Genomic DNA, 142,278 nt, shown 5'->3' with positions numbered 1-142,278 from the left:
TAATTCTTCTCTACTTAAGCAGTTGTCAATCCAAGGAATACTTAATGGTTCTGGTAGTATTGTTCTATACCAAATACCAGCATCTCTCGATCTCTTATCAAAATGTTCCTTCCACAATTCGTAACACTGTCTCTTAGCCAAATGTAAACATTCAGTGAAGAATGGAAGTGTCGGTATAAGACATCCATCTGTAGAAGCTTCCCTTGCCAATCTGTCTACTGTTTCATTGTGGGAGATACCACAATGGGATGGAATCCACTGAAGAAGTATTTTCTTTGACTGGTTTTGTATTTCTACAATGAGTTTCAGGATAACATAGGCAATCGGGATGCCTCGAAAAGTCGAGGTGCACCGAGCCAAATGTTGCAAAGCGCTTCTTGAATCAGTAAACAGTACAAACTGAACTCTGTCGTTAATAGATAAGATGTAAGACAGTGCTTCGGCAATGGCAATTAGTTCAATGTGCATAATAGATAATTTTGAAGTAATTTTGAATTTAGCATTAATATTTAACTGAGGGTCGTATATAGCAGCACCTGAATCACCTAAGTCTTTGGAGCCATCTGTAAATACATAGTAGTAGTCATTATATTCTGTATTAAATAAATCATAAACAGTTGATTTTAGTTGCTCTGAGTTGCAAAGTCGTTTTGGTTTATCAACATTAGCAATATAAGGTCTTACAATGTGCGCCATATTAATATAACTAACCCATACATCCAATGTAAACATATCTAAAAGTGAGGTATTATGTACTGCTAACTCTTGGAAAGAATCACTGACTGTCACCAAAAGAGGAGTTTTAGTTCTTTTCCATTTGTTACTTCGACAGAGGTTGGCAAGTCTCTCAATGGAGTGAATAATTGGATTAGCAGTCAGAGATCTATTTTTTAAGTAATATTTATAGCCGAGATATCTTCTACGAACGTGCAATGGTTGTAGTGATAATTCGCTCTCCATAACATGGATTGGCGTACTTTTAATAAAACCACCTACGATTCTCATTGCTGTGTTTTGCACTGAAATCAATTTATTTAAGTGAGCTTTGGAGGAATCATCATACAAGAAACAGCCATAGTCCATTCGGCTGCGGACAGTAGCTATATAGATATTTCTTAAATGTTTCTGATGTATACCCCACCCAGATCCTGCTAAAACTTTAAAAATATTCAGGAATTTTAAACATTTCTCTTTTAATTCATTTAAATGTTTGCCCCATCTAAGGGCACGATCTAACCAGAGGCCCAAGTATTTAACCTGTTGAACTATTTCTATTGAAGTATTATTAATTTTAAGATCCACGCATCCTCTAAAAGGTCCTTTTTTAAAAATGCAGAGTTTACTTTTCGCTGATGAAACCTCTAGGCCTAACTTTAATACTAAACTTGAAAATAAATTTAATGCAGATTGCAGTTCAACTAAACCCTGACTTATCATTTTACTTGATACATATAAAACGAAGTCGTCTGCATATTGTGTAATTCTTACGTTTTTGATTTGTTTGCAAATATCTATAGTAGCTATGTTAAAAAGTAACGGGGATAGCGGGTCACCCTGAGCTAGGCCACTACCACAATATCTAGTTACATTTGTATTATCTATTTGGATATTTATATGTCTTTCCTGCAAAAAATTCCAGATATATTTGCATATTTTGGATCCTACATTGAGACTATTTAATATATTCATTAATGCTGTGAGATCAACGTTATTGTAAGCGTTGTCAATATCTATAAAACATCCTAGTGTGGCTTGGTTGTTTGCAAACCCTATTTGTATGTCCGTAATTAATTGAGTGAGATTGTCTAAAGATGATTTTGTTTTCCTAAACCCATAAGTGAATTCTGAGAATGCAAATTTTTTTTCCAGATACCATTCTATTCTTTTATTGATTATAGAGTGAAAGATTTTACATACACAAGATATAAGAGAAATTGGGCGCAGCGATGAAATGGAGTTAGGGTTCCGACCTGGTTTTGGAATTGGAACTATCTTTATGTCTCGCCACTGTGATGGAACAAAACCTGTGTTTAAAAACAAATTATACGAATTTAATAAATGCAGCTTTCCATTTTGAGGCATATTTTTAATCATTGAGAAAGAAATGTTATCGTGACCAGGGGCAGTATCCTTTGATTTTACACATCCTTCTAGCTCATGTAAAGCTATAGGCGTCTCAATTATCATATTATTGGAATCAAAAGTTTGAGTAGGAGGTGTTACATAATCGGGACATAACTTTCTTAGAAGTTTACAAGCCTTGTCATCATCTACTTGAACTTGTGCTGAATATCTACCCTTAAACCATTTCATTTTAGCCCAAGTTTCACTTGAAGAAGATTGTTCACTAATTGAGTTACAAAATTGATGCCAACTTTTTCTTTCAGCTATTCGTATGAGCCGTTGAGATTCATGGACTTTCTCTAATAACAATGTGTGATTATCAGGTGTCGGGTTGCGTCTAAACATTGCAAGGGCGCGTCTACGTACAGCAACTGATTTCGATAATTCTGCGTTCCAAAAAGCTTTAGGGGTAAATTTGGTTTCTGGGCTTTGACAGATTTTAATACATGGTATAAATAAATCTGCTGCACCATTAATAATATTAAGAAAATTATCGTATGCTAATTGAGGGTCATCTGGGATAGCCAGGTTTGAAAATGATTGTTCTAAATGATTTTTGTACGAGAGCCAATCAGCCTTTTTAAAATTTCTTTTTTCCCTTAAAAATGTATTGATTAATAATTTTGATGACATTTTAATGATTAAATGATCACTACCTAACGACTCATTGGTAACATTCCAATTGAAATCTAAAAATAAATCTGAAGACATTAATGAAATATCTATTGCCGGTTATTATTATGTCGTCATTATTTTCAATGTTAACTCAATGTACCCAAATGAGAAAGGGCGAGATATTCCTTGCAAGAAGTGTTGTGATATGACATCAGTATAATCAGTGGGGACAACACAATATGAGATATTTAACTGTTTGGTCAACTATTAAAAGCCGTGTTTTCACATCCGATTGTTTTACCTCCACAGTTAACTTTGACAGTCCCTTGACATACAATGGCCCCTATCTGGCCATCTCTAACCGCGTTATAAATAGCAGCTACAATAAAATAAATACCAATATGACCCACAAACGAAGCCTCAAAGATACCGCTAACGAGGTATAAAAACGTGGTCGGACCTTGCAAATGGTAACAAATTGTCAGGTGTTTGCCACACCGCCCTATCGTACAATCCTGAGCACATACTGTAATAAATTGCCTTTAGGCCACTGTGACAGGAGGGGCGAGTACTTAGCTTCGTATTCTCTGCTTCAATGACAAAAGGAGATACTTAAATTCTGATTTACAACAATAATGCATCAATGCCAATAATACAAACGTTAGTCATCTTGATAAGACATTTGTGGTTAATGACTGACACGTTTACTGGACTATTAATGGACAAACGAATCGAAATGCTTAACGTCTGTAAAAGGTATTGTCTGCCTCTTGTTTAAATACTTATGAGGCTGTCTTATAATATTCTAACGGCTAACGCATCGTGTGCATGAACCGTTTTAGTAAAGACCATATCAGTCTACCAGCATATTTAACTCTGCTGCAATTTTTGATTTATGTACCTTTTATTTTATTTCCCGTTATTGTTGTAAGTGATCACAGGTTGCATAGTAATGTCTGTACTTATACTACGCCAGCAGTTTCGAACTTAAAACATAATTATGTATCTGCATTCTACACCTTTCTTTTGCGTCGAGAAATGCTTTCTGCATAGGTACCTACTGGCCGATGATGGGGATGACCAGTAGGTTATACGGGACTCTACCCACTAGAAGGCAGGAACAGGACCCCCGGCACACCATAACAGTACAGTCTGCCCCTTTCCCCCGGAACAAACTTGACCTTCACTGGTTGGGTTTTCATTGGCGGTCAAGTTGTAGATCCTGGCTACACAGGAGTTGCAGCGGTGGGAACGAGAGGTGGGAATAGTCCCGTACAGTCTGCTCCATGCCGCTGCCCGTGGCCCTCAAGAAAAGTGGTCCGCAAAGTATTTGACACTTTAAATAATAACTCGCTCCTTCTGTATACTGTGAGCTAGCTCTTAGTTAAGGTCAGAGCCAGCGGGCAGCGAGGAGGTAAACGCTCGCAATTGTTACAAGCTTACCGTAACTCGTGCGCAGGTTCAGCTGATCTAGACAAATTCCATTGATTCTTTGTCTGTTTTATGTTTATGATGATGATTCGATACTATAATACTTATTAGTTGTCTTATTAGATCATGGTTTATGATATTTCACGTGAATTTAGATCACATTATAACTAACTAGCGGCCGAACGCGACTTCGGACGCGTGGACCCCGTTGTACCCCCTTAGGGGTGGAGTTTCATAAATCCTTTCTTACCTGCATGCCAAATTTCAGCCCAATCCGTCCAGTGGTTTGGGCTGCGCGTTGACAGATCACTATGTCAGTCACCTTTGAGTTATATGATATTTTATACTCCTCTCGCACTTTAGTCGATCCCTCATTGTTGAGGATGTTGATTATTCTATAATGTTTGTGAACCACTTGCTTCGACTTTCAGCTTCATAAACTTATAAATTAAATCTTTCATAACACTCGCTACTAAATCATATTATGCCTTTATTAATTAAACCAATCAATATCTGATCCCAAACCATTACCATAAGTAGGGGAGAGTGGGTAACAATGGATCACTTTTTTTTTCAAGCTCCACAAATCCCAAGTTTATGCGTAAATAATTCATCTATGATAGTTAACCACAAGATATGTCCCTAATCTACAAAACCAGTAGCAATTATTGGTAAAAACGGCATAAATTTACAAGTTATAACAAGTTTTAAAAAAAATGGGAAATTATCCACTGTGACCCGTGGATGGGTCACTTTGGATCTTTTCATGGGTAACAGGGAATCGCTTGGGGTACACTGGATCTTTTAAAAAAAAGTTCAATAAAATACCAATTTTCTTCATAATTATTTATTTATTTATATTCTAAGACAGCCTTCTATCACAGTCTTATCAAAAATTAACAAGTCTTTCATATTATGCTGGTATAAAGAGACCTAAACTAATCAACATTTTGTTTAAATAAACAACAGTTCTTCTCCTTTCATTTCCACAAAGTTCTCTTCTCTATTCAAATAAACATAATTTACTTCTTCAGTAATCATTCACATACATTTTAATAAGAATTTTGTTAAATGGTAACTCAACTATTAAACATAAATATATTTACTCCTCGAGTAATCATTAATATAAACTTTAATAGGAAAATTGTTGATATATCAATTATTAAAAATAAAAATTATTACTTTTTCAGTAATCGTTAACAAAAAATAAACTATAAAAACAAATATTTTCACAGTCCGCTGTGACCCAAATGAAAATTATTCACTGTGACCCATAGGCCGGTACGACACAAAAAAAATATTCAAAAAATAACTACGTATACCCAAGCCAAAATTACATTACCCACAACGGATTTATCAAATAACAAGTTCAAAACATACGACTATCATTTATATTTATAAAAGGATTGGAAATACGACAAATTTCTAAATTACGAAAAAAAATACTTTCGTACTTACCTTCTGGTCTGCGTGTGACAGCAAGTGATACCGTTAGGCGAGCGCGGCGGCGACTGGCACGTGAGAGGGGGGTATCGACGAGCAGTAGCCACGCGTTTGCTTGTGTGCGTAAAGCATCAGACGTAAGAATTATAGCGAATAATCCGCTGTGACCCGTGATCCGCTGTTACCCACTCTCCCCTACCATAACAAACACCAAACTTGCTACTTCAATATCTCCATAAAATTCTTTACACTATCTCAGGTTTTTGCCTCATCATTGTTCGCCATCAAATCCCATGCTCTCCATGAAAAAAATGATCTCCAGTCACGATTTATTTTGAATAAAATTTCACAGAGCCATTGTCTAAGGTGTGACGAGTTCTTGCCGCGCTATATCGGGATACAAATTGATTTTTTGCCGCTGAATCTTTCTAGTAAGTTTCGAATTTAAATATACTGTTATGACGGGCCGTATTTATAACTGAATACCAAAATTAACAGTCTGATGAAGTGAATAAGACGCTGTGCTTCGGAGGACAGTTCAAGCTTAATGTCTGATTAAAACATGTCAAGAGGAATTTCAATCATGACATTAATTAATTATCGCCAAAAAGCGTTTGTAGAAATAATAATTGACAACAAAACACAACACAATTGGTCAAATTAAACAGAAGTTTAAATTAGAAGTCCAAAGACATAAATAAAAAAATATAAATAAAGCGAACTTAATGTCAAATGGCATCTTCCAGTACATATACATTGGCCATGGCCACCTTCTGCAAGAACATATTTTATTTTCTTTCGTATTCTATTATGTGTAGCATCTAGTCCAATTAAAATTGAATGAGCGGACGAAGAATGCTGGCTTATCAGGACATGTGTATCACGAAACGTCAAAGTGGCTGTCAAAATTCAAGTGCCAAACTCAAATGTGTATAGCGTCAGGCAGGTGCACATAATAGAACTACCTATCGGAGAAAGTTAACAAGTGGAGTGTTCATGAATTATTATTTTTTATCTTTTCATGTGAAAGTAGCAGACTTTTAAATAGTACCTTACATTAGGCACTAGAAAAGCAGTTCAGAATTACAAATAAGTCTAAACGCATACGTGTGCCAATTACCAAGGGCGTCGCAGCAAATTGGTTCATCTTCGAACACAATTGACTTAATGAATCGTTGATACTTATCAAAATATTAATGAGCAATATCTCAGTACAGTTTCTCTAACAGCGCATATGAAATGAAATAATAATGATCCCATTAAATGTAAATGTATTATCAATTAACTCCTGCTCACACATTTAGATAACCATACAAAATCCGACTCCATCCACGTATATTCCGCGCCAATAAAAACTGGCTCAATTTCTCACAAAGAAAGCCGAATAGCAGTGACTTTGAGTAAACTAATATCTAGTAATAGCAAACTAAACGAAGTAATATTAAACTAAAACAGTTCAGTCTCTATTTGAGTCTATTTTCATCAAGCTATTTACAAAATGCCAGTTTCTATTGCCTCTGACTAAAAGATCCGGCAATGCTCGTCGGTCCTGTCTACACAGTGCGGCCGGAATGTGAGCCATGGCGATCTAGTTTAAAATAATACAAAAACTTGGCTGACGACGACCTCCGAGGGTATTGACACGATTTTTTCACAAATTACAAGCAAAAAACTAACAATGTTTCTATGATGGAACTGCGATGTTATTTTTAGAGTGTAATCATCTTATTGTGTTCGATTAATTTTATTGTTATAGTATTGTGGATCGTGTAGAGTAAGGACAGCAATTTGTTCACTAAAGATGTGTATTTTTGGCACTCCTTTTAAAGTAGAAACTCTAGAGCCATTTAGAATATGATTGTATTTACTCGTGCCTACCAACTTACAAACTTTGTTAATGTTAATTACCAAATGGAAGCCGAATATAGAGTCATAGGAATACGAAAGAAAACGACCCAATAGATCTTTTGGGAAAATAATACTGTTAGTTAAATAAAAGTAAACTCTCAACTTTTTACCTTATTTAGCGTTTCGATATATTTCTGAGTTTAAGCAATTCAGAGATAGAAGATTAAGTTTTGTGATTTTATTAATTTGAGAGTTTTACATCTCGAGTGTTCTTGAAAGTTCTCAAAACAACATTCTATTAAACATGCAAACACCAGGGATCAATTTAGAGCCCTATGTGATGGAGGCATAATAAGAAAGACTATAAAATAAAAAATGAAAGCCCAACAACATTTATAACGGTACGTATACTTTCAAATAGGCACTAGACATCTAGACCCGTTTGCTCCAAATAGTTTTGTGGAAATAAATCTAAGCTAAATTAAATTTTATTATTCGCAAAGTCACGTCTACATCAAATTGACTAGAATCATGCTCACAATGAAGAAGTACAGTTGCTGGAAATTTAATTAGGTCCTTAATGTAACGCCACAGCTTCCAATTGATAAAAACGTTCATGCACCGTGAGACCTAGTTTATTTATTTAGGTATTTATTTTATAGAAACCAACAGCGATACATTAAAAATGTTAGTTATAAGATTTAGACTGATAGTATAACCAGGCCTGTTCATCTCCGCGAGTTTACATCGAAAACAAAACACGCACGATGGCCCACCTACAGGATACGATTCGACAAGGCCTCACATACGAGCGAACATCGACTCACGCACGCGTATTCTTGTGTATGATGGAAGAAAATGGTGTACTAAATACTGTGCAGTATTTAACTGCCTAAATAATAATAAAAACACAGAATGTACTTTTTTAAGTTGCCTCAAGACACTGAGAGGTAAATAAGTAGTTAATATTATTCATGATAATTCATGCTAAATCATGTATTTCCTCCGCCATTTTCCGCAGTTTGGCACCTCACGTCACATCATTTTACCGAAGTCAGCCCTATAGCTTCGGCGCAGTGCCGATCACTGACGTTTGTCAACAAAATGGTGCTTGACTCTTGAGAGAGACTAAATTACACCATATTGTTAATGACATTGAGCATACATTTTTTTAAATACCTTCCCGAAGTAAAACTTCTGTACGTAGTACTTATTATTATTCTGTGGTATAACACAAGAAGTGAATGGTAACATATCACATCAAGCTTAGGTACAGGACTATTCCCACCTCTCATTCCCACCACTGCAACTATTGTGTAGCCAGGATCTACAGCTTGACCGCCAATGAAAACCCAACCAGTGAAGGTCAAGCTTGTCCCGGGGATCACATCAAGCTGTCGACTGTGGTTCCTTGTGGTACTTATAATAGATGCTACTATTCTTTTGATGATGGACATAATTATTGAAACTTAATGTCCTTCAAAACCACAACCTCATGTCCCTTACTAGAGAATCATAATGATTAACTTGCAATGTTCTGAAGAAATTCCTTACGAGAACAGAAACTCTAAGAGGACGGTAACCAACTTTTTACTAACTACCATTCGTAAAGACTACGTTGTCTGTGTGTAACAGTGTAGTGACCTTAAAGCATGCTGGTATAACGTTACATTGCAAACGTCCTCCACATTACTATTCTTTATAATCATAGTTCAAGACATAAATTACCGGCTATAACTTAAGAACCAATCGCTAAACTTGGGTATGCAATCAGAATCGCCCAGCACGCGATTCGGGAGCCAACAATGCTAAACAATTTATTTTAATGGGCATTTATTAAGTTGGGTATATAATATCTGCGCGCGCGGCGGGTGGTTGAGATTATCTATGTCATGCACCCGCGAGAGATGCGTATCGCGATTATTCGGGCCTATTCGGCTTGGCTCGGGCCACATCCAGAACAGAACAGTAATACCATTCTTATTTACTTTTAATCCTCTATACGTGATACTACTTCTAAGCTGCTGAAGCTAGGAGAAACTTATTTTATTCTGAAAACTATTAATATCTTTTTTAAGCAATCTTAAGAAAGAACATTTTTTTTTATTCTTGCTCTCTACTGAACTTACGTTTGCTACCATTTATCTCAAAGTGACAGTTCTTGGATAGAGATTATGAAGAGAAATAGTCACCATTGCAGTTATCTAACTGGTCTTAACTATGCTAGATGAGTGAGGTCCTTTTAATTTGACTTAGTTGTTCCACGTTGTAATATTGAGGTCTAAATTCTAAGCCACACAACTTAGATCTCTTTCTATTTTCTGTGGTCTAAGCCCTTGTAATGTAATGTTCGATTTTTTTCTTTCTTTTAAACTTTCAGTAGCATTGAATTTGGTTTATCTGTTCTATGAGGTCTGTACTCAAGTCCGATGACAATGGCCGAACAAAATGCGAACACGTTCGCTCGTATTTCTGAACTAAGTACGAGTCTTAATGCCGTTTTGTGTGGTTCATTTGAAACCGATAGAGTTAATGAAACAATGAGGTAATTTATTCATAGATATACTTACTTTATAGATTCCTAATCCGATCAATAAATTGCACAAACTACATTAATTGGAAGAGCAGCTGTTTGTATAATCTTAATAAGTTGTTTTTATAAAACTATTAGTATCCAATACAAGGGGTAAGTTTTAATAATAAACACATGTAAAAAAATACTATCATGTTATGCATATTAGCACCTCTAAATTACATTACATATTACTACACGGTATTTCGTACAATGTTGTTAAAGGGGGGTTCATTTCCCATGTATGACGGAAATATACCTACTTACTGAATTATTTATAATTTTACTACCTAATGTGTACCTAATGTTACTTACTGATTTATTAAGTTGTCATTTAAACAATAGATAGTTAGATTTCTGTATGAAAGAGCGAGAAGATGCTTCGCCTATCAACTTATTCTTTATAGCGATTAAGACATTCAACTAATGATCAACGCGAGTTTAACTTTTTGTATTAAGTAGGGAAAGGTTACAATCAAATAAGTAGAGTTACTATAACACGCCTGCGCTGTGATATAATTTTAATTTTTAACGGCTTGTCTAATACCTAGTTACGTCTTTGAAGACCATTTCTATTGCTGATCCTGCCCAACGACTCCACCAGAGGTCGCCGCGGGTCCGCTCGGCGAACATTACACCCTCTATCGGCGGAATGGCAGCAATTTCATAAAAGCAAACGATTCGCCTCCAGCGCGGTGTATCAATCAGATTAAAATATATTCCCAACTCGACAAAGGCGAGGCTAACATGATATCTGAAACTTTATGTTTTCTGTGTTCCAGTGAGGTACTTTGGATTTGTGAAAACATAGAGGCTTCTTTTCGTACTGTGAATGGAGTGACCAGTTGTCATTTTACAGACGATGGCACATCGAGCTATGCTATGGCATCTTATTTATATGTTATTTTGCAACTAAAGTGTATATTTCAATGTGCTTTCAAGTTTCTCATGAAACTAACCTGGACTACAAGAAGAGAGCTTACAATACCACAGTGGGTGAATGAAAGGAGTGAAAAGCAGTAAAACGCAGCTACGAACAATGAAATTAAACTGACTAACTATAAGAAATTAATTTCATGAATTCAATTTTCAAATAATAGTATAGGTTCACATAAAGGTAAGCAAAATGTTTAAGACGAGGGAAGTCCAAAAATATCTATAATCCTAAAAAAAAACTCCTTACAAAGCGCGAAGAAGGAGAATGCATTTTCGTATGTTTTCCATTTCAGTGTAAAGATACGCCTAGTATCTTATTGCCAGATCACTGCTGGATTGGAGTACGCTAGAACAATTATGTAAGATTGTGTGCGTCTATTTAAATTTGAGCCGCCACGTCAAGTGACCTCGTAGATACTGGGTTCCTAGCCTAAGTGGCGAGCTTAGGGGTGGTCTAAATGAGAAGCTGTAGCGGGAAGAAAACGTAAGAAGCATTTTATAGGTGACAGTGGAAAGCGCTTATTGGAAAACGGATAAATATCAGGTAAGTGGTCAGCTTTACTCTCATGTTAATCGACTATAACTTTTTTTGTGCAGCAAAAGGTATTTGACCGCAATTACACATGTGTGCTTACCATGAGTTTACGTTAGGTGTGCTCGCTAGCGAATACGTCAAAAAAATCTATGAAGATTTAATTTCTTGAAAGTAGCCGCTAGGGGCGCTGCACAATATGTCATACATTTAATGTCATTTTTTACGCAGTCGCTAGCGAGCACACCTAACGTAAACTCATGGTAAGTACCCTGTGTGCCTACCATGAGTTTACGTTAGGTGAGCTCGCTAGCGAATACGTCAAAAAATTCTATGAAGATTTTATTTCTTGAAAGTAGCCGCTAGGGGCGCTGCACAATATGTCATACATTTAAATGTCATTTTTTTACGCAGTCGCTAGCGAGCACACCTAACGTAAACTCATGGTAGGCACACTGATGTTAAGTGAGAGCAGTCTAGGTTGGTACATACCTGCCTGCCCAGTAAAAGCCTATTCATTTTCACCTTTCGACCCAGATCGCGATAGATAGAAAGATATCAGCAGGCAGCGAATTCCAGTCTCTAGCTGTTGAAGGAATCAATTCTCATCAACCTCCTTTTAACTTACCTAGCAAACCATTCAATTTCAAACACAATCCATCCAGTCACTTTAAAATCCAACAAGGAATACTCGTATGCGACGGAATTATTGAAAGTGAATGCAAAGCAAAGATAATCATATTAAATTGCGTTTTGTAACAGTGTACCAGAAGTATCCAATCCCACGGTCATAAACAACATAAGCATACGATAGAATTCCTTTCTGGCCATTCTTAAGTCAGTCAATGATTGCTAATTTTATGCGTGTGAATTCGTTATGAAGATATCGAGATATTCTAGAAACATTTGCATGGGATGCTGCCATACTCGTAGGTGTGAGAGTCGAATAGGAGAATCATAACAAGATAATTATGTAAGAAATTAAAAACTTAGAGTCGAAACAAGTATCTCTATGCCCTGATTCTAATTAGAATAAACGCATTTTTTTCAACCACAACGGAGATTAGGCAATGGTGCAAGCGAACTTCACCTGGAATCCTCAATCGTGATCTCTTGGTCTAAGACTGTGGTGTTTCCTCTACGCCATAGAGACTGTGGTTCGCTGTAAATCTGTAAGTAGAATGGGTCGGCATAATAATATATGGATAGAATTTTTGGGGATCATAGGAAATTAGGAAAAGGGAAGCGCAGAAAATCCCAATGGGTCGAGGTTACACTACGCTTAGGCGTGATCCAATCTGTAAGTACGAGTATTACTTACGCTCTCTCCTAAAACATAAATGCGGCTAGTAACAATTTAAGGTCGGCTCCACCAGTAACTCTGGTCAAGTGCGCGCCCTAACTCATCCCTCGGGCGGCGCGCGCGCACGTTACCGCGTAAGGGCACCCATTCACGCGATCGCACATTGTAGCCCCGGGTAGTGTAGGGATGGGAGTCTTTAATAGGGTCAAATCGATTGGACTTAGAAAGAATTTTAATCGATTAAATAGATTTTAGAAAAACATTTTTGATATTTTCTAAAAAGCAGTTTTTAGAAAATATCAAAAATGTTACAAAACAAAATATGTAAGTACAACAATTGGACATGTGACTGAGGAGGTGTGATTTGTTTGTAGGTGATCAAAGGACACTAAAATAATAATTTAACTGGAGTCCACTTTGATCACCCATTGCATCGTATCCGTTGGTGATCAAAGGACACTAAATTGTCTCTGGCTGGAAGTTCAATTTGATCACCTGGGTGATCAAAGCCAGGTGATCAAAGTGGAACAGACCTATTTGTAATATCTGTAGACGTGCTATTACAACATTGTAGCCATTATTCGATGTAATTAGAATAGGATTTGCTGTTGGATGGTAGGTCCCTATCTTCCAGAATATCAGCCACCTTAGGCCATAACCATAATGTGCCGTGTGGGGACGGCCGTAAAGAATACTATTCCCCACCGCCAACAGGAGGCGTGTCGTAAGAGGCGACTAAATCCTGTAGCACGAGATGGGCAGCAGCGTCTAGGTGCGAAACCTTATAAAAAACTGCGCTCGCCAACCCGCCTGCCAAGCGTGGCGAGTACTGGCAACTCCCCCCCCTGATGAACGGCAGAGCTAAAACCAGGCCCCCAGTCTCCGGCAGCCCCGTTGTTCCTGACTACGGTAGCGGTTGGGGTGACGACGGGGCGGGGGGTGCTAAGAATCCCCGGAGGAGGAATAGCTACCACCACAAACGACAACTGGCCCTCGTAACACACAACATCCGCACCCTGAGGTCCGACGAAAAGATTATAGAGCTGGAAGATGAATTAAGTAGGTTGCGATGGAGTATTATAGGGCTATCGGAAGTCCGACGAGAGGGCGAGGACACGATAACCCTGAAATCCGGCAACCTGCTTTACTACCGGGAGGGCGAACAACTGTCCCAAGGTGGTGTCGGGTTTCTCGTCCACAGGTCCCTCATTAACAACATCATTACCATCGGAAGTGTGTCGAGCAGGGTTGCATACCTGATACTCAGAGTATCCAAAAGGTACTCGTTGAAGGTAATCCAGGTATACGCACCGACCTCTACACACCCAGATGAAGAAGTGGAAGCTATGTATGAGGACATAAGTAGGGCCATACATGCAACTAAAACCCACTTCAATGTCGTTATGGGGGACTTCAACGCTAAACTGGGCATGCGAGGTGATGATGAGCTGAGAGTGGGGCAATATGGATATGGGCGACGGAACCCCAGGGGACAGAGGCTGGCTGAGTTCCTGGAAAAGGAGAATCTCTATGCGATGAACTCCTTCTTTCAGAAGCCGCCTCACAGGAAGTGGACCTGGATGAGTCCCGATGGTTCCACGAGAAATGAGATCGACTTCATTATGACCACGAAGCGACGAATGTTTAGCGATGTCTCCGTGATCAACAGGGTGAAAACCGGTAGTGATCACCGGATAGTCAGAGGCATACTAAACATTAACGTCAAGCTGGAGAGGTCCCGTTTGATGAAGTCTACGCTCCGCCCCTCTAATGCTCATATTCACTGCCCCGAGAGCTTTCAGCTCGAGTTGTCGAATCGCTTTGCATGCCTGGAAAATTGCGAGTCAGTGGACGAGATAAATAACAGGTTCGTAGAAACTGTCCAAGCGGTCGGGTCGAAATTTTTTAGACCACGACGTAAAAATAAACCGCAAAAACTATCCGACCGTACCCTCAAACTCATGGTTGAAAGACGTTCAATGACACTGCAGACCTCCGTTGACGCTAAGGCATATCGGCAGCTCAATAGACAGATATGGAAGTCCTTGCGACATGATGTTCGCAACTTTAATACTAATAGTATTAAAATAAGAATAAGAATAAGAATAATAAGACAATGAATAATAAGATAATGGACAGTTATATACCTCGGTCACCAAACCTGTTGATAGCTCAGCCACAGATCCAAGAGCTAAGCTAACCCGACACTATACCGAGGATATCCCGGATATCAGCCTATACGAGATTAGGATGGCTCTCAAACAACTTAAGAACAACAAGGCACCGGGTGATGACGGAATAACCTCGGAGCTTCTGAACGCGGGTGGTACACCGATACTGAAGGTCCTTCAGAGGCTCTTTAACTCCGTTTTACTCGAGGGAATAACGCCAGAGGCATGGAACAGAGGCGTGGTGGTGCTTTTCTTCAAGAAAGGAGATAACACCTTACTGAAGAATTACAGACCCATCTCGCTTCTGAGCCATGTTTACAAGCTGTTTTCGAGAGTCATCACGAATCGTCTCGCACGTAGGTTCGATGACTTCCAGCCTCCCGAACAAGCCGGTTTCCGGAAAGGTTATAGTACCATAGACCACATCCATACGCTGCGGCAGGTTATACAGAAGACTGAGGAGTATAACTTGCCACTATGCTTGGCGTTCGTGGACTATGAGAAGGCCTTTGATTCGATTGAGACGTGGGCAGTGCTGCAGTCTCTCCAGCGGTGCCGTATCGACTATCGGTACATTGAGGTACTAAAGTGCTTGTACAAAAACGCCACTATGTCGGTCCGAGTACAGGAGCAAAGCACGAGGGCGATTCCTTTACAGCGAGGCGTAAGACAGGGAGATGTTATATCTCCGAAACTCTTCACCGCGGCATTGGAAGACGCTTTCAAACTCCTGGAATGGAAAGGATACGGCATAAACGTTAACGGCGAGTACATCACTCACCTTCGGTTTGCCGACGATATCGTGGTCATGGCAGAATCGCTGGAGGACCTCGGCACCATGCTCGAAGACCTTAATCGAGTTTCCCAACAGGTAGGCCTTCGGATGAACATGGACAAAACGAAGCTTATGTCGAACGTCCATGTTGCGCCCTACCCGGTGTCGGTTGGGAGCTCGATTCTTGAGATTGTTGACAAGTATGTCTACCTCGGACAAACGATCCAGCTAGGTAGGTCCAATTTCGAGAAGGAGGTCAATCGTCGAATCCAACTCGGCTGGGCAGCGTTCGGGAAACTACGCAACATCTTTTCGTCCAAAATACCCCAGTGCCTGAAGACGAAAGTCTACAACCAATGTGTGTTACCTGTGATGACTTATGGCTCGGAAACGTGGCCCCTCACTATAGGCCTTATACAGAAGCTCAAAGTTGCACAGCGTGCTATGGAGAGGGCTATGCTCGGTGTTTCTTTACGAGATCGAATCAGAAATGAGGAGATCCGTAAACGAACTAAAGTCGCTGACATAGCCCGACGGATCAGCAAGCTGAAGTGGCAGTGGGCTGGGCACATAGTACGCAGAACTGACGGCCGATGGGGCAGCAAGGTTCTGGAATGGAGGCCACGTACCGGAAAACGCAGCGTGGGACGTCCACCCACAAGGTGGACCGATGACCTGATAAAGGTAGCGGGAAGGCGCTGGATGCAGGCCGCTACCAACCGTGCGATGTGGAAGTCATTGGGGGAGGCCTATGTTCAGCAGTGGACGTCCTGTGGCTGAAATGATGATGATGATAGGCCATAACAAAGAAATATGTTATCGAATCCAAAATCGAACACAACGTTACATTGTTTAGTAGATGGCCTGGAACATTAAATATAAATAAATATAAATAAATATCTTTGGACAATCTCACACAGCGCCATCTAGCCCCAAAGTAAGCAATTAATATTATTATATTTGTCCACATGCTTGGACAAATCTCACCGATTTGAACAAGCATAGGGACTTCTTTACACCATATTAAATAAGTATTTTTAGTTTTTAATCCCTAATTGCTGTTGCTTTAGTCTCTAACGCATGATGTTTTCACCTATAATTAAGTTTGCATTTAACAAGTGTCATTTTTTATAGTTACTTTTGTGAAGCCTCAATGTAACCTTGTTGGTGTTCAAATAAATAAATAAATAAATAAATATGCTTGTGTTATGGGTGCTAGCTTAACGGATATACTACTTATATACTTTTTTTTTAAATACATACATATTATACATAGTAACACCCAGACCCGTCACAGAAATTAAAATTCATCATTTCAATTTCTGCCCGGCCGGGAATCGAACCCGGGACCGCTCGGCATAGTAGTCCGTTCTGAACCACTACACCAAACGGCCGACAAAAACATTAACATTCTAACGAAACTGGAAACAAATGCAAATTGTATTTCTTAACTTTTTACCACCAAGAAGGCGTGAAGTGTCATCTGGCCAGAAAAAACTTATTCACACATTACCATGCAAATCTTGAGACATATTTTTTCATATTTTTCATTGTAGCTAGGTGTGAGAGGAACTTACTAGAGGCAAAACAATTCGCACATATAGCCATGCCTTGTGACCTATTTTTTCATGATAATACATTGATTCGTCATTCATAAATCTTTCTGTAATTGCATCATTGTAATTTGAAAATAACCATGGGGTCTGTTGTCTTGCAGTGCTTGTAATTTTTCCAATGATGTATGATAAAATATGTACGAGTAAAATATTTAAAGAGGAAAGATTTGATTATTTATATTAAATAGGCACCGAACCTACTGGATCGATTTGAAAAATTCTATCATCATTAGAACCCTACATTATTTCTATGGAATCTAAGCGTTATACGAATTCGCCGGATGAAGCTAATTGAATAATACATGCTTTGTAAACATCACCAATAGCGTCTTCATGTTTTTTTTTCTTTTAATTACCAAGGAGTATCGATTAAATTTTAATCGATTGTAAGTGAGATCGCGCATTTCTAAACCTTACCGCAACCAGGCGGGGGGGCGCCAGAGACAATGAGTGGCCATAAACAAATGATCGCGATTTATATCGAGCTGCCCTCTCCCGAGCAGCTCTGAGTAATGCTGAAACAGTTGCAGGTAAATAATTTCAATGGCTGAGGTCCTCTTAATTCTTATTCAACTTTAGATTTGAGAGCAACGTTTAATTATTCAAAACATAAAGAGACAAATTCAATGTATTGTTAATAATGTTACTAGTTTTTCCCATATTATACTGGGTGTTAGGTAAATTGGTTTATAAGCCGACGACACTAGCCCAGGTATATAAATGGTATGGTGAAGTCAGAAAATTGATTTTCATACAAATCGGATTTTATAAATATTATTTTATATAGTCTTGAATGCAAATGGAAATTAAAATCATTTATTCAGTGTTCAGCCCTTTCCAGGGCACTTGTACATCTTCCAAATTAACTTACCCTATCACCACTTCAGGACAACAATACGGTATAGTGCTAAGAAGAAATGTAAGTGCATGATGTGATGCTCTTTATTACCAGGGGCAAATGATAAGATAAATTTTTGATAGTATCTTCTATTAAGTAGGTACAAATAGATATTGAAGAACCAAGTAAACCAAGTAAGCAATCAACATTATGACCTTTTAGTCAGGTAAAACTAGTTAAAATTACTCTTTAAAATTACCAATGGCTAAATAAGCTTTAGTGATAACATAGTTTTTTTTTATCCACAACAAGGAAGCTCTTGGCCTGTATCTCACCTGATAGTAAGTGATGATCAGGCCGAAGGTGGAAGCGAGCTTCACCCGGAATCCTCAACCACGGAGGAACTGGCTATCTTACCTCTAACTGCCGGAACACAACAATGCTGTTAACATTGTTGTTATGGCGACAGACTTAGGTAAGATGGTGGTAGCTAGCCAGGCGGACTTAGAACAAGCCCTACCACCAACCAAACCGACCAGAAAAATCTGCCCCCACTGGGAATCGAACCCGGGACCTCTGCGTCTGAAGCAGGTGGTCTTACCACGAGACCACAGAGGCCACATAGTTAAAACATAGACCATCCTCGTTTATTTTAAACACTTCGAACACCGCGATTCCAACATCGATTGTTACTTTGCGCGTTTAGTTCTCTACCAGAATTATAGCGTCAATAACTTCTAGAGTTCGTATTGTAAGGTAATTTTGTTCTGTACATACTGCTGTTTGTTTGGTAGACATGGCCAATTAACATTAACAAATAGTAGCGAGCGGTAGTCGGCTAAAAAGTGTTCTAATGTCGTGCCCCGGGGAGAAATAAGTGAATTGCACTCGTCGCGACCACATTAGCCTAAGCGGTTGGGGTGACCACAAATAGGTAGCTATAGAAAAAATATATTGTAAGCTGACTGTTATTTAGCAGCTTTTCAAATCATATTGTAAACTAGCTGTTGATAGCGGCTTTGAACGCGGTGAGTTGTATTTTAATTTAAATGTGACTTTTATACAAACTTCAGCTAACCATTTTCCCAGATTGGGAAGGATTTTATAAGCCCAAAAACACTTATCTGTTTATTTCTTTTTGACTCTATCCACGCTTTTTTCTCTTAGATTTTTTTTTAATCCTTTCTTACAAAATAAATAAAGCTATTTATCAAAACTCAGCTTTTTTCATATTTCAGATTCTAGTTTCAAATTATGACAACATCTTCTTTAGGATAAGTTACGTGCACTCATAAAGCTGATTTAAAAGTTAATCCAAAGGCTGTTTCGTGTTTGCTTATTGGTGATCCATTGGTGCTTCATACGAGGACCTTTTTCATAACATAAATATGACCCTCTAGCTTTAGAGCTATTAGTAGCACTATTAGTAGTGCGAGTTCAAAACGTAAAGTGAACATAAATTTTGTAACGTGAACATAGTCACCCTAGTCTTTGACCTAAAAATTGCTCAATTCCGAACTGTACTTGGCTTCGAATAAGGCCCGTTACAGCTCTTGACAAATGTTACTAGAATTGAGTTCAAGAATTCTACCTATTAAGTAGCCTCTTTATCGGCGCCTTGGGGGCACTATTATCTGTAAACGCAGTACATTTTAGCAGCACCTCTTTATAATTTCGTAATTCTCTTTATAATGATGCCGCATCTAACTTATATTCTACTGTTTAAGAACGCCCATTTTAAAACTTTTTAGCTTTGTTTAGCTTATAATCATACAGGTATTATTTCATTGCTTCGAATATCTTAATACCTAATCACAAACGTATCCACGCTGTTCTTTACCCATTAAATACTAAAAGTAGGTAAACGCACATAGGTATAATATGAATAATATATTATTATGATGTACAGCGTCTGATTCTGAGTATAAGTGTTACTAAATAATCACGTTAATTTAAGATGCGACTCTTAACGCTAAAAGTTAAATAATCACGTTAATATTCCCCCAGTGGAATTTAAATTTACTACATATTCACGTACAAACACTTGTATGCCTAATAAAAAATCAATTTATCTTTGTGACGAACCTCAGCCTAGGCGGTAACTATGTAATAAATACATCACTGTTAACTATACGCGCCATTCGACGCCATGGACACGGCATTAATCACTGAATTAACCCATCCGCCGCCATTGGCGCGAGATATATAAATCGCTGACCATAAATTAATCATTGACATTTTATCTATGCCTCGCGTTGACATAGGAGAGGTAGGGACGGCAAGCTTCATCAGTGTTTAGCAAACCTAGCTACATCGTGTATTAAAGTCAATTCTTTAACAATTGGAAACGAATAGGAAAGCATCTTTTTAACCACCTCTGTGGTAAAGTGGTAAGACCACCTGCTTCAGACGCAGAGGTCCCGGGTTCGATTCCCAGTGGGGGCAGATTTTTCTGTTCGGTTTGGTTGGTAGTAGGACTTGTTCTAAGTCCGCCTGGCTAGCTACCACCATCTTACCTAAGTCTGTCGCCATAACAACAATGTTAACAGCATTGTTGTGTTCCGGCAGTTAGAGGTAAGATAGCCAGTTCCTCCGTGGTTGAGGATTCCGGGTGAAGCTCGCTTCCACCTTCGGCCTGATCATCACTTACCATCAGGTGAGATACAGGCCAAGAGCTTCCTCGTTGTGGATAAAAAAATATATTTTTTCTTTCTTTTTTGCCCCAAGCATGAGGGATGAATAAATCAGTTCTGTGATGTATGATGGGTTTTCATGCGGACTGGCTGCCCATAAAGGTATCGACTCATCTGCTACATTCAATTTAGAAACAATCCTTTCATCTTCAAAAAGACGTACCACTGTATGGTCGATATAGCCACTATCCCTAGAAAACGTTTTATCACATCATTTATAACCAAGAAGTAAAATCCCTAAGTCGTTCTCAAATTAATGAAACCCCAGCACCTATTAGACAGTGAATTGGAATCGTGTGTTAAAGTATTTAATTTATCGTTTGAACCATCCCTACTGTCTAAATATTCATTGTAGTAGAATTAATCGATAAAATATTCTGTAAATTCTGTAATGTATAATTGAAATCTATGCACAATCGATGAATTAAATCTATGTAGATTGTGATCCAATTACAAGGTATTTTATTAAAAATCAAGTTTACATTTTTACTTTATGATCGTGGTTGGTGATTTCAGCTTGCATCAATATAAATCATATAACTCAGGAGGGTAAATTCATTTATCGATCAGTGATTACTTACAAATTTAAATATGCGAAAGAGGTTTAAATTATTCATTTCTGTAATACAAGATTAACCAACAAATAGTCAACAAAAGGCAAAACCATTGGTAAAGTGAACAAGTAAACCTTAAGCACTTGCTTTGCGTGCCCTGTTTAGTTGACATCTATGTTAGGATGCCGCGAAATATTTTGTCCGGCGCTTGTCTCATTTACAAACAAGCGTCCATAGCTCAGGCCCGAGGTACAGTCGGGGCCAAAAACACTTTAAAGTCATTATTTTCTACACCGATTTCACAAAATATTCAAAAATTATAGATTTTCATATTATGGCAAAGGAAAGAATATTCAAATTATGGCAAAGGCATAATCAAACTTCAGAAAATTCATACAAATCTTAAAAGTTTCAAATTAGACTTTTTTCTGAATTCAAACAAAAAAATATTTTTTAAATAAGGCGAAGAAAAATTCCGACATTTACCAATTTAATCAAATATTTTCACACTAAAAAGTGTTTGCTACTTTGCGAATCTTTGACACATTTAGTGTGTTGACTGTACAATAGTTACAATACGACATTACCGGAGGAACTCGATACTAAACGATATAACGAACACAAGGCAAGAGGCAAATTCCCACACGCTAAGTATTGAGAAGTATTGACCTTTACATTGTAGAAAGAAAGTTAAGTTTTTCGAGCATTAATTCCAAAATGGTAGAAAAAAACAATCTAATTTTGTTGTAGCTTCCCCCAGTTTTGAATCAGAACCAAATGAGTTATTTAAACATTATTAAAATTATCATGTTAAAGTCACTTCCTCTACTTCACACATAGCTCCTTCCATACCAACCAGTAAACAAATCGTTACGTTTCCAATCCAGACCAATTAACTATTCCAGTTTCTACGGACATTATGTGTGTCAAAATTGCAGGTTAAAAGGTAGGTAGTTGATCAAATAATACGTTCGCGAAGGGTCCAATTGCTGGCCTCGCTGGAGCACATAGTTATAATGCAGGAAGGTTCAGAAAGCTAAAGCTGCACGTTTCAATGGTCAATCTTTTATCGTACTTGAAGAAAAAGCCTTTTTAGAAGCTATCAGCTTAGGTATGTATAACTTCGCAGATATTCTAAGTGATAAATCAACGTTTTTTTTAGTCTCTAATCCCCTTATTAATAAAAAGTTACACCTACTCGTAGGATGTCTAGATTAAAATGACATTTCCATACTAAATGACAATTTAAGCCAGAGTTCAACTAGGGTGTAACTTTTATTAATAAGGGGGTAAGAGTTCATACTGAGTAGGATATTTTATTTTTCAAACTAATGACCGCATCATTATCACAAAAACAGGGGACTTATTAAATAATTTTTGCTACTTTTTAAGATTTTTTTTTTTCATTTCATTGAACATAATTTTTTTATTATGTTTTTTTATTATTTAATCCTTCAAGCTCCGCGAATCTAGGCACAATAGATAATCAATTGTTATGACATTAATTAATGCCGTCTGGGACTCAATCGGTTAAGAGCGTTTTTATTATCAATCTTATGGAAGGTTGTGTAATGGGGTGACACCCTCCCTAAGCATGTTTTCAGCACCACTTAAATTATAAATTTAGAAGTACCGGTCCCACTGACTTACATTTCTACTGTGGCCCAGAAATGAGGTGTTGAATTAAGAGTTTAATTTTGTAAACATTATTACAGGGAGATTGTGGTTTAGATTCAAAGTTCGATTTTAATGACGCCCCATTACTGTGGAATGGGAATAGTATAAGAACTCCTTAGCGGTGTGTGGTTAGACTGTTCCCTAGTTTCGATTAAAGGGCTGAAAAACTAACTGCATTTTGAACCCGATTAAGGATGCCTCAGGGTGCAGATCACCTAATTATGCCTAAGCCACGGTATATACCTAATTGTATTACCTACTATACATGTAGTTAATTGACCGATCAACTAGCTATTACATTTTTTATCGTGTAGTGAGTTTTATGGTCCTTTTGGATCGGACTAGGTGCAGTAGGTAGGTAGGTAAGATGTCCACTTTTAGTAAATACTAGCTGACCCGGAGAACTTCGTACTTTGAATAAAAATTCTATAGCCTTTGTTCATCTGGGCAGTGGCGGATTTACAGTTTTGCCGCCCGTAGGCTAGGGTGGGGTTGGATCTTTATTTAACTTTTATCTTTTGAAATCGAGTAAGCGTCATCTGAAATCTGCCGCCCCTAGGACGCTGCCGCCCCTAGGCCGCGGCCTATACACCTATTGACAGATCCAAGACTGCATCTGGGATAATTTAGGATTCTAATGGTGAAAGAATTTTTCAAATCGGTCCAGTAGTAACGGAGCCTATACAATGCAAACAAACAATCAAATCCTCTTTATAATATTAGTGTTTAAGATATTTTTTGCAACCACAATGCATAGCCTGATGTGCTTTCCCTGTACTATGTTATACTATAATTTCCTGAACTACCTACCCGATGACCGATGGCATTAAGCTAATATAAGTTTCGCCACTAAAATGCTAAGCTACTCAAAGCGGACACGAACCGATCAAAACGGCGATTAATAGAGCGGTTGACGTGTTAACTGCTGTCGATTAAAATTATATAGAATTATAACTAACGGCGCTTCGGGCGAATATAATAAAATTACTTTTATGACATAAGGAATAGCACAAAGTTGTTCAAAGTAATTCTAGCAAACTAAGGCTGGATTGCACCATCTTATTTTGACTTTGACAAACGTCAAAAATCTGTTAAACTCTATATAAACCACCGGTTAAAGTTATAGTTACGGTCAAAGTAAGGTAGTGCAACTCAGCTTAAGAATAGCTAATATTTTACACTTTTCTTTAATAATCAAAATCTTGGCAGATAGTGTAAAAAAAGTAAAAATACAGAGCATCGGGAAGAGCCTGGATGCGGGCAGCGCAGGACCGTTCATTGTGGAAAGCCTTGGGGGAGGCCTTTGTCCAGCAGTGGACGTCATTTGGCTGAAACGAACGAACGAACGAACAGAGCATCGAAAAAGTATCAAGAAATTAATTTCTACTAAATACCTATGAAATCTGTTTGTGGTGATCTCAATACTTCTTTAATGTTACCGGTTTTAATTAATAGAGCAATCAACTGAAAGTTAAATTATTATTATTCAATTTCAACTGCATACTTTTCAGTTAGTATATTAGCCACTCCAAGTTATTAAACAAAATTAAAGTAAAAATATAACAAAATAATAAAATATATAAAGAATCTATGCGGATATGCGCTATCACTAGCACTATGTCTTACAATTTCAACATTATTATGTAAAGTTAATACTTCACTATCGTCCTTAAACAACGTTCATCTTAACCATAGTCTTAACCGCTGGAAATAGAAGCAATCTAACCAGATAGATTAATCCGTTCATTAAATTAACCCGCTATATAATGCCCCGGTGATGAACGACGCGGGACGTCCCATCGGGACGATGACGTTATCGGGATACGCTATTACCGCTTAGATAGATAGATAACTACAAAGTTTAAGCTATAGTAAAGGCTAGTTCACAGCTACAAAAGATAGCCATTTTTTGACTAACTATGTGCTAACAATAGGCTTCAGAAGGTAGGTACTCAATTTATTGTCGCAAAAAGATAAATAACTTCAAAAATAAATAAAATCACAAGTTCCAAAAAAATAGTTTGGAGGTGCTGGGATTTGAACCCAGGACTTTCAGCATGCGAAGCAGACACTCTACCACTGAGTTACACCCCCGGTGGCATCTAGCGACGAAATCAACCATCTTATTTGTAAATGCAATACGACCATTCACTTACTACGTACTGTGACGTCACCTGCGGACTTGATTTTAAGGACAACGAATGAATGGAGACAGTAATTTAAATGCGTAACTTGTTCTTTAACTGTACTTATGAATGTAACATAGTCGTACATTCATAAGCGAATATGCAATAATGTTTTTGAACCATAAGAGGTAGCGAGTTTTATATGCATAAAAGACATAATATAGGGGAGACTGTTTCTGGTTTTGAATTTTGTCTACGCTGCAAATTAAAGCACTAAGCTACTACGGAAAAAAATAATTACACCGTCATTGTCATTGAATGACGCATGGAGGCCTGTGTACAACAATGGACGTCCTAAGGTTAAAATGATGATGATGACGATAGCACATAACTTGCAACCTATGCTATAGTGCATCTGGATGCGATGCGATCCCTTAGAACACACCTTACCCTTCAATACCGAAATAAAGTTCTGTTGTTTCAGTATTTTACCGGGCGATAAGCGATTTAAACATTATCCCGAAAACGCTGCCGCTTGTGATTTGCGCTGCACACCGCTTAAGCGCTCACAATGATCGATCGGGCAGCGTCCAGGTTTTGTCCTGGCAAATTAAGAGGCACTTAAAGCGCTGTCAGCCCACAGATTAAGTTACAGCCTGCGCTTTTTGCCGCTGTAATTTCTTGCGCAAGCGCACTGACAGTGAACGATGGAGAAAATTTGATATCGGGACTTACTGGCCGATGAAGGTTATGTTTTTTATTCATAATTTGTTATGACATTTATTTGGCTATAAATGGACCTTAATGTTAGATTCTAATTAGAAAGATGTGAAAGAGTGATTTTTGAACTCCAGCTTAAGTTAAAATTACTCTAAGCAATGATTTGGACTCAGGTATAAATTCATAAACTGTCATACCTACTACTAAACAAACAATTAAGTGTTCATTATAGGTCATTCTGCAGCTTAAAGTGCCACTTCTGATTTATGGAGTAAATGATTCGGTAAAGGTGAAATATCAAATAAATTAAGCTCCATAGATATTACTGTCTAGTGTCTACAAATACACCTGTTACCGTAAGTATCACAGTAGGTATACTCTAAAACTTGTAGCGTAAAAAACGTTCGCAAAATCTTCGATTTCCTAATTTTTATTTCTGTCCTAACATAATTGCTGTAATGAAAATGGTTACGATCTACTTAACCTATAAACATCATTAAATTATCCAACCATTATTCCAATCAGGTCCAAACGGTTCTTTGACTTTATCAAAATATCCAAACAGTTGGTAAGGTATATCATTACAATCAAGCCCTCTATTTTAAAGCGCAACAATTCCGTGTTGTCACGGCGAGCTATCAAATAATAACATCATTAGTGGCAGAGTAAATTACCTCCGCCGATCTTAATAATCTCGTAATTAAATCGTTCAATTACCGCCATGGATACACCGCGGATCGTGTTACATTATTGTATGGGTCCGGCTGGGAGATTTATGGTGGCCTACTAATATGAGTATTAGAAGGTTGAAACTATATTTATACGTGTAATGATGCTAAATGGAATAGGCACTTGCTTGTGACAACGTGTGAAATGTGACTTTCTTAATCTTATCTTATTTTTCCCTTAGAATTCCAGGATTTAATTTGCTACCTCCATGGTTACATTTCTAGGAAAAAATCTCAGTGTATTTGGGAAAAATTATGACAATTTCCTATTTCATATTTTTGTCCACCTGTATTTTAAACCTTACAACCTTGTTTAAAGAAAAAATAGAACATTTTAAAAGCTGAAAGACATCATTTCATTAAATAACGAAATGATAACTAAACAACATCATCAATATGCAAAATACCATGACCATTACCTACAAAAATCCCATCAAACTGCGTTTAGTAGGACTGTATGTTTGAAGTTAGTGCATGTAGCTATCAAGGATGGTGCTAAACCTGCTGTTTTAATGGCGGCAATTTGACGGGCACCATCATACAGGTTACACATACTTTGGCCCGTATTACAGCACCTTGATATAAAAGTTACTTGGCTACTTCGTGACGGGGAGGTATACACAAAGGATAGATGGTATATAGTTCCAAAATACTGGACTGTCCTGTCGATGACATTGACAGTGGGGCGCCACCGTCAATACCGGATCGCTGGTTCAGATTTTTGCCATGTTGGAAACCATATAGTTGAACGATGGTAGCGCCCCCCTGTCATTGAGTTTGGTGGGACAGTTCAGCGTGGGTCATCTATACCCGTTATCTAGTAATGTGAAGGCAAGAAGTCAATGGTATGGTGTTTAGACGCATTCAACCTCTTTAGCGGCTTAATTAAAAATAAAACATTTTGACATCAGTCAGAGAAATCCAACTGGTCAGTTTTTGAACTTCAATTATTGTTTTTGATTTCGAAAATTCTCAGCTTGGGACTTCTTGGCGAGAAAGTGAAGCACCATGTTTCACAGTTTGCTTTATTTTCCAAAATTGGTGTAACCAATTAATTAAAAAGAGACTTAATGGACTTTTTAAGGTATAGTTGTTGCAATTCACGAAGGCGAGTGAGCTTTACATGTGTGGTGGCTCGCTACTGTTCGTTTTTCAAAAGTTTTGGTAGACATTAGACTATCGTTATGTGCATTTACACGTACACACACAAGTAAAGCTCACTCGCCTTCGTGAGTTGCAAGAACTATAATCAGAATAATACGAGTACATGACAAGTACTTTATTAATACGGGCCCTGATCTCGAACCATAAGAATCCACTGTAAACGATTACTTCTTGTAAATTAATGCAGTTAACTTTAGCATCTCTCCGCTAAGTGTGCATGGACACTTAATACTCTATGGTGAGATAAAATTCTATTAACCTAAATTGGTTCAGAAATATGAGCAATAACTTAGGGATATAATGGATCCCCTTTGTTAAATAACAGAAGCCTACGTTTATTATGTACCTACTTGTACATATTGCATTTTAGTTTTAGTTCTTTTTCATCGGGGCCTGGCCCCTGCATACCATGTCGTCATGGGGGCCGTGCCACATCGGCCACCCCGCTATATACGCCCATTTCCACAAATCGGCAGTCCGATCCCAACACCGTTTGGGCGATTTTCACCTCCACTTTAGGCGGGTTTTAGAATCACGCTGACCGCTCGCTGATCGTCGGCGCTGACAGATATCAATATGTATGTAGTTGAAGGAAACGTTCTTGAGTGACGCTGACCGCTCGGCGCCGACGCTTCATACATTTTGGCTGTCAGCGCCGACGGTCAGCGTGCGTCAGCGCGATACTAAAACCAGCCTTACACACATTCCATTAAGAGTTGCATTCGTAAATGATTACAATTGTAAGCAGAGCTTCATTAGAAGCTCCCATTGAAGACCGAAGTGAATAATAGGTCAGGGAACATACCCATTATGTTTATCTGCAATCTTCCTTCACTTCATAACTCGCAAGCAAGCAGCGTACTAAATAAAATTGAAGCGTGAATGGTACAATTGAATAACTTGGCAACAATGGTTATTGTGGTGGACGGATATGTGTTTATGTCTGCTTGTGACGGAGTTACAGTAGAAGTGCTGAAGAACGCATGGTGGTTTCTACGGGTTTGCTTGCTGGATAGAATTTATGCACATTCAACTTCTTCTCTCGTGTAAAACAAGTGACGTCACCAGGATAGTTTCAGGTTTGAAGAGCCGCGTAAGAAGCCTCGGTTGTCTCTTAATTATTTAGACACTTCTTCAGCTATATTTCTATTAACATCCATTCAATTTTTAAACACCTTACATACGTTCTTAAGTTAGAGGCCAAATATGAGGTAAAAATCCCGTTCAATTATATCTGATCATGTTCCATAAGTGTCCCTCAAGGAACAATGTTTGGTCCTACTTTCCAACTCTATTTTATTAATGTTATCAAATTTCATGCAACTTTGAAATAAAATTAACAGCTGAAAATACTCTAACCCATTTAAATTATCTAGCACACATAGAAGTCCATAATTTAAGCTACAAACACACCATATTCATAATATTAGTAGATATCTCGCACGCCCACATAACTCGCGAAGATCAAAGATAGGTTTTCTTTACAGCCGCCTGAACACAATTAAACAATACTATTAGGGTACAATGCGCGGGCGCAACTCCCTAATACGGGGTATTCCACTCGCGTCGACATCGCGGCGGCCATTTTAAGAAATTTGAGATATTAAACCCATATTAAATTTCAACTTGTCGCCCTATTATTTAGAGGCGGTAAAGGATAGTTAGATTTTATTAATAGTGTGATTGTGTTTACCGATTATATCTTGGTAATTCTCTTATCTACTGAAATGCAGCTTAATTATTGCTGACAGTACAAAGTTGCCGGTGTATTACAAAGTAATGTAATCAAGTAGTTAACACTCTAATAGCTATTGAGCATAACTTCTATCATAATAACTGTTTAGGTCAGAAAAACTAATTAATTTTCAATTTACAGATAAGATTAGATTTCTTATTTCTTTGAAATTAATAGTTGAGTTGAAAAAATGGACTTCATAGGTTCATATTGCTGTACAAAAGGGGAAACTAGTCTTGGCAGCTCTTTAGAGCTCTTTTAAGCAAGTCAATGCTCAAAATCATATCGAAGACAATATTTTGAATTGCCGGCTTCTTCTGCTTAAAATAGTGGACTTATTTAAATTCTACCTTATTGTCCTTAAACGAGCAGCTAGCTCACGCAATCCCTTATTTTAACAGTAGACTAAATTTCAAATCCGCCAATTTTCTCCCATTCCCACTCCATTACTCTAAAATTTTCCTAACTGACCACACGACTCCCATTGTGTTATACCGAGATTGGTCCAAATTGCCCATTGTAGACCCATGTGGGCTCTGGGCTTGTAATTGGATAGTTTACGCTGAGCCCTTTATGGATATTTGTAATGAGTGTTCGTAGAGAATGGTAAACTACAATTAATTGACGTGCGTAAGTGACGAAGTGCGAAGAGATGGGCGTGGAGCAGCGAATTCGATTGTTGGAAATCGAGTGGTCCGAAGACCTATAACTCTTTGCCCATTTACTATGGTGTGAAACAATGTTTATCTTAACACATTGGAAGTCACGCGGCTCACCGGTGAGCCTCGAAAATTTAAATTTAAATTGTGTCTAATGTCTCAGAGTCAGAAACTAAGCACAGTCTATTTAAGGTGCCACAGCTTTATGTGCTTTATTATCTGTACTTAAAAAAGTATATCTATATTGCTATATGGCGTGCTTAATAATAATCTTATTTTCAGAGCCAATAGTTTACCTAACTGTCCTCGTGGGATCATTCAAGGTAATTTAAATTCAAATAACCCACAAGTTTTCACCTACTTTTCCCATTGTATCTCAAACTGTCACCATCAACTGCCTATTATTTTCCTAACACAGACCTCTCACATTGGAATTTCTAATCGATTTATTCAATCAGTTCCCGATCGATTGATTTCGCCGTCCCTAGCGATAGCCTAGTGCCGTCAAGGTGTGAAGTTCGGTTTCCGGTGACAGCAGCCACAAAAGGCAGTTCAACGACAATGCAATGACTTCAAATGTAAATTAAAATGTAGCGCCATATACAGGAAGGAATTTTCGCTCAATTATAATCTGCTTTAAAACATTGTATTAGAGTTAACATCTTATTTGTAAAATTTTAGTTTCCACAACTTTATATGTGGAAAATAGGGATGATGACTGGGTAATGAAATCGAAATTCTATTTAGTCCGTCAGACAGATAATTATCACTTCACTAGATATCGATAAACCTAAAAATCAGTACACACATACTTACATAAATATCTCTATAATATCATAATACGTATTTTAGATCATTTTAGCTGGAAATTCCCCAGCCCCCAGGGTGTTAAGCTGCTGTTTTAGAATTAAAATAATCCTTTCCTACTTATCAAGTATTTAAAAAACACTTTTAAATTAATTCCCCTGGAATTCTGCTAAGAAAAACAAAGCACGTACGAACTGATGCCGTCGGCGAAACGCTTTTGAAATAATTGATAGCTGGACATCTGGGCAACATCACTTGATTCTAATTCATGGTCGTGCTATGATTAAGCGCCTGCGCACTAGGGTTGTCCTTTGAGGATATGTCGATATCGACAACTATGAAATGTTCAGCTTTTGTGTAAATAACAATGGCGACAGGAAAGATTTAAGAGAATATAATACTTTAAAAAAAGCTATCGCAGATTTAGAATGAAAATTTAATAATGAGACATGTTAACAACTGCGTATTTTTTTTTTCAGATTTTCGTATATCATTTATTAATTAGGATTTGCCTATAAACTTTGCTCAATTTCATTCAATATGTAACTTAGCGGGCAACACACATTAATGCACGCACGCACTTGTAATTTAATTAAGAAATCAATGGAACCCTTTACTGATTTGAAAAAGAAAATGGTTTTTCTAATACAAAAACTTGTCAATTCTTTTTGGAAAGATTTTACTTCTAAACTTTATTCGAAAATAACTTAAGAGTAGGTAAAGTACCTATGTTTTTTCGCACCACTATCATTAAATCAAAAACACATCGATACACCCATGCCCTACATCGACATATCAAAAGTATCGATCATCCCTCCCGCGAATAAATACCGGACCGAGTCATAAATTGTTGGGGAACCTCGTAAACAAGCTTCGAAGCATTCATATTGTGTTTATGAGTGCGCGGTGTGACACAGTTTCATATTTAGCGGTATATTTAAAGCCTGCGCAGGAGTTAGGACCTTGTCGCTACAATAAAGTGCGCTCATTGGGCAAGTTGTAGAGCGACCACCCGGCATTTTACAAAGGAGCTATTTTTTAAATGAGTTTATGTTATTGTGAGGATTTTAATCACGAATTAATAATTAAAGTCGTAAGCTCTTTTCTCTCTATCTTATTCTCCTTCTTCCTCGGTCCCTCACTGATGAGGATCGCGACCACTTATAATGTTCCTCCACAGAATTATACGAGTAAGCTGTGTGGACCGCTTCTCTCTCTTAACTGGTGAAAAATTGCCACTACGGCACTTTGAACTGGAGGGAAGTTGGACCTTAACTTCGAGTTGAGATGGTGGGAACGAGAGGTGGGAAATCTCCTGTTAGTAAAATGACGAATTAAGGAGACTGATATGACAGGTCTGCATCTACATAAAGCAAAGTGGTGTATGACAAGTTCTATATACCCATAAAAGGGCATAATAAATAAATAAAAAATGAATTTATTGCCTTCGAACCATTAAACATAATACTCGTATGTACAATAATAAAAAACCTTTGTCACCGGCACTGTCCTTTCCAATATTCGCTGCAACGAATCCTACAAAATAACAATGCTTTTATGTAGTCACCTACTTAACGAAGTACGGGTACCTGTTGCAGGGAAAGGAGTGTAATATAATTAGATTTAATTAGCCCGTCAGCCTGCCAAATGAGGTTCTTCCATTAGCCGCTGATTTGTGGGATTGCCACACGGATCTAAATACTACGATGGGACTTATCAGTTTGTTAAATATTCTCCAATTTTACGACTTACTTAAGTAACACAGTTTGTTAACTAATTCTCTACGAATTACTTAAGCTGCATTCGGTTGTAGGTAGTTGGTAAATCATACAGCTACTCGCTGTACCTTCTGAAGATCATGATATCTAATCGAAATCGAATGCTACATAACATAGGAAATGTAAAAACATTCCCCTATTCCTTATAGACTGTCACTACAATTCATGACAAATTCGTCATAGAAGTCGAACATCGGTCTCAAATTCTCATTAATAGTGTTTGACAGAACATTTGGTTGTTAACTTACTCAATGCACTATATCTTTGTAAAGTGTAAAGTAAATATCTAAACTCACGGTTTAAGGTGCTTCGTTTATGTTCTGCACTTGACCGGTAACTACCAACTGGTTCGTTAAGATAAACTGAAATACTTAAATAAAACTACATATTAACTAATACGTGAAAGTAATGTGCCCTTATGGCGTAGATCTTCATAAAGGCAATGGCTCTATACAATGGCTCTATAAATGATTTACTTAGTTTAGGTGGTTAATGAATATTTATTTATTTAAAACAAATCACAAATGCACAAAATCACAGTACGAACATGCCGAACTTAATGCCATTCGACATTCTCCTCCAGTTAACCTATGACCAAGGAAATAATCTTTATTGTTTATTGCTACGACTTTCACTCACTAAAAAAATATGTCAACAAATAATATCTAGAAGCTCTCAAGACGTGTTTCTAATACTTCTAGCTCCATCTCTACAATCAGAAAAATAACGATTAGTTGCAAAACACTGAATAATTCCCAATGCAACTGTCTGTACCACAACCACAGCTCTCGTATTGTGAAATCTCATCCTTCTTATGCATTTTGTCCTCAGATGACATCTCTGGCGTGAAGCCCGTCCATTGCCTAGTTATCGGCACTTCGTTAGCCCAACACATTCTATCTAAACCTCGTCTTACCCATAAAGGCGGTATTCCCTTCCACGACTCCACACTTTACGCAAGACTCCCCCTAGGCGTCCTGAAAATCTATCGAGCCAATTTAGCCTTTAATATTCCTCGGAGGCTTCAATTGTTTGACATGTCCAATAGTCATTGTGGTCTAATATCGTATGCATCACCGCTCGACGCACCAAGCTTTTGATACTGCTGTTGTTCAGTACGAGTAAGGGATATTAGGCTTTATGGGTTCGTGGATAAGAATGCAAAGTGGTTCAAGTTGGGAAATGTTGTGATTGTTAAATATGCCACCCAGAAATGGATGGCGTTTGATAAAGAAACTCAGTAATGGCGGGGTATTGTTGAGGGCACGTTCTGAAATAGTGAGTTTGTTGTATTTATAAGTTACTAAGCGCATTTCTGTCTGTTTTGAACGACACTGGACAATGGGACGACTGTTTATTGGACGCTTTGTTGGATATGGGACTAAAGATGGTGCACACGTTGAGTTATGGTCAATTTTGTAACATGAACGCGGTAACTTCTTCCTTATAGGAAATAACATAAATCGGGCAATTGAGTTCAAAGCGGGTTAATGAGAAACAGACCATGCATGTAAGGTACACAATGCGTACCTATTAAGATAAAATAATATACGAGTACGGTATAGAATTGGTCGCTTTCTAACCAGAAAGGTCTGGGGTTCGATTCCCAACCAATATGCCAGTTGAGTTAGCGCTGAAAGCTCATTCAGTCAGTTTATTTTCTCATTGAGATAATTTAATGTAATAATCAAAATAAAATAAATAAATATTGACATAGGTACTACGATGTGTGCGATTTTGTATGCGAAATACGACTCCAAGTACAGTATAATAATATTGTTTTGTTTCACATACTCGTAGTAAGTATTAGAGATTATTGATATTATTATTTTATTGCTGTAGTCGTACTTACCTACTGCACTCATATATTTAAAATGTTCATTACAGGTTACTGGTTTTATGCACTTATTTACATAATAGGTGTATATGTTATGTGTTTACTGCTTGTTTACTTAGGGTAACACACTAAATAAGTTATTATATTAGCAATAAAAGTAAGTAAGGTACTTGATACAAATAAGGCCTACGTTCTAATAAGGCCTATACATCAGAAAACACAGATAAATAAATCCAACCGGGAAAATACTTCAAGGACACGTACTCATATGCCCTATAACCCAATAGAGTGCAAGAGCGTCCCGATCCACGATCCCAGCACCAATTGGCACGCGTTCTTCTAAGGTGGTGGGTGATTTCGTGCTCGCTTATAAAAATCCGGCGATTTCATCTTAAATTTTCGGTAAAATGACGCTGTTTTAGATTAATATTTTCTTAGAAATCGTTTCTAAATATATCTTACTAGCTAATAATTACCTTAATTTGTACTACTGGCTATAGATGCATTATTTGTAAGTTTTTAAAGACAACAAGAGCGAGACATCTAATAAGGCCTAGGCCTTATTTCAGCATGGTAGGCCATATTAGATACTTATGTTAACACCTGATTACGGAAAAATTCATTAAACTAAATGAGCCAAAGAGTAACAAAATGTTTATTTAATAAGAACGTTACTAACAATACAGAAAAGAAAAAGAAAACAGTGTCGAAAATCAATCAAAAAAAGAAAAAAAAATACAAAACCAATACAAAATAAGAAAAAAATGCCGTATGTATAATTCTAAAGGAAAGAAGAATAAAAGCTGGTATTATCATGCCTGTCTCGAAAACAAAGTAGCAGATATGCGACCATAAAGAACTGCTTTAGGTGGTATCACAAAGATTGTGTAGGAGTTCGTAAAGATGATTCAGAAGCCTTTTTATGCCCTGGTTCTAAAAAAAATTGAGATCTCATTTTGTTTACAAAAATTCAAGACTAAATGATGTTCCTAAACTGATTTATTTAAAAGGTTTTATGTGTAGGCCTTATTCGAACACGGTGTTTTAATAAGCCCCATACAAAAAAATAATATTGTTTGTTTTTGATATATTTTTTAATAATATATGTAAGGAATCATTACTTTGTTACTATGAATATTTAATTTTATCTATAATTTATGTATAATTCTTAATAAGTGGAATTTAAGTTTATCGAGAGATATACAGTATATTTCTGTTTACTTAGTATGTAAAATTTTGATAACGCAAACAAACCGACGTGTTTAATGTTATAAGACCGCATTTTGTTTAATACAACCTCAATTTTAAGGTCTAGAGGCATTTGAATCATATAGGCCTTATTCCGTGTAGGTGATTTATTAAAGCCAAAATCAGTGGTTTCGTAATTTGCTTATTTTGAATAGATTTAGTTAAAAATTGTGTTATTTTTTGTAATATTGCTAAAATTAAAGGATGGAAGAAGTTAATTAACCTTGTTTTTGTTGATTGGCGTTAATATTTATTGAAATATAAGCGTTTAAAGTTAAGTAGGCCTTATTTGTATCAAGTACCTTATTTACATTTTATATCAGCGCTTAGCATAAATGTAATGTAGTAATCTAACCTCCTTACATTTGCATCATATTAAAGTATCGCATCAGAATAATTGTACTATGTTTGTCGCATTAGCACCTATAACAATTCGCAAGAATGATATTCCGCAGTTTTAAGCTTTATCTGCGTAAATTAGTAGCAATTTCTATAATACGATAATAAAATAGACTGAAATCAATCAATCACTCTGGTTATTCTATCTCCGAAACAGAAGAACAGATTTTTATGGGGCATTAATGAATGAGTATCTTAAGATAGGTTTTATTATATATTTGTAAAAAAATCTATGAAATACTGAACAGCGCCTTTGACCGAAATGTATGCAGACGCAACCGGGAGCAGAAGATATTTTATAACCGACTCTTTTTTTTGCGGTCCAGTTTAATTAGCAGAGCAAAAGACTCAAGCTCTAGCAAACAAATAATAACAACACAGGGCACTTTCCTAAGAAGACTGCACTGTAATCATCGAATCTGACACCCCTGGGCCACGCAATGCGGTTTAAAAACGAAAGCCTGTGATACTGCATCGTGGTGCCATTACCGCGTTGGCAACGCACGCAAGGGCCTTTGGTTACGGCTCTAGACTAAATAAGACATTAAATGATGGATACGGAGACAAATTGTGAGCGTACATGACGCGGTTTTATACGGGGCGCAAACGTTGATCTGTTTTACAGCCGTGGTTTTCCCCGAAAAACTGTACATACGTAACCACCAGCGCGACACTGGCACTGGCAAGAAAAAATAATTAAAAACTGAAGGACAAGAATATAGCCAGTTTTAGTATCCAATAATGTACTGTATGAAGCTAAAAAAAGAAACCAATTTCAAATTCTAGCAACTTATTTTACGTTCGATGAAATACTAGCTATTTATTTTTAAATCTTAGCTTAAAACTTTGTATGACAATATAGTAGGTAACTTAAGTAATGTAATATGTACTATACTGAAGGATGCCCATAGAGTCAAAACGATATGAGAGGTACAAATTGTATTAACAACTTCAACGATGAGGACATTATGATTGAATCAAAAAAAAAACAGTACACAGGATTATCGCCACTAAGCATCTTCAATCATTAGGCATATTTCACCACCACCACCTTATCCACCTTAGGCAGTTCGATGTTTCAAGTTATTTTGAAAACAGGCATCTATTCGGCAGGCCAGCCCACAATATCGCCCCGTATATTCCGCCCGCGTAACATAGAACAGTCTTTACTGATTAGTTCCATAGGCGCCCCGCAGCCTTGATTTGATGCTAGTTTGTTTAAGGGTCGCGTTAGGCGGGGGTCACGCAAACACGCGTTCGCAGAAACCATCCGTTGTAATTGATTGTCGGGCGTTACGGTCCGATCCCGCAAATAAATGGGAGAGTGTGTAATAAGGCTAACTTCAAGCTGTTTTAGCTTATGGCCTTGTATTAAGGCAATTAAAGGTAACTTAGAAAAGAAACAGTGCTACAATAGTTAAATAATTACTCTTTACTGTAGTACCAGTAGTAGACCAGTTAGAATTATATCATGAAGTTGATGATCTGAATCTGGTACCTACTTAAAATGATCCTGTCAAATCGAATCAAAACAGCGTAATTTAGATGGTCTTATTTATTGTTAAGCACCCAAGAAGACAAGTCAGAGAGACAACCCAGTCTTTTAGAATCGTAAATACTTTTTTAATTTTACTTTATTTTTGTTAAAGTTTGGAAACACGGCGGTATACTAAGGCCCTGTTTCTGAATTAGATTTTCAGCTTAAGCGTGCTTACTTCGAAAAGTTCATACTTGATTAAAACATAAGCACGTTCAAGCCAAAAATTTCTATTCAGAAACAAGGACTTAGTATACCTACTGTCCGAGGATCTTTTACCATAATACAAAGTAAGGCATTGTCATAAATATTCATCCAAATGCACATTCACAATGGTGCTAGCTGGGGGCATATGTACACCATAATATTGCCGGTCAAGCGCGAATCGCTAAGCAAACAGATGCACCGCTGCGTGCGGCGATAACACCGCTGCATGCTGGCCTCCTTTGGTACCACTACCATTGGTAATATGGCAGAAATAACAGTTAAAATTGTAATTTAATATTGTAGAAGTAACGGCACATCAAAGCATTTATACTATTTAAATTAGTAGTTTCATTAAGGGCGATTTTGCACCAAAAATGACGGACATTGACTGTACACCCCCGAAGACTGCTTCTCTACAATAAACGAGAAATATTAGACTGGTGAAAAACCTGCCTGTTATTTTAAAGCTTTAACTAATATGGGAGTTCCTGCCTTTTCCTAGAGTTATGGACCTGTCTGATGGAACACACTTTATTTCCATTACTCTACCTTAGCCTGCGGCTTAGTCCGTATGAATACACGATTTAAACTATTTAAAACGCCGTTGTAACTACAAAATCTGAAACGAACGTTTGCAAGATCGGTTTAGGGCTGATTTTTCAATCGTCAGATAACTTTTAACTGAAGAATAACCTTGTCATTTTGACATATTTCCCATACTAAAACTGTCATTATGTCAAACTTATTCTTCAGTTCAAAGTTATCCGATGATTGAAAAATCAGCCCTTAGTTAGAGTAATAAAATATAACGCTTAAGCTGGGTTGCACCATCTTACTTTAGCTTTAACAAATGCCAAAACTGTGTCAAACTCCATACAAAAAGCACCGGTCATCGTTATAGTTACCCTTAAAGTTAGATGGTGCAAATCAGCAAGCCGAAACAAAACAAAGTAAAACTAGAATCGAGAACTCATAGTAACATATCGATACCAATATCAAGCCACGAGCCTCTAATCAGATATCACCTGTTTACATTCAGCCTCCGGGATATTTAAAAGTACGATGCAGCAAGTTCAACTCCAGGTCGGGCCAGATGGCCGATAGCGAGATAGTCGGATTGAGAGATATACAGGGTGTTAGGTAAATGGGTATATGAGCCGACACTAGCCCATGTTAACATGGTCATATAAATGGTATGGTGAAGTCAGAAAATTGATATCTTAATTTTATTATTTTATTTTTCATACAAATCGTATTTTATAAAATTTATTTTGTATGAAAATTAAAAAAAATAAAATGATGATATCAAATTTCTGACTTCACCATACCATTTATATGCCCATGTTAACATGGGCTAGTGTCGGCTCATATACCCATTTACCTAACACCCTGTATAGATATATACGCCCATATTCATAAACATTACTTCCATATTGGTTTGATACGAAACGATAAAGGTTTGTTGTGTTTACAAGTATGGTTGACCGAAAATTCAACCTCTATTGAAGGTTTTACAATCTTCACTGTGGATGTGCTGACAAAAAGATTGGACAACCAATTTTGTTTGTTATTAAGTAGTAAGTTTTTGGGTTTACTTTTACTTTATTTGGTTAATAAGTCTTACTAAAGTACCTACTTACCACATCTTTACTCAAACTCACGGAAATCTATCATCATTCATTAAACATAATCTTATTAGAACTTTATTTGCATAATATGTAAAAAAAAAATCCCACCTCTCGTTCCCACCGCTGCAACTCCTGTGTAGCCATCTACAGCTTGACCGTCAATAAAAACCCAACCAGTGAAGGTCATGTCTGTCCCGGGGTAAAATAAAACTCTCATTGGACCCGCAACGAAATTAATCAGAAGAACATCGGAGGAGTTCGAAGTTAAGGTTCGACTTCCCTCCATTGTAGTCCTATGTAAGTCATTATTTACTTGAACTATAGCGAGATTACATAACGGTATACGTAAAACATTTTCTCCGCATAAAAACCCATCAAATCTTAAGTTCCCTCCGGGAACTCTATGGTACCACCTAAGAATACGGCTGTCAGGGCGCAGACGGCTGCCCATCGCGATACGATGGAGCAGGTGCTCGCCATATAGGAAGCCCATTAAATGCCTCAGATTCGAATGACGGATCTTTAGTCTGAGTTAGGTTCGAAACACTGACCTCTTTTGTTGGGTATGCGTCATTCGAGCCTGCAACACTGTTGCATTGCCCCAGAACCATTAATTTTGATATCTCTCGCTGAATTTCAACAGATATTGCATATTGTAGGTACCTGTATTAATAACTTCTGATATATAAAATTCTCATGTCACAGTGTTTATGTTACAGTAAATACTCATAATCGGTCAAAACCACTATCAAAAGTGGTAGTGGTCAATATCATTTTTGACTGATTTTTTCAGACAAAAGTGGTTTTGTCCAAGCCCGTTAGTCAAAACCAATTTTGAGTGCTTTTTTATGAGTTTTGACTGTAACATTTATACCAAAACTTCTCTGAAAGTCTTAAATTCAATGTCTGAGAATAGGACGTACACTTTTTTCATTAAATCACCTGCAAAATAACGTTTTCAGGGTCAGCTGGTATTTTTAGATATTAAACATACCACTTACTTATAAAAGATACGTATGTTCTTACTTACCTGTAGTTGTAGTTTAACACGATACCTAATTACACTTTATTCCATTCCTATCATCTTGCTGTCATAAGGGGTGAATTAGACGTGTCCAATATTACACTCGTCCTTCACACAAAATAACACTTATAAATCTTCAGACAAGTCGTTCTACCACAAATCAATGCATCTGAAACTCTACCACTAGTTATATCGGTATTACAACGTCAATCACTAACTCTACATTAAATAAATTAAAACAATTTATCTTGGTAGCGTTTATTCTCTACAGAATCGCCGAGTTACTAAATACTATTATTAATTGCTATCATATACTATATCGAACCATAGACTTAGCTCCGAAGTATTAATAAAAGACTCCTAAGCTGATATAAAATCAGTACAGTCAGCTCTATGTGTATGTGGTTAAAAAAACTAAAAAAAATACTTTTAACTAACAGAGTGTACCAAAATCGCTTATGATTATGAATGAGTACTGCCACAAATAGAATCCCCGATTATCTTAATACTTTCGTTTCAGACTCAAGACCTATGTAAAGATAAGTATGCAGGCTGAGTTGCACCTCCTAACTTTAACGGTAACTATAACGATAACCAGTGTATTTTGTATGGAATTGGACAGATTTTGGACGTTTGTTAAATTCCCAGCCTAAGGCTGAGTTAATTGCATCACTGTATTTTAACCGTATATTAACAATAGCCGGTGTTTTTTGTATGGAATTTGACAAATTTTGACGTTTGTCAAAGAAGTAGGGATGGTACAACTCGGCCTAAGTGTACATATCGCAATACTCGTGGGCCAAATGAGCTGTTGCAACAACTGCATTAATGGAGGTAAAACTAAAAAGTTATTAAGGGCAATAAGAGTGCGCTGGCTGCGTCGGAACACCCAGATGCTCAATTTACTGCTGCTGCTACTATCACGGTTTGGTGCAAGGATCGAGAATTTGTCCACTCGATAAAGTTTTTGGGTTTTAAAGTAATAATAATGATAATAGTTTTATGATTATGATTATTGTATTTTGTTTTATTGGACGCTACAATAATTTTAAAAAAACACATTTATTTATGCAAGTAGGCTTTTAGATAGCACTTTTACGTCTCAGTATTAACCCTACCACTGCTTCAGGACAATAAATGGACCAGTGTAATTTTTTCTGTGTCTAGTTATGTACTACATTTAATAAACTAATCGCTAAACGTATACATGTACTTTATCTGGTATCACATGATCTTACAACGTAATTAATCTAAGTGTAACAGATGTTTAGATAGACTAAAATACGTACTAAGACGTGTACGAGACTAGTACGCTACTGCGCCGTGGACAGTGACGCTAATAGGTACCTACCTACATAAATTTTAACACGCCTGCAGACACAAGCGTGTTTTCAAAAATTTTATATTTAAATAAAAAAATGTCTTAATGTGACTAGTAACAACAATATGTAGTATTATAAGTTAAATTAAATCAGAAAAATTCAAATGATACCGCGATATAAAAGCCAACACCGCCATCTATGAGTTCAATTACTAACTACTTACCATTCTATGGAAGACGTCGCTTGAAGCGCTGCGTAGAAAATCTAAGCGATGCAAATATTTTATGCGTGCCTCTAGCTGCATTTTATACGATACTTTCGAACCTGCATTGTTAATGTAAACGATACTTTGACAGTGTTTGATACAATTTATTTACACCACAGGTGATGTTATTAATAAAAATAAATGTAAAAGATTTATGGCCCTTCCTTACTGGACGAAATAATTTATTGAGGTAGGTAATGTTCTTATTTATATTGTGTCGAACAATTTAATATCTTAACAAGAATTGTTTTATGTTTTTTAACAAACTTCCTGCCACTTAGACCACGGATTTGAGCAGCACGAACGTAAAATATAGCGAGTGTTTACGCGCGCAGAAACATTAGTCCACGACAGCAGGTTTCTTATATTTGCTCTGCCCCGATAGAGTGATGTTAAAATGGTATCATTAGGAATTCGATTGGCTGTAGCGATTTGGGTTGGGTCTATCGGAAAAATCGTACATTACAATCTTGAGAGCGTGATTGTGGGAGCTAACGAATTCAGTTTTAGATTAAATATCCAAAATGTTCGATGCATTTACACTTTATTATTGTTTAAATAGTCTTATAAGCAATATGAAAATCTAAAAACATCGAAAACCGCAGATATTTTGGCCAAAAACATATTGAAATTTGACAGTTGACAATCCAAATCCGTCAGATTTGGATTAGGATTGAATACAGAAATCCGGCATAAATAGTAAGCCGCGAATCCACACATTAGGTAGGTAAGTACGTGTTTGAGTAAAATGTTAGCATCAAATTGCAGTGAAAAATTGCGAGAAAATGGGCAAGTGATTAATACAGCGGTCACTTCGTGTCCTGAAAACTACCAAATCAAAACAAACAAAAGGATAGGGACACTTACTTGGAGCACCAGAGGAGGCTTCTTAGGGATCTACGTGCAGATGAAAAAGTCAATTTACTGGTGGGTCCGCCTTTACCTCACTTTCCAATAACCTACTGGATTTAGGGAATCCGAGCACAGTCAGAAATCACCACATTTTTGCGTATTTATCACTTTATATTAATTTATAAGCGGCACGAAATACACACACACAGTTTGAAATGTCAACTGTCATTGACTTCGAGTTGACGCGAATTCAAAATTCGAACTACGGTGTTCCAAATTCTAATGATCGATTTGATTCAAATAGTGGGTAACTCTTTAATTAATTTACAAGTTATTACAGGCCAAATAAAGACGCATAATGAAGTAATTTGTTCTGTATGTTTGTGAATTATGTAGCGAACTGTTTAACTTTAAAATATCACATTATGTGTCTAAATACATAGAATCTAATAGCTCTGGTACGAATCTCACACTAAATGAGCGCAACCATTTAGCAGTTTCCCAAATTTTTACGTCTTACAAAATGATAAATCTACCGTCTTACAAAATCTACGTAACTATGTAATCTATGTCATAGACTATCTCAGAAACCATTTACACTTATTTACGGTACCAACTTCATACATTTCATTTTCTTCGCACACAAGTTCACCTTGCCTGAAGTACGCGCTGAATTTACAGCACGACTGTACAGTTGCCACAAACAACGTCTTATGTCCCCACAAATCCTCTCTGAAGCAGCAAATCAGTACAGAAAATCTAATTAGAATACCCGAAATCTCCTGCAAAATCTACACATAAATAACTGGTCGGTGGGCAGTGCTGGGTACTTGCAACACCCCGCCTCAGGTGTTTCTAGATTGCAGTACCCTACACCATGATATACGGCCCCAGAAGAACTGGGAACAGGAGACTATTAACCGCAACAAAGGGAAAGGGCCAATTTACGATGGCAAAGCTGAATTTCCATCGGCAATTACAAAGAATGTCAGGAATCTCACGACGGGCTCCGTAAAAACCGTTTGGACTAATGCCACAGAATACATAATTGCAAAGTGCTGGTTGAATTCGGAAAATGTTGGCTTAATGTTTAGAAGTACTTGCTTTAATTGCTTTATTTATTAGTGGCGACCTCACTTTAAGGAGAGAGCACAAAACATCGCCAATTGTGGAGCAAATGGATGCGTCGGATTTTAAATATGTAGTTCAGCGACTAAAATACACATTGTATTTTAGACGATGGCCTTGTCGTTTCGTTTTACTAAAATTATATTACTTAACCTACTGATGCTAAAGATTTCAAACATAATTCACAAATTAGTACTTCTGAAATTCAATATCGAATGTATACCTACTAGTACTACGATAAAGACCACCGATTTTTTATTCTTCGCTGAAAAACTATGGGTGGGTTGCACCATCTTACTTTAACAAACGGCAAAAATCTGTCAAACTCCATACAGGATACACCAGTTAACGTTATACATAGTTACGGTCAAAGTTAGGTGGTGGAACTCAGCCTAAACATAATATGAAACTAACCAACCTACTCAGAAATAGACTTTTCTAAGACAACCTTTACCAACGCGGAATGCCTTGTTCATTATCTGAAAGCAATATAACAATTGTACAGACAGATTTTTATTAAGCTCAGCTCAGATTAGTTCCGCTAAGGTTTTAGCGGTTCAGAAGTGACAACACAATTGATTACCAGTCGGCTGGCAATCATAAATACGGTATTTATTACCCATAAACGTAACACAAAGAGTTACAACCGGTATGCCAAGTAAACAATGCTTTTGTCAGATCACCGATTGCTTTGGCCCGCCGAAAAGCTCAGAGCTACGAAGATAGATTGAATTTGCTATCGGCTTTTAAAATCGTAAAAAACATGTAGAGATTTTTCAAAAAGTTGAAGTTTTGCACAAATTACTTTGGGAACTTTGTCTGTCAGTACCAAATTATAGTGAAAATAGTTTTCAGTCTGTTACAAGACATTATAAAAGCAATTTAACAATAAACCAATCCCAAGTTAGGTAGTAAAACAGAAAGGACTAAAGGGAAAATTATTTTTTCAGTTACTACTTCAGATTAGCCTCTATCTCTCTTTACTCATCATCATCATCATTTCAGCCATAGGACGTCCACTACTGAACATAGGCATCCCCCAATGATTTCCATAATGTCGGTTGGTAACGATCTGCATCCAGCGCCTTTGTGAGGCCGTCGGTCCAACTTGTGGCTTTCCGGTACGTGGCCTCCACTAAAACTTGCTGCCCCATCGTCAGTCAGTTCTGCGTACTACTCTTATGTGCCCTGCTTATACTGCCTCTCTCTACTATTAATCCCAAATCCTTTCCTAAATGCAAGTGACGCATGAAATATACCTGTCATCCAGCTCTCAGTGGACTGAGTGCACAATTTGTTCCTGCCTCGGTAGCGGCCATAACCGTTTTAGTATTGATATTGTGATCCTACGCACATTTATCACGGCTCCGTCCGATTGCGTATCGTTTGTATAGCGATCAGAGGTAACTTAGTAATTTATTAACACCACTACTGCCAAGTGGATTCGTCATCAATCACAGATTTGCATTGGTATTAGCGGACAATAATTTAACCTGTTCGTAGTGAGAAATATTTGTCTAGTTATAAAATTGGGCGCGAAAATGTTTACAGTTTATCCTCGTAAAAAGAAAAGCACCTTATTAGGAATGTAAGATATTGCTATGCGATCAGTGGCAGACATTGAGTATGTAATTACATTTACAGTTCATTAATAAATACCTTTTGCCTATCAAAAGTCGACTTAATTCAATCTTTAGACTCTTAGGCTGGGTTGCACCTTCTAGGATCGTTTCAGTCAGTATTCAGCCGTTAGTCTACCAAAATACAACATAAATAAATAATGCATGTCCTAAGGGTCAGAGTACACCAGCCCTTTGCTCGCTTACTAATTTGCGAAGATGCTTTATAAGATGCGGCACTGCAACAATGGTCTGCGATAACAATCTCTCCCCATTAAGAGTACTGGCGCAGTGTGCAATGGGCTTAATGTGACGGTAACACTCGTTGTACTTAAGTATTAGTACGAGTAGTATCCATATGTTATCTGTAGAGGGAAGTTAAACCCTAACTTCGAACTTCTATGTTCTTCTGATTGATTTCGTTACAGGTCCAATGACAGGTAACTTTCCCCCGAGACAAACTTGGCCTTCACTGGTTGAATATTTATTAGCGGTCAAACTGTAGATTCTGGCTACACAGGTGTTGCAGCGGTGGGAAGGAGAGGTGGGAATAGTCCCGTTACTTGCAGTGGAATTTCAGAAGTCTTCTTGTAGAATCCCATAACCCATCAAAGCCCTAGCGGTCGCATAAGACCGCGTAACAATTGTTTTTATTGTCTCGATTCGCGCGGCTTGAAGGACTAAGAGTGTAGTAGTCATACTTTAAAAGTATTTTTCCCCCCGTGCCTAATAAAGAAATTCTAGTGGACGCTCGCGACTTCGTACGCATGGACGATATCAGTCAGTCATGCTTATAACTGCGCACTCGCTAAAATAATAATAATAAATAATAATAATAAAAAAATAATAAAATGTTTATTGCCATTAAATCAATGTACAGAGTATTCTTATGACTAGCGGTAAATAATGTTTTGTATATCTGAAAGTGTTGTGAATGCTTATACTAAAACGTTTGTTTTTATTTGTATAGAGAACAATAGTGTCTAGACAAACCTAAAGAGGATTTAGGACGCTATTTGGATCAAATATGTAATTGCTCAATAATGAATAATAAATAAATAAAATAAATAAATAACTATAGTCAGTATAATCTTAGGTAAGCCCTAAAACAATGCGTCCACGCACCGCGACTGCTTATCGGTCGATAGCGGCGCCTACCGGACAATTAACAAGCGCTATTGTCTACTAATTTGAGCCAGTACCGCTGATAGTAATAGAGCTATCAAACTGTTGTGCAATTATATCTCAGAGCTATTAATTAAAATTTACTCGTGATGGATTGTTAGAGAAACTTCTTGCTAGAATGGTTTGGTGCTTATGTGTTTCTTACACTAAAAGAACAGTCGCTTTTCGGTTTAGCTCTGCTTTTTATAAATCATCATTTTTTTTACCCAAAACGAAGAAGCTTTTGGCGTCCATCCCATATGCATTAATTTGCCACCCCCATAGTTTAAGTACTTATTTAGAAGTTAATCTTCTTTTAGGTTATTTAAAATTCCAACCATAGCGACAAGCGTAAAAATACGAACTACTAGATGCATTCGCATAACTACATAAAAAATAACAATACTAATTACTTAATAAAATGTCTAATCAATAAAAACGCACTAAAGTTCAAGATCCCTTCTTTGGGCATGTAAGTATAATGTACAGCCATGTATAGCCGAGTAGAACAAGGAATTATAAAAAGCAACATGGTGTACAAGATCTGCCCTCTCGTTTGAACTGAATTTATTACTAAAACAATTTAAAAGATAAACACGGTTTTAACGGTACCTCTCTTGCCGCTCGCATTGGAAACGGTCAGTGTTGCAAATACTATACAAGGTGGTGCGATAAAATAATGTTTTAGCTCTTTTTCGTAAAATCTAATAAATTCGTAAAATCATAGCATTGAAAAATCGTATCGTACGAATGTTGAAAACAACTGAAGCCATTCCTAGATGCCATAAATCAATCGGTAAGTAAGATATGCCATCTAAATGTTCTATTCGATGTACGGAATCATTTCGACAAATCAAAAACCACAAAAAGGAAAGAGTATTCCATCGGGAAAAAGCATATCGAGGGAAAAAATTTTAAGGAGATAATTTTGATGGGAAAAATTCACTAAATTATTTTATTTCGTAGTGACATCAAAATGTTGATTATGAATCACAAAAACACACGTGTCTAGATCGGGGCATTTCTTTTTTGTTTTTTACAGAACCTCTAGATCTGATGCGTTGTCAAAGTCTATTACTGCTCCTATTTCATACCAAGTCTATCTACTATCCAGCCAATAGCTATTCTAGCCAAAGATGATCCAAATGCTTCCAGAACAGCCCTGTATAGCATTCGATGCAGTATTCCTTGACCGGGGCATAACACTAAATAATAATTGCACACGATTCCGACCATTAACATAAACATGTGAGTGCTGATACTATAGACGATGAACAATATAGATAGCGCGTGCCATACTGTCCTTTCTTGGGATCAAATAGATTTAGGAATGGATAGAATTTCTTCAAAGTTTAAACTCATAAGAATAAATAAACTTAACCGTAACATTAAAACGCGAACTACGTATTTACTTATTTACTGTGAGAGTGATCTATATTAGACCTCATCATCATTCATCATCAGGTCTTATTGAATACAAACGAGATATTGATCACACGATAATATTGTTAAAGAACTCAAATGTGTAAGGCAACAAAATATCTTTAAACATAAGTCGTCGTCCTTTCAACCAGTGCACGTCTTCTGACTGCTAGACAAAGGCCTTCCCTAAGTATTTCCACAACGACCGGTCCAATGCAGCCCTCATTCAGTTGCTTCCCAAGGCCTTCACTAGATCAACGGTCCACTGAATTGGTGGCCTGTCTACACTACGTTGTCTACGTTTTCCGGTCAGTGGCCGTCTCGAGAATTTTACTGTCCCAGCGGCCAGCAGTTTGGCAATTCTGCACATAAACATAAGCAAATTAAAATGAATTCGTGAATGTTTTTTAAGCAAATCGTACATTTACAATGTAAGAAGAAATTCTATCCTAATTATGTCTTTTCGTTTCTAAGTCTTCGCGACGCCTTAACTTCCATACTCGGCGGTCCACAGATTAGGTTTGAAGCGCGAAATGCGGCCATATTTTGGCGCTCTATCTACTGTCAGCTGGTAATTAACATGCGCAGGAGGCTGTAGTGGCTCTGAGTCACGAAGCGGGTCTAACAAGGTATCAATACTAAGTCGGATAAGGAATTAATACAAGAGTGTCACAGACTCAGGCGATGGTGAAAACTCAAAAACAAATTCCTATTAAGTTTATGCAACAAGGTATTATTATCCTTTTCCCGAAATTCTTCTTCTTGTGTGATCAAAAGTATTTTCAGAGAGTTAATAAACACAATTAGTAGATAAATGGCTACAATGAAATTTGATTATTTCTCTACTATATGGTGTACGCTTTAGAGTACAGTAATAGATACAGCAAAGGTCCTAAAATAGAACCTTGTTGTACACACAAAATTTTTCATATTTTAATTTGACTTTTAGACGCCGATAAAGTTATAAATGTTTGTAAATATTGAACAATGAAGTCATTCAAAAATAAATCCTTAATTTAGGACTAAGATCAAATCAGTTGCCTGGTCTATATCTTTGGAATTCCGAATTTGGTGTTAAGCGTGAACCACATTTAGTTTTGTCGTATCTCTACCGATTCGGAGTTATCTGAAGCAGTGCGTAGAGCCATAATAAAGACGTGAATAGTGGGTTCGACGCAGCTGGTAATGAAATGAAGCTCAAAACTCAAACATAGATTCAAAGTTGTGGTTGCTTGATTTCTATCCACATTTAAAATAATTCGTTGGTATAAGTTTAAACTAAGAATAAAAGAGCTAAACAAAACCTACATTGCACCTACTGCTTTGACCTTGTTTGACTTTCATTTGTCATTTTAAGATATGGGATATCAAGTGGGATGAGTGTAGATATAAAAACATGTTGATAACATAATTAACATCTTATAAATACCTCAAATAAAATTGCAAAACGATAAATACTTTATCGAGCCAGTGCCGAAACCCGGGATTGAACCAGGGACCTTTAGATCTTCAGTCTAACGCTCTCCCAACTGAGCTATTTCGGCTTGTGTCATTTTCAGCGAAATTGGCGATCCAACAGTGTGAACTTAGATGGCTACACACGTTGGCTCCAACGTTGGCCCCAACCTTGGTCCCAACATCACTCGTCAAACGTAAACATTATGTTTCAACCAAAAGAGATCCACTGCAGGACACTGGTCCTGCGCTGTCCATGGTCCATCGGATGGTCCAAGGGAACAAATCAATCGAGATCGACGAATCATGGAGCGAAATAATTATGGTATCGGAATCAACATAATAGTTTCGCTATTTAGGAATTAAAAATCTTCACGTGGGTTAATTTATCTCAGAGGTCTGCCACCCTAGACAAGTGGTAAACGTGACAGTTGAAATTTTGGAATCGCATCACTCTGGCGTTTTTTTGTATGGCGTTACTTGGCTCTGTAACGATGGAAGCGATTTCCAAATGGAAACTGTCACTTTTGCCTCCTGTCTAGGGAGACTCCCTAGACTAGACAGACCTAGACCTCCGGCGCACCAGTGTCCAGTGCGCCGTTGGCGAACGACCCGAGGGGAATCACCATTCCCCTCGAGGCTGGAGGGGCTCGCCCAAGAGCGAGCTGTTGCTTGAGACGGAGCCGCGGACGAATGTCCAATAGGACAATAACTCGCGGCTTCGTATCAATGGCCCCGGAGGACACCGTCGGGTTTTAGTGGGTAGGCCCCGCCCTCCCGGCGGGAAGAGTCCCACATAACCCACTGACTGACTGTCCCCATCAGCCGCATTTAGTGTGCGCAAAAAAAAAGACAGACCTAGACCTAGGTCTTAAAGCCTACTTAAATCAGCTCAGTTTTGGGCCGGCTATCGGCCGTCAGCCATAATTAACCGACGCCTCTGAGTCACGACCCGTTGCGAAACTATTACTATTGTTAATTGTTCCAAACGCGTTATCTTGGTTTCTGGCATTTCTGAAATAACACCAGTCCGATTTGCAAATGTAGCGCCATGCTGTTTGCATTTGCTGACTTGTTACAATTTCGTGTTAATTTTCAGATGACCTAGATCTTTCTGATCCGCTCCACAAACTGCAAATAATATTAGGCTTATCTATTTGCTGTCTGTCTTATTGGAATCATAACAAACTAGGTCTTCTATTTCTTCAAAAATAAATTCGGCATTTTACTACCCAATGGATTAGAAAAGGAAACCATTGTACCTACTAAAAAACTTCAATTCCTATTTCTGTAGATTTTTTTCATAAACTGATTTTCATAAGCGTTCAGTTTTAATTTAACTAAAGCCCTCCCTTCAACATGTGGCATTTGTAAAAAACCAATCAACATTATTTTTAATATAGCTTCACTATATTCTAACTGAAAATGAAGTTGTAACTCGTAATGCACAAGCTTGCATCCGTAGGATCCTACACGAGCATTGTATCTCGGATCTACACACTCGGACACACTAACCCATGACTTGGTTATCTAAAATCTCAGCAATAAACCGACAATTCGTTCTTTGATTGCCAATATACGGCTCGTTAAGAACAATCTTAATTGGACCATGAAAGCCGCATAAAGCCCACTAAATTGCCAGTTTTAGATCCCCGAAGCAGTTCTGGAGATGAGGACCGTGCTGGTGTTTGTTTTCTTCGCTAATTATGCGTGGAGGGCTCAGGGGTATATTGTGGGAGCTGGGCGTAAGTTTGTGAATTGGTTTTGTTATGAAGAAACAAATGAGTGACTTTTTTGCTAATGAGACTTTTTGTAACGATAAAAGGACATTCTCTCTAATAACGGCACTTTATGTAACGTATATTACCAAATATCTATTCGTCTAAGTCTACCCCAATAGTTGAAAGGGCGCATCTAACACCAAATCAAAATGGAGATAAAAAAGTTTCAAATAATTATATGGGTGATTCTTAGCTGACCTTGAGTTTAACTCGTAACCGAAAAAAAGTGTTTGATGCGACTTTTACACAACACGACACCTACCTATCGGGGGCAGAAGTACCAAATAAAGAAATGTTGTGACTTTCTATTGAACATAGCTCAAGAAAATAAGTTGCAGCAATATTTATGTCCAGATTAAACTGGTCGTTAATGCAGCGCTAATAATGCCAAAACTGTCTAACAAAAATCTTTTACAATCTCATTTGGAGCACGAATCGTAAAACACGGCGCAGTAGGATTATACGGCACGGTTTAGTGTCAATGGAAGTATTACCATTGATTTCCATCCGCTTCATGCATTAATAAATCATGATTTGTAAAGCCATTACCTCTAAATGGGCCATAATACGTGAAAAGGAGATTCTAAATGCACATTGACTTTAATTTCTGGCTTCAAATGGATGGCCCTTAAAACTCACTATAGAAATATCATTGCGCTTGAGACAGTTAACCTAATCATTTCAATGGCTTCGGTGATTTACATTTCTTGTTAGTCCATCAATCTGAGTTAATTTCCCTCTTATTTGTCTATTTAAGTAGAGCTTAGCTATTCAATAAGCCACGGCTAGTCCTTTCAATATTATATCAAAACCCATAACTCTTGATCCTAGATTATCCTAATGAGCAGAAATCCGAGGCATTTCTCTGCGGTCGCGTAAAACTCAAATTAGACCTGATTTATCTAACAGTTTAGTACGGTAATGCCCTCGTTATCAGTTTTGAAGTGATTGATTCAACGATAAAGGTAATGGAGTCAGCTCATTAATAAAGTAATGCAAAAAGAGACATGTTAGTTCGGGATAGAGATAAGTTGAACTTACAAGTACTGGCGGATAGATAACTCGCACGATTTATAGTAAGTGGAGAGGGCTAAGTCACATTTTCGATCGGTTTTATTGGCATAATAAAGCTAAAGTTTTATGTTTTTACGGCAATTTAATTGACGGTTTTTGAAGCTTGACTGTTCTTTTATGCGTCGTATTTTTTGTTTATCAGTGAATGTCCGCTTCGCTCAAATGCTGTACACAGACAGCAAATATCAGGTGCTTCGGGAAGAAATGGTGAAGGTAAAAAAACACGCCAATTTCACTTATTTATTCTTAAATTCCCTACCTGGGCATTAAGGATCAAGGGGTCAATTAAAGGGATCAATTTTCCTAAAATAAGGAGTTAGTTAATTGATAAAATAATTTGTTAAACTTTTCACGTAGAATTAATACAGTGTGAGTCACGTTAAAGTGTACATATGAAAATAGATGAAACTAGACCTATTTTTATCGACAAAAAAGAGGTCAAAATTTTTTTGAGATTTTTTTTTAATTTTTAATAGAATTTTTTTTCTTCCAATTACTTATTGTAAAGAAAACGTAATAACTTTTAAACTAAGCGGTATATCCTGATAAAATAAAAACAGAAATAATGCTAAATAACAGGCGATACTAAAAAAATACATACAATACACAAAAAATGCCAACAAGTAATAAAAATTGATACTTTTTGAAAAAAATCTGCTTAAAAATTCGTGTTTTTTTGGTTATTTGATAAATTTCTCCAAAAAATGCCCCTATAACAGGTAGTTTTTATTGTTGTGTATTATTCTCTATCGTATTATCTTTGTAAAACCAAAAATTGCATGTCTCTATCCTTATCACAACATTTGCTATGATAGTTTGAACAAAGGCCTACCACAACATTATTCTCCTCTACAGGTAGGGACAATTTTAATTTTAACTAAAATGCTTATTTTACTTCGAAATCTTTTGTTTTTACTTGAAATCTAACTTGTCTTTATCAAAATTACAAATCTAGAGCCATTTTCAGTTTCGTTGTTAACGAAGCGTTGAATGGCGCGCCCGGAGTGGCTTAGTTCAAACGATCATAGCAAATGTTGTGATAGGGATAGAGACATGCAATTTTTGGTTTTACAAAGGTAATACAATAGAGAATAATACAAAACAATAAAAACCACCTGTTATAGGGGCATTTTTCGGAGAAATTTATCAAATACCCAAAAAAACACGAATTTTTAAGCAGATTTTTTTCAAAAAGTATCATTTTTTATTATTTGTTGGCATTTTTTGTGTATTGTATGTATTTTTTTAGTGTCGCCTGTTATTTAGCATTATTACTGTTTTTATTTTATCAGGATATACCGCTTAGTTTAAAAATTATTACGTTTTCTTTACAATAAGTAATTGGAAGAAAAAAAATTCTATAAAAAATTAAAAAAAAAACTCAAAAATTTTTTGACCACTTTTTTGTCGATAAAAATAGGTCTAGTTTCATCTATTTTCATATGTACACTTTAACGTGACTCACACTGTATATTCAGAGGTAGGATTTGTGCCTTTGCTCAAATGCATGTAATTACTATTTTGCTACTTTAGAAATTACAGTACCTACTTCCAACATTGCCCGTAATTGTAATTCCAGGCCAACACCAGAAACCTGGTGTACCACTGTCGCTCGGACAAGAGCGACTGCGACGCAGCCCTGGCCAAGATGCGCTATAAGGCCAGCAAGCACTTTTACGCTCTCTCAAAGGCGGTGGTGGACTATGTGAAGAACAAACGCCAAGCAAGGCCCACTGGATATGTTGGTACGTAGATCTGTAACTGAATTTCGAAATAACACTCAAGTACCTAAGCATGTGATCGTCTATGTCTAAAGTTTCAAATTCCAAATCTAATTGAGCAGGTTACACACGAATGAAAGTCAGATGACAGTGCTTCATTGCTACGTATAGGTTAGACGTTAGAGATAATAGAGCCAAGACAACTGCAGGTGACTTAAAGAAAAGCTTAATATGGTATGGACCTACTACTTATTGTGGTATGAACCAGCAATTACGACACCAAACACCAGTCAATCGGCAAACATTTTATGAGCTTTCAAACTGTGATTCTTTTATAGGTTTTGAACGACACCTTTTCCCTGTTTTCAAATTCAGTAAAATGTACAATAAATTTAGAACCAATTCTGTTTTTAGAACTGTAATATTTTGATAGAATAATATTAGTTAATGCGTCAACTACCTGCCCTACCCACTGTACTTTTTCCACCAGGCTCAGCGACATTCTGCCAGGAAAACTCCTGCGTGACAGACACGGATCCCCCCATCGTGTTTGGGGGGTGCTACACACTGATCTCGTGCGGAGGGAACCAGACCTGGCACCTCGACACTGTAGTCTACAAGAAAAAGAAGACCAGATTCTACTAGAAGATTCTTCTAGAAATATTTATATAGAAATATAGTGTTTCATTTTAGTTCCTAGTCTTTGTTCAACATTTTCATTTGTAGTCTATAAGTAGTGGGCCAGCTACAATGCTATAGATACATCTGTTAAAGAAATGAATGAAAATGCTTTCAATAATAGCTAGGTTTTTCTATCTGTCTAGAAAAAAAAAGGTCTCCCGACTGACACTAATAATAGACCTTTAAACCAAGCTTAACTAGCAAACGGGTGAGGGATGATGGATGAGATGAAACTTAAAATAAAACTTGGGTGTGTCTGCAAAGGCATGTGGTATCAGAGACAGCGCTTTTTGCACCTTTATCGAGAACTCTACATTCAAGTAATCTATACTATCTATACTAATATTATAAATGCGAAAGTAACTCTGTCTGTCTGTCTGTCTCGCTTTCACGCCTAAACCACTGAACCGATTTTGATGAAATTTGGCATAGAGATAGTTTGAGTCCCGGGAAAGGACATAGGATAGTTTTTATCCCACTTTTTGAAACAGGGACACGCGCGATAAAGTTTTTCTGTGACAAACACAATTCCACGTGGGTGAAGCCGCGGGCGGAAAGCAAGTTCTTTATAATTCTAATAACTTTAGGGCATTCATTCAAATCAAAAGAAATATAATCAAGACTGCAAAAATAAGATAATCTTTTTCTAGTAAATACAACACTCGTAATATCAACACTTTGTCTAAAAGTTCATGAAACCTTTGACCACGATACATTACAATTTCATAACAGCAGCACCCAACTCAGATTAACTGTAATCTGATAGCCTCTCATAAAGTATATTTATTATTGCATGTCAATATAAACAATTATACTGCTATGAAATAAGCAGCCGCAGTAAATCAGAAGCTTTCGCCGGCTATCTAGGAGGTAGCTCTTTTTATGGTGCCTTAAAGCACAATATGAGAGAGTTATAAGCTAGAAATGTCATAGAGATAAATACAGATGGTAAATGGGACTAATTGATTCTACTAAGAAGGCTGGGAAGGGATATGAAATAGGTTAGATAAGTATTTATTGCTTACAAAGATTTTTGACAGTAATTAATTTTCAAATTACTTTGCGAACAATTTTATAGGTAACATAATTAGTAATATTAATTAAGGTTAAGCCATATTATGTAATTGTTTGTTGTTCTGAATAAAATAAAATAAAATTCAGAAATGTTAATTAAAACAATAAAGTTGAAAGGTCATCTTAGATATGTCTTAACTTTTATGGAAACTGACATTAAAATTATATTGGAATTCTTATCGCGTACTCATCTTCTTCATATTAAATATAATTTATGCTCATACTTTTCAACAACAATTAACTTTAATTATTTGTTTATGAAATAGAGTTCTCGAGTTTTTCAAACTAATTGAAACATTTTAAGTACAGAGTGACACTTAGTCCAAAACCTCCACTCTAGTGCACAAAAAACCATTGTTTAAATGGCTTACCTAATGACTGTCTCAAACAGGAACCTGCTGTCTTTATTTTGGAAAGAAAGGTAAAATATTAAGTAGAATTAATTCACCCAAACTGTTGCAATGCCCTTACGGCGCTCATGTTACTATGCACTCTATATTTAAGATATCTAGTATCAACAAGATACAAACTTGAGTACCTATAGAATTAAATAAACATTTATTACACAGATGCATCTTAAACTGCACTTACTCGTACCTCCAATACGAACAACATTGAAATAATACAATCGTTAAGCGTGATTAGCTCGCAATCTGGTTTAGAGTTCACGAGCAATCTCGAATAAAAAAGCAGCACCACCTGTTCATTGTGCTACAACAATAAGAGCATTGTTGCCTTATCTGATGGCGAGGGATTTAAAAGAAGCCAGCTGGCAGGGGGCGAGATGGTACGATGGCTGCCGCGACATGCCTGTGTGCGGGGCTGCTAGCCCTCGCGGTGGTGGTCAAGCCGGAGATCAGAAGTAGTTTGGTGCTTAATAAGTAAGTAATAAATTAGTCTTAAAACTATTAGTTAATTTTAAAAAAATGCTGTCCGAACAACGCAATATAGTGCCTAGAAAGGTTACTGCATTTCAAATACTATAATATTATGTAACTAGCTTTCCGCCCGCGGCTTCGCCCGCGTGGAATTTTGTCTGTCACAGAAAAACTTTATCGCGCGCGTCCCTGTTTCAAAAACCGGGATAAAAACTATCCTATGTTCTTTCCCGGGACTCAAACTATCTCTATGCCAAATTTCATCAAAATCGGTTGCGAGGTTTAAGCGGGAAAGCGTAACAGACAGACAGACAGACAGACAGACAGAGTTACTTTCGCATTTATAATATTAGTTGGGATTACTAGCGGCCGCCCGCGACTTCGTACGCGTGAAACCCGTTTTATCCCCTTAGGGGTGGAGTTTCGTAAAATCCTTTCTTAGCGGATGTCTACGTCATAACATCTACCGCATGGCAAATTTCAGCCCGACCCGTCCAGTGGTTTGGGCTGTGCGTTGATAGATCACTATGTCAGTCAATCAGTCAGTCTAGTCGCCTTTGAGTTATATTTTAGATTAATATTTGGTTTAATAACTCATAGATCTTATAATCAAAGTAAGTATGTAGTCAAAAATCTAATCTAAAGTGTGTTGTATCATGATCAGTACCAAGGTCTAAGGTCAGCAACAAACCGAATTAAATAATCGATATTAATTAACAAAAAAATAATTAACTAAGCAGCTTGCCTCATCTTTCAACTCATCATTTTAATTAAGCCCCTTTTTGATCACTAAATCTAAATCGTTTTGAACGATAAATTATTTTGCTAGTGTATCTATAGAGTCAGACACTCTTCCAGAGTTCAAAAAGTATTCGGACAGTATTTTTTAATTCTATGTTACCAGTTTATTAGCCTTTAATTGTACTTAACTAAACTCGTTCCCAGATTAGTAAAAGTGAAGCCAGTCGGCGGCAACTTGGCCAAGGCCTTCGTACCCCTCACGGAGATCCCTCCTCCCCACCTCCCCTTGGCGTCAGGACGGCGGCACTTCGAAGACTGCAGCCAGAAGCCCCCGGCCAAGGAAGTGTATGGAGGCGCCAAGGTGGACATCTTCGGGGAGTACTACGATGATATGGTGGCTAAGACTGTGGCTACGGTGATCTTCCCTGATCATATTGACCGTGAGTACCTATTTATATTTAAACGTACGCGACTTCGTACGCGTGGATTCCGTTTTACCCCCTTAGGGGTGGAGTTTCGTAAAATCCTTTCTTAGCGGATGCCTACGTCATAAAATCTACCTGCATGCCAAATTTCAGCCTGATCCGTCCAGTGGTTTGGGCTGTGAGTTGATAGATCACTATGTAAGTCAGTCAGTCAGTCACCTTTGATTTATTTAGATAGATGAAACAATGGAATCTGGAAATGTTAGGTTTCATACGAAAATGCTCTGCTGGCGGAATATCTACTGTCCATAATCATCACCATTGGCCTCTATTGGTCTTCTGGACAGGCCTTGCCCATATAACATTGCAGGGTTGCCATAAGCCTCCGTTGTTAAGGTTACATTATAGTACACAGATTATTTTTAATGCATAACAAGGCAGGTATTTGGCCACATGAATTTGTTTTCAAGGAATAAAGTTACATATTTCATTTTTAAAGTGGTACATTTTAGAGCTGAAAAAATCTTGGCATAATAATATACTCTAGTCTAGATTGAGATTGTACCTACTATAGACCTATATTTTTCTCAGGCAAACACTTCGAAGTGACAACCCAAGTGCCTTACCTCACCGTGGGCCCGATAGAAGCTATAGGCTACCATCCAAGCACGCTCAAGAGCGACCACCCTGCTGAGTGTGAGAAGATATACCAGGACCACCTAGCCGAAATGTACTCCGATGAGACCACGGACTATTCCGAGGAGTCCTTGGAGATGGCCCGAATGCCGCTGAGTCCTACTGCAAAACCATCCAAATCAGACGAATTCAACCTGGAAGACCTTTACGAGGACTTCGAGAGATAACTTTAAATCCTTTTTGGTATTTTTGTACATTGCTTTTGTATGTAATAAAATTGAAAATAATGTTGATTTTTTCCATTTACTTAAAACACGCTGTTATTTTAGTTGAAATGGAAAGCGAAACTTTAAAATCTTATATTTTAAACACACTGTGTATAGAGTTCTACGTGTACTTCCTCAGACAATAGTCCATGGACCAAGGTTCAATTTCCAGCGTGGAAAAGTGATAAACCACTTATGGATATTTATTATGGATTATGGATATAGAACTTTAAGAAACTTCGTGTAACGAGCAGAAACAAATTTACATTCCATAGATGACTATACTGGGTTAGGCACTAAGGGCTATATTTCACCGGGACACCATGGCGGCGCAACCAGTCGCCGGCTACCAACAAAATGTACACAGCTCTATAGAGAGTTACTCACCTGGTGTCCGTTTGGTTTGCGCAAAGCTGTATACATTTTGTTGGTAGAGGCGAATGGTTGCGCCGCCATGGTGTCCCGGTGAAATATAGCCCTAAGAGATTGATTTGGAAGTTGAAACAATTTATTGTTAAGCCTTTCCATTAGAAAATGAAGGCCTTTTTTGTGATCTCTACATTAGGTTGAAGTCGGTTGAGCACATTAAAAATTGACGTAGCACCGTAGAAGAGGGAATTAAGACCACATTTGATGGTAGAGACTGTTCTTACTTTTAAATTAAACTTAAGGCCCTTTTAACAAATAGTAAACTAGGTAGGTACTTGCTTGGATGAAAACTTCTAATCTCCATCTGTCCTCTAGCTAGGAGGTTCTGGGTTCTTTCTATTCCTAAGTGGGACTTTTAAATAACAACACGTTCAGATCTTTGACACACTTTTAATATGTTACAATTAAATTATTAAATCTAACAACGGGATCTATGCAATTTATCTACATTATTCTAGGATCCTGCACCTCTTTCTTTAGTCTAGTGGCCCGCGCACAGGCAGCCTAGCAATCCGATAGAACACTCTTGGCCGCTTAGTGCCATACACCGTCATAATGTTCGACTGGCTGCCTAGTGCGCGGGGTCGCTAACTCAAGTTTAAAACACTATTCTATAGCTCTCAGTTTAATCACTGAATAAAGAAAGTGGCGCGGGCGCACTGAAGATTTAATTACGATACAACGCTACACCGGCCCAGCCTGCAGGTTGTACTTATTCGGCAACTTGACGTCCTTGTCCTTGTCGTCGAATATTTCTTCCGTGTCATCGTCATCGAAGTCGTCCATGTCGAGTGGATTCCTGAAATATCAAGTCAGAATTTTTAGATAATTCGTTGAATAATAAAAATTATATCCTTGGATGTCTAAATTATCATGTAAATGTAAACTGTCGGTCTATTGTTTGTTACTTTGTCTGTTATGCAAACACTGAAGCATTTTTTTGAGTTTAGTAAAGTTACATTGGATCTGTGAAAGAACTTAACCTATCCCTCATCATTGTGTCGCAAATTCGCAATAAGTACTTGAATATCATTTCTTGTTTTGGTCAGTAATCAACTTTGTAATTAATAAAAACCCAAGCAGTTTTCAGCATGAAATAGAAAGTAAAGCCATGTAAAGCTCTCAACAAATTATTTGTACGTAACTAATAGATAAATATTAATTTCACATATTCTCTACTTTCTTCGGTCTGTCGACATGACCAATGCATTATCGATAGATTAAAAACTGCCCTAAGGTAAAATAACTACCGTTTAAAATGACTAAAATGTACTTACTTATTCCAATCGATCTTATGCCTCTTCCTGTAATTAAATAAAAGATAAGCCGTTAAACTGATTACAAGTTTAGATTATTACAACTTTCACCGTCGATCTGATGACATAATTGATAATTTAAAGTTAAAAGTCGGCCTAATACAAAATGTAATAAGTTACCTACTTCATGCAATATTAAAATGGAAAATGTAAGCAAGATAGGTAAAGATAATGGTAATTTAAAAGCTGAGAAACGGAGCTTTTTAAAGTTATTTACTTTATAAACTGAAATATCTAGTCTTAGAACTACACTATCATTTTTCTTCAAAAAACGTCAATTCCACTGACTCTACCATACTATATTTTATGGTACCTAATATTCAATATATTATGCACCAATTGATAAACGTAAATAACATTTTACACACATATGTGGAAATCTGTGGGAGGCCATTGTCCAGCTGTGAACGAAATTCGACTGAAACGAAGTTCTAAATTCGGCTATTTTCAGTAAATATTACCTGTTAGTAGCGATGTAGTCCTGATCCATATACTCCTCAGATATTTCCACCGACAACGGTTGCCCGCGGTGGTCCTGCAGTATGCCGAAGTATCTAGGCGCTCGCGTCACAGAGAATAAAAGTGCTGGGGAAACAAAAAGGTAGAGTCATTAGTTATTTTAGCAAACGAAAATAATCAAACTTTAAGGTACCTCTCGTTCCTGACGCTGAAACTTCGGTGCCAAGATCTTTGACTTGACTAACTAACGTAGGATGATAATCTCTACCAAAGAAGGCTGAATAACTAACTCAGCGCAGAGAAAAGTGCGAATTTGGTACAGGTACCTAATAAACTAATAGTAATAATAGGAACTAGAAGCGTAGCGTAAAATGTCCAAGGATATTTATTTATTATTTATTTATTATAAAACTTTCAAAATATACTCTAAGGCTAAGGTTCCACCAAAGATTTACGAAATAATTTGCGATAAGGATGGTCACAACTTAAGCAATGATTAACAATACAGGGTTTAGGTAAATAGTATACCAAGCATATGTTAACATGTATATGCTAGTGTCGGCTTGGTATAACATTTACCTAACACCCTGTTAATAAAAATAAATAATTGTATTGTATATAGGTATCTTGCAACTTACAATCATCAACGCCACAAATCCCTCGAATTATACACAAAACAATGAAAACAACATGCAACTTTAACTTCGATTCACTCATTTTTGTCGTTTTAAAAATATGACTTAAGACTTAAAGAAAATTATAATAATTTATTATTTAAAAGGTTCAAGTCATGCTAGCACACAGCGGAAGTTTTAATCCATCCGTCTAACCGATTGAAAACTTGACTGTTTCTTCAACATGGCGGTTGGAAATGGTCGGTTTTCGGCCACACAGTTTTAATGCCAATATTCGTAATGTTTCTAATAAACTTCCTCGATGCAGTAGTTTAGAAAACAGCCCTTGTTTGGTGTTTTCCAAAATTGCGTCTAGGTGGGGAGAACAATTGAATTACACAACTCATGGGCACGTGATTTGAAGTCACGTGACAGGTGAGACCATATTTTTATGAATAAGTAGAAGTAGGCATACTATTTTGTAAGCTGTCGTTCCAACTGAGACATGACAGACATCAGAGCCAGAGAGCCAGGCTAGATCCCGGGCTGGATTTCCAACGGGGGCAACATTTACTGCTCGTTTCCGTTTCTAAGTCCGCCTTCCTACCAACATCTTATCTACTAGTATGAGATCCCGCTATACAACGACCTTCACCGAGATGCTTATTTGATGAAACATATTTTATATTCAATTTAACATGTCAATAATTATATTGCTTAAGGGTTGCCTAATAAATTTCAGTACAGGATATGATTAATTAATCATTAAAAAAAAATTTTTTTATAAATATTTCATCGTTTTGACTATTAAACAAACTCCATACCAATCGAAAGTATGAAGCCCATAGAATATGCAAACGTTAGGTTGCCTATTCTTTTCCAGTCATAACTCTCGGGTTGCCAGGTATAAACAGGTAAATTGATAGAACATTTTGCACCGGTCTGATAATTTAATCAAATTTAAATGAAAATAAAGATTATTTAATTATGAACACGGTGGTATAGGGTTGCCTGCGAAAAATCAGTCCTGAATGACGGTTGTCGAATTTTGTAAAGTAAAATTAAAACTGAAAGGTGACATTTTTCGAGTAGTTGGCAACATTTGGGAAAGACGAGTTGTATGAGGCGTTTGTGTGTCTTGTCAAGAGGTATCGCTTGGGTGAAGAAATTTCTCCAGTGTTGCCATGCTTTGGGAGATTTGGTCCAAAAATGTCGAAAGTGGATATAACGACTTCCGGTCAAAAATTTAGATGCCACCTCCTGTAAAAGGGTCGTGCAAATGATATTTGACCATTTTCATCTCGATCACCTGGCAACACTGGCAGCTACGGGGAAAAGTATTTTTTTTCGACATGGGTGTCTTTAATGTTAAGGACGGACAGAAGGAGATATGGCAGAAAATATCCAAAAATGGGGTTTGGTCGGTTATACGACCCAGATTATGGGAAAAATCCGAAAATTCAGAAAATCAAGATGGCGACCGAGTGAGCGGTCATTTTGTAAAAAGTTTCAGATTTCTGATTTTTCGAATGCATTTTTTGGGCAGTTGGCAACATTTGGGAAAGTCGAGTTGTATAGAGCGATTACGTAGTTTGCTAAGGAGTATCGTTTGGAAAAACAACATTTTCCAGTGTTGCCATAGTACTTTGAAAGATTTGGTCAAAACATGTAAAAAATGGAAATAACGACTAGAGATGAAACGGATAGTTGTTTGGCCGGATACCGGATACCGGATATCCGGCCAGCTGCTAGGCCGGATAGCCGGATATCCGGCGGCCGGATAGTTGGCCCATTGTCTCGTTGCATGTCGTGACAAGTTTAGCGCCGCACAGGTGCTTCGAACGCGATCAGTGGGTCTATTAGTAGACTAGACTAGTCACACTTTTCGAAAATAGAATCCGTCCGAATAGAATGTCAGATTTTGCCACTAGTCTAGGGGGCAGATCAATTCGGGTGATTTCGGTTGCTATAGCGAGTGTGTGATTGAATAGCGAAAATTAAATTTGTTTACTTGCTGCGTAATCTGACTGAACTGCATGTCACCAGACCATCAGTGAAAAAAAGATAGCCTTTTTTTTATTTGGCAATATTTCGACATTAACAGATGTTTACTATTTATGTATTCGTCATTAGAGTGATTAGCCCAGAAAAAGAAATTAGTTTTTTGAAAGGCTTTTTTGTAACTTTTTGAACCTTAAATAAAAGCCGTCATTATTATAAGCCATTTCATTGATATTCACCTCAAAGATTAATGTATTTCATTTTATTAATAGGAAAATGTCGTAGTTTTTTAATATCCGGTATCCGGCCGGATAGTAAATATAGGCCGGATATCCGCGGCCTACCGGATAGTTACCGGATATCCGTTTCATCTCTAATAACGACTTTTGGTCCAAAATTTGGATGACGCCTCCTGCAAATAGGTCAAACTAATGACATTTGACTATTTTTATCTCGATTACCTGGCAACACTGGCAGTTACGGGGCCACAAAATTTTGGGACTTGGGTGGTTTTAAGGAATTGTTCCACGGGAATGGTTTAAGTTAGAAAAAAAAGACACCCATGTCGAAAAAAATACTTTTCCCCGTAGCTGCCAGTGTTGCCAGGTGATCGAGATGAAAAGGGTCAAATGTCATTTGTACGACCCTTTTGCAGGAGGCGTCATCCAAATTTTTGACCGGAAGTCGTTATTTCCACTTTCGACATTTTTGGACCAAATCTCCCAAAGCATGGCAACACTGGAGAAATTTCTTCACCCAAGCGACACCTCTTGACAAGACACACAAACGCCTCATACAACTCGTCTTTCCCAAATGTTGCCAACTACTCGAAAAATGTCACCTTTCAGTTTTAATTTTACTTTACAAAATTCGACAACCGTCATTCAGGACTGATTTTTCGCAGGCAACCCTATACCACCGTGTTCATAATTAAATAATCTTTATTTTCATTTAAATTTGATTAAATTATCAGACCGGTGCAAAATGTTCTATCAATTTACCTGTTTATACCTGGCAACCCGAGAGTTATGACTGGAAAAGAATAGGCAACCTAACGTTTGCATATTCTATGGGCTTCATACTTTCGATTGGTATGGAGTTTGTTTAATAGTCAAACCGATGAAATATTTATAAAAAAATCTTTTTTAAATTATTAATTAATCATATCCTGGACTGAAATTTATTAGGCAACCCTTAAGCAATATAATTATTGACATGTTAAATTAAATATACCTACCTAAAATATGTTTCATCAAATAAGCATCTCGGTGAAGGTCGTTGTATAGCGGGATCTTAGACTATACGTCAACAACAATTTTCATATCATGTTAATTTCGGCAGAATAGCCGTTCCTCTGTGATTGAGCATTCTTAATAAAATTGCCTCCACCTTCGGCTTGGTCATGATTTTCTGTAGATGAGATGCAGGTCAAGAGTTTTGCCGTTATTGTGGATGAAAAAGAAATTATGTAGGTATTAAGAATACGTTTTTCTTAACTTAATTATCTACTTTAAATTCTTAACTTTTAAAGACTGTGATTTCCCATGAAGCTTCGATTGCTAGATGAAACATTTTGTTTGTGCATTTATTTGGTTGTAATTTGTAGGTATTTTATCCAAAAAAGATACCTAGGTATCATTAAGTGCTTCACAGGGTACATTAAGTTGGTCCAAACTCCGAATGAGCCAAGTCAGACTATGACGGTTCATAAATTCTAGCACAGGGTGGTGTTCTCAGTTATTCACTATAGCAATAGTTCACTCTTACCACCACAGCGCACCTAAGCAAGAGAATTGTGTTTGGTATTTGATTTTGTACTTCCAAAATGAACGTCCCTTTTATAGCTCGATCCTAAACTTGTAAATGTTCAATTTCAAACAAATTCTGACTAGCTCTCGTTCTCACCACTGTGCAACTACTGTGTTCTTACTTAGCCAGGATTTACATCTTTATCATCAAAAAACTCAACCATCGAAGGCTAAGCTTACCCCAGAGGAAAATTTACTTTCGTCGGACCACTAACATATCTATCGCGTAGGTACCTACTAATAAAACGACACATAAATTATTTCAATTCATTTATTCTTATTATAATATGAAATGGTTCATGTTTTACACAAGGCTCCTTCAGTATTTTACTAAAAGACAACTATCGTCCACCCAAAACTAACTACTACGTCTATCTTTTATAGAACAGATTGCCTTCCCCGCCCCAAAGTCTTCTGCCGCCGTAGCCGATCAGCTCCTGTCGCAGCGAGTTGTACTTCTTGAAGAACAGCTTCTTAAGTATGCGTTTTCGTCGCTTGTCTTCCTTTAGGCATGACTCAAGTTTATCCATGCAGACGTCCTCCCTGAGAAAAAGTGAATGTTTTGAACTGAAGTATTTATTTTCCAAAATACGAGTATAAATTTACTTGACAACAGTGTAGTAACATCCTGAAAAGCTTATTAGATCCTTTGCTACAGCTACTTAGCACCATCAAACTTTTTAAAAACATCAAATTTTGTTTAATTCTGGCGCCCAACGTGGGACTGCTAGAATCACCACACACTCACTTGTAGTTCTGGTCAAACAGCAACTTGGAAGGCTCGGTCTTCGTGAACTTGTCTGGAAGACGAGACCCTGGGGGCATTTTCGCCAGCTCCTTCATAATTCCCATGATCGTGTTCTCCAGTTGAGCCAGTTTTGGCACCATGAGTCTTTTGATCACCTGAACGTAAAGTAACTTATTAGTACATACCTAGGTAGCCTAGGTAATATGACTTGCAGGGATTTATTTTATTTAACAGAACAATATCGGAACAAGCAGTACAATAAAGGATTAGTGAAAGAAACTGAACGCTGATTGATGATTAAATAAATTATTTTGGACCTTCATTTAAGAGGTCTATTTTGGTCATCAGTTAACATAGACTCAGCAATATTAAATTGTACCTTCCCACATCGATTCCCAGTTTTACAAGGTGTTCTAAACTTCCTACCCAGGTCCATAGTCGGCAGGTTCTGGATTTGGGTGATCACATTCGAAAATGTACCCACGGCTGTTTTTTGAGCTGGTAAAGAAAAGGAAGTGAGGTAAGAAGCATTGACAAAGTAGTCCACGTAATAGTACTTTACTAACTTATACATGCTTATACTCATAACATAATATTCTCCATCAGTTTATTTAACACACGACTTAAATAATTTAAGTACTTTAATACTTTAAATGTAATTTTTCTTTTACTCACCCATCTTATTCCTTCTCGTCTTCCCTACCCTAGCAATATCTGTCCTCTCATCAGAGTTTTTCCCTCCTTGTACTAATGGAACTACAATTACGAATATAAAAAAAGATTTTACCGCGAGATATTTTTTTAAATTCATAATTTCATTCGACGCAACACCCGACTAGAACGACTGTTGGTAATGAAAAGGAAGGAAGCCGAGGTTTCAAGGAATTATTTTCCAAACATCTACTTACTAACGACCATTAAAAAGTCGCTAGTGTAAGAATTATATCAGAAAGGGCGTGTTTTGTAAATACACTGAGCTACGGAATAACTGACGATAACGCGAAATCTTAAATTCAATTTTGCGCTTTATTGCCATAATCCACAAGTGCACATTTACGTGAAGTGATGCACAATGGGCCCTGTATGTACAGCTAGACGACAAAAATGAAATCTGACTGGTTAATTAAGTTAACTGTTAATAATGTTTTCATTCCCAGTTAAACTGTCTCTAAACAAAGTAACGCACAATGTTTTCGAGTCGCTTTCCTAACAGATTTTCAAACCTTCGCTCCGTGATTTTTTTAGTTTCGGAGTCATTTTTAAAGGCCAAGTGACACACAATCTGATTTGTGCAAGAGGGGCACCTCTTGCTTTAAAAAAAGGAATCAGGAAATGTCAGGTATTACGCTCAAAGACCTAATGCCCAACTACATGATGTACGAAAAAAAAAATTTACACCGCACAAAATTGACAGAAGTGACAAACGGTAAAATAAACATGTTTTGTTTTGTTTGGGACTGAATTTGGCATTTTATTTTTAGGTTATTTTTCTTTCTGATGTTATTTTTATAATTTCCTATTACTTTGTTTGTTGTTAAAATTTATCATTAGATTCAAAATTAACTTTTTAAAACACTGTGTAAACGTCCAAGGTTTCTAACGCTAAAAATGGAGACATCAGATGATGCTGACAAAAACAAGAAACCTTCCATCAATGGATTTACAAAAGAAATTAACGCAAGTGCGCTGATTTGGCCGGATCATATCACTTCAATTGATTTAAGCAACAAAAGCATGGTGACTGTGGAGGATTGTGTGAAATTCCCGCCAAATGTAGTCGATTTAAATTTGGCTTACAATGCATTGCGTGAGATTCCTTCTGCTGTACTCGGAATTGCGAAACTAAAGAATTTAGATATATCAAACAACAGTATTAAATATTTTGATGACACTCCTAGCTTCTGCCACTCTATAGAAACCCTTAAACTTGGGCATAATAGTTTAGAAGGACCTCCTTACTGGATCTGGACAGAAAATCCTAGAAATCTCACTCACCTAGACCTAAATTACAACATTGATATAACAGAATCATTTAAGAATGGTTACTTCGAAGAACTATTGCAGTACAAAACACCAGTTGTACATTTAATCATAAATAATTGTAGAATTGGAAAACATTTGGAGCTGCTCAGTACATTCTCTAAGGTTAAAGTATTGGAAATAGGTTCAGAGAAGTTAAGCCACTTGTTCACCAATCGTGTCCTAGAAGTGCCTTGCGGAGGACTCGAGAACTGCTGTGATTTAGAAAAGTTAAACTTAAGCAATACCCATCTTTATAATGTTGTTGCTAATGTAGATATGTTTGTTAGTTTAGTAGAAATAAATTTATCACAGAATTATATAAGTGGGTTACCAAATGAGTTTTGTAACTTACATAACTTGAAATACTGTATTTTATCATTCAATCAGATTTTATATTTGCCCGACGAGATGGGAAAACTCAAAAACCTTGTAGTACTCCTTGTTGACAGTAATGAGTTGTGTACTTTACCGGACAGCATAGTTGACTTGAAAAATTTAGAGGTTTTGGATATTTACAACAACTGCCTCTATGAAATTCCTGACGAGATAATGAAATTAGCAGAATTGGACTTGGCCCAAAATTATTTTGATGAGCCAGATGATGAAACTTATTTAGAAAAGAAAGAAAAATTAAGACTGAATATAGTAGACAGGTGTGATGGCAGGTATGAAGCTTATAAATAATATTTTAAACTTTTTATTAAATTATCCATGTATTAACTCCTGATTTTATTAATTTCTAGAAAGCTAGAACAAGCACTACCTGATAGTGAACATTCTTCAAACACCACGGACGATGAAGAATTAATACAACATCTGGAAAATATTTCCAAAAGTAAAAAAGGTAAAGATTTGATTGGTAATGCTTTAATGTATGAACCTATACCTGTAGCCTGAAAAAATAATTTACAACATTTTATCATTATCTTCACAGAAAATATAGTAAGAAACAACCCTCCAAGTTCTAATTGTATGTTTGATCATATGTTATCTTTATCTTCACAGAAAATATAGTCAGAAATGACCCTCCAAGTTCTCCAGAAGACTGGGACTCTGACGATTACTGGGTGCCACGGTTTTGTAGTGCCACTTCTCTGACACCACACGAAAAATGGATTGAGTTTGTCAGGAGAAAAATGGAGGCCGGAAACTTTTGCCCTGTGGATGCCCATCCTGTGTCCATCACTGAGAAAGTTAAGTATGAGAAACTGTGTAACCCTCAAATCGTGCAAGAAGTGATTGGACAATTTGATGACCTATCTGATGACGATAGTTAATGACTATAATGTTTTTAGTAATAAGCTTAGTATGACATTGAATTTGAAACTGTAAAGTTATATGTATATGTGTGTTGTTTGTTGCATATAAATGTTCCATTATTAATGCTATTGCCACACCAATGCAGTTTTTATGTATTTTGCATGTGTGCACAAGACTGCAATGTTGAGTATTTAGAGATATTAAAAACGATGTTGACAGATAATAATTCATTGTAATGCAGATTTTTTGTAAGCAAAGAACTCATTGATGCTGTAAACAATCCAGTAGACGGAGGAAAGTGATTGTTTGGTGTGACTATGCCACTGCAGCCAGTTTCTATGTGCCATAGAGCAAAGATTTCTATGGTATATTTTTGTCAAATAGTACAAAAATATCATCCAGGTCATATCCTGTATGGTGCTGCCTCGGTGAGTTCTTTGTCATTGACAAACCATATTATTATAGGTACTAAGATGCTATTGTGTTGTGATTAATAATTAGTTAAATCAGCTATAAAAAGCCATATTTTTGTGTTCAAACTATAACTTCGAATGCTAGAATAAGTTAGCATATTCAAGATATTTTTGTTATGAATATTTATAGTTGGAAAAGGGCCCAATTCCCAAATTTTCACTTTATCTACCTTCACAATCACAAACTGTGTGAGCTCTTATTATTCCTCTTTATTCACATATAAAAAACTCAATTCTCAATCCTATAAATAGTGAGTTTCCAGGATTAGGCCCCACCTACTAGAAAGGAAAGTTAAGATAACTTAGTAGGTACCTACTTTCAGAATACAGCCTTGAAGAAGAGTTTATTTTTCAATATATTGTTTACTCTCGTTATGTTTTTAATTGCATGATGTTATTATTTTCAAGACTAGTAAAAAAACAGGTACACACTCATATATCATTTATTTATAGACTGAATCTCTTTTGGGAATAAAAATAAGTTAAAATTAAATGTAATTTTCATTTCTTTTAAAATATCTTCATGAATTGTATTTCTGTTTTCTCTAGTTACCTGAAAAAATTGGAAAATATTTTACAGGCCTCAATAATATTTTCTTTAAATCCAATTAAATCTGCTTATCTGGAAAATAAGTCATGTTAACATTCAAAACATGTAGGTATTTTTAAAACTTACCATCCAAACCTTAGCATCTCTATTATCCCTAAGAGACTCAATAAGGAGATTGGTGCTTCTTGATGGTATAGTAGCCAGAACAATACAACTTGAACCTGGTTTGAATATTTCAAAAATTCTGGCTCTGAATGAGGCACTCATTAACTCCATTGTGCCTATCTCATCAATGACTAATAAGTGTGGCTGGGAATCGTCTTCAGGCTGTAAATAAACAATGAAAACTTAACGTAAGTAACTACTTTATCAGTGAGGAAAGACTACCTAACTACAATATTGAAATAGCTGACCTCTTTCAGTGAAGGTAGTGCAACATTCTCAAATTCTTCTACTCTCACTCCGTATTTCCCAACTTTGAACTTTACAGGGCCATTTCGGGAACAGTCTCGGGCTAGACACCCTCTGCGTCCGTCCAATGACACAACATCAAACCCCTCGCGAACGCCGGCTCGTCGCACTTCTTCGGTGTAGAAACCGCTCGTTTGTAAACCCATTTCGTTGACAAGAGAACACAGTTTTTTAGTTAATGTGGTCTTTCCCACGCCTGTAAATAAACCAACATTTAAAATATTTCTTAGAACAAAACCAAAATTCATTAAATCGAACGAACCTACCTGGATCGCCGGTAAGCATGAAATATTTAATTTTCGTCATATTATTTTAATTGTCGAAAAACAATATTATTACAATACCTCAATAATATAATTTAATATTTAAAACACCTGTTTTCAAGCAATTAGATTTGATAAAAATGCACAACTTTATTTTTGAAACCTATGTTGAAACCAGACCAGTAGGCCTAAGATGCGCGCATCGACAATGACATGATATGATAAGACAATTTTCGATCACGTAGATAATTTTATCATTTTCCCTAACATGGGACCATCGATAGAAAAGTCTATCGACCGCTATCGCGTGATAACCGAATTGTTGCCATATTAAGAAAAAATTGCGTTATTATGTTGGCCAACCTTGAAATATTTTAGCTCATTCGTTCAATCTCGTTCATTTCTGCTACTAATTCGGCTAAAAACACATATCTTAAAGCAGTGAGAACGTCATTAAAAAAAAGTTATGTTAATTTTGTTGACATTACATGACTGCTTGATTGTATTTGTTTGTGTTTTTAAAATTGTATTTTTATGTTTCCAGTCTTATTTTTAATATTTCTAAAGTACGGAAAATATCAAACGAAGAGATAACCAAGTTAAAGAAAAACAATGAAGAATTCCTAATCATACCGATAGTATTAAAGAATGAAGTCTTCAAAATTAACAGAATAACCGAACTCCACTACCTACCCCATAATGCGAGGTTTACAGTAATTATTCAACTTACATGAAGCAGTCAGAAAGTTTATTGAGATTTGAGAAATAACATACACTCATAAGTAGCAAAGTAAGTACCTAAAGTCTAAAATATTAGCTATACTCCGCAGATCTTGATTTTCATAAGTAACAGCACCGGAGAAAAGGAAAAATATCTTTATTCCTACAAATAAGCTTTCACCTTCTTTCCTATATTTATTTCACATAGTTCTTTCACCGTGTAATAATACTGTGATCAATATTTTGTATGTAAACTTAAAATACAAATAGGATTAAGTAAAGTTTCTATTTATGAACTGTTTATGTAATTGTAATATTTATAATTGTGTTTAAATAATATTCTTTCTTTTTTCAGACAGTGGATGAAGAAGTGTGGGATTATGAGTGATTATTTCATTCTAAAGCAGACATAATCAAGTCTTGCTCACTATCATGAAAATTTACAATAACAATCAGCAAGAAAAACTTCAAGGGTACTGGCTAGGCTATCCAATTCATGGAATTCTGTTTGTATTTGAAATTATAAATAGCTATTGTAAAACAAAAGTTTTCCAAATAAAGATTTTGTAAATAATGGTTGAATTATTTTGAAATTACACTGCAATAATGAATTTATTGCCTGCGTCCAGCGCCTTTCTGCTACCATTATGATGTCGTCGGTCCACCTTGTGGGTGGACGTCCCACGCTGCGTATTCCGGTACCCGGCCTCCACCCCAGAACCTTGCTGCCCCATCGGGCAACATGGAAAGCATTGGGGGAGGCCTAAGTTCAGCAGTGGACGTCCTATGGCTGAGATGATGATGAATTTATTATAATGGAATAAATTGTACAAAATTATCATCCTGTCACATTAAAGCCCTTAAAAAAGACCACATGGAGGAATTAGATTGATAGTAATGTGGAATGTATGTATGGTATCACCATCAAGTTATAAAATTAATAAAATTCATTTATTCTCATTGTTATTATAGCAAGTTTGATTACACATCCCACCCAATGCTAATTTCTGACAATGACCTTGCCACTGTTTGATGTAGACACAAAAAGCTCGGTCACCACATTCCGCCCCATTTTCAATAATTTTACAAGATTATGTACAGATTACAGTAGGTACTTAAATCAAACTAAACACTGTGGGGTATCTCACGACATTTGCAACTTAATATGTATTGTCTGATGTACTGTTGACTGCCTACCTAAGTAGGTAAGTAATGGTTATTTTACAAGGTAGGTAATGTAATAATTAATATGTGGGTGGGACTGTGGGAGCACTAAGATTTTGCAGCTAGCGATTATAAACTGTCTCAAGATTCGCCTCACACTGATAAACTCTTGAACTAGAACTCAATCTCCACCTAGAAGTAAAAGTATCACAAAGGTGCTAGATTCCTTTCTTTGAATTTTACTAGCCTCAAATTAGTCGTAAAATGTCATTTACCATTATAAATGATAAATAAATAGAGTTAAAGTAGCTTGCAAAAAAGTTAATCTCCTATCGTCTTGCTATCGTGGGCAAGGATCGAGGACGATAAAAACACCACATCCTATCCTATCGTGATGTCAAAATATGATATAGTTAGCGCTTCATGTTAGGGCTTGCCAGGTTTATCACAAAAAAAAAACACAAATCTATCACTATCACATTTTGACAGATGACATGATAATTTTCGGGGTGCCATGTTAGCGCCGGTAGATAAAACGATATAGTGACGTCAAAATCGATATAACGCCGCGATAGCAGTTTATCACGGCGCGCATCTTAGCCCTGCAGCTGATTTTTGTTTTGACAGTCGCTGACTGAAAAACTATAAGGTTTTCAGCTGATATCACTGGGTAATTGGGTCACTATCGATAAATATCATGTTACTTTATCGACTCTTTTGAAACACTAGATGGGACAGCCGACAGCCGGTATCTCTTTGACATTTGTTATCAACGACGAGTATCAAAGTTCATCCAACACTTTTGGAACAGCCACTTTGTTGAAGTTGCTTTTGTGAAAGGCAAAGTTTTATTGACTCTCGTCAAACTTCAATTTTAAAATGGCTTCGGTTGGTTCACTAACTCGTGTTTTGCTAGGGAAAAATGTTGTCAACACTAGCCGTGTGGCGACGCTCTCAAATACCGGTTTGGTTAAGTTCTACAGTGCTGGTGAGAATTTTAAGTACCTAATTAACAAGAGTAAATATCACATGGCTACCTAACGTTTAAGAATACATTAAACTAACATTTCAAGAGTAAGTTACATTCCATTCCATTCCAAGTCCAACTAATTTATTAAAACTTACTAATTAGGTGCTGTTGTTTTCATCTTTGTAACCTATCTCTACCAGAATGACTGTAATAAGTAACTAACTACCATAGAACTTTAGAAAAGTATGCACTAAAATTATATAATATCTACTAACAAAGAATTACCCACAACGCTACTAACTTCACCGAAGAATTTACCTTGAATTAAATTTGGTATCAAAGACCTATTGAACTGCTGATTCCTATGACCTTGAAGTAAACGTGGCCTGCATTGAAATTTTTACATAAAAGTGATCATAATTTAGCTATCATGAGTTAACCTGTGAAAAGTAACTTAATTTTAATAAGTTTCTAAATAAGTTTTTTTTTTCAAAGTGTTATGTATAATTTTATTAAGTCAGTTTACAAGTTGAATCATGATTAAATTAGCACTCTGAATTTGATTTTAAAAATGTTTAGAAATTATAAAATATCTTGCATGTCAGTTTTTCTACAAGATAACCTTGACTGCTTATTACAGTCACTTTAGAGACCCATATAGAAGAGAGAGATTAGGCTATCAAGTAAATATTTAGTGGGGGACCGCAGTTATCACTAGCTAGCGCAAAGATATAAATAAATAGGTAACTGATCACAAATGTGTGACATAACAAAATAAATTATTAGGTAACTATGATAAGGCAAATTACAAGTTTCAATCTTCGTTTAAAATTTTGTTATCTTATCATGTTTGCACGACTTTCGGTAGTAACTAACACCCGTCGTATCGTAATATTTTAAGTGATATTTTCGTGATCACGCTTAAAACACCTTTTCCATTACTTTTTAAGGCTTTGTTGAAGTATCTTTTTTATAAAAATAAGTAGACCTACCCACATAATAATATAATTTTATTAGTGCTATTTTTTTATTGGTGATAAAATAAGCACAGTCGCTTATCTAGACACGCGATAGCGTGTCAAGCCAAGTTTATATTATACCTGTATAATCATCATGATGGGGACTTTATCAATATTGATATTAAAATGATGTAATTTCAGCCCCGTCATACGAAAACATCAAGACTGAAGTAGTTGGTGCCAAGAAAAATGTAGGCATCGTCCAGCTGTACAGGCCCAAGGCCCTCAACGCACTCTGCAAGCCCCTTTTCCAGGAACTGGGTCAAGCCGTCAAGGCCTTCGATGCTGATGACTCAATCTCGGCCATTATTATCACAGGTTTGTTTCCAATATCTTAGTATCATTTTTTGAATAGAGCTAACTGCGCACCTCGCTGGCATGCGATTCTCCCTCCCATTCGCCCGCACACCTTCCCACATTCGCCCCGTCCGTACCAGAGCGTCGATGTGACGTCACGGCTGTCAGGTGCGCAGTTAACTCGACCGGGTAGTACACTTTAAATTGTATTTCTAAATTGAAATCCCATAAATTTGTTATTTTCAAACAGGGTTCTATTTGTACAGTCTCAAGAACTGATCCAATTCAAAATATATTTCGCTATCAAAAAGCTCCAATTTAAAAATAGGTATCCAAATATAACTTGACTTACAACATTTTCAGGTAATGAGAAAGCTTTTGCTGCTGGTGCTGACATCAAAGAGATGCAAAATAACACATACAGCTCAAACCAGAAAGCAGGGTTCCTGCAAGAGTGGGAAGACATCAGCAACTGTGGCAAGCCAATCATTGCTGCCGTCAATGGTTTCGCTGTAAGCAAAAATAATTCATTTATATAATTATTCTTAATTGACTTTAGTGTAAATATACATATTTACTATTATTTCAATATTGATTAGCTTTATTTCTTAACTGGTTTACATCACCGGATGTTACAACTGCGAACTCTATTGTCTGCTAACTTGAATATTGTAATATCATTTACAAAATAATATGACCTTGGCGATCTTTCTTTCAGCTCAGTAGCGTACTAAAGCGTACAATACCTATCAATCAATATGCTCATTTTCGTTCAATTTCCTTAATGTGCTCCTAGACGCCTTCAGCAAACTACGATATTATTGTATATTGAGTGCTTGATAAATGACTTCCCGAGATATCAAAAAAAAGTAGGATAAAATATAAACCATGTATGTGGAGTGTGAAAGTGAAACTTAATATACCAAACTGTATTTGTTCAATAAGCTTGGTGGAGGTTGCGAGCTCGCCATGCTCTGTGACATCATCTACGCCGGCGAGAAGGCCAAGTTTGGCCAGCCTGAGATCAACATCGGAACCATTCCCGGAGCTGGAGGCACCCAGCGTCTGCCAAGATACGTCGGCAAGTCTAAGGCTATGGAGATCGTTTTGACTGGCAACTTCATCGACGCCCATGAAGCTGAGAAAATGGGTAAGAGCATTTTTAACAACTTTAAAATTTTACTGTAGGTCAAAAATATTTGTAAAACTGCTTACTCTGCCACCAAAAGTGATATAATTATACAAAATAAAAAGAGCTCATATCGATCATAACTGATGCAAACTGACAAACTAAACATTGATTCCCTTTAATTCACAGTAAATTCTATGGATCATCAATAGTAATGATACTGAAATTTTAACAATCCGTATAATTAATACTTCCTACTCACATAGATATTATGTTATTAGTCGTATATAAGCACTTGTTAACGTTATTTATTTTATTTAACAAAAGGATTGGTGAGCCGCGTGTTCCCAGTGGACAAACTGTTAGAGGAAACAATCAAACTCGCTGAGAGGATCGGAACGCACTCGCCTCTGATCGTAAAGATGGCGAAACAAGCCGTCAACCAGGCCTATGAGACCAACCTCAAGGCTGGTCTTCAATATGAAAAGTCTATCTTCTATGGCACCTTCGCTACTGTAAGTATTTCTTAAACCAATCGAGATTTGTACGTCATTTTCACAGTTATTTTTACTCTTAAAAGTCCTGCTTAAAAGTAAAGTTCGGTACTTAACCGTAAATTAAAATAAATCATGTCCCTCATAAAAATATTTCTGAAGGAATTCGTTCGTTCGTTTCAGCCAATTGACGTCCAGTGCTAGATAAAAGCTTCCCCAAGGAAAGAAGCAATAATTTATTATTACAAAAGTAATTAATTATTATCTTGTTTACAGGCTGATCGCAAGGAAGGTATGACTGCATTTATCGAAAAGAGAGCGCCCAACTTCAAGAACGAATAAATGGTACATTATATAAATTTTATTATATTTTTTGTGCTGCATAGATTTAAGCAAAAGTGCAATCAGGTTTGTCCCACTTTTATATTGTTAAAAAAAATGTTATACAGAATGAAAGTTTATTTTCGAAATATTTGTATTATTTACTCCTGACATTTCATAATATGATAACTGTGATTACAAGAATTAATTGAGATTCAATCTTTTTTACAACAACGTTATAACTATTATTGTATCATCTACAAATCTATATAACCTAATATTTTTTATTTCAAGTGAAAATACTTATTAGTCACTATTATTTATACTATCGATAAATTACGCTCCGTTTTCTTTGGAAGTCGCATCACTATAGAAAATAATCTATAGCAAATGTCAGTTTCGTCTAAAATGTCAGCTTCTATAATGATACCAAATTAAAAAGTGGCCTTGTATTTTGGCGAAAGGTAGAAAACACCCGTATTTTGACATTTCCACTAGCGCCACCATGAATTGGCAAATGCCTCGCCAATCTGTCTGTTTATTTGTGTTGTTCCGCAAAAAGTCTCGACGACAAACAGAAGAAATTAAATTACCTTGTTTTAATTGATTAATTAGCATAAGTAAGTCATCAAAGCAAGTATGCTAAGTCAGCGCGAGTGCCGCGAGTAGTCTTACGTGAAATTTGGATCGAGAAGCAAGTGTTTTGTGTGATAAGTGTTTGCAATCCAGTTCCCATGTTTTGGGATCATGTTTACCGAAACAGACACATTATGCAGGAGTTTGAGGACATAGAAGTGCATAAAACTAGTGTTTCAGTCTTTGTAGCGTTGTTTTATTTAGAAATGCTGTATATTCTGATCATGACGCTGTCTATTCTCAACAGGCTGAATCAGCAACTACCCTCATAAATAAGTACATACATAGCTTCCAGAGTTCATAGGTATCCAATCAAATTAAGCAAAACATGTTTTTTACTTATTCTTTGTGACTTAATACCAACTGAAATCATTGCTTGTTATCAACAAGCTTTAGTTTCACCTGCCCCTACTAACAAATTAATCTGCTATTTCTACACTGCTTCACTCATGCACGCCTGATAGTTTGTGCAGCTCATATCCTATTAACATAAAAATTATCTTTTATAACCTAGGTAGTCATTTTAGAGGATTAGAATGATTAAAAAACAAATTAGTTTACTTGTTGAAAATCAATACCTATCACTGGATGCTTAATGGGGCTTCAGCATTTATTATGCTAATGATATCTAAAACATTATCTTCCATTTGAAATAAAAAATACTGCTTTAGGTGGAATGAAAACCCATAATCCTTCCACTATACATTTTTGAGTGATTTTTATGAGTTGAATTCAAGCCACCATTATTCCAAGAGTGATTGGTTGTGTATTATTAAACACTTTAAGCAGTAGTTTTAAACAAATACCAAGAACTAACTCAGAAGCTAGATAATTGTTTACTCACTGCATAGGAAATAACTTACTCTGGTTTTAGGTGTAAGTAAAATATTTCAAAATGAATGGATACCCTAAGCCTTTGGCAGAGAGGCTTTACCTGTACAGGGATGAGGACGATGAGATATTTGTAGATGCTTTACTACACCAGCACCAAATTGATGGCATCAGATTTCTCTACAAGCAGTTTACCAAGGTAAACCTTATTTTGCATATGAAATATCTTGCCTTTTATAGCTTTTGGATTGTTTGCTGTCTTTCCCGAATACTATAATTCGGGCCTCTTTAAAGTGAGTGACTAGGCATTTACTGGGAAGGTAAATACTAGAGATGAAACGGATATCCGGTAACTATCCGGTAGGCCGGATATCCGGCCTAAATTTACTATCCGGCCGGATACCGGATAGTAACCCACTATCCGGCCGGATACCGGATATTAAAAAATCTACGACAATTTCCTATTAATAAAATGAAATGCATTAATCTTTGAAGTAAATGTGAATAAAATGGCTTATAGTAATGACGGCTTTTATTTAAAGACCAAAAAGTTACAAAAAAGCCATATTAAAGCCTGTCAAAAAACTAATTTCTTTTTCTGAGCTATTCACTCTAATGACGAATACATAAATAGTAATTATCTGTTAATGTCGAAATATTTCCAAATAAAATAGGCGATCTTTTTTTCACTGATGACATGATGCAGTTCAGTCAGATTACGCAGCAAGTAAACTAATTTAATTTTTGTTTTTCAATCACACACTCACGATGGCAACCGAAATCGCCCGAATTGATCTATAGTGGCAAAATCTGACATTCTATTCGGACGGATTCGATTTTCGAAAAATGTGACTAGTCTAGTCTACTAATAGACCGATCGCGTTCGAAGCACCTGTGCGGCGCTAAACTCATCACGACATGCAACGAGACAATTGGCCAACTATCCGGCCGCCGGATATCCGGCTATCCGGCCTAGCAGCTGGCCGGATATCCGGTATCCGGTAAACAACTATCCGTTTCATCTCTAGTAAATACTACCCTGCCTTGTGCAAGAATAAATTGCTCAATATTCATACATTCATTTATTGCATCTTACAATGAACCCTATTTTCCCTATTGAGCACGTAGAGTAGACTATAAAATTGCATATGTTGAACTATATTTTGGCTTAAATTAATTAATTAGTATTTCAATGTAGAAACATATTTAATGTGAAAGAATGTAAGTAATATGAGAGGGTATTTTTCTACTCTCTTATTTAGAGAAATGCAGCAATTCGACTGAGATATTATTTTGTAAATTCCAGAAAAGTCCGGGTGTGGTCATCAACAATCCTCTCGGTTATGGCAACTCCATGATCGTGGCGCTGTTTCTTGGCGCCATCCGCCACTTGCTGGAGAAACCTATACTGATAATTTGCGAGGATGGCCAAGCGTTGAACTGGCTGGAGCATTTTCAGAAGTTAACGCACTGTTATAATGGTACGTATTGCTAATATTTTATTTCGCTTGTTATTTATTTCTAGTTTTGAGTTTATTATTTGCCTTACTTACTTTTTATAACTATCTATGTTGATTAACGCCCACCACTAGACGCAAGTGCGGATATACACGTTCGACAACTTCGAATACAGTTCATTTTCACGAGCGCAATTTTTTGTTATTATCAACCGATAATTATCCATCTGTTATTATCACGATAATTATCGTGATAATCGTGACGATCTCCAACCCGCCTGCCAAGCGTGGGGATTATGGCAAAACCCTCTACTATAGTGGAGGAGGCTCATAGTCCAGCAGTGGACTGTAAAGGGCTGTTGATGATGATGAATTATCGTGATAATTATCATTGATAATTATTTAATTATCCTTTCGAACCCTGTTTTTAAGTATCAAAGTTTTATTAAGTCTGAGCTTACACTTTTAGCACTTGTAGAAAGATAATTAGTTATTCAGACAAACAAGAGTATAAAATGATAAAGTATTTATTAAAAACATAAATCAGAAAGGTGATAGTTATTTTGTCTGCATAGGGTAATCTCATAAATGAGAATGCCTTGACCTGTCTGACAATTAAGCACTTTAATCTGTGTTATTTGTTGTTTTAATAGTTATTGTGTATTGCAAAGATACTTTGTAATGTTAAGTTTTAACAACATTACGATTATTTAATTCCTCATCATAATTCCTGCAGTAGACTGTAGAGACTAAAATAAATGACCTCATGATAATTTGGTCTCTACTGCAGGAGTGACCCTCACTAATACCAGAGGCTGTTTTTTGTTAAAGTCCCGTTAACTCCTCGTAATAAGCTAAACATTCTTGTATTCATGAGTTCACCCTAATAGTCGAGCGGCGGTGGAGTTCGAACCAGCGTTCCGCAGTACCTCTAGCATGAACAACTTTCGTCTTCGAATCGTTTGCGTATTCGACAAAATTCGATACTCAACTTTCGAATTAAACGATAACGTGACCATTTTGATTCTCAAAATAAGTTTCGTGCAACTATTTCTCATACTAAGTTCACTTTACGACAAGTTCACAAGGGCGCTGTTGTAGTTTTCGTACTAAATCTTTTGATGGCGATTCGAATACGCAAACGATTTGAACTCGAAAGTTTTTCGTGCTAGCCGTACAGATCTCGAGTCACCAGTACGACACCACCACTCGGCTATCGAAAAAAAGTGGCGAAAGAAATACAATTTCTTTATTATTATTTTGTTTCGTTGTTCCACGTAGTCGGCATAGCAGCGGAAAGTCCCTTTGTGAAGAAATCCATCTTCATCAACACCATGGCTCGCCTGGAGCAGTTCAGTCGGCGGGAATGGAGCGTAATGGTGGTGGATAACGCCGCCTTCCTCAAGGAGAAAACCATCCAGGCTAAATATAAGGCTGACTTCAAAATTTGGATCACACCCGATGATATGAAGGTATGTTTTTTTTATAAAATATACCACAATAATATAAAGGCGAAATTTTGTAACTGTGCGAGTGTGTATTGTTTGTTACTTCTTTATGTCTAAATCTAAACGGCTGGAGCGATTTTAATAAAATTTGTATGGAGTTAGCTGACACCCTGTATTAACACATCACAATCGTAGCTAACATACAGCACAGCTTATGACCGCAGTCTGTGGAGGAACACTATCTGTGGTCGCGATCCTCATCAGTGACGGAACGAGGAAGAAGAAGATCGTAGCTAACATACTAAAAAGTCAATTTCTGAAATCATGGATAATTGCAAACAAAATGAACTGAACCAAAATATTCTATAATCTAATAGTCCCCCATGCATTGCATCTTTTCTACAAGATAGCAAAATAACATTATCATCAGCAATTCCTTTTTACAAACACTTTGATTAGTCCTTGTTTTTACTTCTACAAATTAATAAAAATTATTTTTCAGGATCATCTTGATACATTCGCTTCTATCCACAAGTGGCTGTTCCCAAACGAGAAACTGAATATTGACGATTTAAAGGCGAAACCTGGAGATATCAAAGATACTATCGCCAAAACCAAATTTCTTGACGCATTTCTACAAGATAAAGTGTTCCGAACACACTTACTTACACCATTTGAGGTATGTCTTAATAGTACTACATTATAATATAAATATGTCTATAATATCCTACACACTACTATTTTATAATCTTTATTAACTATACATTTTTTGTCTTTACGAACAGAATCCTTATTCAAAATCTGAACGAACTTCTACACAAGTATCCAAGAAAAACAAAGATGCAACAGGGACCAAAATAAAACGTTCCAAACGGACGTCAGAATGTGCCAGCACCTCCACTGCAGTGCCGTCAACTAGCGATATGGTGCCCGGGCCCAGCGCTGTCAAGATACCTAGGAAGGAGACACAGGACAATGCAGCCGATGACTTCACTATAGATAACTTTAAAAACAACAAAGAATCCACTACAGTTACCCCAGACTCAGATGACAAAACTCCCGAAATGGACGTCGAAAGCTTCATACGCAACGAGGAACCAGTCCAATATGATCCATTCAAAAAATTCATGCAGGATTATGATAACATATCACACCACAGCGAGGAGGAGAGTCGACCCGAATTCATAGAGCAGGAACCGCAAATATTCCAGTCTCCCGAGAAATTAGAAGGTATCAAGGTATCATCAGGCGTTCCGATGGATTTCACAGAAAATGTAGAGAGCTGTTTGGTAGATAGTGACACGAATTCCGACAATCTCATGCAGAGACCCAATTTTTTTGTAGAAACATCTCAAGATACCAATGTCAGTGATTATGATATAGAATGCAAATTGCAGTCGACCCCCCCTGATTTTCTCACTGATAATATTCTGAATGAAATGAAAGATGAATTGTCAGAGACCAATAATTCTGACTCTAATAACGATTCCAAACCAGAAGAAACAACTAAAGAGGAACCGGAACAAGTAGAAGAATCTCCAAAGAAAGATTTAAATTCAAAAATGAAAGAAATGGACGATCAGGTAATGAAAAAATTCCAAGGCTCTTTGTTAGATAGGCTTTTTTAAAATGAGACTATAGTGTCGTCACTTCAGCTCTCTTAAGTCTTTGCCGGATCCGGACAGAAGATACGCGATATTTAAGAATGGTGAGCTACAAATGTATTGGTATTAAATGAAATGGGTAAAGCTCGCCATGTTAAGTACTCGCATCGTCAACCTAGTCAAGTTTATTTGCGAAACCTGTATGCGCCCGCCTGGGTGTATGAAAACAGAATTCTTCGGGTAGATAATATTACCTATTATATGTACTAAGCATATTATGTATGTTGTAGCTGTCTTTTCGGTTATTGTTTAGCGCAGTTTCTTTGAAATAAATTGTAAGACACTAATTACAATGCACTTGTTGCTCAGGACTTGATTCAAACATAAGTAAAATTCTTGCCTGTGATTGGTCGATATAATTTATGCTTAAAATTCAATCGGGTTTTAAATTTCGTTTCTGACTATGACCTTGTACTCAAATTCTCGTTGTAGTGATATATTCCCGGATTCGGCAAACAAATCAGTGTAACTATTTATATAGTAATATGCATTATGATGGTGGACGGAGTCCCCATCAAATACTTCTCAAAGTAGGATTTTTAAGTGTAGTGTTACTTACATCGTAAGTAGCGTGTAGGAAAGATAACATAGATGTATTTGTGTATTTTACTCATATAAAAATATGTAATAACCAGTTTGATGTTACTTCAGCAAACATAGTTTTAATCACACATGTCCATAATAATACTTTTCATAACCAGAATAGAATTGCATACCTTTTTTATAAAATAAAATAGAATAACTTACAGTAACTTTAAGCTTGAGGGTTATTCCTCACCTCATTGCATATCTTTCATAAATACTTCTAACTATGGTTTATAACATATTTTATGCAGATTTTGACTGTATTATGCCAAAAGACTTTATTTATTTATTTTCTTTATTTAAAAAAAATCTATTTCTTACTAAGTAAGTACTAATATCTTTAGTATTGAGATTATTTGAGATCGAAAAAACTTTCATTCCCTGAGTTTTTCTTTATACAAAAAATGTGATAAATATACGAATAAGTACAGCATTGAAAATGCGATTTCCGATTGAGGAAAAGTTTATATGTACAATTGTACGTTTTCTTTATTTCGTTTAAATCTATCATGTAATACCTACCATGTTATTTACAAATATTTTGCATTTTGTACTGATTAGTCACTGTGAAAATGAAATAAAATACAAGTCTGCTATGTATAATATTGTTTTATTTATTTCATTTTTTATGTCTATATTTTCAAAATATCACTTAACCATTCGGTGTTTGGAATGTAATTAAACTAAAATAACAGCCAAATGTTTTAACACCTTTGAATTTAGTTATGCAAAATAATAACCACATAACTAAATACAAACTGACATAATTTGTACAAAATATTTAGAATCTGTTGTTTCATTTTAAGGCTTTTGCATGCAGCGTCCTTATTTTTTAAGTAAAAATCTTTTTGGCACATTTATGTGTCAAGTTGAAAGACCTCCTCTCTTTTATTACATTAACTTTTGATTTAAATGAAGTATTTTTTTAAATAAGAACACTGCAGTGAACTTTTAACACATTCGCTAACGCAGTCATGAAGCGTACTTGGAAGCATATTATAACTTTGTTTAATATCTTTTTAAAAAGATTGAATCACAAAATTATAAGCACTAATATAGTAGGAAATGTAGCTCTTATACGTAATACAAATAACGATTATTCTATGCATAGATACACTACGCCATTAAATTCTAATATACCTACATATAATATTATTTCACATTTAGGCCGTTCATGTTAATCCATCCATCACTTATTATAATAGTCGAAACACTGTACATCAAGGATTAATAATTCTCACAAAATAATTATCTGGTCAAACGCCATGTTCTTTGACTTGACACAACCTTTTACAGGAACAGAAGATATATTTGTAATAGCATATTTATACGCACTTAGCGCTAATAATATATCCGATGAAGAAAAATATTAAAGCGACAAGAAACGACACAAATATATGAGCCACGTGGCGCCCAACGTGTTAAATATAGCGCCTTAGAATCTGCTATAGATGTAAAGTTAAAAGTGAGTATGTACATACTTTCAAAGTAAAAAAATATCTATAAATACAAAATTACCACTAGCTAAATATGATAACTTCATATATTTCATACATAAATATGTATATCTCATTTTCACAATAGTTACTATCAGAAATGCAATCGTATATCGTGCCACTACTGGACACAGGTCTTGTGCAATCATATAATAATCTCACTGTTAATAATCATGCATGAAATCTAAAATTACATCGATAGGAAGGATTTATAAATATATTTTCTGCAAATATTGTGACGGTTGAAGAAGCTAATTTATTCTAATCCGCATAAAACAACATACAAATAAATAACTATAATATATTTTTGGACATTTTAAGCACCAATGCATTACAATATTTATCAAGCCTTTGCGCGATATATTTTATTTTTATATCCAGAAGAACGCAATAAAGGCCTTAGGCCTTTTCTGAAATTACCAAACATGTAAACAAAGTAAATAATTGATAATAATATATTAATTTATTTCCTCTATTTGTGATTATCGAATGTATAACAGCGGTTGTTTATATTTTTGGTAATTTCTGCAATATTGAAATTAAACACTTTCAAACCAAATGTAACATCTCCGTGAAGACAATTCATCAATCCTTTACATGTTAAGTACCAAGATTATTCCATAATATACAGTTACAACACATATTTTTTATTTATAATAAATATACTTAAACTAAGTTCATCAATGTTCTGAAAATACATAAAATTGATTATCTCTTAACTACTTAAATTGATATAGGACAAGGTATTTTACACCCACAATACACTTCACTAAAACAAACTACATAGACGTAGTTACTTTTTAAACTATGGTAAGTACTTGATTATAATATACGGAAGTAATTTCATTTCTCATTTTTAAGTAAATCTTAAACTCGGTTCCAAATCACAAATGATATGGTAATTTAATTGTTCTTAATTGACTGTTGTTTATAATTTGACGAAGCGGCAAAAATAACTAGATCTGAAATTCATGCAAATGCATTTAAATTGGAACTATCACAATAAATAGGTACGTGTAGTTATTGATGGTCATAAATACTATGACGAATAGTTGATTAATAGTTCAACAGTCAACGGCTTATCATACAATTTCAGATTGTAACAACAAACATCTGTAAAATAAAGTCTGTGATTAATTTAGTACAAAGACAGAATTTTATATGTTGACTTCCTCTTGTCTGTACTACGTACTACTAAGGCCGAGTTGCACCGCCTAACTTTTACGGTAACTTTAACGATAAGCAGTGTTTAGGTATGGAGTTTGACAGATTTTTGACGTTTGTTAAAGTTAAAGTAAGATGGTGCGTTCAACCCAGCCTTAGTAGAAGTTGTTGAGTACCGTAAACATGATAGAATTTCATCTTAAAATATTCATCAACTGCTGTAGTTTCAATAACAGTTCTCAGTATACTATCAGCGTAAATTGTCATAGATTTAACGTCGTTATTGTGATGCTGAAATTGCTGAATATCATAGAAACACCAACATTTGTTGGTTATAATTTACAATAATGCTAGTACCTGGATACTCGCGTAGTTCGGGCACGGCCCGCCATCGGCGCTAGGGTGACAAATGAAGGTACTCGGCGACGAAGACTCGGAAGATCTTGTTCAAATTCTCTATGGTGGTGAAGTCGAGCGCTGTGAGGTCGTCCGAAGGCTGGTGCCACACGCTCGGGAAGGGAGACGGGATTATGTGCAGGACGTCTACGTCTGTGAAGAAAAGATTTATGTTATACTAGCTTTCCGCCCGCGGCTTCGCCCGCGTGGAATTTTGTCTGTCACAGAAAAACTTTATCGCGCGCGTCCCTGTTTCAAAAACCGGGATAAAAACTATCCTATTTCCTTTCCCGGGACTCAAACTATCTCTATACCAAATTTCATCAAAATCGGTTCATTGGTTTAGTCATAGTCATAAATGTTTATTGCATCATAAATATAAGATTTAGGAGTGAAAGCAAGACAGTCAGACAGAGTTACTTTAGCATTTATAATATTAGTAGGTATATGATATAGATGACGCTGTAGTTATTATGGCTGGTTCCAATTTCTATATTTCTCTGTGTAATCTATCTAGTCATATGTAATTTTACTAATTCTAATTACTAATATTCCTGTTAACTCCTCCAAGGTCCACCTCAATAGTCTATGTTCGAGGATCGAACTAGCATCCTCTTAAATCGATAGACTGATGCATTCTAATAGTTTTAAAATCAAGTTTTAATGTTGGGTAATAAAAAAGGCGCTAAACGCCACGTGCATCACATCGAAGGGAAAACAAATTACAATATTTTTACCTTTATCAATATTAATTTAACTGATAACTTCCCTATTGCCTTTCAGTCCCAAAATTCCAATTATGAAACCGCAAAACGTCTAAAACGATGACAGGGAAAATCCAAGGTAAAGCATCTTATTTATGCGGGCGATACTGAATGGCACTAAAGCGAGCGTTAATGGATTCTGTAACCGGGTTTTATGCGGGGAGATGGGGTTTTAACCTGATATTATAGGGAAATTGGAGCTCAAGTGGCGAAAGCATAATCTGCCGCGCGTTTCAGAACCTTAAGATAAAAGTTAGCTGTTGTATATGATTCGGTAAACAACATAAGTATTTATCAGAATTTTAATGACGTTATACAACCGTTTCGATCGATTAAATCATCAAATACTTAATTCTGAATTATCTATCATAGTGCATAGATCAGCAAACATAATTTTGTATAAGATCAGAATGCACCGTTTTTCAGTAGGTACTTAATTTCTTTTTAGGAACCTTCCCTTCTTAGCTGCTCAGATTTAGGTTGTAAACCCAACTCCTATAACACAGGTCTGCAATGGTTTTCCTCTTTGAAATCTGAGTAACGTTTTCTAGAGTTTCTGATGTGCTGATTACGAGAAAAATAATTTAAAAAATCCATCACGTCAGGATTTTTCGATATTGAATATTTAAGATTTTGCTCAAAAATGTCTGAGCACCTACATTTTAAAATTTATAAAACGTCATTAAATTACTACAGCTTAATTTTTATTGCATTTAATTAATGTATGGGGACATAGAAATACATGCAAATCAGTAATTTGTTAATTACTACATGTGAGTATAAGTAATTCGCATTAAACATGTCGAAAAAGGGGTATTTTGGCTTAATTTAGTAATGAGCTCATGCATACATAATGATTAGGTAATATTACCTAATTGTTGTAAATATTATTAGAAAAGGGTGTAATAAAGATAAACTAAAGGGTTTTTGTGTAAGTACCCGCACTGATTTGGAAAATTAACAGTTGAACTGGATATAAACTTTAAAATATCATCGCGAAGTTGTTTAAATTCTCCGAATAGTTTTTGTAATATTTGCGGGAAATTTATGGTGTTAAAACAACGAAACAGCATTACAGACTTCGTGAAAAATATAATATTTACAAAAGTAATTTTGGATACGTTGTAATCAAGACAAAACTTGGACTCCTCATAAAACTTGTACGACTTGTTAATTAGAACTTCGCAAGGTGCTCAAAAGGACAGAAAAATTGCTTCAAAATCGTTTCACCTATGCTATGGATATGTCTATGCTCCGACTATAAAGAAATGGTGGCCAAAATGATTACAAATTTTGGTGTAATGGGTTGTAATATGAGCATTAAACTTAATTTTCTTAATTCGCACATTGATTACTTCCCAGAAGTCAGTCAGTCAGTTAACGAAGACATGGCGAAAGATTTCACCAAGATTTGAAAGAGCTTGAAGTCCGGTATCAAAGAAGATCGAATACTAGCATGATGGCGGACTATTGTTGGTTATTGAAGCGCGACGATCCAAATCGGAAATTTAAGCGAAAATCGGACAACCGAAGCTTCCAGGAAAAAAGGACCAGGTTCCACAAATAAAATTTACATGTAATTTAGACCAGTAATAAGTTGTTATTATATTTTAGTAGTTATTTAAGTTAAAAGTAATTTACTTCTTTAAATATATATTTTTTTATGTGAAAACTTGTGATATTTTTCCTATTTTCTATCTGTTCCCCATTTTGAAAAATCTGGAGGTGATGGAGAAAAACTAAGTACATATTCGTAATCAGCGCACCAAAATACCTTAGAATCAGCTATCAAATTCCAGAGAGGAAGTTATGACCCTCATTTTGCAGGCCTGTGTAATTATTATCCATGCAGCCTTTGTTTTATCCAAAACTCCGACAAGTTTAGCTCGCCTGTAAAATATTTAGAGCTTTCGCAAAATACTCACTTCTCCTCAAGAACGGTATGTGGTCGTCTTCTATGATAGCTCTCGAACTGCTCAGCTTGAAGTACTTATTATTCTGATCTTCTATATCCTTGGCGTAGCTCTCGAGCTGGTCAAGGTCAGCCAGCCGGGACTCCGCGCTGACCATTCGGATGTACCACTTCTCGGTGGATCGGAAGTAGCTGTAGAATGCTGGGTTGGGAGCCCCTAGGAGGTCTAGGAGGACCAGGACGTCCTGTAAAAGAGATAGTTACAGAGTTAGCCATTGTGTCAACGGGCGATCAAAAAGTTATGAAACTCATTTATTTTTTTGCAAGTAGGTTTTTAAAAACACTTTTATACGTTCCAAATATATAATAGCTTTCCCTACCTACCTACGACAACATTATGGGGTGCCGAGAAGCGGAAAAAACTCAGTCACGTTTGTCAGACTATTATAGTAGATATTAGAGATTTGTCTATCAATCACCGCTTCAGTGTTCACTAAAGGCTCTACCTGAATAGATTTAGAGACCATTTTTAATTACCAGACGTATGACAATCGTTCGGGTTAATATGATTTTCCTAACCATCTGTTTCTGCATATATTGAAAGGGTTAATACAATCTCATCCGAAGGTGAAGCCTGCCCCGACTACTATTATTTATGCTGTGCCCAGACGATGCTTATTTTACGTGTGCGTTCCTCGAAGGCCTTGATTTTGTATAAATAGTCCCAATAAATTAGAGTCTACTTCAGAGAAAAATATTTGGACAATGTAGTGGCCCAAAAAATTCTGTTATCTTTCTCAATATTATTTAGGATAGAGAAAATATTTACTCTAGATCTTCCCAGGCATATTCAAGCTAGTATAATTAATATGTAACTAGGTGTGAGTTTATTTTTCTCAAATTGCACTGTCGTTTGCATGGTCAATAGAGGAAAAAAATAGTTCAAACTGCGTTGTTAAATTGTTTACGTTATTTATATCTCCATGAGTTATTTAGGCTCATACACGCGATTGTATTTGTCACAGGTCGTGAACCCGTACTAAAAGATAAACGTCAATCGCTTTCATAATAATTCGTTGCTAAACATCATGATTTATTGTTGATTTATTATTTTGTTTTTCGTTTTATTTGAATAAGAAAATATAGTGTTATATACCTATAATAGAGATGTTTCTAAAGGCAGAGAAAATCAACTTGACTCCAACAATAGGGTTGATTAACAGTTAGGTGATAGATAATCAAAATCAGTCACTAATCAAAGATCAAACTACTAACTAATTAGAATTATGTAGACGGTTTCCTCAGTCTCAGCTTGTAATAAATCAGTGAAATCATAAGATAGAGTCAAGCTCAAGAACCCAAAATTAATTAAATTGAAAAGAGTAACATACAGATTACACTACCGTGGCTTTTCAGGTCATCATGTAGTCCTACCTACCTGCATGTTAACGTTATTTTGTAATACTTTGTCTTTCGTCTTTGGAGGAATAAGCTAGCTAGCTTTTCCTTAGATAGATAGAGCATCTTTCTCCCTCAAATGCTAGTTAGTTACGTTTGTAGCACCTTTGTTTGTCGCAACTATGATATACACTCATTAAGTACATACATTAGTTAGGTAATCGATCAAGTTACCTATAGGTACATATTTGACCAGCGCATCACAAATAATCACAATATCACAATCCGTGATACGTGGTGGTGACTACGATTTCGTCATATTAAAGTCTCCAACTTAATACTTATTTTAATAGATAATAATAATACATGTATATTCCATTTATAGATACGCACAAACAAGAAAATTACTGGAAGAGATAATTGATAGAGTGATTACATCAATTATCACGTTCGAGGCGAGACTTCACTGGTGCTTTGAATATTACATAGTGGGCTTACAAACTGACTGATTTGCGGAAACTAGATACCAGACTTAAAACTCTTTGCTTAAATTGTAAAATAAAAAATACTGTTGCAATAAATATGCCATTTGAATTCCTAAAATGTTAGCTTTGAAACCTATGGATCGGCATTTTGAAATAAAAATAAAATTTGTCTAGGCCACGTGCCCAGAATATTTTAAAATGTAATTAATTACGTCAGTCGTCAGCCGTTTGAAAAAACCGGTATTACCTACCCATGCAAAGCATCAGATGCATATAAATGGATCTCGTTTTTTTTTGGAAATGATTATTGACTTATTAATTAAATGTTCAGTGCATAGAGGTTCAGACTTCCTTCATGTGTGTGATTTGCAGTAAAACATAAAACAAGATGTAAGTACAGAAACCTTAAATCAGATTAAGTGTTCCAGTTCCCACTAAATAGGCTACAAGCTTCATAATCTGCATAGTTGATTACCCGTTTGAGCCCGTTTCAGACTAGTCATTTGCCTAAAATGGAAATGAATCCAGAAATGAGGAGTGGCTACAGCAGGATCACAAGTCCAGCTTTCAAAACAATCAAACTTAAGTGTAGTGTTTATTAAATTAATAAAATTTGGATACCATACGTCAATATTTATCTACCAAGGTATAGAATTAATGTTTTTCAAAAAAAATAATTGGATACTATTGGTTTGTAGAACATCTGTTTTTATGGCCTACTTTTCCACAAAAGAAATGGTAGATTTGATGATAATCATCATTATTGTGATTGGGACATTTGGGACACAAGAAAAAGGCGATGTCTGGAACGCTTTAAATAATGATGATGATACCATTTTCAATCACGATTTTCCTAAGAATATGGCACACAAAACGAGTGACATTAAACCGCTATACAAATACATTACTTCCTTCATTTGTTTCATCCATTTTCAGACATACACAACCAAATATCGCGCGTCAATGGTGTTTGCTCATTAAACAATGGTCGTCTTAATGAAGCAGTAATTAAAATTCTAGTAATGTAGCTATATAATAAATTGCTTGCCGTTCGTCGCCTTAAAGGTCGAGCAATACGACAAAATGTTTACGCAGAGAAAGGTCTCTTCTTAACACGTTTAGGGATACTAGTGAAACTTGAAAGCCTAATGATATTTATCGTGAAAATGTATTAGGAATAAAGTAGGTAGGTATTGATGATGATGACGAGCAAGATGTTTCTATAAGTCACACTTTTTAAGGCCTGAATCCTGTTCAACTCTTATTCAAGCGAAGTAAAAAACGATTAAAAATAAGTTAGTACGATTGGTTTCGCTCCACTGTCAATTATTGCGCTCAAATCCTATAAAACGAAACTAAAAAAGTTTTAAACGTGTTTCGTAAGCGATGTTTTCCGACTTTTTGCGTGAGATTTCTTACACGTGTTGTCGCTTCGTCAACTTAATCAACAACGCTAAGCGAACAAGGTCCCCCTGCCCGGGAGAAATGGATTCCCCGTTATGAGATGAAGGCGATTTTCCTTGTGGTCATATGGGTTCCGAGAATGTTTAACGCTTAGAGCCTTTTAAGCTTTTAGCTTTGTACGTTATCGCCCGGGCAAAACCCATGCTCCGAAACGATAATGAAATGTTTTAATTAGAAGCACTTACTTTACTTTCTCTACGGTCGTATACAAATATTTAGATTACACAATTTATTGCAATCATAATTTTGTGTGTGATTTTTTAAAGAACTTTGGACTATTTAAATAAATTTTAGTTACAACGCCTAATGATTAACGCATTTTGCTTCTATGGGTAAACAAAATTATTATCTGAATCTTTGATTTCCTTGGGGAAATCACCATAAGGCGCTTGCATGAAGGTAAAGTATTTTTTCAGGATATAAGCGAAAAAGAAAATTAAAAGCTTTTTCTATTCCTTTTGATCCACAATAGCTAGACTATTTCTCGTAAGGTTTCAAAGGCTTGACAATCACAGCTAAAATCGATCGGCCGTTTATCTATCGCATTTTCTTTTGCATAAACAAACGGACAACATTACTAACTTACATAAAAAAAATACGGGACTATTCCCAGTATTCCCACCTCTCGTTCCCACCACTGCAACTCCTGTGTAGCCAGGATCTACAGCTTGACCGCCACAAAAACCCAACCTACTAACTTACATAAGCCTTCGTTCGTTCGTTTCAGCCAAATGACGTCCACCGCTGGACAAAGGCCTCCCCCAGGATTTCCATAACAACCGTCCCTACGCTGCCCGCTATAAGCCTTACCTGAATTAAACAGCTTGAAAGAGTTTAACAAGAGGACTCTCCGTTAAAACAAAAGACTACTAAAACTAGGTACAACTATAATTGAAGTCCTAGTTTCCGAACTCAATTACGAACTTGTAAAACAGAGCTGTAGAGCTGGGACTAGCGTAAATGTCGGACTAGCCTCAGCGAAACTTTTCAGCGTGAGATTACGAAGTTAGAACCTTCAGAGAAACTACCCTTTGAGAAATAAGGCCGCGTTTTACCCTTTTTCCTTTGCACCGAAGTGGCAATTTGTGCGAATAAACGGTGGAGGACAGTTTTAGATTACATCTTTAGGTTTTTCTTTTTACATTTTGTCTTTGAACGGCAATTATTAAGTAACTAGAATATATCTTTGTCTAAAGAGAGTTAGAATGAATGAACAGCCTGCATGGAAAAGAATGCTAGTGAATGATTTCTAAGACGAACTAAACTACCTACGACATGGGAAGTGCCAAGTTCGTATTATGTATTGAATATTAATACATTGTACCTTGTTTAGCTTGTGTCTGGGACCTGGGCAGTGGGCGTAACTATATGGTGGCAGGACTGGCAAAATGCCACGGGCCCCCGCGACCCGAAGAGGCCCCGTCCAAGACCATAAGCGACCTAGATACGACAAGGGGCACAAGGGCCCCATGCACAGAATTTGCCACGGGCCTCGGATGCTGTATTTACGCCACTGGACCTGGGTTCACCGAGCAGAAGGCTACGTACAAAACAAGTCCTCTACTTTGCGACCGTAATCGTAAAATCTTGAAAAATCGGACAACGCCCGCCACAGGCTTAAGCTAAATAAACCTGTATTCCAGAGATCAGTTTTCTAAGCTATAGGGCTGTTGACAGTCAGGTCAGGACAAAAGATTTAATAAGTTTACATTATTTTACTAACAGTATACAAAAATCACTTACCATCCTCTGCAAGTCATTGGCTCCATCTTTGTACGGTGACGACTGCCATTTCTGTGCCAAATGCCTCGCACCATATATGGAGTCTGTGGGACCCCACTGCCTGAAGGCTTCTTCTCCGTCGAAGAATATGAACATGAGGCTAAGCTTCGACTGCTTCAGCTTATCCAGCTGTGTAGACATCACTTTGGCAAGGTTGATCATCATGGCACAGGGGACTGCAGAGTCGGTGGCACCTAAGGTACAATATATTTTTATAAATTTGTTTGATAAAACTCTTCAATAAGCCTTCACCATAAATAGGACTTACATACTAGTGTAATAGTGTTATTATTATATCACAAGGGAATTCTTTTTTAGAATTCCAAAGTGTATGGGACACTCAGGTTTCTATAATCTTATAATTATGAACAAACCACTATTTAATAATATTAATTCACATTGCATTTTCTAAATAATGAAGAAATGACCACTTCAGAATCAAATCCCTCTTTATCTTATCTAATTTACTTAATCATTCCAATAATAAAAAGAGAAGAGAATTCTAAGAATTAAACTGTATATTTCTAAGCACTTACCAACAAATACATGTTCTCTTGTATATTTACTGTCATAATGGCACGCCAGGACCAAAAATCTGTCTGCATTTGGGTTCAACTTGGCAATAATATTTTTAAAGTTCAACGTGCCAAATACTGGCGTAGTGTCCGCAAACACATTCTCCGTGACATCCCAACCAAGCCCTTTCAATTGGTTCACGATGTAATTACCAACTTTTTCGTGGTTTGGGGTGCCCACCACTCGTGGTATTAGGATTTCATTTAACACACTCTTGAAGTGGTTCATATCTGACAGCTGGGCTATAGCTCTCACATTGCTATTCGTGAGTTCTTGAGCTTCGTGGAATGCCTAAAAAGATATGTAATGAATGCAAAATCTGTACTTTAAGCAAAGTTGTTTCCTCGAAAAGTTGACCATTAAATTCAAAGCAAAATTTAGTTAATGTCATAGTAAATTCTGCATAAATGTATCAAGCATAACATTTCAATATTTAAGATTATAATTCTTGCAATAATTTGCTTGAAATCATAATTAAAAAGAAAAGGCTGTGCAGTTATGTTTTAATTAAATCTTAAGCATCTTTGTTATCTAATAATAGTCTTATTGAATATTGATTAGATCAGATAAAGTTCACTTTCAAGGATTTTAATTATCTGCACAGAGACAAGAGGTCACAATTCATGACACTGTTTAGGTACTTTCTACTGCAATTTTAAGGTCGCATGGCCTTCATTGACCATTCACACATTCACCAGGAAAAGTTTTGGGTAAATAAACTTTTGAACAAACAAACACTCACCTTCTCTTGGAAAAATTTGAGCTCTCCATCCGAACTGACTAACGCGAAACTTAACACGAATAGAGAGAAGTACGTGATCATTTTGGTGATATTAAACACTGCACTGGTGGTCAGACGTGTCGGCCGGCGCTTTATGCCGTATCGGACGCGGATCACGTCCAGGGAAACACGTCGCGTAGTCAGATTTGCACTAGGTGTAGGTATTTTACTCACTCCCAAAACAGCTGCCCATTCAACCTGTGCCCCGCCGCCTTCTCCCCTCAGCAAGTATACGACACCAGTTTGACATTTCAGTTTAGGGTTACCAGTTTCTTACAATCAAATACCCATTTTCAGTAAAAGTTATTTTTCTTTAGATTTTTATTTGATTAAATATTATTATTATTAGTAGCTAAATATTTTACTAACATATTCAAATACTATTTAATACGTCTTCGTTTTACGTTCCATACTTAGTTGAGAAGTTATAAAATAATTTTAAGGCAAATTAGGTATTATGTTTAGCATTTTTTTTTACTATTTAATACAATAGCTTTTTCCCGCGGCGCTTCGAAATTTCGTTTGTCACAGATCGTCATAAATTATAGCCTATAATGTCATTCTGGGTTATAAACAATAATACTGTAAAGTTTCATCAAAATCCGTTCAGTAGTTTTTGCGTGAAAGAGTAACAAACATCCAGACATCCAAACTTTCGCATTTATAATATTAGTAGGATTTCAATAAATAAACAATTTAACTATATTCTGTGTCCCTACTCTACAGTTCTTTACAATCAGTTACAGACAGACGGTTAGTCTAGATATTTTGAATTTAGTCAATGTGCAAATCAATAAAACAACTAAGTTCTTTATCTTTTGAGAATCCGAATTTTAATTTGTTTTTTTAACGGCCACCAGCATTAACAAACTCCTGTGTTCTAGGGAAAAGTTTTAGTGGTGGTCTCTACCCCTACTGTCTCGACTTTTTGCGTGGATAGATAAAAGTTACAGAAGGCCCGCGTTCTGAAAAATATCTCTAAAACTGGTGTGAATGTGTGATGAAATTGATTTACCTTCTGTACCGTGTCATAATTGGCGAAATAAAATTCCGTGGATAACAGAAAAAATAATTCACCATGCATGCATGCGCATCTAACTGCATAAGGTGTAATAAATACGAGTAGGTAGGTACCTATGTTGTATGGTTGGAAATCCTTGGGGGAGGTCTTTGTCCACAGTGGACGTCATTTGGCTGAAACGGAATAAGAACGATACGAAACAATTTTCATGCCTAATGTTACCTACTGCATATTTTTAATCTATGAGGTTCAGAAATGACGTCACAGCGATTGTCTGACGTAGTATGCGTCAAGTGCGAGTGTTGTTAATAAAACAATTATTTTGTAAGAAGTTTTGAACTTTAACCCCGTTTCATAAAGTTTAGAATTGTATTTTTGGATTGGAATTTTATTTAAGCTATCCGATTCTCTGAAGCTACACGGCTAGTTGTGCGTACCTACGTAACGTGGGTGAAATGAAATTACTTTCACGTCCCTTTTCTCATGTTGCGTAAAATTACATTGGATCTTCCCTTGTGAAATCAAGCTATTTAGGGACAGAAAAGTCTATTTTAGGCCACTACAATTTTAATTTCCTCTCAACTCATTTTTAAATCTAATAAAATAAAAATATGGATAGCCATATCAATACTTTATTCTATTTACAAAGTTATGTTTTAAATATTGGCGCAGTTTTTCATCATAGCCTACACTTCGCCTGATCTTATATTGGGTTACATGTAGCTGCATTTCACCACCAATCCTTATTTGGATACCTCTCTTTGGATAGATCCTACTTGAGAACACCACTTCACCATCACCACAAAACACTTCTATTGAGCTCGAATCGACGAATATTCGCCAATGCATATGACCCGTTGGGGACCAGTCTGCTTTTCTTATGCCGTCTATCCCCCCACGATCCACAGTAATACGACCCCGTTCTGCTGAGTAAGCTATCGCATATTGCCTCTCCCCGTGCCATTCAAAGGTCACGGCTGCATCGTACAACACAGAACTCGCGTTCACTATCAGCTCGAAGGATTTACTCCCAGCATGGAAAGCTTCCCCAGGGCTGTACCACGCGTCCTCCAATATTTCAGTTCGCAGGTCTACCATCTCCTTTATGGGCGTCATCAGCAGTCGGCCCTGAGGACTTAGGCGAACTTCCCTGATCAATGTCATCATACTTGCCCAGCCGTCACGAGATTCAACCAACTCACTTTCCCACATCCCCAGCCAAGCGATCAAAAGCCTCCTTCCATCATACGCTTGTAACGTATGAGCTGCGTAGAAGTCATGCCCATAATCCAATTCAGTGAATGTAGCCATAGAAACTTCAAGGTTCTCAAAACGCAATGAATGGTAATTAAAATTTCCCACGACATATCCTGTTTGGTACAAATTCCTGAATCTGTAGCTTTCAGCTTGAATACCTTGGACCGACAGAATTAGAACGTGCTGCCCGTCCACTTCGAATAAATCAGGATTCTCCCACATGTACCCCATGTCTCCGTACGATCTTGCCAAGGTCCTGTTATATTTCCAATGGAACATATCTGGAGAACTGAATAAAATTAACTGTCCTTGTCTGTTTTCTGTAGCACTTCCGAGGATCATGAACCATTTGTTTCGAAATCTCCAAACTTTAGGGTTCCTGAAGTCTGTGACATTCGCGGGGTATTGTCTAATAACAGGATTATACAGATATTTCTGAAAGATGATTCCATCTCCACTAATAGCTATGTTTTGTGTCTGGATAGTCTGATTTTGCGTTTGGACGACACCAGTGTAGAAGAGTGTTAGGTAGTTGTTGTGCATAACAGCTGTTCCTGCCAAGCAGCCATGCCGATCGTAAAAGTCCTTGGGGAGCACTGCAGGAGGATAGTGCACCCAGTCGATGAGGTTGTCACTGATGGCCTGACCCCAGTGCATGGTGCCCCAAGCGCCATTGTACGGGTGGTATTGGTAAAAGATGTGGTATCGGCGTTTGAAGTAGGCGAATCCAGCCGGGCTGTTGAGCCAGCCAACCGGTGCCGAAATGTGGTAGAGTGGCCGATACTTCTTCTTCAAAACGTATCTCTTTTGTTCTATGAAGGCTTCCACGTGCGCGAGATCTTGTGCGAATTCGGCAGCGGCTACGCTCAGCAAAACGGTCAGTAGTAACACCTCCATCTGCACGGGATATTCAGCACGGACTAATCACACAAGCGATGTAATGATCTAATCGTTACTCGACGAATAGAATAACAAAAGATGTTTGTAAATATATTTTCCACGAAGAAGGGCGGGACAATCTCCGTTTGTAGTAAAGTTGTAAACAATAATCTTTCCCTTTTGTGTAACGGTGATCGAATTATTTTGTCACTATGATTGTTTATTGAACTGCCAAGTTATGTGGTGTAGGTACTCACTTGGCATACTTTTATGACGTAATTTTAGCATGGCATCAACCTTTGTTAGTCGTAGGCTTCAAACAAAATATGATAAACGCGCTATCCTTGCGACGAAATCAACGTCAAAATAATCTATTAAAGGTACTTTACCTAAGTTTAGAAATCTAACTTTTGCGAAAATCACAAGATTTTTCAATAACTCATATCTCATAAAAAACTTAAGTAATAATAATATGTAATGAATGTTCATAATATTATCGTCTGAATCGTAGGTAGCGTATCTACGGATAAAGATAAGAATCGGCAGCCGCGATCATGTCCCTCGGATGAAATCCGTTGTTTAATATTTTTCAACCGACTTCAAAAAAAGGAGGAGGTTCACAGGCAAACTTTACATGTTTCATAATCTTGGCACCGACTCCAGAAGTATCAATCATGGTATACCTACATAAATAATTATAATTCGTCCTAATAAATAAGTAGGTAGTTAATCAGTAATTATTTTTCTATGTTTTAGCCTCGTAGCGCCCACGCGCCTTTTGATAACCCAAAATAAACATGGCGACTACAGCCCAGAACTTTTTTCAACTAACTTTCAATTACCGCCCATGCGCCTTTCAGAAGGCCATATTATTAAACTTTGTCTAGATTTTTGAAATTTCGCGGCTTAAAGAAATAATTTAATTCGATTTCTGAACGAAATATTAGGGAAAAGTTTCCGGTATGCTACCATTGGCTGTCACAATTGACAGATGGGATTTTTTGAAAAATGGCCGGCGGTATGGACGGCTCACTAACACGTAGTTAGTAAATCGCATTTTTTTATGATAATCCGTGGTTGTCGAGTATGTTTTTATGCAAAAAGTTGCTAACGAATAGGTATTACTTAAATAGAGATAATTACTTTGCATTTTTAGGGCAGAAATTCTGCGAAATCTTGGTTTGAAATAATATGTACTTTGTGAAGGCGGTTGGGTCGAAGCTAGTACTAAAAATATCACAATATTTTTAGTTTGTGGCTTTGTGTTATATTGGTTTATGGAATATTACTAATATAAAAATGCAACTTATCTTTCACTAATAATTAATTTAATTAATTAATTATTTGTCGGCCGTTTGGTGTAGTAGTTCTAAAAGGGACTACTATGCCGAGAGGTCCCGGGTTCGATTCCCAGCCGGGCAGAAATTAAAATAATGAATTTTAATTTCTGTGACGGGTCTGGGTGTTACTAGTATAATATGTATGTATTTAAAACGTATATTATGTAGTATATCCGTTAAGCGAGCACCCATAACACAAGCATATTAATTGCTTACTATGGGGCTAGATAGCGTTATGTGTGAAATTGTTCAAAAATATTTATTATATTTATTATTTTTATTAATTTAATACTCTTTACACTACTAATTTTTTGTATTATTTAATTTTACTTCACTTAATACTTCCTTTTAATCTAGTATTTGTGGCCCGATGGCCTTTGTAAAGAACAAAAGGTAGACAAATAATTGAATTTAAAAACACATGCTAATATAATCATAATTATACCCTGAAAGTTTCACTTCAAACCGGTAACTCTAACACATACGAATTTCAACTCAAAATCTTGGGCTGATAGGACTATAACTAGATGTCCTATAAGAAGAACGGTCGGGTCGTAGTTAAAGAGGATCCAAAAAATCCGTGGGCGCTACGAGGTTAGTGTAGGTTTTTTGGAGTCGGTTTTATTTTTTTTTATAAAATTTTATATCTAACCATAATAATCATCGTAGCAATCGAATCTTTTTCGCTCTCCTAACGATCAAGAAGGATCTTCCAATCCAACTATCTAAATTGGTTCTTTGTTTTTAACGATGTTAGGGATTAACTTAATTGAGAAATTAAAGGTTTATGATAATTATAATAACGAACTTTATTTATCGATTAAAATATAATGGTTTCATCTCGTCTTTAACTGTGTACTTACTTAAATAAACAAAACACACGTACATAAATTAAATTGATATGGACACTTATTTACTACGGATCAAGTTAGATTTGTATCAAGGTAATAAATACTTGTCAAAACATAACATTAATAAACAACTAAAAACAGTATAAATGTAATTCGAGCTTTTTTTTATCACAGAAGAATTTTACTTGGTCAGATCTTATGATTACCTGCCACCATACAAATACAATACATAATAATACACTGAATAGAATACACTAAAATAATATAAATTATTAATATGTATGATTTTACAATATAATACAAGCTACAAAATATATAACAATAATTATTTAAATTGATATTATGCTTTTCTCACAACACTCGCTGTGCGATATTGTTTAAACTAAAAGCTACATTGTATTGCACACTTTAAAACTTCAAAAGGCACAGACTTCTATTTAACTAGGCAATATGGTGTTGGACTTTTCTCCCTCGTATTCGTAGTCAAATAAAATATCCACGAAGCGAATGTGAACTCTAGGCGAAGACGTGGCCACAATATTCGCTTAGTTGTCGATAACCACGATAACTCTAGCACATTTGCCCTTTCCTTGCATTTTACTTTTTTAAGTAAAATGTAAACAATACAGGGTTTTTATTGCATAATTCAATATGAGGTATGTAGGTAAATACATGCACTAAACATTTGGTCCGTTGAAAGATAAAAAAAAAACTATTAGCCAAATGTGGAAAAACCTCATTACTTCACTACTAAGAAATCATTAGGAGAATCATTACCTCACCACCACGGGTCGCCAATGAATCGCCTTAATGTTGAGCAATGGCAGATTTGAAGTTAGTCTTCGATGCCATAAAGTTAGGCATAAATAGGCATACGGCGTCAAAGAAGATTGCACTGGTCTCGTCTGCACAGTAATTGTTCTTTGAACTCATTCAACATCGGATGTTTTTTTTTATTTAATAGTGGGCTTGGCTTGCGGGTGTCGTAGTGCCGTGTGTAGATCTGCCCATAGAGCTGCGATGCGCGCATGCGCGGTCCCGTGGGTTCTGAAGAGCTCTGGCAGCGATTCTAGCGCAGCCAGTGCGTATGCGCGGCCGATACGGGCTTCCTGCGAAGAAATAAATGCAATTAAATTAAAGGGTTAATTTTAATCGAATTCCAACCGGGGTATATGTATGCAGTTTTGGCTGTAGGTAAAATAAAATAGCTTTATTTCTATTCACTCGGCATTCAATATGATGAGCGTAGCTGCCAACGGAACCAATGAATTTTATAGTAAGCTTCAAAAGGTGTAAAATATTTCACTTCAATTCTGTCAATTTGATACAATTTACCTACTAACATAATATTATTTAATTTTAATCTAAAGCACATTACATGCACTATAATTTACTGCGAAGGAACTTTGGTTCGATTCAATTATTTATTTTCAAGCGTTATCGGTTACTTACCTCCAGTGAGCATCGGAGAGCGTATCTGTGCCGCTCCCTTAACAGCTGCGAAGCCGCCGTGTGCGGGGCCGCAGCGGCAGCAGCGGCTCTCTCAGCATGGAGGCCCCTGGTCAGCCGGGAGCATAGCTCGCGGTAAGCACCTAATGCATCAAGGGCCAGTAACACCTTGCCACCGGGACCGTCTTCCGTGAAATCCATCTCTTCAGGAGGAGACTCGCTCAGCTCTGTCACTAAGCTGGAAGGAACGCATTGCTGTTCTACTGTTTTGATTTCTTTCTACAATATACTTACTTGTTAGCTTGTCCTCAAAAGCAAAAGGAGAAGTAGCTATGAGTCTACGAAATTGATATCGATGCATCTTATGCTTTTATCAAATCTGCGGCAACGGATGTTCACTCATAAATATAAATTATGTCTTATAGAAAGATTGATCTCAACTTACTCTGCTGCAGCTTTCATAGCCTCTTTGACGTGAGACCATCTAGGCCCATCAGCTATCGATGGCGTAGACAGAGCATTTAGTCCATTGCCCAATTCCCGTATGTCAGCCCGCTCTGCTTCACATCTGCTTTCGACTAATAACAAATTAATGACCATTAGTAAACATGTCAGTGCGGCTTAGTAATAAAATCACAATCTGGCTCGAAGGACCAACCTCTTTCAAATATCTGGTATATTCTGTCAATGCCCAAAAGAGCTAAGCGGAGCTGCTCCTGATCCGTTGTAAATGCTGCCTGCATATCCTCCGTTGACATTTCCCTCTAAAATGGGTAAATAAGAATGAGATAAATAGATAACATTATGAAAACCTAAAAAATTACATATTGGATTGGTTACGATAGTCGTGACTAAAAACGATTTATCAAGCACGTGAATCATACAAATAAATAGTTGTTAAAGTAATTTTACGATCAACGGTTTTGTGCCAACTTTATTATATACAATCATGCGCACGGGATCATGAGGGTCATAAAGTGACTGTTTTACTGAATCAGTAGGAACGTCATTAGGTAACATGAGGTTTCTTACAGGGCTGTCTTCTTGTGTGCCAGCCAGTACGAACTCATCGTGTTTCGGTTTGTCCAACCTCGATGTAGTCTCGCAGAGGAAACTGCGGAGGTCCGCATCGTGAGCTAAGACTGGGTGCCTGGCGACCAGAGTAAGCCACCGCTGCAGAGCCGCTCGCCTCCGCTGTAGGAAGCGAGGACTCCCACCGCCTACCACGACACGTTTTGGCGGCAACCGGCATACTGAGCTGAAAGGAGTTATGGAAGGCTAGTACTTAATTATGGTAATTACGACATTTAATGAATAAAACCAAATAATACACACGGCTTATATTTCCATGATCTACAAATACACACACGTTTTTTATAAATTATGTTTCGAGGTAGGTAGGTAGATTTACCTACCAAAGATACCAACTTTTATATTGTACTTTTGTAATGTAAAGGTCGTTGGTTATAAAGCGATAACAATTGATATATTATTTTACGGTTAATGAGTAACAAAATGTGATACTATACTCAACATCAAATAAACCGCACCTTCCGCGACGCGAACTTTAACGATTTTCTTCTGACACAATCATGGTTCCCCAACAATATTGGTGTTATTTGAAAGCCCAATAAATATCCTTAAAGAAAAACACATTTACTTTCTTAATAAATGATTAACATATACCATAAATGTGACTTGAAAAAATACCTCACTTTGGGGCCACCTATGGGATCAATTAGACCATTTTTTATGGTTATAAAACCAAATAATGATCTCACGTGTCCTCTTTAACAGATGGATAGCGATTAATCCCAACATAACAGTTTTATAGCCATAAAAGTTGGCTCTAGCGTAACTACCTATTTTTTGAAGCAGTGACTCTGGGTCCTTCTAAAGACACATTTTTGGGGTAAAAACCTTTCCTTTAATGAAATTAAGGTAAGAACTAGGCTTTTAAATGGTGCCAATATCGGTGGGAAGTGGGGAAGCAAACGTTTGAAAATGCTTGTCGCGGGAGGTGCGATTTATTTGATGTCGAGTGTATAACAGGTTTAGTACGAGTAAAATATTGAGTTAGTAGGTGCCGTCGACGCCATCCACGCCACGTATTTTAGTCCCAATCTAAATGAAAAGAGATAAAGAAATATGAAAAATATAAAAGTAGCAGTTATTTTATTAAGACAATGCGATAAAAGGAAGTTATGAATAAACTAGTGAGTAGGTACTTTATCATCGCAAAAGTTCTTGACATAGATCGCACACATACAATGGTGTTAGGTAACTACGAGATAATGAAATCATCCGCCCAGTTTATCACATTTCCTCTCATCTCACACGCGGGCTGTGGGAACATTGTTCCCATCAATCAACTGTAACATATCTGTTCGGAAAAAACTAGGTAGTAGATAGCAGTATCTGCGTAACGTAATACCTGCTTAGAGGCAATAGCCTAAAGACGCGACCATAGCCCGGTCTGTCGGTGTCGTCGGGTCGGGTCAGATCCGATGAACGCAGGTTCGATCCCTGCTGCGCTATTGAGGTGATGAATCACTCGTAACATAAGGTATTTAGCTTACCATAAAGGGGTTAACGGGACTAAAACTTGTAACACTTCCTAATATTTTTTAACGTCAACTGTTGTAGGTAGGTAGTAAGGGTTGCTATTGCTATGTCCGTATTCAGAAACATTGCTATGAGGACTCATAGTGCACGTGGACGCACTGGGTCACACGTGAAGCAATCACAGAGCTCTAATCAACGCTGTGCGTTCAATTTTTTGCACTTATGCAAGCATCATTGGTGAATACGGGTGATAGACATTAACGCTAACGCGCCGGCCATTTATCGGCACAGCTGGGCGGCAAAATGGAATATATATGTATAATGCAGATGAGTGATCGGGGAAAAAACCCGCTCACCTAGGCGAACAATCGGTAAATAGAATGATGTGTCAACCCGAATGTACTACCCGTATCCGGAGCACGAATAAATCGTTCTCAGTAAAGCATGGTCGCGGTAATCGTTTTTTAGGGTTCCACTGAAAATTAAACCAAAAATTTTTTGTTTCGTTTTCAGTTTGTTTTATACCTAATAAAAAGTTAGGCTTATAAATGAAAATCTTAAAGTTAACATTCACAAAAAAAGTTGTAAATTGTATGAATTTGTTGATAAATTCAGGTAACTACCTACTACAATTAAACAACATTAGGCGTACAAGGAAATATGTCTACTAAAATTAAATGGTTTCTGGGATTTTCTCACAGCTGCTAACTGGTACTTACCGATAAGGATATTTTGCATACAAGACATCATACAGCTGGGAAAAGTCATTGTATCGCCTCGTCACAGTGGTGCCATGTCTTCTGGAGCTCACGTAATATTCACAATGTTTCAATATCAGCCCTTTTCTCTCCGGAACCAGTTCTACGCTAATCACGTCTGTAGCTTCCAACTCTTCATACGTCACTATATCCGTACTGTTATTTGGCATCTTGGGTACTACTGCAAAGATACTCAAAACTTATTAATTAATTAAATAAAGATCTATAAATATCCAGCAATTGATCATAACAAACGTTATTGCACTAATACATAAATAAAAAAACATGTAGAAAAGTGTATATCTGATATCTAGAAAGCAGAATAATGCCAACTGTGTCTACATAGTTCCACATAATTGCATGTATAATTAATTTCTACTCAATAAAACAATCCAATCGGTAATTCTCATTATTAAGATTAAAATCCTAATGACAAAGTTACACATGTAGTTGTATGAAGGTAATGACATCAAGGATTAACATATAAATTACCATTAAAAATACTTACAATAAATTCTAACATATCACAGTGCTAAGTTAGAACTAAGTAGGGCGTTTGCGACTCGTAGATCGTAATAAGTATCAACTTCTAAACTTTCGGCGCCAAAAACTTCTGTGACCGTGCAACTAAAAATAAGTACAACAACAAATAAATAAAACTCAAAAGATAAATAACTTTCAAAAAACAAACAAAAGTTTTGCATGCGCTTGCGCCGATTTGGAAATTTGGAATATGATTTGGCATTACGGCGGAAGTGTCACTTCATTTGACGTTTTGCCACCCACTTGCGGTGACGGGGGCGTTTGGCGGAAAATAGCGCTAGCTAGTAAAATGGCATCCTTTTAGCGGTAAGTGCTGTCACCGTCAAAAAAATGTATGGAAAAACATCACTTTTTAAAGTTAAGCAAACGTATCTTAGCCGAAAACATGCTAAAGGTTCGGAGGTTGCCATGGCGATCGCCATTTTGCTAACAATTTCTAACATGCGCTATTTTCCGCCAAACGCAGCCAATCGCTGCTATTTTCGTTCGGAAATTCATTTTAAACCACTAGGCACGTATCGTTGGCGGAACAGCTACACAAACAAAAACAGAGGTAAAAATTTCGTTATTTTTAATTCTACTTACTTGTGATTTTGAAAGAGACCACTTTCTATGAGATGTCGCTTTGAAATGTAAAATGCTCCAGTTTCTATCAAATCTCCGCCCCAGTCCTGTCGCCTCGGTCTGGCGAAGACGTCGAAGTTAATGGGAGAAAAAGTGCTTCCAAGTTGTTGCCACCGAAGTTTATAACTTCTAAAATAAACATTCACTTAAATATAGCAACTGGATTCTCTGACTGAACCTCTGTCTGATTCAGAAGCTCTGAACTCAACAATAATTTAATTCGGTATTTTACGTTTACTAAAACTCATAAAAAATCTTACTCACCTATGAGCTGAAAAAACACAGTCATAAGGAATGGGGTAGTTTAAATTTTTAACAGCGTCCTTCAGCCGTATAGGGCTTAAGAATGGCGACGTGGCTTGTAGTAACACCAAAACCGTAACGTCGAGTTTCTTTCCTATAAATTCAGCTGCCCCCCAGATTGATGGTGCGCAGTCAACTGCTGTTATGGGGCTTCTATGGAAAATGGCGGCTCCATCTGTAGGCGCACAAGGAAAGAAAACAATATTAAGGTGTCTACCTAAAATAAAATCTGCAAACAACACACCTATTTGGTGGATATCTTCACTTACTTCTCAAAGCTTCTAACGCGATCAAAGGATGGTCGGTAGACACTGTGACGTCATCGAGTCCTGCAGACTTGGCTGTTGCGATGGCACGGCTTAGGAGGGTCACACCACCGACACGCTGGAGGTTCTTCAGACGAACACCTTTTGATCCTCCCCGCGCTAAAATTAGCACGGCCGTTCTTCCTGATACTTGTGTAAAACAACTGAAATGCAGAACAAGTAGGTACAACAATTTTAGTAACTTAAGTAGCACTGATAGCACGTTTACTTGGTGGGTAATTACTCAGTTATCGAGCTGATAATTCTAACAAACTGCTAAAGCAAATCATTGGAATAAGATACCTAAATAAAAACAAAGTTTCAACTTACAGAAAGAATAGACAGAGAACAAGTACAAACACCCGCATACACATGTTCCTCAATGAAGTGAGTTACTGAGGGGATCTAGGGACGACTCGAACTAACACCATTCAACTTCCGTCCATTTCATCAATGATACTTTTATTTGATCAAGCAAATTGCCCTCAAACATTTACACGGACGAATTTATCTATGCATTGTTCGTTTTGTGTTAAGTGTGTCGCAGATAAATCGTAATGAATATTATAAACACACATAAAAATTAAATTCAATCTAGGTAAGTAGTATAAAATACAGCAAAATAATGGGTTTGTTCGCGTGCAAAGGATTCCTTATCATTCGTTTTCTTGATGCAGAGATTTTAGTGTAGATACTTTATAAAAAAAATAATTTGATAAAATACTAAAAATTATACCCTGAGTAAAGATAAAAAAACATTGTCATCTTTTCTGTAGTCGGGTAATTTTATTCAATCAACAACAGATGAACTTTCATTCGTTCAAATAAGAACAATTTATGACGTTTGCTGTCACTGTCATCTATTGTAACGTTAAAATAAAAAAGTCACTTGAACGCACAGATTAGAGAGTATGTCTAAAGACAGATAGGAAACGGCCCTAGTATTTGTTGAACGATAAACAAACTGGTACCGAGCTAGATTGTCCAGTAGGTGGCGCTGTAAACAATATGGCGTCTGCCGCCCACAGATTAAATATATACCTCTCATACTTTTTTTATGATCCGTTCCGTTTCATGTAATGTGTTTAAAAATAAAACTATTGAAGTATAAAATAAAACTTTATTGATGAAATATAACATGAAATATTTTGTTTACGAAAATCAATAAGCAATAAAACTACTGGATTTTTAAAGATTACAGTTACTGTTGTGATAACAGTACATTGTTTTAGTTTTTACATTATGTACTCACGGATTGACATTTGTATGTAACTCATATAAAATATGTTGCGATAAGACTTATAGTAAAATAGTTTAATGTTCTCCATAAATTCACACGTTCACTCTCACGTTGGTTCTGTCCACTCCACTGTAAGCAGGCCAGATCTACATGTTTCTCACCACCTGTAAAATATATGAAATATTTGTAAATTTAGAGCAAAAAGTCACCGTAAGTCTGTAATCTTCTACATCTACATTCTACACTAATATTATAAAGAGTACAGCATATAAACAAGTGATCGATCTATCTATCTACCATGCCTACTGTCTGTTTTGTTTCTAGATTCATACTACTTTGTTAAATGAAAATTAATTTACCTTGTCAAATGTGTACTTGTCAATCAATTACTTAATATATATTCACAGAATCTGGATTCCACCAATCTGTAATCAAATAATTAACTTTTAGGTCTTTCTATTTGATCCTAGATGAAAAGCGTCAGAAGATACGGGTAAGAATGATTTTGAGGGTCTTTTCAATTTTATAGGTACTTACCGAATGTTCTTATAAATAGAAGTTGTTTTAATTGTTATCTGGGTAATTCATCCAACACAAATCTTCCTAATTTAATGCATGGCATAACCTGCAAATGAAATGAGTTCATCATTTGTAATTAAGCATTTTTGGTCTTGTTTTATTGTTTAAATAGGTCTCTTTTAAACTTCATTGAATATGTTGGTTCATCTGGACCTTTTTAAGTAACAGTTGACAATAATGAGCAGCACCAGTGATTCCACAGCAAGCACTTTTATTGTAATTGCTGCTTAACACTTTATAAGTTCGAAGTTCGATATTAACCTGAAACAAATAGGTACTTAGATTCATTGTATAAAACACGTATCATTCACTGTATCCTGCAATCTATGCCTGCAATGTACCTACTTGTATTGTATTTTATGTCCAAAATCCAAAGTATGTTGTTACTCCATGAAACTATCCATATTTGGTTTCCATTGATTTAAATGGAGTTATGAACGATTTTGTAATGAAGATTTAATCCTTTGTGTGGTTCAATACTTAAAACATGATGTTGCTGCAAGTAATAACCTATCTCGAGTGAAATAACTTACTTATTAACTTACTTGAGAGAATTTTTTTCGTAAACAAACATCAATCCAACAGGCAATCCATGCACATGTAGTTCTTAATAATAATGACTGAGAAATTATTGATTTCAATTAGAAACAATTAGAAATCGTAGAAAAACACGTTTTTTCGATGAAAAATTTTTGACGTTTATTTTTTTTTAATAATGTCACAGTTGTAGACTTGAGACGGAACTAAAGTGATTAAAGTGAAAATTACGACTTTGAATTATTATACTTTTAAATAACCATTTAATTTATAGAAATCACATAGATTCAATAAAATAATTTATGAATAAAAGCTGAAGTTGTAATTCGAAAAGGTTTCTAAGGTTTCTAACATGCAAAAGACCACTGTCGCATACAGACAGAAGACAACTATAAAAAAAGTCACTTCCTCTCGGAACTGTCAAAAAAATTCACTCTCTATGGAGCTGTCAAACTCTATGGCGTTTCCACCCCGTGCTTGAACGCTGGTCGCTCGCTGATTTTCAGAACAATGTTTTGAATAATTTTATATGTATTTAGTGATTTTATTCAAAAGAAATGTCGACTATTGAAGAATTAGAAAACGACGTCAAAGAAGTTGAAAAAGAATTAATCAATGTTGATGCCCAGTTGCGAAAATGGAAGTCGTTACAAAACAAACTTCAAGAGAAAAAACTTTCATTGAAAAATTCTATTAACAAGTTAAAATCTGATTCTCTTGCAAGTGTTGACTGGGCTGGCACAGAATACGAGTGGTCGAAAGACGTTCAAAGGACTTTAGAGACTGTCTTTAAGTTGAATTCATTCAGGCCCCAGCAACTAAGTGCTATAAACTCTACCCTCTCTGGGCAGCACACTTTAGTTGTGATGCCGACAGGAGCCGGCAAAAGCTTGTGTTATCAACTACCTGCTCAGGTAAAACCGGGTATAACCATTGTTATATCACCCTTAATCTCATTAATGGAAGACCAAGTGCGATCTCTAACTAACAAAAATATACCAGCAATGTTGATGACAAGTACTAGTCCCAAAGAAGAAACCCAGGCAGCTCTAAATTTATTGAAGGAGAAAAATTCTCCAATCAAGCTACTGTATGTGACTCCAGAAAGACTGGCTAAGAGCAAAAGGTTTATGGCCAATCTACAGAAATGCCATGCTGATGGTAGATTACAGAGGATTGCTATAGATGAGGTGCACTGTTGCTCTCAGTGGGGACATGATTTTAGGCCTGATTATAAATTCCTTGGAATTCTTTCCAACATGTTCCCTAATGTTCCCATTTTAGGACTGACTGCAACTGCAACTAGCCATGTCCTGACAGATGTACAGAAAATTCTGAATATTCCTGGATGTTTAATTATAAAATCCACCTTCAACAGACCTAACTTATTCTATAAGATAATGGAAAAACCAACATCACAAGAAGAGTGTCTCAATATTTTGGAGAAACTTTTAAAGTACAGATATAAAGGAAATACTGGTATAATTTACACAAACAGTATAAAAGATTCAGAGGAAATATCTGAAGGACTTCGCAAGAGAGGTCTGAAAGTTGGGTATTACCATGCAAATATGGAAGCTGAGGCGAGATCTAAGGTGCACGTGAAATGGCATGAGAAACATTACCAAGCTATAGTTGCCACAGTTGCTTTTGGAATGGGTATTGACAAGCCTGATGTTCGTTTTGTCATACATCACACAATAAGTAAATCAATGGAGAATTACTACCAGGAAAGTGGAAGAGCAGGACGAGATGGCTTGAGAGCAGAGTGTGTCACTTTATACAGAATGCAGGACATTTTCAAAGTAAGCACAATGGTATTTTCTTCAGTGGGTAACTTAGATCATTTGTATGGTATGGTCAAATATTGTATCACAGGAGATACATGTAGAAGGAAACTTATTGCAGAACACTTCAATGAAGACTGGGGCAATGATGATTGCAGTAAAATGTGTGATGTATGCTGTAATCCTAATTTAAATATAAAGGAAATCAATCTTGAAGCTTATTGCAGAACACTTTCTGATATAATAGACAATGCTGATAAACAAGATGCTAAATTAACTGCTCAGAAACTGCTGGATGCATGGTTTTTAAAAGGACCTGTAAATCTAAGGCATAAAGGGAAAGAGCCAACTATATCCAGAACTCTTGGTGAAGATGTCATTGCATATTTGCTAATAGAGAATTATCTGGCCGAAAGTTTTCATTTTACTGCTTACTCAACTATAAGCTACATAAAGAAAGGTCCAAATTTACATTTAGCACAGGATCCTGAATTTACTTTAAAAATGCCAATAAGGAAATACACATATTTTGAATTGGAAGAACCAGCACCTTGTGACTTTGAACCATCTGTTACTAAGGTGGCCAAAGATACAGAGAAAACAAAATCTAATGGTTCAACAGATAAAACAAAGAAAAAATCAAGACCAATTATTATTGATGATGATGATGACTTGGAATCATCAGCTCCTTGTAAGACAGAAGAAACTGTTGCTAAGGTAGCCAAGGATGATTGCAATTCTAAGAAAAGAAAGGCCCATAGTTCAACTGACAAAGTGAAAAAGAAGTCAAGACCAATTATTATTGATGATGATGATGATTAGTTTACTTAATAATAATAGGGAAAATGATTTGATTAAGTAAACAATTTAAAATACTTACCCTCTTTTATTACAAAAACAAATAGCAAGTCCCAAAATATTATCAAAAGTCTTTTCAATAATTAAATTAAGAAAATGTTATTGTCGTCGCCTTGGTGAATATTGCAATGGAGAAAGCTTGTCATAGGCCGCAACATTCTCTTCTTTCGTCTTCTTTCTTCCAGATCTAAGGGCCGGCTGCGGTTTCTCTTGCGATCTGCTGCTGCGTACTGAGGCAGGCTTGGATTTGTCTTGAGACCCATTACTGTGTGTTGAACGAACTGCAAATTAACAAAAGAATGACTCTACTTACAATTCCATTTTGTTTAATTCACACTCATATTTTATTTCTAAGAACAGGATCATACCAGACTTTACTGCACTGCTTTTCTGAAGGTTTTCTCTGCTTCTAAGCGTGCTGAAGCCAGACTCAGTAGATCTGGCGGTAGAGCATTCGCTGTCAATGCCCAAAGCGTCGAGGGCCCGCATTCTCTCAGCTATCTGTTCCTTAATGATCTCCCGGTGAGGACCCGCTTCACCAAGATACTCCATTTCGGCCAGCCATTCGGCGCGCTCGCGAATTTGTGTGACCACTGTAAAGAGGAAAGAAAATTTTGCATCAAGATTGTAAAATTCTAGCCCCGACATAATTAATCCAACATTCTTTGAAGTAATCTCCACATTCCCAATAATGCAAAATTGAAACAATTGTTTAATCAAAATACGACTACAATTTTGAAAGTTGTTACGTACAATCATGCCAGGTCTCTTTATTAGTGGGAATTTTCGGTTTCGGCTTAGGAAGGCGAGGTGGTGCAGGAGGCGTCTGTTCTGGAGTGTCACCGTATGCCATCAAGTTGGCTAACCGTTGCTTTAACTTCTCGCGATCTTCTCCTCGTTTCAGAGGACAGACCCTAAAAAAACGCAACTATTTAATGCAAATATTTAACGTAAGCAAAGTCCTTACTTTGCCTCATTACCTTTAATGAGGCTCTCGCGCTGTTTATCACCATCGGGGAATATGTAAGCGAACTCGTAAGCTAAATTGTATTTTAAAGTAGGTATTTACGGTTCAAATTCGAATGCGCCAGACTCCCTAATAGCAGACAGTGAACGTCGTTTCGAGGTGCGCGGGCGCACGAGCGGCATCTGCGGCGGCGCACGCTGCGGCTTGTCATCGTATTCGCGCAGCGCGAGTGCGGACTTCTTGCGTTGAGCGATAGACAACTTTGACTCTTCCAGTAGCACTGAATAAACAAATGTCTGCCTATAACTAAACGTAATAAAGATTTAAATTACAGTCACAGCGATTGTTGTAGACTGGATAACAGTGTTATCACCATAAAGTGCTCAAGTTAAACTGGAAGATCATTAAATTGAATTAAGTGGTGGTGAAGTGGATACCTCTGAGAAACTCTTGCTGTTCCGCTGAAGGCTGCACAGTTCGAGAATGAAATATTCCTCCATGGGGAATAGTTTTGCTTGGCCAGTTTATATTCACAAATCCATTAGCATCTGGTTTTTCCATGTCTTGAATATAAAACAAATAAATGTGTACTTTTGTGTGCAATTTCCTCTACCTCCTGAAACTGTTTTTTAATTTCCCCGGGCAACGCAGTCAACGTCAAATTGACAGAATCGTTTCGTCCTACGTAATAATAAGTTTTGGAAGGTCTGTTTAAAAATTTAAGTATATTAATTTTATCTAATCACATTAATTTAAAACTTATTCGGAATTATAAAGGGCATAATTTATACATTTATCTAATTAACATATAAATTCTAATTGACTCTTTGATTTAACATTTTCCGATTCAAATTAAAATACTTAGTAGGGTTTGTATTGGAATGGAACGTTTATGCATTGGCGGCAAAAGACAAAAAGTTTTCTCGGAATTTCTCGTGCACGCACAGTTTTTCTCCCGATTTGGCGTCTATGTTTCAAGCCTCAAAAAAATTGGGGCTCTCGTAAACTTCTCGATAATAAAATGAACAACTCAGTGGTTTCAACTATCGAAAAAATTAAGCTACAGGAACAAGATAATGAGGTCAAATTGAAAGAAAAACGCGAATGTAAGTAATTTCATTTTGTACTATAAAAGTTGCTAATATGTATAAATTCATGAATTTAGTAGGTAAGTACGTAGGTATGTAATTCCAAAAACGTATTTTGGTAAACTTATCTTAACCACTTAATAAATGTTCATAATTAGACGAAGCTACAATATCATCACTAAATCGAGCGATACGTGAAACTCTTCAGCACGTAGATAAGTCCGAACAGGAGCACGTGTTGCTGAGGGCTCAAGTAGACGGTCAACGTTCACAGCTCGTGATAGCGAGAACCAGAAGAGACGCGTTGCGAGGGCAGCTGCAAGCGTGTACCAAAGAGCTGGAGGAGTTAAGATCTGAATCGGTTAGGTTTATGGGTCATTCCATAAAAATCTGTATAATTTCGACGTCATTTTGTCCTAAACTTTTTTAAGATGCTTTTGAATACTTTATTAGTGTAAATTATAGTTTATTTAATAATTATGTTATGTCTAAAAGGGCCAGTCACTTTATGTTTTATTTTAGGAGAAATTACAATTTTTCAATTTTTTCATACTACACTACCCCTATATGACTTTTAATAAAGTATAAAATTTTTACCTTAACATTTATAGATAAGTTAATATACTTAATGTAGTTGTTTTGTTATTATCGCTGTATAAAAAACGTCATTCCCTAACTACTAACTTAGTCCCTTGTGCCATTTAAAGCTAGGGCCTGACGGTCTAGGGACTGACGATTTGGAGTAAAACTTAACACAAATGCAGATTAACTTTATATTATAAGATGCTTAATACAATGTGCCGAAAATAGCCGAAAATCTACACGTAAATACTATTAAATTATAATACAATTTCCTATTGTAATCAATAAAGCTACTCAACTAGGGACTGACGAAGTGACTGGATCAACACATGTTTCCACAACAACTGGCACGTTTGCACTTATTCAAAAAACGGCTGCTGCAAAGCCAGTATAGTCTGAGGATAACTTCGTATCGTACTTTAAACTCATATAAATGTCATTCACTCTAAATACATATTAAAGCGCAAAATTATAAAATCAGTGCGTAGCGAGGGAATGACGCTAAAAGCTGTAGACACTTTTTCAACTTAAGAAAATCAAATTATTGTTTATTGAAATCGTAAAATATTAATAGAATTTGGTGTAATGTACGTTTAAATAGATTATTCGTTAATTAAAACAAAGGATCAAGTTGATGTTTCTATAAATATGGGTTCCAAAATACAAACTTTTGGAGTACGGACCTGCCTAATAGGGAATGACGTCTTGGGTCATTTAAAAGGAATTTAAGTTTTTTTTTAAATAGTTTTAGAAAATATAAATGGGTGATGAATAAAACACATTGCGAGCTGTTATTTAACAATTTTGGAATAAAATATTAACAAATATTCCATGTAAAATGTGGCGCTGACTAAGAGTTGACATATTTTTGTGGAATGACCCTTATATTATTTATTTCATACTCTTTAATTCTAGTTAAACAATCTAAGTTCAAATTATTATTCTTCTTCATGACAAATTATTGCATGCTGTCCTCCCTCAACTGATCGAATTTTTAAGGACAAAGGCATAATGAAAGTATGGGAATTGCGATCATCCCTGAGTACCGCTGTCCAACATGTTGCTGATGAGTGTGATATCAGAGCACTCCTTATTAAACCGATGCAACCCGAGTTTCTACCGCCTCCTGCTAAAAGACCTGTTGAGGGTCTACAAAATGTTTCAACAGCCGAACACGAGATACGACTGAAAGCTGCAGTTGAAAAAAAAGAAAAAGTTATTTGTGAGCGGGATTGTTTGATGGTAGAACCTGAAGTGGGAGAAGAATTTCTTCGGTGGGTAGAAGTTTTTTTTTTACTTTCTTTATGGACTCTACTAAATGTCGTAATAATATTATGTTGCACAAATATTTGTTTTTACTTGAATAGACTTATTTTTCAGTATCAAAAATGCACTCAAATACTCACAAGAAATGATAAATCAAAGAAAATATGTAAGTACTATAAAATGTATTCCTTGCAAACGAATCACTGAAAAAAAGTGCCAGCTGTCAATTCTGTCAATGTCAGCTGGGATAATTTCAATTTGATTCTTTGTAAATTTTAGATTTCGTAATATTTTGAAATTTTAACTTGAATTATTGTATGGGAATTGAATAAAATGAATAGAAATCTCCTTCTGTATTCGTATGTATAACAATATTTTTATAATATTTTATTTATAGGTTAGAATGTATTTAATTACCCTGGTGTTAAGTGCATTTCTGTAACTGACTGCAAATCAATGAAATCTGAGTTGATGTGCAGTAATTATATGATATTACATTTTTGTACTGTATTTGATAAAGCACAGCACCCTATCCTTTGACCAACAATTTAGATTTAACACCTATTCTTGTTCTGGGTGTAAGTATAGTAGGTAGGTATAATAATTAGAATGTAGGATATATATAGGAATTTAAATACCTATTTTTCTTAATAAAAACAAATCACAGGAATAAAACATAATATTAATAGTTAATAAGAAATTATAAAATAAACATAGTTCTAAATTACTCACCATAATATTTGCAAAATTAGTCATAATATTACCTTGACAAATGTTTAACAAGGTAGCGCATTTTCTTACATAACTTTTCAATTCCTATCATTGGAGGTCCGAAAATATTTCTCATACAATTTGATACCATAATGATCATTCTTCATAAAAAATTTAAAACCTACATAATTAAAAACATAATCATTGATATTCATAATATCACTAATCATACACTTAGTTTTTACTAATATTTGTTTTCATATATTTTTCTATACTAATGATCGAAACTCATAATCATTCGAATAAATAACTATAATATTCATAAATGTGATGTATCCTAATATTTGTTTTCATAAATTTATTACTCATAAGTGTATTTATCCATATTATTGAAAATCATGATGTCTATATTCGTATTAAATCGTATTTTAACATTAAATTAATTTGAAATGGTCCAAAACAGGCAATATTTTGTGCCACAAAACTAACGTGACAGAAACGAATCGCTGCAAAACCGACTCCACGTGGTCTTGTCTGCCCTACCCCTAGAGTGTAATTTAAAAGCCGGAGGCGCGGAGGGAGGGCAGCCCTCGCCCGCTGTAACGAGGCTCAGGGGCCCGGGTGAGCTGGAGCGGCTGAGGCTGGTCGCCGAGGCGCCGAAGGCGCCGATGGCGATCCAAAAAGCCGAAGCTGCGGAAGCAAGCGTGGGTGCCTGAGTCTCGTTACGCAAGGGCGGAAGGGCTGCACATCCCGCAGCGCCGGAGACGAGGAGATACCAATGCATGCTGCATGCTTGCTTTCATGCTGTATGCTCTGCATGCTTATCTACTCTATTAAATTATATATGATTTTTTTTTTAAATACGAGTAGGTATGTCTGTTATAAAGTAAATTATTCTGAACAACAACATTATGAGTTGAAGTATGTTCTTAGTAACAACATTATTAATTAAAACAATATGATCAATGAATGTTATGAAGAAAAAAAGATCTGAAAATAAAAATTATGTATTTTAAATGGTTCTTGGCAGTAACAGTATTGATAAAAAAATTATGATTACTAACTGTTAAGAGCTCCGATGGTAGTAATAAAAATGTATGAATGAAAAAAGTATGAAAAATAAAATTATGAAGAGAGATTATTATGAACACAAATCGGTAGTAAGACAAAGAATAGGATTTAGAATTGTATGTGAGCCAATATAGAACCGTTTAACAATTCACCGTTATTACTAATAATGTTGAGTAATATTGTTTTGTTTCACTTGATGATGCAATCATTAATTTCAGGAGATGTTTCCGAACCAGGAGACCAAGCAGACTTTTTAGCAGCAAAGTAGAGCCGAATGAAAATGAACCCATCAAATTCTCGACTAGCCCAGCAGCCAGAAAGACCACAATACCTGTGATCAGAAAGCCTGCAAAAAATGATATGCCATGGTATCAACCATTTTGTGTAACTGGCAGTCTTGCTGTCTTTTTAATATACTTCTGTGTCCTAAGAGAAGAAAATGATGTAGACCTTGAATTCAATAAGACTTTGTATGACAGAATTAAAGGCTTGGAAAAAGAACAGCTAATTCAGACTTACAGATTCAACAAGGAACATGGTAAAAGTGTAGAGGATATTGAACAACGACTTAAAGAAATAGAAGCAGAAGAACAGAAGCTAGTGGCATAGAATAAGATTTAATTTATTGCTGTATGTATAAAAATAGGTTGAGATAATATTTTGTTTAGATGTTTGTTTCAATAAATTATTAAAAATAATGGTTTTTTCATGCTAGTTTTCCCTGATAACACCATACAAGTCATAGGCCTTGTTTCTTAACATTTTTGTTTATTATTAGAAAGGCCTTTCCTTCTTCTTCACAAGGATCCCAGAACCAGAACCCTGCTGTGTGCTAAAGCCATACTGATTCAGTCTGGTTATAGGGATTGTGGTTAGACCTAGAATCAATGTGCTGTGGTATTTTTACCCAAATCACCTAGTTAATCAATGTGCTGTGGTATTTTTTACCCTAATCAAGTCGTGTGTTTTTTAGTAAGCTTTTATCTGTAAATACTTAGAAAAACGATTCATTGAATGATAAGATAATCTACTGAAAAGTGAGTTTGTGTGTAAGGGTGGTAAGGGTTTGAATAGAAAACCAAAATTAAGTAAATCTAAATTATATTTATTTTAACACCAATTACTCATTACACTCATTTTCAGGTGCATCAAATTACTCCTAAAACAGAATTCTCACACTGTCATGTGGTTTACAATATTTTCTAATACACTACCTAAGACAGAATATTCCACAAGTCACTAATCAAAACGCTATGTCCTTACATGGGACACTGTTATTACAAGTGACGAATGTCAAGTAAAGAAATAGGTATGGTTTAAGTAATATTAACATACAGTATCCTATGCAAATGCACAGCAAAACTTACAAATAAGAACATATTTATAAAGATTCAGTTCTGCTGCCTCCTTACATTAAAGATTACAATGTTAAGATGAATTAAATGAGACATTACAAAAGAATGACGGATTAATTTTACCAATAATTTAAAGTTAATTAAATCTAGGTTAACTTAAGCACGCTCCCCACGGATTCGCCGGGCAAGCTGGATGTCTTTAGGCATAATGGTTACGCGTTTCGCGTGGATGGCGCACAAGTTGGTGTCTTCAAACAGACCCACCAGATAGGCCTCACTCGCTTCCTAAAACAAAATAAAATTACAGTGTCAGTAAGTTCCTGGTATAATTTTAGTAAATTAAAACCAGAGGTTCAAAAAGTAGCACGTGTTATTATTAAATCCCACCTGCAGAGCACCAATGGCGGCAGACTGGAAACGAAGATCCGTTTTGAAGTCCTGGGCGATTTCTCTCACCAATCGCTGGAACGGCAGCTTACGGATGAGCAACTCAGTAGACTTCTGGTAACGACGGATTTCTCGGAGCGCCACGGTACCAGGGCGGTAACGATGGGGCTTCTTGACTCCACCAGTGCTTGGCGCCGATTTACGGGCAGCCTTGGTGGCCAACTGTTTGCGAGGAGCTTTTCCTCCGGTAGACTTACGGGCTGTCTGCTTGGTACGTGCCATCTTTTAATACTGAAACCAAATGAATCAAATCGTTAAAATTAGGAACACAAAACAACGAATTGCAACATCCCAAGTCAAGCACTTCCAAGATTTCACAAGAACGGGAAAGATTTCACTTTAAACTTAAATTTTATACTTTGAGTTTGTAACACTACAGTTAAAACATAATTTTACGTACTTTTTGATTGATTTTTAACAAAATTCACTAAGTTTACTTCAATTTGTGTACGAGCTCCACAACAATAATCATATGCTCAAGATGGCGTCGAAGAGAATGGCGGGCGAGCACTGACGCTATAAGCCGGGCGGTCATTGGTCGAGATAATGAACTTTCCCGCATTGTCATTGGCCAAAAAAGTAGAGGTTCTGATTGGCTAAGACCGAATTGTTTCTATTTATCTCTCTTCTCATTGGTCAAGGAGACCATGATTCAATGTTGCCGCTAAAAATAATAATAATCACAGAACAGTGAAAATGTAATTAATAATTTTGTGATTTATGTAATTTGACCTAATTAAATATCATATTTTTACTTGTTTATTAATGTTTCGATGAAAAGGAGTCATTTAAAACTTAAATAAAATTTTAGGGAACAAATTTTGGTTTCTTTGATACTAAAAAATACTAAAAATTCTTAAAATTAAGATATAAAACTTTTTTTAATAAGTAGTAGTAGGTACTTTTATGTTTTTTTTTTACGTTTTTTTACAAGTTTATTTAGAGATTTATTTTATCAAGATAAGAAAATGCGATTACACGAGAAAATATTAATACAAATTACTTTACATTCTCTACAATTTAAGATTGATTTAAAAAAAATGTGATTTAATTTAATTTTACATAAAAAATAGTACAAAAAGCACACAACAAAACAACAAAGGCAGTTTTTTTTTCCTTGATGTGTCTAAACAACCAAGGAGAAAAATGCATTGTCCTATTTTTTGTCTCTTTTATACCTTAGTGATTAGTGGTTCTCTAAAAAGAGATGGACAGAAAACAACTACGTGACAGGTCTGTCAATGGTGGCGATTATTATTTTTCTTTCGTGTCATTAGATTCTGGGAGTCGTGAAATGATTATTTTAAGTTCAAGGTCATTTTAATCTAAAATGTGGCGTGTATTTACGGGAATATTCAACATTTTCGGGCTCTGTTTACATTTTTTACCTTTCTAAAATATTTTGTATCACGTGATCTTATATTGAATTTTAATTGGTCGACGGTGAGCGTGCCCTGCGCGACGCAAGAGGCGCAATAATAGTTTCCCAAAATGCCGTCTGAATCAAAACCTTTGTTGGCAGCTCAAACAGAAAAACCAAATCATTACAAGTAAATATCCATGTTTTGAGTTGATTTTAGTGAAGTGTTAATGTTGTGAAATAAGTACGAGTGTGTTTTACTAAGCGTCGAATTCTTGGGTTGCAGATATCTAAAGGAATTCCGAGTAGAGCAGTGTCCATCGTTCCTACAACACAAATGTACACAACATAGGCCTTTCACATGTTTCCATTGGCATTTTAATAATCAAAGAAGGCGAAGACCTGTTAGAAAAAGAGACGGGACGTTTAATTATAGCGCAGATAATTATTGTACCAAATATAATGAGACATCAGGGATTTGTGAAGACGGCGACGAGTAAGTACCTACTTAACTGCTGTCATTGCTTTGTTTTCCTGCATTTAGTTGTACCTGACTTTCTCGCATTTTCGGGTTACGAACCAGTAAAGGTGCCAAAGATATCATTAACACTTGGTACTTGTAACTTATTGGTATCCAACTGGAAAAAATATTGTTTACTCCAATGGTCACTATAATCCTACCAAGTATGGGATGCATCCAAACAAGTTGTATACTAACAGAACTTCAGGCTCCTTCATTTGGTAGTGTATTGAGGTCCATTGTTCTTTCAGTGTTATTGATATTTCTGTTGGTTGTTTTGCATTTTCCAAATTGCCCATTATCGAGTCTGGTTTATTAATTTTAGTATTTATTCAACTGTGTAAAACTAATGTACACAGCTTTATCACTTCCTATGAAAAGTGTTTTATAAATAAAAGTCAACCAGAAGAGGGCTTTGATGAATGAGGGTTGCTTTAAAAAATTTATGATTTTATTTTACTTTTCCAGGCTTTTTTTAATTTTACAAGCACTTATGGTGGCCATACACGTTAGGGTTTGCATGATGGTTACGACCGTACATGCTTAACCGACAGGTATAACCGAGTTATCTATAGCACATACACGTTAGGGTTTGCATGTACAATCTAAATTTATTTAAATCAAAGGTGACTGACTGACTGACTGACATAGTGATCTATCAACGCACAGCCCAAACCTAGCAGTAACATTAAGATTTCTTGCAACAGGGAGAACACATGAGTGTCTTCAATATTCACCACCATTCACTGCCACAGACTATAGGAGACTGAGAGAAAACTGTGCATGCAAGCATGAGCGGGCGACCACACGCTCGGTTATGCATGTGCGCAAACATAACCGAGCGGCAAAAATATATTTTTTGATATTCGTTAGGTTGCATGTACACGCACCAATAACTGTACAGTTTTATAACATAGACGCTAGGGTTTGCATGTCGGTTAAGCATGTACGGTCAAAACCATCATGCAAACCCTAACGTGTATGGCCACCATAAGATATGTTTTTTATGTGATTATGAATCTTTGGATTAACTGGCGCTGAAGTTTATTTTTTTGTTATTCGAAGAAATCTCTGAGCCACACAGCCATTGCTTGTCTTAAACAAAAAACAATAAAAATCTGTGTAGTCTCAACTCAATGATAAACATTTGTATTTTTACTTTAAAGTAATCATATTCTTGTTTACAATTTAGCAGTTGTTATCAAATTAGCAGAACCATAATATTAATTATGAAAGCTGTAAAATTGATCAACAATTAAAAATCTGTTCCTATTCATTACTAAAGTAGCAAATCTTTATCAGTACATTACATTACTCATCCCACAAAATATGTTCATGTAATAGTGTGTGTTCCTACATACTGTAACTATAAAATTTCATCCGAGTCAATTCTGTAACTCAAAACTGTATAAAAGACTGTCTATATTACAATAAAAAATAAGCATCTTCTAGTCCTAAACTATAATAGAAAAAAAAAGAACAATATGCTCTCAATGTGTGAGGAGTTTTGCCGCGAAGAAGCCTTGTTCAGGCACACCAGCGCCGCCAAGACAGTTAGGAAGTCGAAGTAGTTGTCATGGCCGAAATGATTGAATGAATCATCCTGAGAAAAAAGATACATTTTTCAACCATATCTTCATAGCATAAAGTTCATTTTGATTTGGCCTCTTTCAATAGTCTATTTGACACCATTCCCCAATAATTCGAAATCACAACTTTTTAAGACACTTCATTCTGGTCTTAAAAACTTAATTAATTTTAAATTACCTGTAAATTAGGATTTTTTGTTAAAAAAAAGTAGTTTTTGAGTTGACAAAATAGTGATGTCACTTGCTTGTATTGCCATTAAAAATCTATGGGAGTCTCGTTTTGACAGTTTTAAAAAGTACGTCAATTGATTGGCGTCACAACGTCTATTCAACTACTAAAGATTATCCACTGTACACCGTGTCTCTATAAATATATTGACAAAACCAGTGTGCACAAATACGCACCATTGAAGCCATTATACCGAATAACAATAATAACGTGAAACTGCTCTTCCAGATGCCCGTACCTCCACCGCACAGCGGGCGACACGGAGCGCCGGTACCACCTCCGCTACTACAAGACTTGCATGTGTGTTCACGACACGGACGCGCGCGGGCTTTGTACGAAAAACGGGGCCCACTGTGCGTTCGCTCACGGGGCCCCCGACCTTCGGCCCGCCGTGCTGGATATGAGAGAGTTGCAGGCTTTGGAGAACCCTGACGCGGCTGATGGAGATACGGCGGCGCCGAACGCTTTAGATAGAGAACGGAATTTAATGAATGAAGACCCTAAGTGGCAAGGTTTGTGATGTTTCTTAATTGGTACATTTTTTTGTTAAAAAAAAATTTAAACAATCCAAGTAAAATCAATGACATGGCATTCTCTTCCAGTCAACTTTTGGGCCTAGCTGAAATTATTAAGTATTCTCTGCTTTTAAATCTTTTGTTTTCTCTTCTTTCTTTTGGCATGGAATTTCTTGTTCATTTGCCACAGAGATGAGTTTTTGAGCATAGAAAAGAAATTATTTTCAATAACTATTGTATAGCTAGTATTGGCTAATATAAATTATGTATCCTGAATCAACGTTAATTATATTACAGGAAATAAACAACTTCTCATAAATACTTAATAATACATAGATAAGACTACCAATAACAACTAAGGAAAATGTATAATGTTTACTAATTTACTTATTTCATTTCAGATACAAATTATGTACTATCATCATATAAAACTGAGCCATGTAAAAGACCACCTAGGTTATGTAGACAAGGGTATGCATGCCCTCAATATCACAATAGTAAAGTAAGTATAAATCTTCATAGTCATTTATTACTTTAAAGTTCAAACTAATAAAATTTTATTTCTCATTCAATACTTGCATCTGAATTAAACACAAACTGTGTAAAATTAAATTATTAGGATTATCCATTTTTATTAAAAAAGAACATCAGCGCCCCTAGCGGGGAAACGTTAAACTAAAATTTTCACACATTTTTTATTTACATTTTATTAATAGTTAGATGTAAACTCACACTAGAGATGGGTTATACTAGGTAAATTTTATACTAGGTGCACCTATTCCAAGTATTTATTAATACTCGATCCAAATACCTGTTCCACCTAGTACGTAGTAATTTAGCATACTTGACGCGACTAGTGCGGACTAATCCAAGTAATATGACTTTAAAATACAATCTTCTTTGAAAAGGTACAACCGTAGTATGAATAATGCAATTTGAAATTGAATAATAATTCCTCCCTTCATACTTCAACAGGCTTTGGACTGTCAACTTAAAAGTTGGCGTATTTAAAAGATATCAATTTCATAAAAATATTTACATATTTTTTTCTTATTTACATGATTATGGTTTGACTACGTTTGTGTGCGTTTGCTTCGTCGCGCTCAAATTTGTTTGGTCAGACAGAGACGGAGTGAATCTCTACGTTCGCACATAAGCTTAGCGAGAAATACTAGGTGCGCGTAATACACGACTACGGATTACGCAATAATAACCTCTATTACTTTCAGGGTAGGGTCGGAAATCGTGTAATTTATAAAATACTAGGTGGATCAAGTATTTTAAAAAATGGAATAGGTGCCGCCTAGTACTGTAAAATACCTAGTGTGTGGATCTGTTCTAGTAAATACGTCTCATCTCTAACTCACACTCAGCCCACTGTTTGAAATGTGAAAATTTCCGATGGAATCGATTCTCTTTTGAGAGTTGTGAGCTTTGTAGTTTTCGTATTTACGCTGCCTATATAGGTGCTTACAGGCACGCCCTTGAATTTTCTTTATTTATTAACTTGGAGCTTTAACGAACCACTCTATTCCAGGATAAACGCAGATCGCCTAGGAAATACAAGTACCGCAGCACGCCGTGCCCGAACGTGAAGCACGGCGAGGAGTGGGGCGAGCCCTCCAACTGCGAGGCCGGCGACGCCTGCGGCTACTGCCACACGCGCACCGAGCAGCAGTTCCACCCAGAGATCTACAAGTCCACCAAGTGCAACGACGTGCAGCAGGCCGGCTACTGCCCGCGCGGCCTCTTTTGCGCCTTCGCGCACGTCGAGCGTGAGTACCTTGTACCTACACGCTGCAGTATAAAATGTTTAAGGCCTCAGCCTCGAGTTTAGCGGGCAGCGGGGCGGCGGCGGTGGCGGCGCGGGAGCGGCGGGATCTTATGCGTAAAATCAAATAGACCGGTTCTCGAAAACAGCGGCGCGGGAGCGGGCAACGAGCGGGCAGCGCACTCCTTCTTTTGCCCACAATAAATCGAGCGTTAGGAATAAATTTGAATCGAAATAAAATTGTCGCCGTTTGTTCAGACATTTCGTTTGCGAATAAAAACAAATATATCTCGACAACACAACCCCGAACACGACACTTCGCCGCTACAGCGCCGCGCGAGCTGCCCGCTTGTTTCGAGAACGGGTCTGCGTTGCCCGCCCTGCTCCCGCGCCGCTGCCCGCTAAATTCGAGGCTGAGGCCTTAAGAGTGTCAATTTTTTAATCGCTTTTTATCTTTTATTGTAAGCAGAGTAAACTCCTTATCAGCTGAGATGTAATACAAAGTTTATAATAAAGTTTGCGTTTGTTACAGCTGAAGATCTGAGCGGCGCCCGCGAGCTCGCCGCACCCCTGGAGTGCGGCACCAACCTCGCGGATCTGCTGTCGTCCGCGCTGCCGCCCGACAAGAAGCCCGACGCCGCCTCGCCCGCGCCGCCCCACACCAACGGCAGCGCCGAGGCCTCCGAGTGCGCCTCCACCTCCAGCGCCGGCTCCAGCGCCGGCCGCGCGCCCGCGCCGCCCGCGCCCAGCAAGTAGGGATGTTCCGATACCACCTAAGTATCGATACCTACTCATTTCGATAATACTCAAATATTTTTTCGATACTACTTAAATAAGTACTCTTAAAGTATCGATAGTTACTGATATCGATATTTTTTGGAACTTTTATTTTGTTTTATTATTTTGAGGGTGATATCAATGAACGTTGAAGGACAATAATTTAAACAAAATTGAGAAGAAAACAACTATTTATTTATTATAAGTTTTTATTAGGCTTATTATTAATTTAAACAAAAAACTCTTCAGCATTAAGATTGCCCAAAAACAGTAACTGTTCAAGGTATTTTGAAGACAATCTATTCCTTGTTTGTGTCATTGTTGCACCGGCTTTGGAAAAAGGCACTCGTTAGGAACTGATGTTGTAACAACAATTAAATTTTGCTGTGCATACTTGTAAAGACAAGGAAACACCAACTTCATGTCATCCCATTCTGCAAATGGGTTGCTTTTAAGAGAAACTACTGGATTTTATAAATAAAGAGAAACTTCATCTCGTTTTCGGTTGTTTTGCTGATTCGATTCGATACCACGTATTTTTGTTTCGATACCGATTATGTATCGCAAAATTGATTCGATACAATAAATACTTGGTATCGAATCAAAAGTATCGAGTACCTACTCGTATTTATTAGTATCGGAATATCCCTACCAGCAAGCCCGCCGCCGCCGCCGCCGCCTGGCCGCGCGCCGCGCCCTTCGACGCCGCCGTGCTGCACGAGGTCGTCGGCAACGCGCTCGACGACCTGCACCTCGACGACCCGCTCAACCTGGTCGCCGCGCTCGACCGCGACCTGGCCGACGGCGAGCTGCTCGGCGGCTCCGCGCCCGTCAACATCCCGCAGGTACCTGCTATTTCTATTTATTTATATTAACCGGCAGACAGTGGTGACTGAGTTTGTTGCGGCGCTTCTTCTCAGCACTTGCCAAATGTTGGTCTCGAAGCGCTGGTAGGGTAAAAAGATTATGAGACATGTAGAGGCTCCTTAAGAGCAAAATGACGATTTGTAAGAACTATTTATTAGTCTAAACAAATAAAGAAATTTTGACTTTGACTTTGACTCAGGCGCGCGCGGCCCTGCGCGGCTTCAGCCCGCCCGCCGCCGGCTCGCCGCTGCCGCCGTTCCTGCGGTACGCGCACGAGCCGGAGCGGCCGTTCGGCTCGCACATGAAGGCGGGCAGCTTCGGCGCCGGCGGGTACGAGTTCCCCGCGTCGCCGGTAGGCATGGAAATGATTGCTATTTTTCGTTCATTTTCATTTCATGAAATGATGATTTTTATTCATGTGATTTCACCTGTGAAATTTCACAGGCAATGATTTTTATTCGTAGTGTTAAAATGTAGCTTTTTCATAATAATATAATGTGCTACTTTTAATGAAGTATGAATTATGATGAACGATTGCTAATTAGCTACCTATATTAAATGTGACTTAATATCTGTTTGATTTTATGTCGCACAACAAAAAACAAACAGTTCCACAGCACAGTATGTACGCAACAATCACTAACCGCGCGACTAGTGAAAAATATTTAATTTCACTGTAAACAAATAACGAGCACGTTCCGACCTGCTATCTAATGAAATCATAATGAAATCACAGTGAATCATGACAAGGAAATCTAAACCTTACTCCTTTGAGTTTAAAGTTCATATTTAAAATGCCCAGTGTCGTCCGTCATCACATCTCTCGTCCTTTTCTAACACGCACATGAACAAATCATTCCTTCTCACTCGCTCGGTCGCTCGGCAGAGCTGCGCTCACGGACTTCGCTCGAATGAATGAATGAAATTCATAACGATTCGTGATTTCGTCGACTGTGAAAAAATAGCAGTCTATGTGAAGTAAAATAGCAGGTGTGATTAATGAAATTTATGTCATATGATTTTTCATCTGCTATTCATGTCTAGTCGCCGGAGCTGGCGCGGCTGCGCGAGGAGGTGGCGGCGACGCGCGCGGCGGCGGCGCGCTGGGACGAGCGGCTGGCGCAGGCGCGCGGCGCGTGCTCGGCGTGGCAGCGCGAGGCGGACGAGGCGGGGCGCGCGGCGGCGCTGGCGGAGCGGCAGCGGGACGAGGCGCGCGCGGCGGCGGCGGCGCTGCGGCGCGAGCTGGACACGGCGCGCGCGGGCCGGCGCGAGCTCCGCGGGCTGCCGCTGGCGGCGCTGAAGGCGCTGCAGGCGGCGGCGCGCGCCGAGCTCGAGGAGATCGAGAAGGCGCTGTACCTGGAGACGGCCACCAAGTGCATGCGCTGCGAGGAGCAGCCGCGCGCCGTGACGCTGGCGCCCTGCAACCACTACGTGCTGTGCGACGCGTGCGCCGCCACGGCCGCCGAGTGCCCGTACTGCCAGACGCCGGTCGCGCACCACCAGTAGGCGCCGGTCGCGCACCACCAGTAGGCGCCGGTCGCGCACCACCAGTAGGCGCCGGTCGCGCACCACCAGTAGGCGCCGGTCGCGCACCACCAGTAGGCGCCGGTCGCGCACCACCAGTAGGCGCCGGTCGCGCACCACCAGTAGGCGCCGGTCGCGCACCACCAGTAGGCGCCGTCGCTCTCCGCCGCCTCGAAGTCGGGTGACCGCTCCTCTTGATATTTTTGTAACTCGACGACTCGATAATAATAGGATATTTAATTTTAGAGAAAGAGCGAGACTTATTCTGATAAACTTATTGAATAAAATTGAAAGCGTGAATTAGGATTTTTCAAATTTACTGCCACTGTCACTTGTGTAACGGTAAACGTATTTTAAGGTAGGAAGCGTACTGTGTGACTCCTTTCGACGGCGAGGATCTAGACGACGCTCCGTTGGAAACTGACAAAAAATTGTAATCTCTGAAATGAGTGATTTCGTACGGTGTGTACAAAATATTTCTTAAACTTTTATAAACATTGACGAGTATTATATAAAAGTAAAGTTTGTAGGCTTACAAATTAGGAAGTAAAGTTTATTTGCTTAAAATTAACAAATGGACACCAAAGCTGCAATTTACGTGACTCGGTACTGATATACAGACGCATACAAAAATATATTCTATTCTAATAATGATAAAGTATTTTTCATAAAAGAAATATTATTATAAATATTTAGTGCATGTTTTACACGCTGTAGAAGGTTTAATATTACAAGAATGATTATTATGCTTTTGATGTTAAACAGTTTTGGTTATTTAGACTCGTGTATTAGTGGACTTGTTGCTTTTACTGATATATAAAATAGTACCTATTTATGACGTTTATGAGGTTTTATCGTAAATAAAACTGGTCGTGCTTTCACCAAGAGTTTCGGAAACCTAACAATTGTAACGATTTCAAATATATTCTCACATAGATTGCTTTTAATAATAAATGTATTGGTGGCAGCAAGACCATGATATATCATTAGAAATATAATTGAAGTAGTTTTAGTTTTATATGAATATTCAAACAGATTTTGCATGTTCACATTAGATTGTCTAATAATAATAATAATGAAACTTGGGTCAGAAGTTGTTATTGTTACGTTTTCTTTTTACATTTTTTAACAAGTATATTCATAGATGTAGTTAGTGTGAGAGTGGACTGCCCTCGGTTTGCCAGCACAACGTTCAGTTTGCCTCAATTAGCCACTTTAAGGACCAATATTAATGTATTCCTAAGCAATAAATGGAGATAACCGATTTTATAAAGTATCTTTGGAAGTTTCATAAGCTGTAGCTTTGTATTTACATTTTATTGACACTGTTCGATAGTAACTGAGTTTTCGTAGGGTAATTCCATTTTCATCAAAATGGAAAGCATATAAATATTTCTATAGTCAGAGAATTGACTATTTCTCACTTTTGTTGTGAGGCAACATTTAAAAGAGGAATAATCCTTTATTGTGGGTGGCAATACCTGCACTCTATTTTAAAAGTTAGTTGATCACTAACTTTTTTCACTTACATTCAAAGTGTTACAAAAAGAATATAAATATTTAACTATCATAAATGCATTCGCACTGTTTTCGATTGATGCAAACGAAGGTACTGGTCTAGTTTTACTAGGTTTTAGAACATTTTTTAAGTTTACATTCCCAAATAATATTTAGAAAAGTTTTCTATGTTAGTATTTACTCATGGTGGGGGTATCATTTACTTGGATGAATTGCATTTAGCTCTAAACATGATAATGTAAGTCGGACGAATTTTTAATTATTCAATGCAATCGTATATGTTTACCTCATGTGAACACACAAAAGTAGTGTATCACAAACAAGGCACATATGGGAACTTTTTATATTTTATTATGCGTAAACATTGATTCATAAAGAAAGAGAAGAATCTTACTATTTGTTGCAGAATTGACCAGCATTACTACTACACAATAACAATTGGGATTGCAAGTAATGTCGTATCATTTTTGTACTTTATCAAAGCGGGCTCTAACTTTTTATCTCCTTTTACGAGTACCATCTTTTGGGTCAATAAATAGATATACTAATGTAACTGTAGTCTGATCGCGCGTTAAGTAAACTTACTGAACTATCTAAAGTAAAAATATTTTCTATTTAATACAATCGCATTTTATATAAAGTTTTATTTCAATTTTACTACTTTAAAAATATTAATACATAAAATATTTATATATTTTGAAAATCTTGGAAAAGTTTTTGTATCTGTATTGATAATAGTAATAACAAATTTAACATAGGTATAACATAGATTTAAGTAGTGTTTTCAAATTGTATTGGATATTATTTTAAGTGTGTAGTTGCAGCGTGTATCGTAACCAATAGCAATATCCACCACCGCCTTTAAAGAGTAACTATAGCGACCTCAGTGCTGCTGGGGGGCTACTGCGAGTTTTGCTCGATATTGGATAAAGATTTGTATGTAGAATATAACACCAACTTCGCATAATATTGTCGAGCGCAGCCAGTAGTAGTCCCTCTCTGTTGATTCTCACGTTATTCGCCGGCCTGCGCCGGCGCGCCTCTCATAGTGCCTGTAGATTGGAGCGGGAATGTAATAGAAAGGAAACAAAGTGCAAACAGAACGAAGAGATTTATATAGAACGGTATGGCTCCTTATTGTATTTAGTGGTTGGTCGCTTTTATTAAGTAGGTGTCGACACAGCACATTTTGTGTTGTTCGCAGTGGGAGCACGGATGCTGGAGCGATATTGCACGGGCTTGGTTCACCAAACAGCTCAATTTTGTCGACTAACAAAATAATTCATAAATTATACTCTGAAAACAACTATATCATCTAAATACAACGAATTTAGAAGTCCACTCTAGAATCAAGAGTTCATTAATTCTTTAAAAATCCAATAGATTCGATCAAATCGAGCTGTTTGCCTGAAGTAGTGGTTTGATGTGTTTATACATAGGTACGATTGTTGCAATATTACGAGTGTCACAAATTGGAAGGAAGAGTCTCAACACATTTAGACATACAAAATGTACTGTGTAGCCATTGAATATTATGATATAGCTTGCTAGTATTTCTAATGTTTTAAATTTAGATGTGTATTAGAGACATATTTATTTTTATATAATAGTCTTTATCACATGGAGTATGTAGTGTTTGCTGATATCGTAAAGAATATGTATCGGACTGTAACCAATAGATTCAGAGTATTTATAATAGTTTATATATTTCTCAATATATCAAGACCCTTATTTTTTAATTACTGGTAAAGATTTACGGGGCGACTGTACTATAGGAAGTGAACTTTCGACTAGAGAACAAATCTTGTAAGAATATTTCGCAGTCAAAAACTGCATTTAAAGTGTTCACTTTATGCTATTCTTTCTAGTTAACATGTTCACTGTCATGTATGTCCCTTATCATTATATCAGTAATAAAAAAATAGTGGTGTATATTAGCGGATGCGTGGCACTGAAATGCGTCGCATTATTGGACAGTCCGGGCCAGATAAGTGCAGTTTTCCTGCAGACTTATTTTAAAACGTTATAATTCAAATTCGACGACTTTGTACAAGTTCAGTACTATTTGTGTGTGATTTCGCATGCGAATTGGAATTCTAATGCTTTGAAAAAAGTGTCTCGGCACAGTAACAACTCTTCAAACTCGCACTTCCATTTTACTCTTACTCGTAATTCTTATTGGGAAAGCTAGCTTAGTGTGGTCCACTTGATAAAGTAGTTTTGAATTTTGATTAATTCCGAATTTCCGATCTAAGACTGCACAAATCGTATAATTGAAATGTTAACAATTTGTTCTATCATCTACAAAATCGAAGCGCGAGTTTGAATTCGTTTTACTGTCAGTGGGCGTTGTTGATCCACTCCGGCGCACGCCAGTGCCGCGCCCGATGCCGACAGAACTTGTTTGACAGGCGTGGTGTGGTTCTTGTTGTTGTTTTACTTTATTTCGTTTTATTTAGCAATCATTTAATCAACATTTATATTTCATTTACTGTTTGCATTTTATGTTAGTTAATTTACTTAGGACCAATGTTGTTTTAAAGCTTCATGTTTCTGCATTCGCATAATAATAACCCCCTTTTTTATATTATTCGGCATGTGACGATGCACAGCATCTGGTGAGAGAGAGATGCGTCAACTTCCGGTGTAGTTTTATACCATTTTATACCTTAAATGACGTCATTTCCGCAATTATATAATAGGAACTGATTTGACTTACTTCCGTTTGCCGCCATTTTAGTCACCTGGGGGCGAGCTTGCTCGGAGTTCTTCATAGCGTCTTTAACTTCCAAACTAGCAACATCGTAAGCAGAAACTCTGCTCAGATTTTTACTGAAATAATTTATTTCTCAACGTTCTTATACTAAGTTTAAAATTAAAAAGTGTAATTGACCGCGCGTGTGTGACCGCGAACGACATGTACGTGATGGTGGTTGGCGCCAAAGGGGACGAGTGTCTTCCGGACGACGAGCAGGTGGACCCAGAGCGTCGGATACCGGAGAAACTCGGACCCCGGCGAGATTCAAAACGGATGAAACGAGGTACGTGGGATTCTGATAGTTTTAACATTATTTTCGATCAAATGAGCATTCTCGCGAATCTCTATATTGTATTAATAGATTGAATAACGTACCCACAACCATCTTATACAATTCTAACGGCGGCCCCGTCAGCCCCAATCGCAAACATTACCTACCTACAAATGCTTTACCACATCAACAAAGCAATTTAAACTACAACTATTAGTAGACTGGGCAGTCAACCCCAACACTGAGCCAGCTTACAGCTTGAATTATTAAATTCTAATGTTTTTTTGCAAATCAAGAAGCTTAATAAGTATGACAAAATGTGCTAAGTGCATCGAACATGTATACTTCTATTTTGCAACAACATATAAATTGTAATGTGGCATGCAATAAACGTTTTTGAATTTGAATTTGAACATCTCACGAGCGTATCCTGGCTAAAATGCCTAATAAGCATTGTGCGAGGAGCACCCTCCCAGTGCTGGATTTTTGTTCGGCAAAATCACCCTGTGCTCGTACTGGTGATATCTAAAAAATAATCCGACCTTGGTTCTCTAGCCGGTCACTTCAAGCAAAATCAAAACATAATAATATCTTTATTTGTTGAGACTGCTTAAATTAGTTCTTACAAATCGTCAAATACTAATAAGTAAGTAACCTTTACCTACACATCTTATTATCTTTAAAGCAAATACATAAGCCTCAAAATAACTCCCTTCGATTTAGAACAAAAAGCCAAGGATTCCAAATCAGTCCCTTCAGGTCCCCTTGACGACCAATAAGTCAAATGACCATCCACTTAGCAAATTCTATGGAAGCTGCCTTTGAGCGTACCTATCTTGGGCATTGGCAGGCGTCATCATTCTGCGGAGGTCAACCTGTTACCTGACAATGGTTCCAGGGATGCGTCTGCCATTCACTTCCAAGCCGGTGCTTGCCCCTGCACCTGCAACGCCGTGATTTATTCAGCGTCTTAACACTCTTGACTGTCTAGCGCTGACCAAATAAGAATAGCAAAGTCAAGTGACTTTCCACTCAGCAAATTCTACGGAGGCTGCCTTTGAGCGTATCTTAGGCAGTGGTAGGCGTCATCAGACTGCGGAGGTCAACCTGTTACCTGACAATGGTTCCAGGGATGCGTCTGCCATTCACTTCCAAGCCGGTGCTTGCCCCTGCACCTGCAACGCCGTGATTTATTCAGCGTCTTAACACTCTTGACTGTCTAGCGCTGACCAAATAAGAATAGCAAAGTCAAGTGACTTTCCACTCAGCAAATTCTACGGAGGCTGCCTTTGAGCGTATCTTAGGCAGTGGCAGGCGTCATCAGACTGCGGAGGTCAACCTGTTACCTGACAATGGTTCCAGGGATGCGTCTGCCATTCACCTCCAAGCCGGTGCTTGTCCCTTCAACGCCGTGCTTTATTCAGCGTTTTAACACTCTTGACTGTCTAACGCTGACCAAATAAACCGAAATCCTGTTAAAACAGGTGCTGAAATTACCATATAAGTACCGCTCAGCACGAGCCTGCTCCTCACAATATTCCTTCGCAAGAAGGACAGACCAAACAACCTATTCTATTAAACGTCCTAATCAGTAGATACAATTATGAAAGTATTGATCCGATCTGAAGTAGTTGAATGCTAAACTCTAAATCTGGATGCAGATACCGATCACAGAGACACCGCCGGCCTCTCCGCATGTCTTGTCAAGGTACCCTAAAATTATCAATCTCTCGTTCTCTACTGCATACCGAAAAACATTGATACAATCACAAACTACTTACTAAACCTCGTCACCTTTGACAAACCAGACGAGACAGCAACTACTAGAACGGAAGGTTAGTGTGTAACATTTTATCTTCTGGAACACTTTAAACCTTGTCAATTACGTGAACTCAGGTTCAACAAGTCGTCATCTCTAAGGGTTTTGTCGGTAAATACGAAATCTATACGACTCAACAAGTGCCTATAATGGTTAGCTTAATCTCCAGTGAGGGCTTATCACAACTCGACCCCACACAACCGATCCAATACACAAGACTCCAGCCCAGCATCTCTTAACAACCATCTGGATGTCTACAAAATATCAGACGTCATAATCAGCGATGGGGGATTTCTCATTCTTTCATTCATTTCATGTGCGTTCACTAATTTTGCTATCGGACAATCAAAGCATAGCCTATACTTGAAACTAAGGGAGGAAGGGGCACATTCAGAACCTCTATTGGAACTGTCTCTCTAACTTTTCAACTTGAAAAACATCACCTCCTTCCGGTTCAGTCGGGTAAAAATAGCTCTGACAACGCAAAATATTATCTCCCAGATCGATTCAATCAATTTTATCTGATGATCTAGGTCGATTTACGGGGAAAACAACCTACTTAGTGGCATCTCCTGGGTTCAGATCCAAAGGTAAATATTCCAAAAGTTCGGGAAACTGGATATCCAGAGACCCCACAGAGATTCACCAGCAGCCTTTGCAACGACTTCAACCAGGGTGGCTATGGTGGTAAACTAGGCTAAATCTTTGCTGTCCCGTTTCTCACCACGGCAAAAGGTACCTGCTTAGCACCTCGAAGTGACCTTTTTGGCTTTTCTTAGCAGGGCTTGAGGCCGACCCTCAAAATACAGAATCTCCACCATGTTCTTACCACATGGTGACACGTCAGGATCAGGTAACATGTAATTTTTTAGTATGTTGAGTTGGGGGTAATAAGGTATCGTTCCTAAAACATACCTGGCAAAATTCCACTTTAAAAACTTATAAAATAACCTGGCCTTGGTGGTTAAACTAATGGCCTAAGGAAAACAGTCGTAGCTATATACTTACCTCTTGAAGCTCGACAGCAAGATTTATCTGCTAGACTAAATTGTTTATCTACTCTTCTACTACCTTTATGCCCTGTGGGTCTCAACAAAATTCACTTTAAAATCGCAAACCAGTCGAAGGATGGTCGATTAGCCTTCTTTTTTCTATATGAAGTTATAACGTATCCAATTTTCGATTCGATCAAAAAGTGCTACTTATCTAGGGGGCTGGTATTACTAATCTAAAACTATATTAAAGATAACTTTAATTTTCTTACTAAGCATAAAAGCTTAACCAATTTCACTTCCTGATAAAGGCCTTAAACCCAACAGTAGGTATCTAAAATGTGACCTTTACGAGGCTTCTCGCAGACTAGCTTATGTATATTTTTCTCCTACCATCTACATCAGCTGCTGACATGACAAAACATAGTCTCACCTGAATAATTTCAAGATTAAGTTAATAAACCTTGACCTACGAGTAAGTTCGACACCGTTACGGCATCATACAAACAACTGGGAAAAATGACAGCAAATCCCAAAAAACAACATAGGTATGCCCTTGCTACGGTTGCGTAAGTTACTGGAATCAGGCGAGCAGCGGAATATAATAACACATTATTTATTTATTTTTCAACACCAAGTAATACTAGTAATCTACATGAATAAAAACAGTATAAAGGTTGTTGGATTTAAAACCTCTCCTGGCATTGTTGACTTCGTTGTGGCATCTTTAATTTGGGTTGATATTTAGCCATAGATGAAATTATTTGATGAGATATTGGCGTAGGCAGAACAATAATAGCAATATGATAAGGCAGACACTTTTAAAACTGATCTACGACCGATACACCAAATAACATATTATTTAATTAATAACTTTCAATCAACAGATCTAAAGCATGTTGGATACTCTTCAATCACATCGTACGCCTGTATTATAAACTTATGTTGACGACTCGCATGAATCTTACTGCCATGCGGGCAAATTATATCAATACACACTCAATCTGCATTTTAATGAGGAAAGAATTTCTGAATTCAGTTCAGTAGCTTTCCAGTTTATTCATTTCAAACATACAAAAGTACAAGCCCTCCTACTTTGTGATATTAGTGCTGCTCTCACTGGGCATTTAGAACAAAACATGTTAATACCCTGAAATTAATCATGTTCTAATCTAGTTCTGTTACAGAAACTCGAAAACTTTCATCACATAGCGCCATTGGTAAGTAGTCACCAGGAGCTAATAAACAAGTCTCTCACCAGATGCTGTGCATCGTCACATGCCGAATAATAGTACAAGTTTTACAAAACAATAAAACTTGTATTATTGAGCAGAGACGATGCACAGCATCCCAAGAAGGCCTCCTGGTGAGCTCTCTATGAAGAACTCCGAGCAAGCTCGCCCCCAGGTGACTAAAATGGCGGCAAACGGAAGTAAGTCAAATCAGTTCCTATTATATAATTGCGGAAATGACGTCATTTAAGGTATAAAATGGTATAAAACTACACCGGAAGTTGACGCATCTCTCTCTCACCAGATGCTGTGCATCGTCTCTGCTCAATAATACAAGTTTTATTGTTTTGTAAAACTTGTACTATTTTAATTAATATAATTTTTCAATTATTTAATCTTTAGGTAGGTAGGTCCAACAAATTCTTTCAAATTTATTATTGTTAAATTAGAAATAGATAATATTGTAGTAGAAAACCAATTGTGCGTTTACAGTCGCTCGGGAAGATCAAATAAATTATGTTTTCAATTTTATATTTATTACTACAAAAATATGCATTCAAGCTTCTATTAATATCATAGTAGGTATTTTATAACAAAATAATTTTCAAATCCATGTGATACAAACATGTAACAGATGTGAAGATTATAATTATTACTAGATAGGTAGGTTTAATAAATTTTAAATTCCATTCAATAAAAACAAGTGTTTTATTTAATGACCTAACATTTCCTTTTCAGGTGCTTAAGTGAAAAAGACACGAAATTAAACAAACTTCTTCATTTTAAACTCTTTAATAAATAAAACTCACAACATTGCATTGTTAATTCGTGTACATGAACATTAAAAAAATCGGTGAAATGAAACAAAAATCATGGTTACTAAAATACATAAAACAAAAACTGTTTGATAGGTACGCACATTTTGTTGGGTAAATAATAAGCTGGTAGTGTTCAGTCAAGCTCGAAATATTATGTATATTAAAGTTTCAATGTGCTAAGGTAATTATAACAACTGAACGAATGAAAGCTATTAGCAGACCAGTGAAAATTCAATTAAATATAACATTTATCGTTAAACCTGTACCTTTGCCTTCCAATCCAAAAGCCGAAAAGTACTTATACAGGGTGTATAGTTTCGGCTTTTGGATTGGAAGGTCTACGGATAGCCCTAGTGATGCTCTACCTCTGGGCTTCGGCTTGACACTTTTGGGGCACACTGTATATTTGTATTAGTGGACGTAGAGACACGTCCATATAGCGGCCCGTGTCCCACACAAACGTACGTGCAGTTACAAGTACATTTATGGAGATGCTATCTAGTGAATATTAACCTTTGGTTACATTTAAACTTATTAGTCGTCAGGTTGCGTTTATAACATAACATTAGTAATAACAAATTAATAAAATAAACATTATTTGTGACGTTATCTTAGGACTAGGTTCTAATATAAATAAATGAGCAAGTGTGATGATGACCTATCTTATGATAAGGTCAGGCGCATCCGTTCCTTTTGTATTAAGGCTCTAACGTGAAACGCGATCCGCGTGGCAAAGTAGCAAATTATATAATCAACTAGCTTTCCGCCCGCGGCTTCGCCCGCGTGGAATTTTGTCTGTCACAGAAAAACTTTATCGCGCGCGTCCCTGTTTCAAAAACCGGGATAAAAACTATCCTATGTTCTTTCCCGGGACTCAAACTATCTCTATGCCAAATTTCATCAAAATCGGTTGCGAGGTTTAAGCGGGAAAGCGTAACAGACAGACAGACAGACAGACAGACAGACAGACAGACAGAGTTACTTTCGCATTTATAATATTAGTTGGGATATGTTAGGCCTTGATATAGACATACTATATAAATTGTTTTATACACTACTATAAAATCAGATTTTTTATAATCTCTCATAATATAATCATATTTAATATCTGTTTGGCTTTAAAATCTACAGAGAGCGTTAAAAATTTATACATATTAGAAGATTTACACACATTTTTAAGTGCATCATTCGTTGCCCGTAATCATACTGTTAAGTTGTATCTGCAACCATAATTGTAGTGGCCCTATCAAAAGTTCTACGGGTAAATATAGTTATCATTGTAATAGTAACTGCGAAAAACTAAATGATCCGTTACTACCATTACAACCAAGCAGTAGGAGCACGGACAACGCATGCGTGAAATACAATTTCCATTACACATAAAATGAATTTCATTACAGTTGCCTTAATGGTTCACAACAGAATCCAATACGATTTGGAATATAAAATTAACTGCATTAATATCTATAAAGATATATTGATGTTTGAAAATTATTAGGGTAAAATACCCAATGTTGAGCTTTGAAAACTATGCAAGACGTACTCGTATCGATCCATTTACTTGGTAAAACAAAACTCAAATCTGGACTTAAAAGTATGCTCTAACCTACCCTAACCTAACTAAAGCTTACTTGTCATGGTCTTACATATTGCAACATTCAAACACTAGTTACTCTAAAAATGCAATATTATTGAATACTTATTACGTTACTTTTAGTATTATTTTTTAATTTGTTATCCGGTTTCACCGTTACGCAACTCACTAATTTACACACTTTCTGTGTAGTATCTTTTTTCCAAAACTTTAAAAATATCCAAATTTTGTAAATTTCGTTGAGTGTTGTTATTAGGTTTACTTAGATATATTCGCTTATGGTTTTATACCTGACTCGAATATAATATGTAATTAAACCTCTTATGGGCACTATTCTCTGTAAGGATGAGAACCAAATCGACCAATGTTTCAAAATTAACAAAATACGAAACAGAAAATATTTTTCGTAATTTTGCTAACACTGATTGGTAGATATAGTTAATTATGTCAATGGAATTTGTTTTCCAAAATACGAATTTTACGTTTGAAAATAGTACATAATATAATATAGTTTGAAATAACTTCTTAACCATACAAAGTACGCGTGACGTCATGACTAACAATCTGCAAGTTTTGAAACTAATTCAAAATTAATTAGGTGGCAGCACTGTTTTCACAAGGACATTTTGTTTGTTGTATTCCGTTTTAAAATGAATGGCAAATAATGTTTCTAAAATTTAATTGATAAAGGCGATCTTATTAAAATTGCCTTTTACTACAAGTAAAAGTAAATAACTTTTTTGATAATCTCAACAAAAATAGCTAGTGAAAACAAAATGATAGTATTCGTCAATTCAATAAACTTTTTAAGATGGGGTATTTCTAATAAAATAAATGAAACTAACAACTTTGTGCACTTACCCTAAAATTCGGTGGTGATTACAAGCTACGAGAAAATAGGCATGGTGTTTATACAAATACAGGGTGTAAAGAAACAGGTTCACAAAAAAGTTTTTGCCCTAAACACCGTGGTACGTTTCACCCTGTATAAATACAAGACTTATTCATGTAATATTATGTTAGTCATTTATAACTCACTCATTTTGTGTAACAGTCAAAAGTGCAACGTTTTTATGTTAAAGTCGGCATTACCGAACCGTTTAAATAAAAGGTAGGTATACGTATTATTTTCTGCAGGAAAAAGG

The 142,278-nt window shown here is 36.7% G+C and overlaps 15 protein-coding genes, 1 long non-coding RNA gene and 2 other non-coding genes across 24 annotated transcripts; 7 read left to right on the top strand and 11 right to left on the bottom strand.

Moving 5' to 3' along the window:
• Positions 1–25,150: 25,150 nt before the first annotated feature.
• Trnaa-cgc (transfer RNA alanine (anticodon CGC)) lies at positions 25,151–25,222 on the bottom strand. The gene has a single exon. It is a non-coding gene; the product is annotated as a tRNA-Ala (tRNA).
• A 24,746-nt stretch (positions 25,223–49,968) lies between these two features.
• Positions 49,969–50,041, bottom strand: Trnaf-gaa (transfer RNA phenylalanine (anticodon GAA)). Its single transcript has one exon. It is a non-coding gene; the product is annotated as a tRNA-Phe (tRNA).
• Positions 50,042–51,610: 1,569 nt separating this feature from the next.
• Positions 51,611–55,173, top strand: LOC135074802 (uncharacterized). The gene is made up of 4 exons (XM_063969182.1): positions 51,611–51,697; positions 52,950–53,020; positions 54,387–54,552; positions 55,019–55,173. Exons 1-4 carry the CDS (start codon positions 51,622–51,624, stop codon positions 55,171–55,173), a joined length of 468 nt encoding a protein of 155 aa, XP_063825252.1. The 5' UTR covers positions 51,611–51,621.
• Positions 55,174–57,075: 1,902 nt separating this feature from the next.
• Positions 57,076–59,217, top strand: LOC135074801 (uncharacterized). Its single transcript, XM_063969181.1, has 3 exons — positions 57,076–57,164; positions 58,107–58,342; positions 58,919–59,217. Exons 1-3 carry the CDS (start codon positions 57,076–57,078, stop codon positions 59,188–59,190), a joined length of 597 nt encoding a protein of 198 aa, XP_063825251.1. The 3' UTR covers positions 59,191–59,217.
• Positions 59,218–60,032: 815 nt separating this feature from the next.
• LOC135074401 (uncharacterized) lies at positions 60,033–62,440 on the bottom strand. The gene is made up of 4 exons (XM_063968679.1): positions 62,072–62,440; positions 61,436–61,559; positions 60,936–60,962; positions 60,033–60,457 (listed from the first exon to the last, which is right to left on the bottom strand). The coding sequence occupies exons 1-4, from the start codon at positions 62,148–62,150 to the stop codon at positions 60,343–60,345; spliced, it is 345 nt and encodes a 114-aa protein (XP_063824749.1). The 5' UTR covers positions 62,151–62,440; the 3' UTR covers positions 60,033–60,342.
• Positions 62,441–66,148: 3,708 nt separating this feature from the next.
• On the bottom strand, positions 66,149–67,847 carry LOC135074400 (uncharacterized). Its single transcript, XM_063968678.1, has 4 exons — positions 67,280–67,847; positions 66,984–67,102; positions 66,605–66,759; positions 66,149–66,399 (listed from the first exon to the last, which is right to left on the bottom strand). The coding sequence occupies exons 1-4, from the start codon at positions 67,413–67,415 to the stop codon at positions 66,228–66,230; spliced, it is 582 nt and encodes a 193-aa protein (XP_063824748.1). The 5' UTR covers positions 67,416–67,847; the 3' UTR covers positions 66,149–66,227.
• A 117-nt stretch (positions 67,848–67,964) lies between these two features.
• On the top strand, positions 67,965–70,852 carry LOC135074397 (leucine-rich repeat protein SHOC-2-like). The gene is made up of 3 exons (XM_063968674.1): positions 67,965–69,291; positions 69,370–69,470; positions 69,632–70,852. The coding sequence occupies exons 1-3, from the start codon at positions 68,213–68,215 to the stop codon at positions 69,901–69,903; spliced, it is 1,452 nt and encodes a 483-aa protein (XP_063824744.1). The 5' UTR covers positions 67,965–68,212; the 3' UTR covers positions 69,904–70,852.
• On the bottom strand, positions 70,787–71,820 carry LOC135074399 (nucleoside-triphosphatase THEP1). The gene is made up of 4 exons (XM_063968677.1): positions 71,647–71,820; positions 71,323–71,576; positions 71,036–71,236; positions 70,787–70,912 (listed from the first exon to the last, which is right to left on the bottom strand). The coding sequence occupies exons 1-4, from the start codon at positions 71,684–71,686 to the stop codon at positions 70,799–70,801; spliced, it is 609 nt and encodes a 202-aa protein (XP_063824747.1). The 5' UTR covers positions 71,687–71,820; the 3' UTR covers positions 70,787–70,798.
• Positions 71,821–74,284: 2,464 nt separating this feature from the next.
• LOC135074398 (probable enoyl-CoA hydratase, mitochondrial) lies at positions 74,285–77,906 on the top strand. Its single transcript, XM_063968676.1, has 6 exons — positions 74,285–74,515; positions 75,658–75,834; positions 76,177–76,325; positions 76,759–76,963; positions 77,270–77,457; positions 77,713–77,906. The coding sequence occupies exons 1-6, from the start codon at positions 74,407–74,409 to the stop codon at positions 77,776–77,778; spliced, it is 894 nt and encodes a 297-aa protein (XP_063824746.1). The 5' UTR covers positions 74,285–74,406; the 3' UTR covers positions 77,779–77,906.
• Positions 77,907–78,245: 339 nt separating this feature from the next.
• Positions 78,246–84,744, top strand: LOC135074394 (uncharacterized). 4 transcript variants are annotated; one of them, XM_063968670.1, is made up of 7 exons: positions 78,246–78,377; positions 78,641–78,697; positions 79,268–79,423; positions 80,531–80,705; positions 81,963–82,153; positions 82,632–82,808; positions 82,915–84,744. In XM_063968670.1, exons 3-7 carry the CDS (start codon positions 79,289–79,291, stop codon positions 83,755–83,757), a joined length of 1,521 nt encoding a protein of 506 aa, XP_063824740.1. In that variant the 5' UTR covers positions 78,246–78,377; positions 78,641–78,697; positions 79,268–79,288; the 3' UTR covers positions 83,758–84,744. The 4 variants fall into 4 exon arrangements, with proteins under 4 accessions (XP_063824740.1, XP_063824742.1, XP_063824741.1 ...); XM_063968672.1 differs by lacking the exon at positions 78,641–78,697; XM_063968671.1 differs by having other exon boundaries at positions 78,246–78,669.
• Positions 84,745–84,969: 225 nt separating this feature from the next.
• Positions 84,970–96,847, bottom strand: LOC135074396 (glutaminyl-peptide cyclotransferase-like). Of its 2 annotated transcripts, XR_010257826.1 has the most exons (6): positions 96,558–96,847; positions 95,776–96,106; positions 95,201–95,433; positions 90,124–90,355; positions 87,193–87,587; positions 84,970–87,068 (listed from the first exon to the last, which is right to left on the bottom strand). XR_010257826.1 is itself a non-coding variant. In XM_063968673.1 (5 exons), the coding sequence occupies exons 1-5, from the start codon at positions 96,636–96,638 to the stop codon at positions 87,436–87,438; spliced, it is 1,029 nt and encodes a 342-aa protein (XP_063824743.1). In that variant the 5' UTR covers positions 96,639–96,847; the 3' UTR covers positions 84,970–87,435. The 2 variants fall into 2 exon arrangements, 1 of the variants encoding a protein (XP_063824743.1); XM_063968673.1 differs by having other exon boundaries at positions 84,970–87,587.
• Positions 96,848–98,241: 1,394 nt separating this feature from the next.
• Positions 98,242–99,873, bottom strand: LOC135074799 (sucrose-6-phosphate hydrolase-like). The gene has a single exon (XM_063969180.1). The coding sequence runs from the start codon at positions 99,769–99,771 to the stop codon at positions 98,242–98,244; it is 1,530 nt and encodes a 509-aa protein (XP_063825250.1). The 5' UTR covers positions 99,772–99,873.
• A 2,022-nt stretch (positions 99,874–101,895) lies between these two features.
• On the bottom strand, positions 101,896–107,453 carry LOC135074391 (sorting nexin-8-like). Its single transcript, XM_063968667.1, has 7 exons — positions 107,225–107,453; positions 106,678–106,897; positions 104,426–104,651; positions 104,052–104,157; positions 103,839–103,971; positions 103,397–103,631; positions 101,896–103,053 (listed from the first exon to the last, which is right to left on the bottom strand). The coding sequence occupies exons 2-7, from the start codon at positions 106,884–106,886 to the stop codon at positions 102,898–102,900; spliced, it is 1,065 nt and encodes a 354-aa protein (XP_063824737.1). The 5' UTR covers positions 106,887–106,897; positions 107,225–107,453; the 3' UTR covers positions 101,896–102,897.
• Positions 107,454–109,597: 2,144 nt separating this feature from the next.
• LOC135074393 (uncharacterized) lies at positions 109,598–111,265 on the bottom strand. Of its 3 annotated transcripts, none has more exons than XR_010257825.1 (5): positions 110,844–111,265; positions 110,464–110,571; positions 110,269–110,356; positions 110,091–110,156; positions 109,598–109,895 (listed from the first exon to the last, which is right to left on the bottom strand). It is a non-coding gene; the product is annotated as an uncharacterized LOC135074393 (long non-coding RNA). The 3 variants fall into 3 exon arrangements; XR_010257823.1 differs by having other exon boundaries at positions 110,856–111,259; XR_010257824.1 differs by lacking the exon at positions 110,844–111,265 and adding an exon at positions 110,656–110,821.
• A 64-nt stretch (positions 111,266–111,329) lies between these two features.
• LOC135074390 (ATP-dependent DNA helicase Q1-like) lies at positions 111,330–113,509 on the top strand. Its single transcript, XM_063968666.1, has one exon. It carries the CDS (start codon positions 111,405–111,407, stop codon positions 113,454–113,456), a length of 2,052 nt encoding a protein of 683 aa, XP_063824736.1. The 5' UTR covers positions 111,330–111,404; the 3' UTR covers positions 113,457–113,509.
• Positions 113,501–115,128, bottom strand: LOC135074392 (UPF0193 protein EVG1 homolog). The gene is made up of 5 exons (XM_063968668.1): positions 114,897–115,128; positions 114,562–114,739; positions 114,246–114,406; positions 113,861–114,085; positions 113,501–113,773 (listed from the first exon to the last, which is right to left on the bottom strand). The coding sequence occupies exons 1-5, from the start codon at positions 115,018–115,020 to the stop codon at positions 113,592–113,594; spliced, it is 870 nt and encodes a 289-aa protein (XP_063824738.1). The 5' UTR covers positions 115,021–115,128; the 3' UTR covers positions 113,501–113,591.
• A 5,133-nt stretch (positions 115,129–120,261) lies between these two features.
• LOC135074388 (histone H3.3A) lies at positions 120,262–121,505 on the bottom strand. Its single transcript, XM_063968663.1, has 3 exons — positions 121,380–121,505; positions 120,920–121,210; positions 120,262–120,817 (listed from the first exon to the last, which is right to left on the bottom strand). Exons 2-3 carry the CDS (start codon positions 121,199–121,201, stop codon positions 120,689–120,691), a joined length of 411 nt encoding a protein of 136 aa, XP_063824733.1. The 5' UTR covers positions 121,202–121,210; positions 121,380–121,505; the 3' UTR covers positions 120,262–120,688.
• A 634-nt stretch (positions 121,506–122,139) lies between these two features.
• LOC135074389 (RING finger protein unkempt) lies at positions 122,140–130,185 on the top strand. Its single transcript, XM_063968665.1, has 9 exons — positions 122,140–122,529; positions 122,626–122,835; positions 124,906–125,189; positions 125,594–125,694; positions 126,730–126,967; positions 127,496–127,715; positions 128,396–128,585; positions 128,807–128,959; positions 129,652–130,185. Exons 1-9 carry the CDS (start codon positions 122,471–122,473, stop codon positions 130,111–130,113), a joined length of 1,917 nt encoding a protein of 638 aa, XP_063824735.1. The 5' UTR covers positions 122,140–122,470; the 3' UTR covers positions 130,114–130,185.
• Positions 130,186–142,278: the final 12,093 nt, after the last annotated feature.

Source organism: Ostrinia nubilalis, chromosome 9 (assembly GCF_963855985.1).
Source record: "Ostrinia nubilalis chromosome 9, ilOstNubi1.1, whole genome shotgun sequence".
Taxonomy (NCBI): Eukaryota; Metazoa; Arthropoda; class Insecta; order Lepidoptera; family Crambidae; genus Ostrinia; species Ostrinia nubilalis.
Note: the sequence above shows the minus strand (reverse complement) of the source record. Positions and strands in the feature narration are given on the sequence as shown.

Bases quoted from the DNA above. Each gene is read 5' to 3' on its own strand.
- LOC135074802 (XM_063969182.1), top strand. From the start codon at position 51,622: ATGAGGACCGTGCTGGTGTTTGTTTTCTTCGCTAATTATGCGTGGAGG. The intron at 51,698-52,949 runs GTAAGTTTGTGA...TTTGTTTATCAG, and splicing joins GTATATTGTGGGAGCTGGGC to TGAATGTCCGCTTCGCTCAA. The intron at 53,021-54,386 runs GTAAAAAAACAC...TTGTAATTCCAG, and splicing joins TTCGGGAAGAAATGGTGAAG to GCCAACACCAGAAACCTGGT.
- LOC135074801 (XM_063969181.1), top strand. From the start codon at position 57,076: ATGGCTGCCGCGACATGCCTGTGTGCGGGGCTGCTAGCCCTCGCGGTG. The intron at 57,165-58,106 runs GTAAGTAATAAA...ACTCGTTCCCAG, and splicing joins AGTAGTTTGGTGCTTAATAA to ATTAGTAAAAGTGAAGCCAG. The intron at 58,343-58,918 runs GTGAGTACCTAT...TATTTTTCTCAG, and splicing joins CTTCCCTGATCATATTGACC to GCAAACACTTCGAAGTGACA.
- LOC135074401 (XM_063968679.1), bottom strand. From the start codon at position 62,150: ATGAGTGAATCGAAGTTAAAGTTGCATGTTGTTTTCATTGTTTTGTGT. The intron at 61,560-62,071 runs GTAAGTTGCAAG...TTGTTTCCCCAG, and splicing joins GATTTGTGGCGTTGATGATT to CACTTTTATTCTCTGTGACG. The intron at 60,963-61,435 runs GTAATATTTACT...ATTTAATTACAG, and splicing joins GACTACATCGCTACTAACAG to GAAGAGGCATAAGATCGATT.
- LOC135074400 (XM_063968678.1), bottom strand. From the start codon at position 67,415: ATGAATTTAAAAAAATATCTCGCGGTAAAATCTTTTTTTATATTCGTA. The intron at 67,103-67,279 runs GTGAGTAAAAGA...TTTCTTTACCAG, and splicing joins GACGAGAAGGAATAAGATGG to CTCAAAAAACAGCCGTGGGT. The intron at 66,760-66,983 runs GTACAATTTAAT...CTTTACGTTCAG, and splicing joins CTGGGAATCGATGTGGGAAG to GTGATCAAAAGACTCATGGT.
- LOC135074397 (XM_063968674.1), top strand. From the start codon at position 68,213: ATGGAGACATCAGATGATGCTGACAAAAACAAGAAACCTTCCATCAAT. The intron at 69,292-69,369 runs GTATGAAGCTTA...ATTAATTTCTAG, and splicing joins GTAGACAGGTGTGATGGCAG to AAAGCTAGAACAAGCACTAC. The intron at 69,471-69,631 runs GTAAAGATTTGA...TTATCTTCACAG, and splicing joins TATTTCCAAAAGTAAAAAAG to AAAATATAGTCAGAAATGAC.
- LOC135074399 (XM_063968677.1), bottom strand. From the start codon at position 71,686: ATGACGAAAATTAAATATTTCATGCTTACCGGCGATCCAG. The intron at 71,237-71,322 runs GTCAGCTATTTC...GTTTATTTACAG, and splicing joins CACTACCTTCACTGAAAGAG to CCTGAAGACGATTCCCAGCC. The intron at 70,913-71,035 runs GTAAGTTTTAAA...CAATTTTTTCAG, and splicing joins GAGATGCTAAGGTTTGGATG to GTAACTAGAGAAAACAGAAA.
- LOC135074398 (XM_063968676.1), top strand. From the start codon at position 74,407: ATGGCTTCGGTTGGTTCACTAACTCGTGTTTTGCTAGGGAAAAATGTT. The intron at 74,516-75,657 runs GTGAGAATTTTA...ATGTAATTTCAG, and splicing joins GGTTAAGTTCTACAGTGCTG to CCCCGTCATACGAAAACATC. The intron at 75,835-76,176 runs GTTTGTTTCCAA...CAACATTTTCAG, and splicing joins CTCGGCCATTATTATCACAG to GTAATGAGAAAGCTTTTGCT.
- LOC135074394 (XM_063968672.1), top strand. From the start codon at position 79,289: ATGAATGGATACCCTAAGCCTTTGGCAGAGAGGCTTTACCTGTACAGG. The intron at 79,424-80,530 runs GTAAACCTTATT...TGTAAATTCCAG, and splicing joins TCTACAAGCAGTTTACCAAG to AAAAGTCCGGGTGTGGTCAT. The intron at 82,154-82,631 runs GTATGTTTTTTT...ATTATTTTTCAG, and splicing joins TCACACCCGATGATATGAAG to GATCATCTTGATACATTCGC.
- LOC135074396 (XM_063968673.1), bottom strand. From the start codon at position 96,638: ATGATCACGTACTTCTCTCTATTCGTGTTAAGTTTCGCGTTAGTCAGT. The intron at 96,107-96,557 runs GTGAGTGTTTGT...ATATCTTTTTAG, and splicing joins TCAAATTTTTCCAAGAGAAG to GCATTCCACGAAGCTCAAGA. The intron at 95,434-95,775 runs GTAAGTGCTTAG...ATTGTACCTTAG, and splicing joins AAGAGAACATGTATTTGTTG to GTGCCACCGACTCTGCAGTC.
- LOC135074799 (XM_063969180.1), bottom strand. From the start codon at position 99,771: ATGGAGGTGTTACTACTGACCGTTTTGCTGAGCGTAGCCGCTGCCGAA.
- LOC135074391 (XM_063968667.1), bottom strand. From the start codon at position 106,886: ATGCCAAATAACAGTACGGATATAGTGACGTATGAAGAGTTGGAAGCT. The intron at 104,158-104,425 runs GTAAGAAACCTC...TACCCATTTTAG, and splicing joins GCACACAAGAAGACAGCCCT to AGGGAAATGTCAACGGAGGA. The intron at 103,632-103,838 runs GTAAGTTGAGAT...CGTTCCTTCCAG, and splicing joins GCTATGAAAGCTGCAGCAGA to CTTAGTGACAGAGCTGAGCG.
- LOC135074390 (XM_063968666.1), top strand. From the start codon at position 111,405: ATGTCGACTATTGAAGAATTAGAAAACGACGTCAAAGAAGTTGAAAAA.
- LOC135074392 (XM_063968668.1), bottom strand. From the start codon at position 115,020: ATGGAAAAACCAGATGCTAATGGATTTGTGAATATAAACTGGCCAAGC. The intron at 114,740-114,896 runs GTATCCACTTCA...TTGTTTATTCAG, and splicing joins ACAGCAAGAGTTTCTCAGAG to TGCTACTGGAAGAGTCAAAG. The intron at 114,407-114,561 runs GTAAATACCTAC...GCGTTTTTTTAG, and splicing joins GGCGCATTCGAATTTGAACC to GGTCTGTCCTCTGAAACGAG.
- LOC135074388 (XM_063968663.1), bottom strand. From the start codon at position 121,201: ATGGCACGTACCAAGCAGACAGCCCGTAAGTCTACCGGAGGAAAAGCT. The intron at 120,818-120,919 runs GTGGGATTTAAT...ATTTTGTTTTAG, and splicing joins CCGCCATTGGTGCTCTGCAG to GAAGCGAGTGAGGCCTATCT.
- LOC135074389 (XM_063968665.1), top strand. From the start codon at position 122,471: ATGCCGTCTGAATCAAAACCTTTGTTGGCAGCTCAAACAGAAAAACCA. The intron at 125,695-126,729 runs GTAAGTATAAAT...ACTCTATTCCAG, and splicing joins CTCAATATCACAATAGTAAA to GATAAACGCAGATCGCCTAG. The intron at 128,960-129,651 runs GTAGGCATGGAA...ATTCATGTCTAG, and splicing joins ACGAGTTCCCCGCGTCGCCG to TCGCCGGAGCTGGCGCGGCT.